Source organism: Lineus longissimus, chromosome 2, assembly GCF_910592395.1.
Source record: "Lineus longissimus chromosome 2, tnLinLong1.2, whole genome shotgun sequence".
In the NCBI taxonomy this organism is placed as follows: Eukaryota; Metazoa; Nemertea; class Pilidiophora; order Heteronemertea; family Lineidae; genus Lineus; species Lineus longissimus.
The window spans coordinates 15197347-15341525 of record NC_088309.1 but is presented as its reverse complement, the minus strand read 5'-3'; the positions used below and the strand labels follow the sequence as shown (position 1 = coordinate 15341525).

Here is a 144179-nt window from a genome sequence, read left to right as displayed (position 1 = left end):
ATACCGAGGGCAGAAATCGTTGTCCGAAATCACACGTCGAGATCGAAGATGCAATGTTTACCGCCCGAATGGGCTTCAGGAGTTGCCGAAGTCGTGTGAAGATATTCGAAAGAGGAACAAAAAAGCTGTGCTCGGGAACTACGTAGTTTACCCACAGGGCAACCCACACAAGCCTCGTAGAAGGCACTGCAACCCTTACACATTTCGCGGATTCAAGTTGCCAAAATCATGCAAAGATATCAGTAGATCTAAACGCAAATGGAAGACCGGGAACAACGTGATTTATCCGCTGGGAAGCTGGGGTAAACCTTTGAATGTTTCCTGTTATGATGTCAATGGATTGTACAAGACATTCGTTACACTGAAAGAAAAGAACTGGTCAGAGTTCGAGAAGCGTCACCACAATGGCGGGACATGGGACTTCGGCACCAAGGTCACATTTAAAAAGATCCAAATCGGAGTATCAAATGATGGGAAAGTATGCGTTGGTTTGCTTCCGTTATTTATTAATGAGTGAAAAATTGACATCTGTAACGCCAACCGTCAACAGACCATCCATTTTAATATCAGCTCTACAAGACCTCGCAGCCGGATGTGTCATGTGTGTCGTTTTCTAAGAGGGTGTGAAAGGAATTCGCTCCATTAGTGTGGTTGGTTATGTCAAAAAGTGCGATTGTTCACATTTTGTTAACACTTGAGCGCCGGAGGTGTTCTGGACTGAAAGACTGACTTAATTGGAGATTGACTGGGGAACTTTCGGGAAGGGGGATGATCTTGTATGCTCTATAGGATCAGCCCAGTGTAGAAGTCTGAAATGCCCTATATGTCCTATTTTCTACTTCTTCACCGGCGCAATGCAGCTGAACCGGGGCCATTATCTTTATTGTCATATTTTCTTTCATGTGTGTAGATAAAAGTCATACGAAATGGCAAGAAACCCAAATTTGTCAAAATAAAACGGTTTTCGAGACATAGAAGAACCTTGCCTGAATATGGAATGGCGGCCTCAGCCCACCCAAAGCGGGCCGGAGACTTCAAAATCGACTTACGTGGTACTGGTCTTAAAGTGAGTTCCAAGGTAGGTTTGAAATTTCTTCCGAAGGACGGAAAGACAATCAAACTCCTCCAAAAATGGAAATCAAAGAACAGATTGCACCAGGATACACGCTGTATATGCCTGTTTGTGAGCTAATTTTACATAGAGGGCGCACTTTGTTAACCTCCTTTTTTAGGTGCATGTCATGGACTGCTCGAATTGTCCTTACAGCGACTGTAATCATCTTCCCGGCATGAGCCAGGAAGGACGGCTTGAATTACACGATGTCGCCGACAGGGGTCTATCCTATCTCACCACAGGCACGTGGAAATAAGAGCTCCACATCCAAAAATCGACTGACAAACACACCCTCACAGACACCACGGGTAAAAGAATGGAAGGTATTCCATGTACATTTATGCGATCTCGGTTACCACATTTGCAACAAGATAACAAAGTCATCGCGAAAGATGAACACGCGTTATTGAGCGATACCTGCTATATCATATGACTGACCTTCCCATCTCCGGAATGTCTCTAAAATTTCTGAAACTTTTCCAATTTTCGGCGAATAGGTAGATATTACTGCGATATGCCATGATAAAATATGGTATTCTCACTATGCAAAACAGTTGGAGTTTTGATAAAATCATTTGCGTTGACTTTGTATTCTTGTCGAAAATGTTTTAACCGAGATCGCATAAATGTACACTGGAATACCTTCCATTGTTTTACGTGTGTTGTCAGTGGGTGGGTGTTTCTCAGCCGGGGGGGGGGGGGGGGGGGGGCTCTTATTTCTACGTGCCTGATGTTATCTCACAGAACATTGGAACTATTGAGTCGTTTTGCAAGAAATACATTTATTGCAAAATCAAACACGACCAAGTCCCCTGACTGTGCATATTAATCTCCCGAACACCAACTAGTCCCCCTTTGAAGTAAAATATGCATAGTATACCCCCCTCCACCCCTCTTATACAAATAAGTCCATTTCGTACCTTTAAACCAAAAGTACTACGTATCCATTACACATGTAGATGATGGCATGTATATATGGTGATCTATTGAAGCATTTGTAATTAATGTGTAGTGTGGGAATGGATTCTTTTATTTCGACACTGTTAATTTTGGGTGAATCACGGAAATTACTTTAAGCCGGAGCAGAGCAAAGTATGGTGATATTTGCTTCAATAGCATCCTTTGGGCCAAGGCGAGGAGCTCGTTTAAAAAGGGAACTTTATTGCTCGCGGTCTGACCCTTGTGTGTCCAACCTTACGAAATGCTCTCCTTTAATTGAAGACAAAATGGAAAGGACAATGCAAGAATTCCCGTGGAAAAGTCAGATCTGCCAAGCAAATGAACCTGAGGAGGAAGGCAGATGACTGGATAACTGGAAAAATAAGAGGAAGAGAATGCTATTTGTTTCCGAGACCATCGAAAAATAATAAAAAATGGAAACATAAAGGCAACGTCTACTTGATTCTTTCCTAAAATAGCTGTCTGTTTTGATGGTTGTATGCAGGGACATCATACCTATCTCGACCACCGAGGTTTTACATCTCATCGATTTAAATATCTTCAAAATGAGCTGAGATATATAGACAACACTTGTTAATCAGGATGGGAGACGCTCGATACAGACATGAATCGTAAGACGTGTGACCGGGACGGAGGATGGCGCAAAATCTCGCACCTGTCCATGCACTTGTTATATAGGTCACCGACCCAGTTAATCCTCGTTAGAGACAAAAGCCAGTGTTAGCTCAAATAAGCGTTATCTCCTTCATTAAATTTAAATCGTTAGCAGTATTAGGACTAAGCGCTAACCTAACTGCTAAATCGGATTGAACAGCCGGGTGCGGAGCTCAAACTCTAAGCATCTATGTCTTCGTTTTGGTTCTTTCCTCAGTTGGAGACGATGATCGAGTCTTCATGAGAATATATATTTGATTCTACCGAAGGAGGCTGGTTCTGATATTAAAGCCTTTATACAATGTTTTAATAATATTAGTAATACACATGTATAATCACATACATTGTGAAATCCATAATGGCCACCAAGAAGACATCTTGCGAGCGTATAGATCGGCACCTGCAGATTACTGACTGCTCGTCGACCGACTGCCGGATCGTTCGCTGGTTGAACTTACTGTGGTTCATTGGTTTGATTGCGCCAGCGTTAAGGCCTTGCCACATTATACGACTCGAGCTCGACGCGATTACTAAAGACTCTGTCGGCCAATCGGGTCGGATAATGTGGACAATTCTACGACCTGTCGTAGGCAGTCGTCAGCGGTCGCATGACGCAGTATTACAAGACTGAATTGGTCCAGTCTCATGAGACTGAGTCGTATATATATAGCCAGTCATGTATAGTGCGAATATCCTTGCGACGCGAAGTCTGGGAAGGGTTGCGACACGATTTACCTGCGATAGCCAATCAGAGCATTTAATTTCGTCACATGATTACAGTAATCATTGCAGACTTCTGGACCCATGAACGTGAAGACCGTCTCATTGAGCTTTGGCGCGAAAATCCCTGTTTCAGTTGGCTGATAAAATCGTATAGTGTTAACACTCAAGACTGCCCGGATGACGAGACTGTCGGGGCGCAACGTGGAGAATCGTATAATATGGCCAGGGCCGAGTTGCTCAAAACCTGTTTTGTCATTAACGCTGACGTTAACTGAACTTGACGTTAAGTCTTAGAGCTTAACTGAAGGAGATAACGCCAAGTTAAGTTAGCGCCAGCGTTAGTGACAAAGTTATTATGAAGAGAAACGTTTTATTGGCACAAACCGACTGCAAAGAATTTCAAGTGTCATAGCGAAGTAATCGCCGCACCGTCTCCATTCATATACTAGAAGATTATTGATTTTCTCGAGTTTGACTTGTGAATCGTTCTCATTCTTTTCTTCATTTCTACATGTTGAAATGGATACTATAGGCAGGAGCCAGTTGTGTCAATTAATGTTCGAAAAGTGACTGATATAGGTACATCTCCGGTACGCCAGTACAGTGGCGTTGGGGCCGGGGCTGAGGAGTTTGATCTTTTCAATGACTTCGGCTTTGGATGTACATGTTATGTTACTATCGTCCAGCCTTCTGAAAATAACTCGTCTGATCCGTAAAATTTAAGGCGTCAGAGCACTTATTGATGTGTTAAAGGAATGGGCGGCTTTTTATTGTAGTATGTTGGGGTCTTCCTCTGGTTCATTAGTAAACTATTTTTCTAAACGTGTTTGATGCTTTTCCAATTTTGTTTCAGCTCTTAGATAGTAGCAAAATGCGGTATTCGTTATTCCTAGTACGCGCAAGCCTTGCACTAAAGACCTTTCCCGCTACGTGAGTGCACCCGATATCCGTGTTCACGAGACCCTGCAACGTCATTTTAATAGCATTCCGCGAAGATGACGTCACTGCAGCTGCTGCCCTCTATTTCCCCATCGCTGAATTACAGGCGATGTCGGACAAACATGTGATTTCGTAATGGATTCAGGCTTTCTAACTAAGGCAGTTAGATTCAATCTGGCACATGTCCGAGTGTTGGAAATACTACATAATTGTTCTGAATATTTCTCTCTCTGACTCTATGGTATCATTCATGCTAAAAACAATGCAGGGTCAAAGATAATTGACTTTGAAATAAGCTCAAATGCGTAGAAATAAGTGTCGATGTCCGACTGTCACGTGACTAAAACGTCATCTATATCTTATGCAAATGACCTTGTGAGCTATAAATAGTAACTTCGCGAAATGCTATTTATCGTCGCAGGTGCGGGGTAATCAAGCGCCATCAGCGTGACGCCGGAAAAACGTCAGAGGTAGATCCAGGGCTCCAGGAAACGCCAGCCTTACTAGTTTATCGTTCCATGTGGAACGGGTCGACGCATGGAGAGCTAACTCGGGTCAAATCGGAGTCAACACCGGAAAAACGTGATAATTCAGACAGATTTTTCATTTTTCATTTTTGTGTGCAGTTTGTTGGTGGAAACTACTTTTATAGAATCGGAGGTGAATGACTGGGCAGCCGACTGCTGGGTAATATTGCCCTTAATAATGCCAATGGTCCTTTAAGAAGAGAAAAACAAGGGTGCAAGTACTCTTTATCCTTCGACCTTGAAAAAGTGGCAGTGATCAATAGGGCTGTTTAGACGACAGGAAAAAAGCAACACGGCATGCGATCTGATTGAATCCGGATGTGGTTTAAATTGTTCGCGTCTAAATGCAAAATGATCCGGATCAATACGGTCCCATCTGGATAATGCACCCGAATGCATCCGGATCAAAAGTGTCGTCTAAACCCAAATGGATACCGAAGCCGGATTAATTTTACCTGGGCGCACACTAACGTACTGTTTACACCTCTACAAGCAAAATGTATTGGAGAGTTCCACATCTACATAAATGCGTCTAGATGAGACCGCATTGCGCTGATCGTCTAAATGCGCGCAATTTTTGAGACCTGAATCTGATTCGATCGGATCACATCCGGATCCAATTCGAATGTGTTTTTTTTTCGCCTGCCGTCTTAATGGCCCTATAATATGGTATATAAAAAGCTATACTTAAAAATTGACGAAAGGTTCAATCTTTCTCACTGCGTTTCTACGTGTATATAATACGGCTAACATAAATGATCGCGATTGTTTTACATTGGAAATATTTGTTCGTTTCGTATCTGTCGTTTTGGACAAAACAAAAAGTTTAATTGTCAAGGTGCGTTAATTACCGTATTCATCTCATTTAATTGGAACGCACCATTGCGTGACTCTAAGAATGAAGTGACGATAGTCGGCGATTTATTATGTCTCTGTCGATTAAAACGAACGCGATGATTGCATCCCACGCGGTGCTCCTCAACTCGAGTTGTAGCTTCTCGGCCCCATATTTGTCGTTCATCAAAGGATAGCCACTTTCCCATTCGATTCACTAATCAGTCGTGCAGTTAGAGTTATAGAAAAGTATAGTGCTAAAGTTGCGTCAGCTTAAGTGACGCACGCGCAAACGAGCGATTTTTGTCAGTACGACCTACGACTGAAACATGACAACGTGACAGACTTCGAATGCGATTAGTTAAATTGCAATCACTCATCATGTTGTTATGGCTCAGTCGCAGGTTGCAGCGACTAAAACCGCGCTTTAACACAGTCCATGCGAAAACTCCAGGACATCTTGTGAATTCGCTGAAGAGACGTTTCGACCTCGGAGCCTTGTTTGCCAGATGATTTCAACCTAGTTCACACGGCATCTTTGGCCATTTTCATGTAACAGGGTGATTCCGTTGTTGGAAATTATAATGGTATACAATATGTACAACATGTACGACCGGTTTGTAGGAAGCGGCTCATTTCTGACCAACTTTACCGGTATTTTAATCTTGAACAGGTTCACGTGTGGCTGTTACATCAGCTCATGTTCAACAGGTCACCGGCTTTCTGTTTTGGATGTTGGTCAGGCTATGTCATCCACGGTGACATATAACATTTATTCAGCGTTTTTATGTCCAAAGTCGGCTACTCTGCGTCGTAACTTATCTAAACTTGGGACTTGCCGGCCCATTCCAGTCATTCGTGAGCATGAGCAGGAGCATTTGCTATATTCAACGCGGAATTTTCCGTTGCCAGCTCAAAAGATACCGAGGACAGACATTGTTGTTGTCCAAAATCACACGTCGAGGTTTACCGCCCGAAGGCGCTTCAGTTGCAAAATCATGTAAGATTTTCGAAAGAGGAACAGAAAAGCTAAGCTTGGGAACTACATGTACGTTGCCTAGCCACAAGGCAACCCGCACAAGCTTCGTAGAAGGCACTGCAACACGGCCTGAACCCACTGACGCGATATGTCGCTTTACAAAAATATTCAGCTACGACAGGTTGCCGCGTGCCGAATTAAGTAACCTGTTCCCACTAGGGCGTAATCTCTGACGATTGACTACAAGGTTGCATAGAGCTCATTTTGACATGTTCACACTCAGATTCCGATTTTGACGATATTCTCGTCTTATATATGTACAGCGAAGGCACGATTACTGGTTCCAAGACCTGCGGCAGGACAGGGAAATTTACGGTGAATACCATCAACTCGTTCGCCAGCTATTTGATCAAAGAATATTCAACTATCGCTTATCTAGGGCTAGGCGTATATCAGAGAATGCCTATGGTATTCTTGTCAACCGATGGAAATTCTATCACCGCAAAATTACTCTTCAGCCGGAAAATGTGGATGCGGTGGTGAAGGCAACATGTGTTCTGCATGATATGCTGCAGAAAAGGGGAACACCTGTCCCTCCACCACCACAACCCAACGCCCAAACTGAACCTTATGATGATGGAATATTGCAGGAAATAGAGCGACTCGGTCATAGGCAGAAAAAAGATGCACTGGCTGTCAGAGAAACGTTTAAGAACTATTTCATGTCAAATGCCGGAGCTGTTGCATGGCAACACATGAGTTGCTTTGGTGAAGACTGAATAGAACTACCAACGTACCAAATGTGAAAGAAAAAAATGTTGACTGATACTTTTGTGGATATGAATGTTCTTGTATATTTACTCATATGCAGAATTGTACTCAGCAGGAACGATACAGTAAATAAAAAATAGAGGAGTTCATATTCAATACAAACAATATTCTTGAATAGATTCATCTGTTCGTATGTTATAGCTTGAATAAAGTTTATCTTTGCACGAAGCAGTAAATTAATGAAACATACCTTGACGTTTCAAGGTTACTCAAACCGTTTCATCAGAAGAAGTGATTCTCTTATTGACTGCTAGAGGTAGCGGCCAATGCGGTCAATAGGAGAATCACTTCTTCTGATGATCCCCGTGGATCAGTTCGTGATGGCGACTGAACAAGCATGCAAATCATTTACAAACTATGCTGATGCTGAGTGTCTTAGATCTAAAGTGGCCTGCTATCTTAAATCGCCCAACCCAAGCCCAACATCAGCAAAGAGGAATTAGGTGCCATCAGATAACTCAAACAAGAACAATCTATCCTTATCCTCCCGGCTGACAAAGGAAAAGCTACCGTAATCGTTGATAAGAACGATTATGAGGTGAACGCTTTGCTGAGCGATGAGAAAACGTACGAAAAGTTGAGGAAAGACCCCACAGCCGTGTACAAGAGAACCCTGGTTGCCGTACTCCAAAGGTTGAAAGCAGAAAAGAAGATCACGGAATCCCAGGATAAATACTTATACCCCACAGAGGAGAACATTCCGAGAATGTATTACACCCCGAAAATCAACAAACCTGGTAACCCCTACTGACCGATCGTGGACTACACAGGGTCAATAGCCTACAATGTGAATAATATTGTCAATCTTGACAACATTTTTAACGATAAAAAAATGACGTCATCAAGGTTAGAGAATTTTCCGAAAACGACGCGTGGCCGGCTGACTGGCTTGGACAACTGTCATTTACGGAATACATGCAAGGGGCATCATAAGCCTTTGACATGTTTGCTATTGACTCAACTTCAATGAACGAGGCCATCCGCCCCCGTTTCTTCGTACATGTATTGCCCTTTGTCTTAGGTGCACATGAATCGCCGGCCATCTTGGAAGATTTTCGATTGAGAAAGTTCCACACAACAACGTCAAAAAATCCCACTTACGATGATAAATTATCTTCTCTATTCACTTCGAGGTGATCCCAAATACATTCACTAAACTGTTCGTCCCACTCTACAGCAAATATCAATACGAAAAAAAAACTACGATAGTGTCATGACGACGGTGTTGTTGCCAGGCAGACTCATAGATTCACCATGGTCAAACCATGGTCCAACCTGCTTGGGGAGAGCAGAGAAGCCTGGGGAGCCATAGGAGGTCTAGGGTATTTTTACTACAGTATGTTTGTTCTTCTTCTGGTACACCAGTAAACAATGTTTCTGAACGTGTTTGATGCTTTTCCAATTGAAATGGGTTATTCGTTGTTCCAAGTACGCACAAGTCCTGGCGCGAAAGACCTTTCCCGTCACGTGAGTACACACAAAGATCCGAGTTAACGTCACCCTGCTTTTATGACATTTCCATTTACATCGTTGCAGTAGCGGGGTAATAAAGAGGAAGAAGCTACATCCGCAGTAGTTCGCGTACGCTCAGGAAAATCTAATGAATATTAAATGAGGTCTAAAAATAGTTTTAGGAATACCATTATTATGACGTCAGCGATGGAATTTCCTGGTTGGACTTAGGAAATTTATGATGAAATGACTAGGACTGTGGACTGGGGGGGGGGGGGGGGGGCGTCCCTTCCCTTACCTTGTTACTTCGAGATTGGCTATAACCACTCACAGTGGAAAAACTGATGATTGTTATTTTTTAACTATACATAGAATCATAGTAAAACAGGGAATCCTCATGATGAGGACCCATGCAAATTTGACTTTTTCTCCGAAAAATTTGTGGCCCGTGTCACATTCGTATCATCCACCATTTTGCTTAGTAAACTAATTTAATATTCATGAGTATTATGGTAATTTATTTATGAGTGTACGCGAACTACTGCGGATATAGCTTCTTCCTAATCAAGTGCCATCAGCGTGACGTCAGAAAAAAGAACGTCTACACCGAGTCAGTCGTCACATGGTAGATCCATGGCTCCAGGAAGCGCCTCACTTGTGCATCGTTCCACGTGGAAAGGATCGACGCAGTGAGAGCTAACTCGGGTCAAATCGGAATAAACATTGGAAAAGTGTGATAATTCAGCCAGATTTTGAATTTTTGCTTCTTTGTGCAATTTGTTGACAGAAACTACTTCTGCAGAATAGGAGGTAACTTCAGCCGAGAGCTAGGTAACATTGCCCTTGATAATACAAATGTTCCTTTGAATGGGCAAAGTCTAGAGGTCGTAACTCCCCTATGACCGCATTACAATAACGTCGACTCCTCAAAAATGGTACTGCAGCGCTGGAGAATCACGTTCCCGAATTTGGTCGAGCGGAGGACATCGAAAGAGACTGTACCAATGTATTATTTTGTCCACATTTTATTGGTTAATCATTGATAAAAGTATATTCAAAACGATGATTTCACAGGCAGAGCATAATAATAATTCACTCATTTTGCGAAGTCATCCTACACATAAGGGTCACACAAAGTCCGTCAGTACTTGGTGGCCGGTGTTAAAGACAGAATGATGCTATTGATTTTACAGTATGCAATACTACTTTGAGGATCAGCGTCATGGTCAGCAGACGTTTGTGTAATAATAAATTAGTGTACCTTCGTTATTGCCATATCCTGGTTGGTTAATTGTGGTTTCAACTAATTTCAAATTCTGGAAATTCTTCTCCGACTTTTGCCGACCGCGATGTTGATTCGAAGTCCTCAAATTAGTATTCAAAACATCATCATAGCAACACAATGACCATTTAGCAACAACATAGTTCATATATATACATCAAACAAATTTCGAAAAGCATAGACAATACCCGGTACACTTCTTGACATTTTTTAAAAAACATGTGGAAAGCTTGTTTCTTATAAATATAATCACCACTTGAACGACGTGAAACAGGCTGGTATAGACATATAAAAGCTGTACCATGAAACTGCAACGATTTGAATTTGCGAGATGAGGGACTAGATCCACAATAATGAATACATTTGATTTTTTGAAAGCATAGGTTTACCAGCACGTGGAGTTCATGTGGAAAACCTGCGTCATTATCCACAAGTGAAACCTGTCAAGCATGGTTGGAAGTGAACACTACATATATATATCACGTGAAAAACACATTTTTCTTCTCGGTGTACACGAATTCACTTGACCTCGTGTTTTCCACATGTCAACATTATCAGCGGGTTGATTTATATCAAAAACTCGTTTCTTGCAGTTGGATAACATATCATGCGACATATAAGTGACGTTTACAATATAAAAATGCCAGCTCCGGCCCGAATAATTTGGTTTTATTGTGCACAAAATCTGATATCTGGTCTCGTGTAACCCGGAAATTGGTGTGCTAACTTAACCCGGAAATGAGACGAGGGCTCTTGTTTCTGATCAAAATATAGATCGGCATCTGCACGGCGTAGACAATAGCCAGGTATAACATTTAGCAAGTTCAGGAACAGATGGTCAGAGTTATATGTTTGCTCTCTCCTCTAGCGAATCAGGTTCTGATAGTTTGAATGAAATGCAAATTTAGTCCAGATCAGCTTCGGATAGTGTGAACGAAATGCAAATTAAGACCAGATCAAATTCTGATGGTGTGAAGGTAAAGCAAATTTTGACCGGATAAAATGTCATTGGTAGAGACGAAAAGTGAATATAGACTGGATCAAATTCTAATAGTGTGGACGAAAAGCAAATTTAGACCGGATCAAATTTTGAAATTGTGGACGAAGATCAAATTTAGATTGGGTCATATTTCTGATCCAGTGTTAGAGTTTGAAATATCCTAGGATGTCCAGGGAAGAAAGTATTCTATTATGCGCTTTTAGGGTTGAGCTGTCTCCATAAGAGCCTACGCAATGTTTAAAAAAAGGAAGCCGCGCGACTGGGCGACTACTTGTAATAGCAACTACCATCCGCCATGTTTTAAATGGCTGTCCACAATGTTTTGAATGCCCTCAGATATGATAGACCACCTCCCTTTGTAGGTGGTGTGGTCATTCAAGATTTCAGAAGCCGACACGACAACAACTTTCAATGGATTCAAATGTACTGTAAGTGCTCGCTCCTGTCCTCCGACATGTACACGGGTCACCATCGAAGCATTGCCAATGTAGATGTAGTGTACAACCGGCGAGTGGCCCTGTCAAAAAAATGGCATGGCTGAAAAAAGAAAAGTTTTAAAGCATGCAGCATCAAAGCCGGTCATTCAATAGTCAGGCAACAGTGAATTGATATACATGTACATATATCAGTTCCAATAATAAAGTGAGGAAAATTGGTCGCCTGGACTCACGAATCGTGAAATTTAAGCGACTTCAAGAGGCAGACAGTGCATGCAAAAAGTCCAAAAACTATTCTATTCTGAGCTACTTATTCTCAATTTACTCCTCATGTATCCATTGTACTCCAAATCGCATCACAAATAGTCACTAACAGTGATTAAAAATGTACATTATCAACAAACAAACCAAACGAGCACAAGCGAGAGAGCCAAACATCGAAATTTAATTGACCACTTGCCGCCATCTTGGATGTCGGGCAGCACTAATTTCGCGGTCTTAGTGGTGATGCGGTAGCCTCATTGCAATAAGACAAATTCTTTCCTTTTTTATATCCGCGGAACTGCTTTTCAAGATGGTGGCGTCAGCGCCGCTAGTGTCTAGAGAGCGTGCATCATTTGTTTTGGCATATCGATAGTGCTCATTTGGTGGTTGGGGATAACGTTAATTTTTAATCACTGTTAGTGACTATTTGTGATCCGATTTGGAGTACAATGGTTACACGAGGAGTAACTAGCTTTATGAAATTGGCATGCACTGTCTGCCTGTTGAAGTCGCTCAAATTTCACGATTCGAGAGTCAAGGCGACCAATTTTCCTCACTTTATTATTGGAACTGATATATGCAGATATCAATTCACAGTGGTTAGGCCAATTCGTTGTACGGACGATAAAACTCATGAAAGTGGCTGTGAAATCAACCTGTCGAAGCTCGGCCCTCGCCGACGGGACCCACCCGAGTAATAAGAAGCCTTGTAGGGTTACAGAAACCCACACCAACAAACCAGGTCAACTCAAAAACCAGTAGAATGAGTCTTAGTAAGTTAGTACTTTTAGTCCACAGAAAAACGAGTAATTCCCAAAAACACCAAAACAGCATATCCATGCGTCCACACACCAAAACTGCCATCTCGAAAAAGGGCCTACGTGAACTCAGTTACGGGCGACAAGCGATGTAGGCATGACCTATGCATATCATTGCAGTGAAAGAACTGGGCCCCAGATTGGTACGCGTGTCCCAGTCAGACTAATACCAATGCCGTTTTCATTGTATTAGGTAATACATGCAGACCTTTGCCATTGCATCGCCAATGACTGCAGGTCAAATCAAGAGGGCTCGTAGGACTAGAGGCGTTTTCGGCATGACAGATTCGGCTAACTCTACAAGGCTTTTTGTCTACTCAGGTGGGTCTCGGTGGCGAGGACCGAGCTCCGACAGGTTGATTTCACAGCGACTTTCATAAGTGTTATCGTCCGTACAACAATACACCTTTCCAGGAATGGGGCGCTAAGTGTCCGAAATAGTGATGTCATAAGGGGAAACTAGGCCTTATGGTGGAGGGACAAAGGATATAGTTATAGTCATGGTTGACCAACACATTTGAATGCCTTTAATGACGGACCAGGGGGAAAAAGTTAGTTCCAATGCAAGCCACCAATTTCGGGAAGCATGTTATAACCGGTTTTGATACTGCATGCTTTACAACTTTTCTCTTTTCAGCCATGCAATTTTGGACAGGGCCTGTTGCCATTTGTACACTGCATGTACATTGGCAAGACTTCGATGGCGACCCGCGTACATGTCGGAGGACAGGAACGCGCACTTACATTGGAATCTATTGAGAGTTGTTGTCGTGTCGGCTCCTGAAATTTTGAATGACAGCGCCACCTACAAAGGGAGGTGGTCTGTACAATCTGAGGGTGTTTAAAACATGACGGACATGGCGGATGGTAGTTGCTATTTACAAAGGTAGTCGCGCGGTGGCACGGCTTCCTTTTTTTAAAACATGGCGCAGGCTCTTTTTATGGATACAGTTCAGCTTTAATCTCCCTTTACTCTATAGAACCTAAATCCGTCAGAATACATTAGGACCCGACACTTTTTCCAGGGAGGACATTTTCAACTTCTACAGCGCCATTAATCATCGGGTCAAGTATATAGTGTAAACGCCACTATAGGTTTTCGCAGTTGATTCGTTGAAATATGTCGACATCTACATGTAACTTCTTGCATAATATGATGTCCGTGGTTATAGAAGATTCACCAAGAGTATGAAGCGATTATGACTGGGTTGGTATAAAACCTGGCGGATGACGATTGTCCCATGGCGAGTTGGCGTGTATTTTTGACGAGTTTTCAAAACCTTGCGAAATATCAGGTATACCAGACTCCTGTCAGATCCCTCTACTCAATCGACCATCCTCGGGTGTTACGTGATTCTTTAGAAAAGACTCGCATCTATTTTAAGGCTTTTGGAACGTGGATTTGTTGTGCTGGACTTGTAAATCTTTACGGCAATCTTTTTGCTACTTTCGGGTGTTATTGTGATAAAATTTCAAAGGAAAACGCCGAGATGATGGTTTTTGGAGAGCGTAAAACAAAAGAGCATCGCTAGAAACCTTAGGCCTTCGCTTTTTATATAGATGGCAATTCCATCGCCAACAAGAAAAGTGCAGTTCGAAGTGGATTTTTAATTAGTTCTACATGGTTCCATCTGGGTGTTTTTGGGAGGGACCTGCATGTACATGTAGTTGTAATTGAAAACGAAGGGTGGGTTTTCATTGGGAAGGGGCTATTATGCGATTAAAAATTCAATTTTGGAACAGTTTTAGTGTGTATTCTGTAAAATGCTTCCAAATTACTGCAACCCAAGTCATTTCCTTAGGGTTTTTATTTGAACATATAGGATGGAAGGGGATGAATGGGTGGAGGCGGGCAGGGTACCATTTTTATAAAATAGAGGGTCGCCTTTCGAAGGGGGGTCTTCTATGACTGGCAGCTATGCATGCTGATGAGATCTAACAGGAGACTGGTACCTGACATTTCGCAGGGTTTTGAAAACTCGCTAAAAACACACGCTAACTCGCCATTGGTCAATCGCCATCCGCCAGGTTTTATGCCAACCCATCATGATATGGGAGTTCATACTGTAGAAGCAACATATAACTGGCATGTGTAATGTAAATTGCCTGTTTTATCATCCGTTTTGTCCACGCTCACTCAAAGATAACGTATTTTAACATCCCAAAGCAACAGGGCAATGCGGCAAAAATGTGAATCTCGCGGCTTAGTTTGCTTTCGTTTGAAGTTATTGAAATGAGTGTGACGCATTTCTGGTGTGAACCTTATGTCGCTACAGTATTTGTGTGGTTCCAATCATATCTGTTGTATTGCTTAAGCTTGCAAATGATGATGCCCAAAATAATCACAATCATTGTTAAAACTAAACATAGCCCCAAGAATATCCAGAGCGCTGACACAGATGCGTTTTTCGGTGAATCGTTCGATTCCTCCAGAGACGTTTTCATCATTGGTACTAGGTTATTCCATAGTGCCATTCTGCGGGCACTGAAATGATTTTGCATATTAAAGTCGTCGGATGCCAGGTGTAGGTAGCCCGAGGACTCCATTGTGAACTCTTGCCAGTTCATGTTATAGCTGTCCACACCCGTTGGAGTTGGGGCCCTGAAACCAAAAGTTTTATCAGTGAGAACTCCTAGTTCCGTTGAAATTGAATAGAACAGAACATTACCATGGACTCTATCATGGGATATATTACTGTGTACAAACGACCACAGCTATATTTCCTATATTTTAGATATTTTATATTTAACAAAATGTGCACTTGTCCACCCTAGACAACAAAGAATTGGGCCATTCAAATGTTCTTCCTGTTGGTATAGCACGCGCTTGGCTACCTTTCAAGGGCGTTTAGACCATGGGGGTCAGGATGGCATCCTTGTTGAATGGTTAAATCGACAAAGACATAAACAAGGTATTTTTAACGCTTTTGAAGGCCATAACGGCCAAGTGAAAGTGATTCGATTTTGGTGCAGTAGCGGCACACCTGGGGGCTCTCAAACAGCTAATTCCCGCGATTTCCAGGGAGTGCGTCCTGGCGTTAAGAATTGTGCACCATGTTTTCTGCTGCATATGATTATGCACCCTGTTTAGGTTTTTCAGTAATAAAAACCCCTAATGATTTTTGAAATTCTGGAAACCTCTACTTAAACCTCTACTTAGACTCTAGGCTTTATCTCTTCGTTGAAAAATCATTTCGGGGAGCATATTTGTCCTTATGAGCTCAAAATCCTTTTAATTTCGAGGAGTGTAGTCGAAAGTGCAGGGTCGCCACAATGACCGCGTATAGCTGGAGGACATGATGACGATGATGATGGTTGTGAGAAAGATAGCTATGAAAACATAGTCCATGTATACCGTTTATACAATTTTATTTTCAAACAAGTGTCCGCTACTGGACGTTTTTTGTTGGCAAATAGTATTACTCACCCATATTTTGCAAAGTTAGTCCACAGTTTCATAGTCTTTGTGCTGACTTCGCGGTCTTTGTCACTGAAGTTCACCCTGACCTTGTCAGATTTGACAGTCTTGGAGGAGTGCGGCCCACCGAACACGAAATGCAATTCAATCTGAAATAGCGGGACATATATATATTGTATTCTTAAAATGTCGTGACATCTCGAACCGGTATTTTCTCCGGTTATCCGTCAAGACAAAAGATATATGCAGCGGGTTGTTAGGATAAAACTGACACGAACTGTCCCTTTTGCTCGAAAATTATGCACTTGCTTGGAAATCATGAAATTACTCATTTTGGAAAAGTAGTTACCAAGGTAACGTTAATTTGAGAGTTTTTTTGTGTTCCGATTTTGTCAGAATTTTTGTACGTTCAGATGAGCAGTTCATGCCTGGTAAAAGGTACACTAAAACACAAATAACTGATTAATAACTCTGTTGGTACTTGAACACGCAAAGTAGATTGGATAAGCAACATCATGCGATAAAGTCAGCGTGGTAAATCCCATCCTTGGCTTCCTGGTCTTGCTTTCATCTCGCGTACTGGTTAACCGCGAGGTACAAGAAAGATTTCACAGTCATGTGGAACGTGCTAGAGGTACGGGACCCGTATCCCGAGGTCAGATACTAAAGGTACGGGAGTTATTTTGCACTTGTGCACATTATTCCCGTATCTCTAGCCACACGTGGTATTGGCAAGTTTTATTCGTACGGCGTTTCTCCCGTTCCTTTTTCCATAGAGCGCTATACGGAACTATAACTTGTAATTTACATTTTTGAATATCGATATATATTTCGAGTATTTACCGCTCGTGTACATGGCAAGACTAAATCATGAAATGTTGTGAAAAATCTTACAAGTCTAAAGCTATTATAAGATACGGAAGATGTATGATATTGTCTGTTATTTTGGAGTGAAAGTCAAGTTTTTTAACAACAAATAAAGAAATGTTATCACAAAATTCAGAAGAAAAATCACGGGCAGAATATTAAAAAGTGACCATCGTGGGATTCGAACAGGGGACGCTGGGGTCTTTCGTTTTTATATGTTTCTTCACTTTCGACCAGTGCACTGAAAATTGGTTGTTTAAATTGTTTAAAGCACGCAGCAGAGTTTTAATTCTAAGCTGTGACTCGGCGCAGTTGAGGGACAAAAGCCTTTTGGCCATGCGCAAAATAACTCTCGTACCTTTAGCATTCTGACCTAGGGACACGGCTCCCGTATCTCGTGACAGTGCGTACTTTTTATCTCTAGCAAAGAACATTGATCATGACTTTTCTGGTATTTGCGCCGACCCCCGGCCGACCCTTGTAACCGAAGAAGCGTCTAAACTTTCTATCTCTTCTGACTCATGTAAACTTTTCTTTGCAGTAGTCAAATATATACATGTTTACATTCTGTCTTACACAATCAACATAACCGTCTCCATCAATTACGTTGCTGAATATGTTCAATGTTATTTTACGTTTAATTTCACTTATCGTATGTAAATGTTTACATGTACAGATACATGTCAGATTATGCTAGTTGAATGAATACCATATCCGGTAAGAATCTTAATAGTATGCATTATCCGGTTGTCTAAAGAACATCGAACCCGTATTGATTCATTGAATATCCATTTTCAGGACTAGACTACAAGCGTGTCCATCGTTGCGCAACACGACTTCTGCTATTATAATTGCTGTGTCCTCGTATAAACGTGGTAATGTTCCAAGGTTCAGACAGCAAAATGAAAAGTTGTCAACTTTTGCTTATCTCCGTCATTCTCAACGGAGTTCTTCCCATGAACCATGGCGATGCTGATGCTGCTGATCAGGCACGCCCAGCCCTTCAACAAGGCTATTCAATGAATCAGTTCGTTGTTCTTTAGACAACCGGATAATGCATACTCTACAGTATTTGGCTTGGTTATAAGTGACAGTGCATAGTGTGTTAATATATGGACGCATATGGCAAGCGGAGTGTCCAGTTATTTAAACAATATATATATCTTCAATAAAACTTGGGTTAATGGATGATAAACTAAGTTTATTTGAAAGAAATATAGTTTTTTTTAAACAACCTATATTTTCTGCTTATAAACCAGGTTGCTTGAAAAAATATAAGTTTATCTGTAAAAAAACAATAATCTTTCCTCATAAAGTAAGTTTTTATCCATAAACCTTTTTTTCTGTTAAAAATACTGGTTTTTCAAAACAAAACCTGTCTTTTATGTAAGTTTTCGCACCGAAATGTTAATTTATTCAATAAAATTTGGTTGATTTGGAGAAAATACAGGTTGTTTAAAAAAACCGATATTTCTTTCAAATAAACTTAGTTTATCAGCCATAAAACTAAGTTTTATTTAAGAAATATAGATTAATTGAATAACTGGACACCGCGCTTGCCAAACGCACGCCGTTTGTCCAGTTATTAAAAAAAACTATATTTCTTTCAAATAAACTTAGTTTATCAGCCATAAAAATAAGTTTTAATGAAGAAACATAGGTTGATTGAATAACTGGACACTCCGCTTGCCATATACGTAGTGATGAGTAATACATTACGATTCTACTGCCCTTGATCGGATTTATTATTGTCTTCCCTCAATACAAAAGCGATGGAGCTGTTCCATGGATGGGCCGTCCTCCCCATTACATATAACTTTTGAAGCTTCATTGGAATGGCTAGTTACACCATAATCCAACACAGGGGCAGCAGGGTTAACACATCCTTTGGGTTGAGGATATGGGTTATTTCTTACTGTAATCATTACATACATAAGTGGGAGGCTTTTTCCGACTTGTTAATAACGGTTTCTCTAACTTTTTCCTGATTTTTCAGACATTTCTCCGACATCGTCCGACCTTTTCCCCGACTTTGTCCAAAAGGTCCGATTTCCATAAAACCTGTGAAAAAAACTAGGTCTTCCCAAAGTAGGCCATTAAAGGTCACCTACAACACTCTTTACCTTAGGGAAAAAATGATAGGGCATAAGATAACAAGCACAGTGGTGAAAACCGCATAAAAAGCAAACTACCCATCTTCAGGTTATGGCAGGTAGAAAATTCAAACATTCCAGGTGGTGCAGGAAGGACAAACTGATGATGTAGATTGTGCTGTACTGAAATAAAGTTTTTTAGAGTTTCATGCCTATATTTTAAAATTGCACATTTACCTGTTCCCCAAAAGCTCATACCTGTGACAAGGTAATTAAAATATAAGCATGAAACTATCAAAACTTTATTTCAGGACAACACAATGTACATCATTAATTTGTTCTTCCTGCACCACCTGGAATGTTTGAATTACAAACTGCTATAACTTTAAGATGAGTAGTTTGATTTTTATGCGGTTTTCACACTTGTGTTTCTTATGTTATGCCCTATAGTTTTATACCCCAAGTTAGAATTTTAATAAAAGCATTTCAGGTCACCTTTAAATATCAAAAGCCTCAATTGAATGGGGCTAATATGGTGTAATGCAAACACCCAGAGTAAGCCTAAGTGTGAATTCTAATTACTTCCTCCCCTTTGGACCCTTTGCATGTCACACATGAGTGCAATGGTTATTGCGCCCCTAAACCAACGTACTGACAACGCTACCTCCCCGGAACTCAAACTTTAACGCGAGTTAATTGTAATCTTACTCTCTATATACCAAAGTGATTTATCTAGGAATACAGTTGAACTTCACTGAAAACTAATGATGTTGATGAGTTCAATGAATCCTTCAATTCCTTTGGTTTTCTTGGCGAACTGACGTCCGACAATCAATGACCCGTTGACGTGTACCTGCAATAAGCCATTGCCGTAGTGTGTAAACAGATCTATTTTTGGACGAAACTCACTTGGCTGGGCCCTGCCGAGAGGTCAGCTGGCCTGTGTACATTGTTTAACCCATACGTGTATGGACACATAACACATAACACTGTCGATATACGTCCTAAACCCCTTCAAATCTACGGCTATTCATATTCAAATCACCATGCCCAGATGCGAAGGCCTGCCGGAGGGACCGTGTCCGCATGCACAAGGACAATCGGAGACTCGTCTCAGACAAGGAGACCTACTATTGTGTGCGAAATGTGACGCTGCCCGTTTCTCTAAAGAGATCGCCAGCTCAGGCAGCGCGTGCCATCGTACATCAGCGACTCTGACGTCTCGTATGGCTGAATTAAACACCCTCGAGGAACTTGAATCCAAGCAGAATGAGACGAACTTTGTGACCCTATTCGAGGTGTCGATTGGGAATATTTTTCAATTTGCTCAGAATGATATCAGAGTCTCCCTTTCGAATCTACAACAGAATAATCTCAATGAACTTCGCAAACACCTGTGCTCGGTGTGTGTCAAGTGTCTTCCAGACCTCAGTGAGAAACGTCTCGTCAAACGCAATGCCAAACATAAACTGGTCGACGATATTTTTCACATAGGCTATAGTATTGTGAATAGGTCGCACTCCAAAGAGCTTGACAGGATATTCAAAGCCGCAACAGATGATGCAAATGACCAAACGGATGCTGCGCAGGCATCACAAACCAAGGGAAACACTGATGATGACTATGCTATCCTCCTAAAAACCGTAAAGGACCAAGACACCGAAATCAATCGCATGAAAAAGCAAATTGCGGAGCTCTTTAGCCTTGTGTCCAGTCTGAGCGGTAACCACGGAGCGGGTGAGAACTCTAATGCGTGCCTTCCAAATGATGCTGCCAAAGTCGACTCTGGGACAGAAGCCTCGGTGTCTTCATTTTCGGAAGAGACAGACATTGACGAGGAGAAGCAGGACCTTAGCGGGTTCGCGCTTTCCCAATGGCAACAATCGAAATTGAGAAGGAAGGAGAAGAGAGCTCGGAGAAGAGCTCGCATAAAAGTGAAGGACATTACCCATGCAGCTGCTTCGGGCTCATTCTCGGAAAATGTTGAAAATGCTACTTCATCAGCATCTCATATTGCGGCGGCCCCCTCTTGCCCGAAAACGAGGGCTGTGTATGTAGGTGGCGTCGCAAAATCTAACTCAGGAACTGACATAGTTCACCATTTCTCTCAACACAGCATCACGGCTGTCAAGGTGAAAAGACTCGCAATCTTTCAAAGCTGATGTGCTGCAGGCGGATTTCGAATCTACTTGTCAAAGCGAGATCTGGCCAAACGGCGTGACGGTGCGGCCCTTTCGTACGAAACCCGAGAGGCAACATCAGACCTCACAGCGTTCGAAACCTAGGCAATTCGCCTCACAGCGTAAATCAGGTTGGAAGGTTGATGAAGGACAATTCAACCAGGCTCGTGGACCCTTTCGTGGAAATTCGAGATACCGTAATGGTCAACGCAACAGGAGATATGATTCCGATAATTCCTATTACCACCGGAGGAGTTACGGGTTCGAGGATAATCGCGACTGGGAATTCGCCCAGCGCGAATCACACGATTCTGGATACGAAAACTGCTACTCAGGATATCAGTACATGCATGGATACGAATAGGATAGTACGTGCCTCTGGGAACTTGCCCAGCACGCATCACGTGATTCCAGATACGAAAACCGCTACTCAGGATATTGGTACATGTTTGGATACGAATACGAGCTCAATGGATATCCTTTCATCGATTGTGACGTTGAATTGCAAAGGTCTAAAACAGAATTTTAATTACGTTACTGACCTTATCAAAAACCATGATATGGTATGTCTTAGTGAAACCTTGCTTCGGCCCAACGAGCTAACTCTCTGTTTATTCTAAGTCTAGCATGACAGACACTGATGAGGACTACAGCGGCAGACCCTTTGGGGGTCTGTCGTTTGTAGTGAAATCGAATCCTCGCTACTGCAGCAGTGAGATTAGCTCCCCCTCTGATACAGTCGGTCGCCGTGATACCACCGGTTCGTTGATTCATGTCATTGTCAATGTTTATTTACCGTACTTCAAGTCTGGTGACGCTGGTCAACTCTCACTGTGCATTGAAACTTTAGATGCGCTACAATGTATCATTGACGAATATGGACCGCAGGCTCCCATAAACTGTGCGGTGATCTCAACACCCGTCTGCCAAGGGACGCTATGATAGATAGTAACTGGGCTAGGGAGAAGTGTTTCAATGCTAACAGTGTTCTCTTGTACGACTTCATTGCTGCGAATGAGCTGAGTGTTGTGGACTTCAAGTATAAACAACAAGTCCAATACACGTACTTTGTTCATAAATCTCGGACTTTCACATGGATTGATCACATCTTGGCCAACTCCCACGATGTTGCTTCTGTCACAGAATGTAGAATTATTCCGGAGGAGAGCAACAACGTTAGTGACCATCTACCAATTACAATGAAATTCAAACTGCGCATTAAAGCAGGGGCTCTCAAAACTGACCTGGGAATTCGCTATGTTCCTCAACCTAAGCAGGATTGGACTGACAATAAAGACTCGTATGCTCAACTCCTTGCGGAAAAACTTGAACGCGTGCCAGTCTTTTGTGTGCGCCCGGGCGAAAACCGCGAGTCGATTCAGTCTCGCATTGACCAATATTGTGACACTATTACTGACTCCATGCATGTTGCGCTGAAGGAATCGAACTGTGAACGTGTTGCTAGGCCCCGTTGAAAGTATTTGTGTCCTGAAATGACCCAGTTAAAGAAGCGGAAATCTTTTTGGTGGAAACTGTGGGTAGATAACGGCCGCCCCCGAAGTGGACCTGTCTTTGACTGTTACAAAAATGTGAAAAAACAGTATCGCCAGTCGTCGCGTCTTCTCATTCAGCAAAGGCTGAATAACCGGGTTATTCGTATTGCGGATCAATACAAGGAGAATCACAGTCGGAGCTCCATTAGACAGAGTCGGAGCCCTCAAAAAGTGCCGTCTCTGCTCACTGTCTCCGACTTCATGGTAATTATCCCATTGTTAAAGAAACCTACTCTCCATCCGAACTTACCGAATAGCTACCGGCCTATATATAACCTTGGGATCTGTTTTTGCTAAGTTAGCTGAGCTGCTTGTGAAACCACAGGAGGAGGTGGATCTAAGTGACTGTCAATATGGTTTCCGCAAAGGGAGAGGTACAGAATTCTGTTCTGTATTACTCAATGATGTATCCATGTACGCAAAGGAGAAATGTTCCCCCTTATACGCGTGCAGTTTGGACGCCGAAAAATGTTTTGACAAAATCTGGCACGCAGGCCTCTTTTTCAAAGTGATGGATAAATTGCCTCCGGTCAAATGGATGTTTCTTTATGAATTTTACTCTTGTTTGAATGCTGAGATCCGTTGGAACGGCTGTCGAAGCCCAGTCTTTCCAATAACACGAGGAACCCGTCAAGGCAGTGTTTTATCTCCACTTCTTTTTAACATTTTTATTGATGACTTTTTACGAAAACTTGAATGTCCTGGTCCCGGTGGAATACGGATTGGTGCTACTGTCTTAAAATGTTTTGCCTATGCCGATGACATTACTTTGCTGAGTCTGACATCCACTGGCCTACAATATCTTATTGATCTTTGTGACTCGTATGCCAAAGAATGGCGATTTTCCTTCGGGATCAAAAAGTCAAAGTGTATGGTGATCGGTAAATCAATACTTAATAAAGATCCTGAATGGGCTATTTCTGGATGTGTGATGGAGAACTCGGACTCCTTGAACATATTAGGTGTGGCTTTCGAGAAAGTCGCCAGTGGACATAGACATGTTGAAAACCGCGCGCGATCTTGTAGAAATGCCTACTTTAGTTTAAGTGGCTGTGGTATGTGTTATCCAGGTCTCTGGACTGGTGCGAAAGTGAAACTTTGGGAGAGCGTGTGCTCTCCGTCACTATTTTATGGTATGCACACAATTGATCTGAGTCGGGGCAATTTTCGGAAACTGGAAAAGTTGCAGGGTTCCCTGATCAAAAGATGCTTTGGTTTATCGAAATTTTGTCATCATAGCCCTCTATTAAGGGCATTAGATATTGACAACCCGCGGAAAGTAATCGAACAGAAGCAAATTGGACTTTTAAGAAGGATTCTCTCCATCGATTGTAAAGCACGAGACGTCGTCATTGGCACGAGAAAAATTAAGGGTACCCTGTGTAACCGAGTGTTTAGTTCGTCGGGCCTCTCTGCCGCCAATGTCCTGTTTGTAAATCCAACATGTAGGCCTAGACGTATCACCAGGGAGGAAAATGGAATTGTCGATTCGGTAAAAACCTTATGTGCCAATCTAAACCGGAAAAGCCATAAACTATTGAAGCTTTTACTTTCACCCTTTTGATCGCTTTTTTATTCGTTCTCTGTGTATGATTTTTATTGCATATTTGTGTTGTCTGCTCCATATTTGGAGGTTTTTTTTACAATAAATTATAATGGCTTGGGCCACTCCATGTGCTCTGTCGGGGGAGTCTATACACCCATTGGTTGTTTTTCGAAGAGGAATTACAAGACTACAGGTACTATATAATCCGTGTTAGACTCAATCGGGGAACATTATTTCATTTGCAATCGACGTTGATACATTCACGGAGCACAAGAGGTCATAACACTTAAGAATTTACTTTAACACTAACTTATCCAATCAAAACTTCATTTCTTAATATGTTAAGCATGGATGTGAGTAGGTGGGGTTCGGAGAGACCAGGCCCTGTACCGTTAAGGACCATCAAGAGTTTACAATCGGAAACTAACTAAGCAATAAAGATAATATCTGAGAACGGGAGTTATCCACCTACGCAAGAGGCAGCAATATGACAGTCGAAAGCATTATTGACAACTTGCCGCCGAGCCTAGCAACTCAATAACCTTGGAATAAGTACATGTATGTTTTTCATTACTATTACAACACACAGTTTACTCTCGACCCACGCACAATAAGAAGTTAAGATCCTGAATCTGACGGATCCAATTATAGGATCTAACAACCCAAGCGGAATCAATCATCTCGTGAATTCCGGAAGTGAATGCTTTCCTGTTCATTTACAAACACAAACTTGATACGGATACTTATCAAATATAGAAAATTCAAACTAAATCTAGGACAATACAAATATCTTCATAAACTTCATTTCGCCAGCCACATTTACCGGCCTTGAAATTAGTATGACTTTCATAATCATTTCACATGGTGGCTATAAGCCCTGTATATACTATAATAGTGTTCATATTTACGAATGTCAATTTCAATAGCAGAGTTCTTCGCATCTTTAAGGAAGATTTTATATATCAGTTAATCATGAGCGATGCCAATTTCACAACTGGTCTTTTCAGCAGGCAAGATTTTGTTTTCAATTCAACAACACGGACAATGCCATCGTCACCAGGGTATGTCTTTGTAACAAATCCCAATAACCAATTCCCAAGTGAATGGCCATGATCTACCACCAGAACCAAATCATCAACCTTTATTGGAAGCCCGTTTGATTTCCACCACTGTTTTCACTCATACTCCCTCGACCAACGCTTCCAAATATGCTCAACGAAAATTTGCGATTGACGCCAGCGACGTCTACTGGAAACTTCCTGGTCATGAAAAACATCTGGCGGAAGATTCGGGTTAGTGCGGCCCAACAGGGAATGATTCGGTGTGAGTGCGTCCAAATCCGCGACATCGTCGCTTGCGGGTGTAAGTGGTCTATCGTTCAGTAGCAATTCGATTTCAACCAAGAATCTTAGCGAGTTATTAAGTAGCTCTGACGGACAATTTGGTTTCAAGAAAGGATTATCAACCATGAATTGTGGTTATGTTGTTGGAGAAGTAATCCGGTATTACGGTCAGCAAGATACACCAGTTTGTTGTGTCATGTTGGATGCTTCAAAGGCCTTTGATTGTGTTTGATATATTAAATTGTTTAAGCTTCTCCTGAAGAGGGGGCTTTGCCCTTTGGTTGCACGGTTTCTTGCAAACTTGTATACATGTCAATCAGTAAGAATTAAATGGGATGACTACATCACCAAGTCTTTAACCTGTTAAAAACGGTGTCAAACAAGGCGGGGTTTTGTCCCCCATTCTCTTTAATGTATACATAGATGAGTTGTTAAAGAACCTCAAGTCTACTAGGCTGGGGTGCCACATTGGTGATGTATTTGTAGGGGCATTCGCTTACGCCGACGACATTATTCTGCTATCACCGACTTTGATGTCTCTCAAACATTTGCTGAGGGTAGAAGATGAATTCTCTGTAGAATATAGTATAACTTTTAATGCAGTTCAGAACAAATTTCTCGTCTTCGGCAGGGCAATAGACTGATATTTGGAGCTTACTGTTAATGGTGTTACTATGAGGGCAAGTAGGTGTGAGAATCCTCTTGGAGTTTTGTTTGAGCCGGATGCGGACATGGTTCGGGTAGATAACCGTATAAATGATCTTTATAGGAAGACCAATAGCTTACTAGCACAATTTTGCTATGCTAACTCCGAAGTCAAGTATTTCCTGTTTAAACGGTTTTGTATGCCGCTGTATGGTTGTTTGATGTGGAATTTGTCGAAACAATATATGGAGAGATTTTATACCGCGTGGAGGAAGTGTGTAAGAAGGCCGGGTTCTGAATATTCATCATCGAACACCCAACAATTTGATAAATTTGATAGTAGATGAGATGAGTATCGACACGCAAATAGAACAGCGACTCTTGAACTTTCATGCCTCTCTTTCGAGAAGTGATAACCTGCATGTTAAGATTTGCCTATTTTGCAGCTAATGGCGGGATGTCATCTCTGGCCATTTAGAGTATCTTTGTACAAACTAAATCCTTAAACTTTTTTCTGTATTCCTGTAAACACACTGCATTCATGCAGTACTAAATCATTGCGCCAATTATGTAACTAATTCTGCACTATTCTTTTGTATACCGTGGAGTATGAAATAAACACATATATTACTGTATGTAACACTTCATCACTGTGATACGCGTCTCTGACAGCACTGCGCGCATGTCACGCTTTGCGGATTTGACCAATCGTTCCCAAAGCCTGCCGAAGTGATGACTGGCTAGCGGATTCAATTTCCACTCGATGTTATGCTGAAGACATTCATCCGAAATCGCTTCTTGTTTCCACTTAAGCAAACATTCGCGCAATTCTCGTTCAGCACCAAGGAAATTGGTGCCATTGTCGCTACAAATAACGGCGGGATTTCTACGACGTGCCCTAGACCGACGCAATGCCATAATGAACGAATCAGTGTCCAGACTGTTTGCCATCTCAATGTGAATCGCCTTAGTTGCCACACAAACAAACAAACAACCATAGCGCTTCTCAGTTTTGCGCAACTTTGTCACCAAAATAGGCCCAAAATAATCTATTCCCGTTGCATGGAAAGGGGGTGCGTCTCCACGGACTCGGACTTCTGGACGATCTCCCATTTTTGGAGCCCTGGGCATAGCATTTCTAATGCGACAGCATAACCACCTACTGGTCACAGTGCGAATGGTAGCACGTGCACTCACAATCCAGTACCGCTGCCTCAGGAACTTCTGAGATACTCCAATCCCTCATCATGATTTCGCCTATGAGCCTGTAGTATCATCAGATGCGTGATGCTAGACTTCTTATCCGAAATGATAGGATATTTCACAGAGTTAGAGATGTCCGACTAGCCTAGGCGCCCACGCGACCGAAGTATTCCATCCTCATCTCTGAATTGGGAAAGCTTCCGAATGACACTTTGCCGCGATAGAGGCATACCAGATTTCAAGACACCGAGTACGGCGGGAAATTGCCCTGCCTGAGATTGCTTGAACAGAAGATTTTCTGCTCTTGTCTTTTCCTCAACTGTAGTTGGCCCATACTTCTGTAGTTGGCCCATACAAAAGGGATCATCCCTGTCTCGTCCCTAGAGGCAACACAAACTGCAGAGTCAGATTGTTATTTGCAACCTTCGACAAAGCCCTATTCTTGTTCTCGCCGAAGATTAGCGCACATGGGCTAAGCAATTGCAAAAATAGGCATACTGTACTAGCGTTAGCAAAAATCGGGACACAGGCGAGATGACAGTATTGAGAGACAAAAAAAACTGAAAATTTTTCGCACAATATAATAAAAAATGCTATCAAGATGAGTGTATTCTTACGAAATACCTGTAACGAATGACAGAACACAGACGAGATGACAGTATTCAGGGGCAAATGTTGCAAACAAATTCTATCTTGTTTTCAAAATAATAAGAAAAATGGTATCAAGCGTATTCAAACTATCGGAATCTGGATTCTGAGCGCGGCGTCCAAGCCGCAAGGCCAATCTGACTATCCACTAGAAACGTAATGTATCATATACATGTATGTATAATGTGTCTTTTTCCTTTGATCCATGGATGCAGGCCGCAAGCCCGGGCGCGAAATTTTTTTCTGCAGGATACTTCTGCCACAGTGTACATCTGACAGCCAATCACAATTGGCGCGATCTTTGACGTCACCCTGTTTATTTATGCATGATAATGCAAATACAATGGACGATACCGAGTCGCATGCCGAGTGCCACTTCAACTGTGAATATGACAATAGTTCATTGTCTGACCCCAATTATGCTCAACTCAAGGTTTGTGTCGCAGTGCTTAGGAATGAATTGCACAGATTCATTGTAAAATTGATGATATTATGCGTACAAAAGAGGCATCAGCTGATCTGATCGCTACATTGCAGTGCATGCATTGATTTGTGAAATTTTAAGGGGCAGTGACACTGACAGTGTTGCCAATGTTGATAATTATTAAAGGGACAGTGTATCCGATGTCTCGCGATTTGTGAAATTTTAAGGGGCAGTGACACTGACAGTGTTGCCAATGTTGATAATTATTAAAGGGACAGTGTATCCGATGTCTGCTGTTGAAGGTGTCAGGCCTATTTTGGTAGTTTGAACATTGTTGAAGGGCCATTGTATAAAACACATTTTGACAAGCAAACAAAATAAATTGAATGGTGGCGCCACCTATGCATATACAGCAGAACTAGTTACACGGTTGACAGATAAACATTCAACCTCGGCTATTTTGCCGAGCACAGTGCGCCTTTAACAGACAAGTCCAATAAATACAGTCCACTCGACAATGAAAATACATGTTAAGATACTGCAAATAAATATATTTTAACTAATGATATACTCCTCTAACCATTTGCTAACTTGTTCTTTCCAAGATTATCAGAACACGTGGCATTGTTGACATTATTGCGCCATGTGGAAAGATGATGTCAACAAAGACACGTGCTTGCCTTGAATTCTGATTGGCTGTCAGATGTACACTATGGCAGAAGTATCCTGCAGAAAAAAATTTCGCAGCCCGGGCTGCTAGTTGCCGTTACCTGTCACACCTGTAGCTCATGTACACTTTCATCAAATATACTATATATACCCGGTACCTTGTTATTAATCTCTGTAAAGGGTTGTCTTTTGGCTACATCCATGATGATTGTTCTGATGCACTGTGGGTGGAGTATCATGGATAAAGGTCTTGTTTGTCCAAAAAGCAAGCAAAATTTAAAATCAAAATCAAAATCACAATTACACAATCGTCTATGTGTCACTAAGTATAATGTAGGTAACTTTACAGGTGTACGATTGACACGTGTGGGGGCCTACCTGGTGGTAACTCTTATTTGTAGCTCTTGTCATGCCATTCCCAAACTCTGTGTCTGGAGGCAAAGCATGGTCGAACGAATAAAAGTAAACCGGTACGGAGACCTGCGTGAGGTGCTCTGCCATCTGCACGCTCGGCGAAACCATTGCCAGATCGGAAAAAAACTGAAAGAATAATATCAATGTAGATTTTGCTATCGGTATAAGCATTCATGTACAAAGATAATTAAGACAAGAGTCGTTCAGAACACTCCCGGCTAGCACTTCTAATTCTGAATGTATATTATATACTTAAATTGATAATTTAATCTAATTCATCGGATCATCTCTGTATGAATAATTCAACTATAACCCCATACTAAATATTCCCCGGAAACAAAATGTGTTTATCTTGCTTATAAAAATACACCATTTATTTGAAAAAAGTCTTCAAACCAGTACAGGTACCATTTCGGTACACAATAAAACATTATATGAAATATGAAACATATTAATGTTGCCCCTTTCTTTTAAACAATATGATGTAACTCAGTAAAATATTGACAGGAGAGCATGAAAACGACAGAGGTCAGTATCGTTATATTCGTACTGGTCTTGCCTTTAATTGGCAAAGGGGCTGATACATCAATTAGAACTAAGTGGCAATTAAAACAGAAATTATTCTTGGATGTGTTATATACACCAATGATATATAAGGCATAAAATGGAAAATTTCAATATTTACCCAATACCCGAAGTCATTTACTCGACAAATCTTGGAAATCTTAGGCTATGGCCGATTTCATTTAATTGACGAACGTTTTGATATTGATATTCACCCTGCATCTTTACAAATAATATTTTAGGTTCTTCAATTTACACCCGCCTTGGAGCAAATTCATTGCCATACCTGAATATATTCGTCTCGGTTAACAATGGGATCTGAAGGTTGTTTCCAGTCTGTGTACTCGAATTCTAAGGCATCCATGACAGGCCTGGGTATACTAAGCTTCTCTCTTGATAGATAGTCCATTATCTGTATGAATTCGCTTCGCTTCAAGCCTTCTTTATCAAATGTCGAAACTGAAAACAACGATTTCCGTTTATTTATCTGCCCAAACGTCGGAAATCGCAATATACCTAAAATCAAATCTCTCGCGAGATTCAATATAGTTCTTCATTACATGTAGTGGCGTGAAATTTTGACGTGTGATGAAGGATAATGTGGGAGTATCGCAACCCTTACCACAGAAGAAGTAGGAAAGTCAGCACTCAGATCGCAAAAAAATGGGTGACTACTGGAGGATAAAAGGGGGTAGTAATTGGAGGTCCACAAGTGACACCTACCAGATGACCAACGGTGGTTATGGTTCTCTGAAAATTGAGGCCTACTGTGGAAAATGAGGGGCACCACTGTTGGCCCACTGGACGAAAACCAGCGGAACGAATGGGTTGAATCTGTATCCATTGTATTCATCTCTGCTAATTAGGAAAGGATTGAGGCATGGCAGGCTAGTTCAGTTCCGTCCGTCTTGGGACAATCAGGCAAGAGGTGAAATAAACCTCACCAAATGAGCCCCTTACAAAGGTCATGAAGCGAAACCACGGCAATTTTTATATGTGTTCCACCAGCTGTGAGGCGCTAGGTGTTGGCTCAAGGAAAGGTGATTTGTTTCCTGGCTGACGTCATGATCAGAGAAAAAAACATGCTTTTAGTGATAAACACAACTTACATATTGACGGGTATCCACTGTTAAAGCTCCATCCCATATTCTTTGTCCATTCTGCCGAAGTAGTACCTATCATGGTTGGTACCTTATTGACTTCGCCTCGCTGAATCAGTTCGTTGACGTATCTCGGTAAGAATACACCATCGGCCCATGGCTTGAAGTCCAATAGGATTCCTGATAACGGGTACTGAAAAGTTGTGGTAATGTCTAGAGGTTTAAAAACGCTAAGACACTGATAACAGAGGCGTCCTCAACGAATTTGTTACTCCTGATCACTCTGTACATCTCTGTCAACATGTAAATTGTTGAACATTGCTGCGAGGAACGAATTTTGTTGTAGGCCCTGTAATGTGAGAATTGTGTTGAAATTGGCAAAACACGAAATTTGCTTAGAGATTTCTCTGATATGAACTGTTTGAATCTGTCATCACTCTGCCAACAGCATCGCCTGTTGTATTTATTGTCACCACAGACACCCTCTTTTAACCGACATCAGATACAAATCTCGACTCATGTACGGACCAACCCATTTCATGATTTGAAGAAAAAAAAGAAGTTTTAATTACCGGTTTTGAGGGGGCCACCAGTTTAGCCCAAGGCAAGTTTTTGAGGCAGATTATCGCTGCTTCAATGTTCGCCGACGAACATCCTGCGGCACCGCTGACTTCCTTAAAGTAGGCCTTCAGATCGGTCTTCATAGAATGGGTACCCCAGAAGGCTATAACAGGGCCGCTCTGAATGATGGCGCGGTGGAAAAGGTCTAAAAACAGATATCGATCTCAACATTATATATCGTATCCATGAAGGATTGAACAGTCCATATACACACTCCGTATGATCAATATCATAGCACACGTATGATATCATATCATCCGTAGTTGGAAACAATATCAGACGGTAAAAATAGCGGACATTCGGCAAAAATCACCGTCCCCGACGCAGACCTTTGAAGATATTGAGAAAGCAGATGGGTAGGTTGAACTCCCGATACTTCCAAGATGTGGCCAACATGTCTTGCTAATCATCTCAGGTGTTCGTTAGAGGTGGGGACAGCTAGATCTCCAGTTTGAACGCCTGCAGCTGCGAGTCACCATTCGCGTAAATAAATCGCTGCTGAATTTCATAAAATAATTCGGACAAAATCGGCATTCATCAGTTTATTTGTGCTCCCAAACCCGCTGGATCGCCATCAGCATATCGTATGGTAACATACACTAACCCGAATTATGCCTAATTCATTATACAAGGGCCTGCATGATCGTATTTGCAATTTTTTGTTTTGGGCTTGAATCATCCGGTGAGGTACCGGCAATCAGCCGGAATGTATCTTGGGTGATGTATTACAATTTCCAAAGGTCTTACTGCTTTTATTGGTACGGGAGCATGTTAAAATGCCAAACTGCCTGAGCTAAGATGGTTCTATCTATAAGGAGAAAGAGAGGACTTAGTTTAGAAACTGTCATCAATCATTTGAGGCGTTCGCAAAGTTGGGGTTGTTTATACGGCAAGCCGTTTGAATCAAACTCACTTGACTTTTTATGCGCAAAAAAATCTTCTTTTGCAAAAATAAACTAGTTTGTCTGATCAAATAAACAAAGCAAACGGCTTGTCATGGTTGTTGAGAATTAACCAAGGGGATTGCGAAAAACAAGCATAACAATTTCGTAGCTTTTATATTTTATCTTTTGGGAGATTCTACATGGGAAAGGTATGAGCATATTTGACCAGGACACAACGGATTTTATCCTGCGCTCAAGTCTCTGAGCTATTGAAAGTCATGGCCTTTTTTGAACCGCCATGATCCGTCAAAATACAATAGGGCCGGACTCTTTTTTAAGGCTGACATTTCCTACTACTACACTGGCTATGTAGGCTTTCATTTACTCGACGTATGTTCCTCTGTCCAATGCACGCAGAAGCCCGCTGCATCGCTGTACGGTAGTCTAGTGCTTGCTGTCCCCTGAAGGCAATGAAAAAGGTCAGTATCATGATTGAACGATTAATGTGTACGGTACATAATTTGAAAATGCACTAGCGAGAAAACTTTACCAACGTTGAAGCCACCAAACCATCAGCAAAACACCGTATGATCAGCTGTGCATCACCGGATGATACGTCAAATGTATGTGGTCAATACAAAGATAGTTGATATGCATGTAATCGGCGTAGCGAATATTTACTGTGAATCGTGACTCGCATCTGCGTTCATTCAAACTGGCGACCTGGATGTTCCCGCTTCTACCTTCTTTCTCAGTATCTTTAAATATCTGCGAGGGGGACGGTGATTTTTGCCGAATGTCCGCCATTTTTACCGTCTGACATTGTTTCCAACTACGGATGATATGATATCTTACGTGTGCTATGATATTGACGGGTGATACAAGCCTATCGGCGCCAGTATTCTCTGGAGGTATAGATTGTCCGAAAAGACGGTGAGAGACAGTGAGGGAGAGTGATTCAGATACGGGAACATGAAGATTTGTCACTTAAAAGAAAATCCAGATATTTATTTATACGTATAGAGCTGTTGGCAATGATACGAGACGATTTGACAAATAAACAGACAACGGTCAGGGAACAAAGTCGATTAGACCAGAGCATTTCCTAATCCTGGTGTCTGTTTATAGTGTTTTTGGCCCTCTTCAAACATAATATAAAGGGTACGATCGTTGAGCGTCTAAGATCGCTGGATCTCTCTCTCGTTGGGGTGGCCCTGGGCTGATCCACCCCCCCCCCCCCCTCCAATGTCCCTCGCGGGGAGTGTGGTGTCCTGGATTCTCTTAGGGCCCTCCCGACGGCGAGAGATTTCAGCAACCCGAAGTCACAATCGTTCAAGCGTACAAAGCTTATGCTAAAGGCCTTTTAACTTAACTTCTGCATAATTTTAAACGATGTTTGTGTGTAACGTGTTGTATTGCTGTAATTTCAATTCTCCTTTAAGGAGGGCAACAAACATTATTATCATTATCATTATTATTATTATGGTATATAGGTCAAACCAAAGTTGGTTTGACGTGTGATGTATCGTTGCTTGGAGTACCTACCATAAAAATATCATCGAAAGCAAGTCACTAATAAGCGACATCTTGCACTTTTTACCTTGCCTAGTTTTGGCCTCCTGGTGGCCAGGTGGTGAATAAGATCGGATCGAAATTCGGGGACGGAGTAACATGACATAGGGAGTCGTGAGTACCAAATTTCAAGTTCATAACTTTAACGGTTAAGAAACGTGCCATAGTTACACTCAAGTGGCCAATTTACACCATTTGACCTCTGTGACCTTGAATATTATGTCAAATCAAAAACCCGTACGATATCTGATGTATCCTTGCTAGGAGAACCTACCATACAAATTTTATCGAAAACGAGTCATTCATAAGAGAGATATCACACTTTTTAGGTTTCCACTTCTGCCCCCCTGGTGGCCCAGTCAAGAATCAGACCGGACCGAAAATAAGTCTCTGAGATTCGACCTAGGGGTACATATGTACAAGGTTTCAAGTCAGAAACACCAGCGGTGACGAAACGTGCCGCTACATAACGGCGATGCCGATAGTAAACTTTGACCTCTGTAACCTTGAAATTAGGTCAACTCAAAAACCCGTAAGGTATGTGATGTATCCTTCCTAGGAGAACCTACCATACAAATTTTATCGAAAACGAGTCTCTCATAAGAGAGATATCACACTTTTTAGGTTTCCACTTATGGCCCCCTGGTGGCCAAGACAAAAAATCAGACCGGACAGAAATTATTTTAGTCTCTGACGTTTGACCTAGGGGTACATATGTACAAGATTTTAAGTCAGTAACACCAGCGGTAACGAAACGTGCCATTATTACCTAACGGCGATGCCAGTAGTGAACTTTGACCTCTGTGACCTTGAAAAGTAGTCAAATCAAAAACCCAGGTTTCATTTCAAGCACCCTTATGAGATGCATCTACGGTAAAAATTTCATGATTCTAGCCAGCAGCGTTAATAAGATAATGCCAAAAAAGGTTTTCAAAAAGCGCCACCTATATAGCAAACAAGCAGTCGAATTGCGCTAATTTTCTTTTTGACAGAAGGTCTTGCCTTGGGGTACCCACACAGTAAGTATGAACCTTCTAGGTCAAGTGGTTAAGAAGTGTGCCACTCTTTTGTCAAAAGTTAACGACGGAAGACGACGGACGACTACGACTACGGACGACGACGACGACGAACGATGGACGCCACGGTATCGTATAAGCTCCCTTGAACGGTGAGCTAATAAGGGCAAATGCCCTGGTAACAAACCTTCTTCTTTTATCCTAAGAGTCTCATCATGTCAAATACGTTAACCCGTCTCGTTTTTCTGTGAAAATCAAGGCTGGAGGTTTAACTTTGTAAAAGGCTTTCCGAAAATCGATTAAAGGCCATATATCAAGGTTTGAAAACATGCTTGATACTCATGAAATATGTTGAGGGTTAAAAAAACAAGATCCCAGACATTAAAAAAATTCTAATAATAAAGTCATTATTTAGTTATTTCAATTTTCAATTTTAAACTATTTGAATTTCCCACCACACACAACTTTAGATTAGTTCCACATGTGGCCGCTAGGGATTTTTTGATGACGTAGATCAGGCCAGTCAGAACAAAGCAAGATGGCTTCCGCATACAGTTCAGAGAGTGAGAGCAGTGAATTTGAGGATGTTTTGGTCGATACAGAAGGATATTTAAACGTTGAGCCGTACATGTTCGAGCCATTAATATCACTAGATCATAATGAGAGTGATCATTCGGACGAAAGTGATTAGAATTTGTGGTTAATCAATTTGCATGGTAGACCTGCCTATATAGCAAAGAAGACAATGATAGATGGTTGCAGATGCATAACATGTATGATTTTTGAACAGACTAATGTTGCACAATATTGTTTCGCCTCGTCTGTGTTGTATCGCCAGTTATGTCATGACGCTGAACTACTATTGAAAAGTGACGGTATTATGCACAATCATCTTGACGTGACGATATAATGCCGTGCAACGTTAGATAGGCCTAGATGTCAGATGACAATAATCTGTCATTGACAGTGGCTGTCACTGACACTGACCTGTGTCGCTGTCACCTTGCTATGGCTGGAACACAAGAAGACACTATGCGGTATCACAGGCCCCAATAGGGCCTACACATTATGTATAACAACCGACCTCAGCAGCCTCGGGCATTAAATGCAATTGACATGGTTGGAACAGCTGTTTTTAACAAGTGGCATTTAATATTCAGTTGGATGCAGATATCCGGCTTCGTGTGATAATCCGTATCGATAAAGTGATCACTGCAAAGTTTGGCCGAAGGCCCAGGCTTCCAACACTCCAAACGTTTGCACTTCCGAATCCACAGCTTCCTCCTCTCTCGTTCAACTGGCTTTGGAAATTCATGAAAATGGGTCCCATCCGTCATTCGATTGTTCTTTGTGCTAGCCTTGACACAATTCGGAGCCACACAATACACCATAGTGAATGAAACACATTACTTCCAGGTGTGCATAATTAAGGCCCTCCTGCTTTTATGATTGCATGACATGTACAGGTAACCTGATCTACATCACAACTTTTGCTGAACCCGCCGCCTGGCTCTAACAAGCCAGTTGCTAGCCTGATTAGGTAATCAAGTTGTCAAACACATAATTGGCTATATCTTCAAAATGGATGGAGCTAATTGCATTTGGTTTTCTGTATTGTATAAAGTGTTAGGTACACTTTTGAAATCGTCTTGCAGCAGAAAATGGCAAAAAACCTAGATATATGGCCTTTAAGCTGCCTGGCATGATTTGTTAGTGTGTCTTTTCGAGCTGACATATTTATCTAAAAGTGTCTTCAATATAAACATATTGTTTTGGCGAAGTGCCATTTCCTCATGTGCTATAAAAATTGTAAACAAACGGACGCCATTTTAATAGAGGCTCATGGGAGTCATATAAAAAATAAATATTATAAAATTAATAAAACTACGCGAGATCACGGCCTCGCACTGGGTTTTCGCTCTCATTCTGCTAGGGCCCTACAGGGAGCACACGGCCTTTTCGTTCTTCCCGGGTTTCTCGTGTTTTTATTTGTATCATTCGTCCTGGTTGGAATCCTGTGCCATGTTATACTGTTTGGAGGCGGTTCGTTGAAGGAAGTTGAAGTTTGAAGGTCCTGGTCGGATTATTCCGATAATTTCTCCTTTTAATTCCAAAATTTGACTGGGAATCAGAAGGGCGTGGTCTTCGTCACTCCCCTTCGTAATGTCGTAATGACATGCACTTAAATTGAGCCGCCATTTTGTTTGTGAGCTCATGCTTTGATTACGTTTCCAAACCTGTGTATTGACATAATCGCTTTGTATTGGATTTCTCCCTTGTGTATGTGCAAAATTGTGCTACACGCTAGCTCATGCATTCGTATAGTATTATACCTATTCTGGCCGGTTTCGTAGGCCTGTAGGTTTTGTCTTCGCATTTGTTGTGGACAGATTTTATATCGTTGACGTTTCATGCACTGTTCTGGTTTTCCAGTTTGTTGGGTAATCTTACTATTTAGGTCATATATGCTTAGTCCTGGACTAATAATTATAGTCCTTCGTAATGGTGTGTTAGAATGTCCTGTGGTTACATATGTCATCGTTGGATGGTCTTGATGCTCGGTTCTAGTCGTTGTTTCCGGGTTGAACAGAAGGGCCACCATTCTTTAAGCACCTAAATTGTAGGCGTGTTATATAAATTCGGTTGTTTTCTAGTTTACAGAACTAGGCGTTAATCGGTGACGTCATGTTCTAAAAAGTGCATTCAAGCACTTCTAGCATTCTTCGTAGTAGACATTCGGTTCGGCCATTGTGGTTGAATTTGTAGTTGAATTTCTTCGACTACTAGCAAATAGCATTCGTGTCTACATTGCTCGATAGCCGGAATTATAATTGGCATTCCGCTGTCGTACATCTCCTTCGTTTACACGCCGCCAGTTTAGGTTTACGTCCGTGATAGTATTTTAATAAACAGACATTAGGTCAAAATGGGTTCGCCCATCCACATCATCTAATATTTAGTAAGAACCAAAGTTCTAGTTGTATCACCTTGTTACTTATATTGCCTATGACAAAAACCAAAAAATATTTGATTGATTCCTTGTTTAACATTCGACTTATTAGTCAGAACAGTATAGCTCATCCATGTATTGTTAATATTCAACATTATATATCAAACCATCATGTATTGTTAATATTCAACATTATATATCAAACTATAGTCGACATACGTAAATGTGCATTATTGTACAAAACTATAAACATATATATTATCAAAAATATACTTAGCCCGCTTGTTGGTCAAGCGAGGGGTTTGAGAGGAACCCAGAACCTCTTCTAGATATTGCGCCGCCCACGGGCTAGCAACAGGGTGTGAAGCCAAGGGCGTGATAACATAGTCTCCAGGGCAGCTGATTGGTACTGGTGTCAACAACCATGAAGGGTGCTGCCATTGGAATTAGAAACAACAGCCATAACCAGGTGGGTCCAGTGTTTGTTTGAATTCTACCGTCCCTGTTGTTTATTGGTATCCGAACCTTCGTCAAAACATCTTGGTCTCTCCGACCGGATACCACAACTTGTAAACCCACCTTTTGTTGAGTCGTAAATTGAATTCGTGATGGCTGCACTTAGAAGAAGTACGCGTGCGAAGAAACCACCCGCACATTTAGGAGACTATGTCTGGGATCAGCCAGAAGATCCAGAAGAGGCGTTGAAGTTCCTTGAGAAGGAGTTTGGGGCTATAGATTTAGAAATAGATGGCCTCAAGGTAGAAGTTAAAAATCTCGTTAAGAAGCAAGGTAGTCGATCTAAAATTAGAGTACGACTTATAACAATATTTGAGAAATATGGTCAACTCGAAAAGGTTGGCAAACAGATGATGCTGCACTTGTCGCCTGAAAGTTAGAAGCTGAAGATTATCGGTTACTGTAAGTGTTTGAAGGTATCTCTTGCAGAACTTGATGACTCCGCTTCTATTTATCTGGACGCAAGAGATGAGACCGATGCTCCTTCGGACGTTGTTGAAGCTGAAGCCAAGAAGATTGGAGGAAAAGCAGATGTTGCAGTTCATTGGTCTCGAGAGCTGGAAGACGTAGGAGATCGTTCCAATTCGACATTGAGTGGTGAATCTAGAGATAGCAGTCACAAAACTTCCAGTAGCCAACGTAGAAAGCCTGAAGTAGATGATTGGGTTGACCAGACGGCCGCCACTTCTAGACCGGGGGACAAGCCAAGACTGCCAGTGCCAGAGCCAGTTATGCTAGACTTCAAGCAAAGAAGAACGCAGGATCGTAGCAGCGTATCCTCTTCATCTTCAAGATCTCAGAGATCACGAGAAAGCGGCTATCAAGTCAGAAATTGCTACTCTGCGAGTGAAGCAGGAAAAGGAGACGTTCGCCAAAGAGATGAAGATAAAGGAAGCTGAACACCAGTTAGCCATCAAGAAGATGGAAGATGTAGCGGAGAGATCAGCTTTAGAAGCAGCTCTGTTAGATGATGAGGGTGAGATGCCACACCAGTTGTCAACCGTCACCAGACACCTGAGTAATCGACCACGCCCAGACAGAAGAATGAAGACGCCTCCACAGAAGAAAGTGTCAGCATCCGGAAGTCCTTTTGGCCTGCCCACGCAGTTCTCACTTTCCCCTGAGAAGTTATCTCACACGTTCGAAGAAAATAAAGATCTTCGTCAACTTTTCCAAGGAATTGCAAAACCTCAGTTGCCGAAGTTTGATGGGAAGCGTGAGAAGTACCATGACTGGAGAGCTCAGTTCGACATTTTTGTACATCAGCAGTTTGTTCCAGTTCGTTATAAGATGGTGATCCTGAAGTCTTGTTTGAATGGTCATCCTGCACAGATGGTTGAACAGCTGGGCTACACCGACTCACAGTACAAAATGGCTTTGTTCAAGTTAGAACAACGATATGGGGGACAAGCGGCTTCTTCAACAACAGATGGACAATATCATCTCGTCACCAGCTGTAGATGATCATGATACGAGAGGTTTAGAAGATTTGTCCAACAAGTTATGTGACATCGTGGCGAAGTTTGCAGACCTTGGCCGAACACAAGAACTTGTCGGATGCTCGTCGTTATACACAGTTGTTCAGCAGAAAATACCGGATAAGCTACTAGTCCGGTATCTTGACCAGCGGGAAGAAGATGACGGTTTGGAATGTTTCGTTGAATGGCTCCACAGACAAGTATGCCTACGTATTGAAGCTGCCGAACTGACACATCGAAGGAAGCCAATCCAGACTAACTCCAGGAAGCCAAACCGTGGGAGCAGCAGTAGGAGTAATGCCGTGGTCTCCAAAGGTATCAAGTGGGGAAAGTCTACTGATGCCACCAACACTCAAGCAGTAGCTACGACTTCAGCAGAGTCATCTACTACCTCCAGGCTGAAATGTCCGATGTGCCAAAGATCTAACAGATTGGTGGACTGCAAGGAGTGGCGCCAGAGCCGAGTGAACCAGAGATGGGAAGTGGCCAAGAGGGAAAAGTTATGTTATAGATGTCTGAGAGATAATCATCTTGGCAGTACCTGCAAATCCGAGCGAAATTGTGATATCGACAACTGTGGGAAGACACATCACCGAGATTTGCATTACAAGAAGAAGTCCGAAACGCCAGACACCAATTCCACAGCCAGAGGCGACTCTAACCGTCAATCAAGTAACAAGAGCGGATGTTCCGCCTTTGGGGTGACACCGGATGGCAAGGTGAAAGTCACCAGAGTAGCATTGCGATTGATTCCAGTCAGAATTGCGAAGCCGAATGGAAAGTCGGTCCTCATCAACGCGTTTTTAGACGATGGCTCTGACTGTTCGTATTTGCGACAAGAGATAGCTGATGCTTTGGGATTGAACTCTACTGCAGCCAATCTGTCCATTTCAACGTTAGTAGGAAACACGCGAGTTACCAGCAACATCGTCACCTTTGAGTTGGAGAATGTTAGCGGCGATCTGAAGCGAACCATGGGCGCACGAACTTTAGAAGATATGTGTCATGATCTACCCATACCTGACTGGCGGAAAAGGAAGAATGGATGGAAGCATCTTGACGACATTGAATTTCCACAGAGTCCGGGAAGGAAGACAGTAGATTTACTGATTGGATCCGATCATCCAGAGCTTACGTTGTCGCTAGAAGAGCGTATCGGGGCACCAGGGGAGCCGGTGGCAAGAAGAACTCCGCTTGGCTGGACTTGTACGGGAACGCTGAGTGGGAATGGAGAAGTTGTCTGCGCCAATACTTGGTACATGTGTGGAAGCACACCCGACGATCAGCTTGATCCTCAGATCAGAATGTTGTGGAATATGGATGTGGTCATGGAAAGGCCAGGGGGGGAGTTCACCCCAGAGGAGAGGATAGTTCTCAAGAAAACTGAAGAATCTTTATGCTACATCAAGGACCGATATCAAGTCGCGATACCGTGGAAAGAGTCTATTCCAGCATTACAAGATTACCGAGCAGTTGCTACGCGTCGCCTGAGGAGCCTGGAGTATCTACTTGCTAAGAAGCCAGAAGCAGCAGAGAAGTACACTATCGCTTTTAAAGCCAACATCGAAAAAGGTTACATCCAGAAGATATCTACCGATGAAGCTACATCCGTTCCGGGATGGTATCTCCCACATTTTGCAGTTTTTAAAGAGGAGAAAGAGACAACGAAGGTGCGGATTGTGTACGACGCCGCAGCTACATACCAGGGAACATCTCTGAATGAACAGATGTTAGGAGGGCCTAAACTTCAAAAAGATATCATAGGCATCATCATCAGATTCCGATCCAAGCCTGTAGCGTTAGTGGGGGATATCAAAGAAATGTTTAGCCAGGTGGTTATTGCTCCTCAAGACAGGAAATATCATAGATTACTGTGGAGAGATCTTGATCCTACCAAGCCGATAGAGACATTTGAAGCGATTCGATTGGTCTTTGGTGACAAGGCATCACCATTCCTGGCACAGTACGTCATGAAAAATCAGGCCATCAAGTTGAAAGAAAAATATCCAGTAGCCTCAGAGTCCATTCTAGACAGTACGTACATGGATGATGTTCTTGACAGCTTCGAGGATGACAACACCACTATCCAGACTTTCAAGGATCTCCAAGTTGTACTACGACCAGCCGGTTTTAAAATCAGAAAATGGTGTTCAAACAGTAAGGAGGTCATTGCGTGTATACCAGAGGAAGACAGAGCTTCTGGACTGCAGATTGAAGATGCTGAGTTGCCTAGTATCAAAGCCCTTGGGATGTGGTGGAATGCTGAAGAAGACGAGTTTCTATTTGTCGTGAAACTAGACCGAGAGGTGACTACCAAGAGACAGTTGTTGAGTATCCTAGCCACCACCTTTGATCCGTTCAATATCTTGGGACCCCTACTGATCCGCGGAAAGATGCTGCTCCAAGAGACTTGGTTAGCAGGTATGGGGTGGGATGACTCATTTTGCACGAGGCTGCAGGAAGCAGTAGACGTATGGCTTCGACAGTTAAATAGTGCAGAAAGTATCAGACTCCAGAGATGTTTCAGGAATCGAGGAATCAATGAGCTAGCCCAGATGTCAGTACACACCTTAGTAGATGCCTCAAAGTTAGCTTATGCAGCGGTCTGTTATGTGAGATTTATCTACCATGATGGTGCAGTGGAAATCAACTTCGTCATAGCCAAGGCTAGAGTTACACCGCTTCGAGCAATAAGCATTCCAAGACTCGAACTTATGGCGGCGGTTTTGGGAGTCCAGTTGGCCTTGGTCGTTGCTTACGCCTTAGGAGTTCCAGTTGAAGATCACACTTTCTGGACAGATAGCACAGGTGTATTGCACTGGATCAGAGGACAGACTCGGAAATACAAGCCCTTCATAGCAAATCGGGTATCTGAGATTCAAGAGAAGACTACTCTGGCCCAGTGGAGACATATTCCTGGGAAGCTGAATCCTGCTGATGACGCAACGCGGGGATTGGATGTCAGCCAGTTGGGAGGAGGAAGTAGATGGCTAAAAGGTCCAGAGTTTTTAGCCCAACCTGAAGATACTTGGCCCGAGACAAAACTTTATAAGAAGACGTTGACTGTCGAGGCAATGACAGAGACCTTTGGAAAAGGGGAGTTAGGTGATGATTCCGCCAAGAGAGCTGCCAGCACTCAGAGTCAAGAGATAAAGTCAATGTCTTTTGATGTTATCAAGCACTCATCCTGGACGAGAGCAGTGAGGACACTTGCGTGGTTGCTGAGAGTAAAATTGATCGCTGAGAAGAAACCAGTTCATCGAACATTGGAATTGCCAGAGATTGAGAAAGCGGAACGATGGATCCTGCTGAGGACTCAACAAGAATCCTTTGAAGACACGTTAGTAGCTCTGAAGGAATCAGCTAAGCCTCTTCGTACTTCCTTACGAGGTCTCAACCCATTTATAGACGATGATGGTTTAATGAGAGTAGGCGGACGACTTCAGAAGTCTGACCTTCCGTACGAGGGGAAACACCCTATCATCCTTCCCAGGAAACATCATGTGACTCGTTTAGTGGTGAGGAAGTACCACTGCAGTAGAAGACACGTACGTGGCACGAACGGAGTTTTAGCAGACACTGTGACAAAGTTTTGGATTGTCCGTGGACGTGAAGAAGTCAAGTCGTATGAAAACTCCTGCGTTGTATGCAAAATGATGAAGAAGAAAATGAGCCAACAACTTATGGCACCAGTTCCTAGAGAGCGAGCTACAGTACCTATTCGAGCCTTTTGTCACTGCGGCTTGGACTACGGTGGACCATATCTTGTCAAGTTAGCTCGAAATGTCAGGGACAAGCGTTACCTGTGCTTGTTCACGTGCCTAGCTTCAAGAGCGGTGCATTTGGAAGTGGCACATTCATTGGATACGGCAAGCTTCCTTAACGCCTTCTCCAGAATGGTCGCTCGACGAGGACTACCTTCAAGTATAGTTTCAGACAATGGCACTAACTTTGTTGGTGGCGAGCGAGAACTGACTACCCTACTAGCCAAGATGGATCATCCTAAGATAGAAGATAAGATGACTACCCTGGGGATTGATTGGAAGTTTAATCCACCTTATGCTTCGCATCATGGCGGCATTTTTTAAAGAGCATGATCAAGTCAGCCAAGCGGGCCATTCGAGCTATCTTGAGAGAGGCCAGTTTGAAGGATGACGACCTTCTTACGGCAGTGGTAGAGGTGGAAGGTTTACTAAACTCAAGACCTTTGACCTACGTCAGTTCGGACCCGAAAGACTGCGAAGTATTGACACCTAACCATTTCCTGATTGGTTTAGCCGGAGGACAGTTGGCACCTCGCGTGGTGGATGAAGTAGCCTACAACTTAAGGAACCGATGGAGATATGTTCAGGAGTTGGTACGTCAGATTTGGACTCGATGGCAGAAGGAGTACCTCCATCACTTGCAGCAGAGATCAAAATGGAAAGACAAAGTTGACAACCTTAAGCCGGGAGACGTTGTGTTGTTACAAGACCAAGACTACCCTCGAGGAAGGTGGCCGTTGGCAATAGTTGAAGAGGTGATGCCTGGACGAGATGACTTGGTCCGAACTGTCAGGGTCAGAGCAGGTGGTAAGAGTTATGTGAGACCGATCACCAGATTGTGTAATCTGGAGTTGCAGTGAGTGCCCGGATAGAGAAAAGTCTTCCGGCCACTGGGGGGAGGATGTTTTGGCGAAGTGCCATTTCCTCATGTGCTATAAAAATTGTAAACAAACGGACGCCATTTTAATAGAGGCTCATGGGAGTCATATAAAAAATAAATATTATAAAATTAATAAAACTACGCGAGATCACGGCCTCGCACTGGGTTTTCGCTCTCATTCTGCTAGGGCCCTACAGGGAGCACACGGCCTTTTCGTTCTTCCCGGGTTTCCTGTGTTTTTATTTGTATCATTCGTCCTGGTTGGAATCCTGTGCCATGTTATACTGTTTGGAGGCGGTTCGTTGAAGGAAGTTGAAGTTTGAAGGTCCTGGTAGGATTATTCCGATAATTTCTCCTTTTAATTCCAAAATTTGACTGGGAGTCAGTAGGGCGTAGTCTTCGTCACTCCCCTTCGTAATGTCGTAATGACATGCACTTAAATTGAGCCGCCATTTTGTTTGTGAGCTCATGTTTTGATTACGTTTCCATACCTGTGTATTGACATAATCGCTTTGTATGGGATTTCTCCCTTGTGTATGTGCAAAATTGTGCTACACGCTAGCTCATGCATTCGTATAGTATTATACCTATTCTGGCCGGTTTCGTAGGCCTGTAGGTTTTGTCTTCGCATTTGTTGTGGACAGATTTTATATCGTTGACGTTTCATGCACTGTTCTGGTTTTCCAGTTAGTTGGGTAATCTTACTATTTAGGTCAGATATGCTTAGGCCTGGACTAATAATTATAGTCCTTCGTGATGGTGTGTTAGAATGTCCTGTGATTACATATGTCATCGTTGGATGGTCTTGATGCTCGGTTCTAGTCGTTGTTTCCGGGTTGAACAGAAGGGCCACCATTCTTTAAGCACCTAAATTGTAGGCGTGTTATATAAATTCGGTTGTTTTCCAGTTTACAGAACTAGGCGTTAATCGGTGACGTCATGTTCTAAAAAGTGCATTCAAGCACTTCTAGCATTCTTCGTGGTAGACATTCGGTTCGGCCATTGTGGTTGAATTTGTAGTTGAATTTATTCGACTACTAGCAAATAGCATTCGTGTCTACATTGCTCGATAGCCGGAATTATAATTGGCATTCCGCTGTCGTACATCTCCTTCGTTTACACGCCGCCAGTTTAGGTTTACGTCCGTGATAGTATTTTAATAAACTGACATTAGGTCAAAATGGGTTCGCCCATCCACATCATCTAATATTTAGTAAGAACCAAAGTTCTAGTTGTATCACCTTGTTACTTATATTGCCTATGACAAAAACCAAAAAAAATATTTGATTGATTCCTTGTTTAACATTCGACTTATTAGTCAGAACAGTATAGCTCATCCATGTATTGTTAATATTCAACATTATATATCAAACCATCATGTATTGTTAATATTCAACATTATATAGCAAACTATAGTCGACATACGTATATGTGCATTATTGTACAAAACTATAAACATATCTATTATCAAAAATATACTTAGCCCGCTTGTTGGTCAAGCGAGGGGTTTGAGAGGAACCCAGAACCTCTTCTAGATATTGCGCCGCCCACGGGCTAGCAACAGGGTGTGAAGCCAAGGGCGTGATAACATAGTCTCCAGGGCAGCTGATTGGTACTGGTGTCAACAACCGTGAAGGGTGCTGCCATTGGAATTAGAAACAACAGCCATAACCAGGTGGGTCCAGTGTTTGTTCGAATTCTACCGTCCCTGTTGTTTATTGGTATCCGCACCTTCGTCAAAACACATATGATCAGTTGTTTCACATCTATATCAATATGTACCGCCTTAAAAACGCTATGAAAGTTGTTTATCAAAAGTAGACCACTTAGTTTACGAGAAAAATGGCAGGCTGAAATGACGTCACGCGACGTAGTCAATACCCATTAACGTAGTAGTAAGCAGTGTCAATCAGTAGGCTAAGACTGAAAAAAACTGGCTACTACGCTAATGGGCCAGTCTTTGATCTCGTTACGTCTTTCGTCAGATGCACCTGCGAGAATCTAGGAACTCTTTCTTGTTTCTTCACAATATAACCTGCACACGAGTATTCGGGTGTCAAGCCGTCGTCTCTTGAGTGTCTGAGCAAGGTAATATCCCAGTCGGTAGTATAGCCTCGCTTCAAGTAAAATTATGAATGGGTATAAAAAGCTGAGCTGACATTAACATCTATGGGCTTCAGTTGGCGTTGTGAGGCATGGAGCGAAAATCTAGACCACACGGGGCCACATCCGGATGTCGTTTACACGCACAAGTGACCGAACCGGGTGCATCAAGATCGGTCTCGATCAACCAACTCTTTGGAGGGTGCACTGCTTGCGCCACATCAAAACAGACCAGATCACAGCTGTGCGCGTTTACACACGGCAGACCGATCATGACCGACCCGGAACAGTCTGGATGTAGGTCGGCTTTACAAACGTGGACCGATCCTGATCGATCTAGGTCGTTTTCGTTGCGTGTAAATGGCCCTGTTGTGTGAAAAACGAGTATGTCGTCCCTTGAGAAACAAAATGTCGTAAAGTGACATTCAGATTATTTCTTAAAAACGATAAAAGTCGGCGGTTGTCCTCTTGCAAACTTTTATCTTTCAAAACAGTACATCATCCAATGAATTCTATAATAGACAACATGATATTCGGTGCACTGAGAGAAATTCTGAAGGTTTTGTCTTTGGAAATGAACAAAAGTGCGAAGTGTGGTATACCTACCTTTAGCTCTTGGCGATGCGAGTAGCAAGCCAACGCTACCACCACCGGCACTGTTCCCAAATATAGTCACCTTGCTCGGGTCCCCTCTGAAGGCCCGAATATGCTCCGATACCCATTGCAGCGTCATGGTTTGATCTTTGATGCCATAGTTTCCTGACATTTTCTGGTCACCAGAAGTCATTAAGCCTGTTCAAGAGAAAAGGCGTAATAATGATAAACTGAAAATGAACGCTATCCCGGAATAAGCATAACCAAAAGTTGGGTCTCCATTATAGATGTTATCCTTTATATTGGGGAAATGTCGAATTGTCCCCCCCCCCTCGAGAATGCCATTCCCTCCAAGGCATCGACGACAAAGACGCCTTTTTTATGAAAGTGTGCGTTAGATGTGTGGTGATTGCTTTCAATACTGCCCGCATTGCTGGGAGAGACTATACATGTACATGAACATGTAAGAGCTATTCTGATTTGGCGGTGTCGATCTGTCCCCGTCTCATCCCAAGGATGTTTATGAAGCTATACACATTCGTATGGTTCTTTAAGAAATTATAATGGATGCATTTTGATATATTCAGTTTTTCGTCACCCGTTCTCCATCTTTCGCGTATACGGGTTACGGAGGGAAATATAAGATGGTTGGGGGGGGGGGGGGGGGGGTGAACAGATATTTTCGTATCAGCCGATCAATTTGTCCGACTCGATAAGAAAATGAACTAAATGTTTTACTGACCTAATATTCCTAATCGGTAGTTTATTGTCACCACAACCACCCCAAATTGAGGTAGAACAGAGCCATCGTAATCGTTGGCAGACCCGAATAAGTAGGATCCACCATGGATATAAACCATGACTGGGTATAATGCATGTGGATTTGAGGGCTAGAAAAGAAAATACAAGAGGTTAACCAACTGACATTGTTCCTTCGAATTGTGAAGAAATTGTCATTAAACAAAGATAGTATTCGAAGTTGATTTCGCCATTATATCATCAGCTTCATCAGTGTTTTTACTGAATAACCAATAGCCGTTCCTTCAGGCCACGTACCTGTAAAAAAGTGTTAACCCTTTTTCATGCTAGCTGGAATTGCTTTGGAAATTTGCATTGCTTAGCCAGGTTTATCTGTTTATGACCTAAAAAGGGCAATTTTCAAGTTTCTCTGCAATTTCTTAGTAAAAGTTGTCCAAAATGACCGTGGAATACAAATTGGCCCGATATCCATAAGTTTCTATTAACTTCACCGATAGCATTTTTAGAGTCAAATTCTTTTTTATCAGTCATCGGGCAGATGTGCAATTTCATGTCACTGCTCGAAATATAACTCATTGTTGACACTGAAGGGCAAACACATGCAAGCTCCGGTAACAAATATTCTTTTCTTACTTTTAAGCAGATTAAATTTGAAGATACGAATATAAAATCTGTAACACTAACAATGAAAATATATCATTTGCGTAAATTGTTAAATTCCTATGACATTACTATATGCTTATAGTTATTGACTATTCGATAGTAAAAGTACGAGGCGTTTTTGCTCGACCACATATTATACTGTAAATTCAAGAAAATAACACCACTTCATTAACAGCCGGTGTCGCCGCCCCTGACTCATAGGGTGGCGAACAGAGCTGTTGAGAAGGCCGATCATTGGCTGGGATTCCAGAGAGGGTTGTCCAGGCCTCATATCCAATATACTTCAGTTTCGAGTCCAATCCTTATTGTTTGGGTTGTTGAAACCGATTCGTAGGTCTCCTATGAGTGGGATAATGGGATCAGGGCCTTTGGCCATTGTACTGAGTGTCCCAGAACATTTTCAACTTATCGTCATTGGTAGTGTAAAGGGTGTCCCAGTGCTAATGGCTGATAGTGTACAGGGTGTCCATGAAAAAAGTCCAACTGACATATTGGCTTCTGCTGGTTTTAGGGACTGACCTGCCCTTTCAAAGTGAGGCACTGCTCAGGGAGGTAATGGGGCATGTCTTCGGGTCTTATCATTCCTTACCAGCTTCGGGCTTTCAAAGATACTTTGCAGTGCGAAATTGGTGAGAATGAGAAGTTGTCCGTCACATATCTGGAGACAAAACCGAACATCCCTCTGAATGTACAATCTTGTCCGAAGTGACCAGTGAAGGAATAAAAAAGAACGATGCAAATCCCGATTCAATTTTTTTTCAAAGCTAAAGATACACATTATTAGATTGTCCAGCGTTCAGAATCGTACCCACAATCATTCATAACACCCACAGTCAATTCAAGTCCATCACAATGTCCTCCTCGACTACATTCACGAACTCTGGTCCATCCACGGCAGCCTCCTCTTCTTCCTCCAAGATAGTATGTGGTCCAGCTTCGATTGACCTTGGTCGAAACGATACTTCAAATCAGATGACGATAACGTCATCAACACCATCCCAGGTATCTCTGATGATGTTGGTCACTTCTCTCAGGCCGATGTGAGGGCAGTCTCCTCGTTCGTCCGTGTGGTCCTTCTTCCACGATTTCCATTGTCGCCGTACGTGACATTTGAAGGACTTCATGACCTCAACGTCTAACGGTTGTACGAGGGATGTGCAACCAGCAGGTACGTAATCCAGGCTGCCTCTCATGTCGCGGACTCTCGTCCGGAAGTTCTCTGTCCGGTGGACCCGATAATGATCGACGATTAACAGGAACTGGTCGGTCTCGTTGTCGGTGACGTAGGGTGATAGGACTTTATCTAACCAGTGGTGCGCCGTTTCCTCCCTCATCCAACCAGTTTCCGATTGGGTAATCTTTACATCTGCTGGTGGGTTGTCTTGGAGGGCTGCAAACACCCGGACGAAACCTCGTCTGGGGAAGGTGATGTGCGCCGACAACTTTGCTCCAGAGGCTGCGATGCAGAGGGTGACGGTGTATCCCAGCTTGGTATTGGACCTGGATGACCGGACGTCTATGGCCTTCTCCCCCGTGGTGTTGGCCGTGTACATGGTTCTCATGTCAAACAGGACAAAGGTTTGGTCCATGTTAAAGAAGAGCCGCATCTGTATATTAAGACGATCGATGCTACCAGTAACCGCATCTCGGAAGGTCTGGATCCTTGCAGCAGCATCAGCGGGGACGGTCGTTGCATTCTTGGTCACCTTCCGTAGAGACACGTGGCGTCTCTTCATCAAGCACTCCACCAAGCCTATGGATGCGTTGAAATCCCATAGCTGAGGGCGACAATGCTGAATCCCTTCTCTGACATCTTGGGCTAACTCATTCCACAAGCTTTGCCACACTACCAACGCCTTATCTTGAATGTTGAGAACGGAGACTGCGAGGCGACGCTCTCTCATCTGCAGCAGCCATTGGTAAAGCTGGTCCTCAACCTGTGGCAGAACGGATCACGGGGCTCCATCATCGTCTTCTTCCGGCAATGCCCTTGTTCTTGCTTCTGCTCGAGGTCCTCGAGATTTCACCTTCCACGGCCGTTAGACAACAATGTGCCTTAACAATTTATTTGATCACATGACTCCTGTGGAATCTCCGATCTGATTGGTTGATCTGCAAATATGACGCCTTCGTGGTAATTTGCATGATTTATGAAGTAATTTCCCTTGACCAACTTTGAACGCGTCGATTATGATAATAAAAGGGAGGGACCCAAATCGGAAGTGAATAATAATTAGGTCATGTGCCAGGAATGGTTACTGCGTAATCAGTTTTTGGGTACTTCGTCAACTGGCGGAGAAATTTGCTGATGCGCCAAATCCCGTGCGAGTTTCTTCGATATTTCGCCGGAAAATCAGTTTAAAACAGGTAAGATCGGTTCATATGCCAAGAATTCGTACATGGTTACGAAGAACCCATATCGAGATACTCTTATGAACCAAGAATAGAAACTAGCAAGGCTTTATAAACGTAAACAGAATGATGAAAAGGGAAAATTATATGGTAATTTCTCATCTTGGTGGTGTATGCTACAATGTGGAACCAACTACACGGCTCGTCGATGGTGTAGCAGGAGATTTGCTTGACCAACTTTGAAAATCGCGAGCCCGGGTCTCCTGGTCGTATTCCTTATTATATACCAAGCCACTTTGGTTACTCAACCCGCCGTTGGCGCGGTGGTCGGCAGGCTATTCATAGTAACAAGACCGAGGGATTTCTCCACAAGTAAAAATTACCTAGCTAACGGCCGTGCTTCTAAACGTCTCCTAGGGGATGTTATAGTGGGCGGCGAACTCTCTCATACTGGGCACCGTACCGATCACCAGTGCCTCCTTCTGGTCTCTCAGGTAGGCAAGTTTTTCTGTCACGATGTAGCGCCGGCGTCGTTTTCTCAGCAGCTCTACAGCATCCATTGTCGCACAGGTTGTCTGCAATGTGGGTACCCTCAGTGGGGCTTCATTCATAGGCCTTAGAGGCCCTAGAATTACACAAGAAAACCACAAATCCTAGGAACTTCGATTCTGTTTTCTGCCACGTAGGCCTAGGGAGTCTAAATCAAAAAAGAGGATGAGCACCTCATTTTTCTTCGGAATTTCGTGACTACTATCATTGCCTGAATCTCACTTTGCTTTACTAATGCAAGCGTTCGTATATTTTCCTTCAGAGTTTCAATAAGGACTTTTTTTGTTTTGGGGGGTTTGGATCAATCTAAAAAGTGCTTAAGTTTTATGAGACAACCTGTATAAACGGTCGGCGAGTGGCCTTACCATTTACGTCATTCCACATGCGCACTCATCGACCAGTAGGCCTACAACACTTCGAATCAATAGGGCTGCGGTAATAAGTGGTTTAGCGTAAACGTGACAGCTCGGCTGAGCCGTCACGAGTTACCGACCGAATGCAAGGGCCAGCGAAGTCACTCATTGCTTACCTCCCGTGAATAGACTCGAGAGAAGAGGCCGGGCCTTGAATATCCCGAAGTGGTGTTATTTTCATGAATATACAGTATCATGATTGCAGGAACCCCATAATAACAAATACCAATCATGGGCGTGATGTTTCGTCACACAAAAACGTCAATTCATCAAAAACTTACTTCATATGGCGAATATAAATTCAAATATAAACAGTCTTCGCTCATTATTTTTCTGCATCCAATTGAGAAGCAGACACCGGACGGGCACTGATTATGGATGTAGGTAGCGTTGTAAATATCTTTCCACGATTGAACAGGCTCGGGATCCTGGAAGTAATATTAATACATTGAAGATACTATCGTGGGCACAGTCTATACCAATCCTCGAAGCAAATACGGAGAAATATCTTATATTCCGTATCAGATACAATTTGGATGCTATCGCTTAAAGAAAACATGTAACAAAACGCTTATAAAAATGGGGAGTTTTGAACTGCCTGGTTAAAACATAAGGCAGGAATAAGTTTCAATTGATAAATATTAGCAGTTTTGAATGTCCCCAGGTAGTTGATAATGTGAGCTGGGCATCTGGGTAACATTGTATAACGTTGCATCACATTACTGACGCCAGTCAATGAACTGCATACGTGGTAATCACCAATTTAGTTATTTTTACTACGTTCAGCTAGTCTAAATAAAGACTTTATTAATGACGGGATCTCTTTAACTGCTAACATGTCTTCGAGCACCTGACCGATACGAGGGCAAAATCCATACCAAATTAAGTATAGAAAATCATTCCTCGCATGGATTTCCCTAAGATGACAATGGGAAAATATCGTCAACAGAATATTAAGGATGGATTTCCTTACCTAATATTTTGCTACAGACGATCATACACTAGCACTCACTATTTTGAATCGCTATGGCAGTCATATAGAATTATTCAAGCATGGTTTTCCATACCCATCTCAAACACTATAGGTATGGCAGTTCATACCAAATAACTCAAATATGGAAATGAATACCAAAGGATGGAAAACCATCAACACGGATGATGCAGTATCAGTTTTAAGCTGGAATGTATCATTAATTCCGAATCTACTGTTTGTACTATGTTTTCTGCCCGTGATACCTGATGAGCCCTTGATACAAAAGATACATCAGAGGTAAGAAAAAAAATGGTGGGTCAATAAATTTGAAGTTGCAAACGATTGTATACTATAGTATTTGGCTCCCTCCAAGCAGCTTAGAAATTTCTAACTGCCGTCATTATTTTCGAAATGATGCTCGTAGGGCAGCAATTAGTGGATAGCTAGTTGTATTGGGTGGCCCAATAAAACCGCACAAAACTTTATGTCCAAAAAATCATGACGTGCTTAGCCAATGGGATATAAATTTTGCATACATCAATATAATGATATCATCTGTCAGTGGTGAAATGTTAGAGATTCCATGTGTTCGACTAGTCCTGTGCCGAAAAAAACATAAAGGCATGGCAGAAATAAAATGCCAGGAAAAATGCATATTTGTTTGCGAGGCTAGTCGCTCTAAATCAATCGTTCACATCCCCTGTCCAGGAATATCGGTTAAATAAGCATTCCAAAACTGCACACCATCTCCCAGAAACCTATGTGCGTAATTTCTAGAAAATATGGGAAAGACTTGAGTTCTGACATTCTTATTAGCTGGCATTTAACGTTTGATAAAGATAACACAGACAGTGATATAGTTATGTTTTTTTCTGATTAAATCAATCGTCTATTAGTGCGTAATTTTGATAAATGTGCTCTTGGATAAATTAATTTTATATTCTAATAAAACTGTCCTTTCGATTGACCAATTAGGACTAAAACAGGAAATAGTCCTTATAAAGTCATTTTTATAGCAGCCAATCAGATATCAGCATGATTTTTTACGCGGAAATAGTTCGCATAGGACGAGTTGCCAGTCTGAAAACTATATCAGCCATGTCAGCAACAAACATTGTAATCAAGGTCCGAAATGATAACCCGGGACTCTTGAAATTACTTACACCAACAGATTGTAGCTATCAGTACCGGTACCCAGGTGGGTGCAAATGTTTTCATTGATCACACACGTATTCATGACGTTCTGGCCCTTCAAAGTTCGGTGCGGTTTTTTGGGCTACCCGCTGGAGCAAAGACCTCGACAAAGAACTGTAAGTTATGAATGCCCAAGGCAATCACGGTGATTAAAGGATCAGGCTTTTTTGTATGAATATCCATATCAAACCCCTATGCAGGGAAATCCACCCCCTTTCATACTGGTAAGTGCGAAAGTTGGTGCAATAGCTAATCAAATGAATTATACTATAAATTGTAGTTGCCATCCCTATAACTTTATTCTCATCAGCAAGGTTCATTGAATTTAGAGGCTCATTCCAGGTCGGAAATCCGGAGAAGATTCTTAGTCAAACCATATTTGATAATATCATTATTGTGCAAGCACACGTAATTTATTATCATGGAAGCATTCGTGAGTTCAGTTTAAGCGATGCAGTCGTTAGACGACGTAATTAACTCTAAAAGTTGAAGTCATGAGTGGCAGTCGTGAATGATGCGCCATTTCCAGCGGTCGACACTCGCCAACCTCAGCCTAGCCGACGTACGGCCAACGTATCACTCCTAGGTTCGTATTTCTGCTTGGCTCCGGGGAACCAGGATGATAACATAATGATAACGATTCTTGCATTAGTACCCCCGCCACCCAGCGGTACTGGCGCAGCTATATCCTTCTCACCTCAAATCGTAGATCCCCGACGGGAGGTTTTGCATAAGGCACGCCGAGAAAAACGTCAACAATTGACGTGACTTCGCCTGAAATGATGTAAAAGACGAAAGAAATATTTTAAAAAATGTTTAGGATTACTTTTTTTGAAGGAATATAACATACGTTATATCAATTTAACGTCTTATACATATCACATTGTTTTTATCGGGTGGCGAATAAACTTTTCTATAGTGACCAGCCGCCTCAAACAACGCCCCGACACATTGCATAACAAACCCTTTGAAGAATTTGCAGGATCTTTGCATGGACCAGCATTATAGACCTATTCCAAAGAACATGGTACACACCAATCACAAAAACGGTTCAAAGACAATGCTGAAGTTAGCTTGGATGGGTCTACCAACTAAGTAAGTACATGTAAGTATAGCTCAAACATTGCAAAATTAAGAGCAGTTTTAAATGTTGACGTGGCAAAGTATAAAATGCCACACGGCAGATCAACTCGAACGATTACGCTTTGCGATTTACAAATCAAGATTCTCTAATTTGGTTTTCAATTTACTCCAACTCTCCATATTTCAAACATTTTTCAGACTTCAGGTCTAACATGTCATAACAAAGTGAAAAAGCCCTGAGCTATATTGCACTTCACGTATTGTCCAGAAAACCTTAGTGTCTTTAGAGAATATGTATACGTGTTATGATTTAAACATTGATTCTCAATTGCTCAGGATTAAGACAAGATATTCTAATATGATTGTTTAATTTGGTCCTCACTGTCACCAATGGAATTCAAAACCCTAACCTTCGAGCATTAGTACGGTGCCCCATACAGGACATGCGTTTATTTACAATATATTTGAAAAACATCTTATTATGGTGCGATTTTTTCTTGAATTATTTTTCTCTGAATTACAACCGCCGTCGAATTTATTTATCACCGCCGAAAATATAATTCCCACCGCCGAAAATATAATTCCGTGGTGGAAAATAATTCCCACCACGGAGGAAAATGTTTACAACCACGATTGTGATTGGTCAATCAGGCTGGGCTAGAAATCAGGTCATGAAGCAACGACAACGAGGGTCGTTGGAGTATACTCCCGAGTCCATTCTATACCTATACCATGTATACTAGCCTATTAAATAATGGGCATCCCCGGAGGCATCCCCCGGGGGCATCCATGCTGTATATTTGATGTACACTGTAAACTCTGCTACCTCGTGCGACCTGTGCACGTGTTGACCAATATCCCGTTGCTCTGCTCACAATCTTGGTTGTAAACATTTTCCACCGTGGTGAAAATTATTTTCCACCGTGGTGGATATTAATTTCCACCGCGGTGGATATTAATTTCTAACGCGGTGGATATTAATTTCCAAAACGGTGGATATTATTTTCCACTGCGGTGGGAATCATTTTCAACCGCGGTGGGAATTATATTTTCGGTGGTGGGAATTATATTTTTGGCGGTGATAAATAAATTCGACGGCGGTTGTAATTCATAAAGAAAAATCGCATTGTATTAAGAATTTAAAAAAAAATATTGAAAACGCATGTCCTGTATGGGCCACCGTACATTAGCCATTACGCTGTCCGAGCATCTCGTGTTTTCGATTATTTTCATCGTTTCTCCTCCCTCAAAAAACAATCATCCGCTTGCACTAACTGATAATTGCATTCGGATCTAGAAATAGATGGACAGTTTTAAAATCGCACTAAAACGTTTATTTTCAAGAAATATTTTTAAATATTTTAATACTTTTAAATGTACTTTTTCTTGCTACTGCAAAATTTTAAAAGCATCTCGTGAATTATGCCGTGTAAAGCGCTCAGAAGTATATCGCAAAGCCAGGACACACCCGCTGGAAATCGCGGGAATTAGTTATTGTGAGGTCCCAAGAGTGCCGCTGCTGCACCAAATTCATATCACTTTCTAACGACCGAAGTGGCCTACAAAAGCGTTGAAACAAACGATACCTATGCTCACCGATTCAACCATTCAACATGAATGCGTGCTATCCCAAAACCCAGAATCCCGGCTAATACACGGTCGAATAGAGGCCTGCTATCATTGCTACATGTATCGCTATCGCACGCTAGTGATATAACCTCGGACACTGATGTGTTATTCCGTACATGGGAGCACTAGCATTGCTTCGGAACAGGCCTTGTGTACTAGGTTCGCCGAGATGAAATGGGTTTGCTGGAAATGCGACATCTGGCGTTTTAATAAGCTTAATTTACCTTGCCGGGTTATGCCATGTTACGGCAAGGTTTATCAATGCCTATATTGTTCCCTTTAACGTCGTGCGCTATTAAAATGGTTTTGGAAATACGGCTGTTTACACGACAAGAAAAAAGTGACATCGGTTCTACATCCGGTCCACATAGGATCTAAAATATGCCTACAAATTCTGGTAGGCTACCCTATTTCCACGGCTGCTCGCCAGACGACGTGCCCATGTCAAGAGTCTTGTGCTCACCACCATTTAATAAATTGACCCGTGAACTTTTCTGGTCTGTTATGTAGTGTTATCATACCACGTGAGGATTCATTCGCTCGTTTTGTGGTGTTTAGATGTTCAGAAAAGCAGTGCGTTTCGTATAACTTCTATTTCGACTACAAACCAACTACTGACATTCTTGTATCCATTTTCGTAAAGAAAATGTATCATTACGGTGTATACAACAAAGTTTCTCAGGCCCAATGGCCACGCTTATCCAAAGTTGGAGACGGGGGGGGGGGGGGGGAATGGGACAGTACATCCCACGAAAACGAGGCGATATTAATCAATGGGAGGCATTTCCTGTGGTCTGCTCGTGGAAACAAAAGAAATTGAAGTTGTATCCCCAATGAACAGCAAAGAGCTCCAGGAATGGGACCGCACATCCCGGAATGGGACCATACATCCAGACAATGGCGGACGAAAAACATTTTGAGAAGGTTTTTTTTCTTGTACTTGTACTTCATACTCATCTTAGGGAACGTTATTCGCTAAACTGGCTCCATCAAGCAAAGCATTTCTTAATGAGCTATATGGTGTCAATTATGTTACGTATCTGTATCTGAGAAATCGGGAATTTTAATAGTATTGTCGGCCTCCAAAAATTTGTATCGAGGATATCGAAGATCGTGCCATGGGCCAAATTCTGCCGCGGATAACAGAAAATAAAATTGATATAAATTAGGCCCCCGGCAGTGGCCGCTTCAGCGCCACAACGTGGTGCCTAATGGTATTAGGCTAGTCAAAACTGACTTACGCAAAGCATAATTCTTGTTGGTGCGAGTCCCACGGATTTTACCAAGTTTGGTCTCTATGATGACGTCGTCGGCCGTGACCAGCAGGAGAACGAGGCAGAAGAAGATCGGAGGCATGATGTCAAATGTGGGCGGCATCTGTAAAACAAAAGTTAGAGAAGATATTTCAGAACTGGATATGATACAGGGTGAGTCACAAAACCTATGTCACAGAAAGAGCTACAAATGTAATAGGTTATGGTTAAAAATAACTATCCATTCTGCAGAAATATGTGGCTTAGAGACAGTTTCATGATCTGGTTCTGGTTCAGGATCGAGCCACTCCCTCTGGACTTTGTCCGGATCTTGTTCTGTCTCTGGCTCTGGTTTTTGGTTGTGGTTCAACCTTGTTGGGTTCGACCGGTTCTGGTTGTCTGGTATCCCTTTTTAACCCCTTGAATTCTTGTGAATTTTTGCCTAACTCTCTTGACCATGCTAATTGCTTCTCTGATCTTTGTTTCTCGGGCTTCTCAATGGCTGTCACACGAGCTATAGGAGTCTCCTGATCCATTTATCTTAATTGATTTTTCCTGACTTTGTCTGTGCTGGCTTTGCACATTTTGAATCTCCTGTCAATGTCCTAAAGTGATAAGAGTTGACAATGCCGAAGCGGTTAATGTTCCCATCCTAAGACTCAGCCAGCCTAACCACTTGTCATGTTCATTGGTAACGATGTAATCACTTCATAAGTCTTCATAGACATCGTCTGCGCCATCAACAGGCAAGAACAACTTTGTTATTTTAGTGTTAGTTTTCGAGACTGTCTTACTCAATGAATCGTTAAGTCTGGCAGCCATCTTTGTCTGGTAGATTCGATGATGTTTCAAAATTTCCTTCTCTGTCACACTATCTAAGTCATTAAAGATAAGCTGTTTATTCGGGAAATCCTTGCTTTTACCAGTAGCAACTAGCACTTCAAGGTCTTGTGTGGCTTTAATACTACAATCAGTTAAGACCTGTTGACTACTAGTCGAGCTTTGTTGACTGCTAGTTGAGCTTTGTTGACTGCTAGTTGAGGCTAGCCCTTGACTAGGGTTAACTAGATTTGAACTATTCAATGACTTAGTAGTACCTTGTTGCTTCGTAGTGTAGTTTTGTTGAATGTTAGTTCCACCTTGTTGGTACACTTGATGGTAGCTAGAAGTACCTTGTTGACTTGTAGTCAATTTAAGTTGACAACTGGGGTTAATAACATCAATACGTTTCATCTGTTGTTCGATTACCGCTGTGTTTTTCATTGTATTTATTTAAATGAATTTCCAACCTTTTTTTTGTTTACCCAACATCACTTTTACCGAGATCATTCTTAGGTCCTGATCTACGATACGATAAGAGATCTCTTTTAGTCTTTAAACTACATAGTAAAACCATTCCTTGATCAGTATCCTTAGCAATGATTAAAATCTCATTAACATCTTCCTTCTCAAGCTTGTAGGTTTCGAATAAATTACTTCTTGTGAAACCATTCTATAAGTCATTCAAATCATTAATGCGGTCCTTGTTTAGATTCAGCACTACATAATATATTTTTAACTTATCAACAACCTAACTTTGTTGTTTATGGAAACCTTAATTCCACAATAATGTAGGTATCTTAGGTATGCATGGCAAACCAGTCTAAGATCTTTAAAAGTATTGTCATTTAATTGAGGTTTACCAAGGGCTCTGTTGATGAATTATGTCTCTACAAACCAATCATAGACACCACAGTGTATTTGGAAACACATTTCATACACCTCGAGCTTTCATACGTCTTGAGCTTTGTTCTTGAGACTTTAACCGTCAGGACACTGTCCGTCAGAACGTTGTACACCAGGACATTGTCCGTCAGTCCAGTGTACACCATCCACCGGAGGGACCGTAATTCTCGGGATCACGAACATGGTGGCGGAGTGCTAATGGCATGTCGATCGGACATGCCCGCGTACCGTCGAATTGACCTAGAAAAGGAAAATTCTGAGATTCTTGTGTGCGAGGTTAAACCGGATTCTGATGAGCCTTTCGTTCTTATTGTGTGCTATAATCCACCTGATCTTGTCGATGAGCAGATGGCATTCCTGGGGGACCTCAGGGATGTTCTCACAAATTGTGAGGGTGAATTCAGCAATATTTGTCTCTCGGGTGACCTGAATATTCCGAGCATCAATTGGGATACTATGACTTGTACCAAAGGCTGCCATGTGGCTAAGGAGTTTTGTAACATTGTGCATGATTTCTCGTTAACCCAGCTTGTCCACAACCCAACTCAAAAGCATGGAAACACACTCGATTTAATTCTGACAAATCAACCGGAGCGCTTCAGTGACACCGAGACATGGCCAGGAATGTACGATTCAGATCATTTCCCAATTTTGTCAAACTTCCGGACTAGAATGCCGCCTAGGAGTGGAGTTTCGCGCATGGTCTATGAGTTTAAGCATGCGGACCACAGGGGATTAAGGTCGTTCTTCTGTGACAAGCTAGGCCCTGACTCTGCCTTTTGTTTGCGAGCACGCGAGGAAGGAATTGACAACTTGTGGTCAGAATGGCTAGGGGTGTATACCACTGGAATAAACCGCTTTATTCCGCGGAAAACAATACGTGACAAAAGCTATCCACCATGGATTGACCGCGAAGTGAGGCGCATGTCATCGAAAGTGAACGCTGCCCGCCGCAGTGCTAAGCATAGAAACACTGACTCTAGTGGGAGGAAATACCGACGCCTGCGAAATGAACTCAGAAACTTGACTCGTGACAAATACAAAACTCATGTAAACATTCTTGGTTCAGAAGTGCGCATGAACCCAAAAAGGTTCTGGAACTTTTATCACGCAAAGACAAAGTCAACCTCAGTTCCAGAGACAGTGAAGCTGGGCAATGAGTCTTTCGAGAGTCCTCAGCGCAAGGCCAATGCTTTCAAGGGTTATTTTTATTCAAATTGTTCTCATCATGTCTACTTGAGGAAGCCTGATGTTCCCATGTATGCTAATTATAATACTGACTCTGTTACTTTTACACCATTAGAAGTGAAGTCTGTATTACTCAAGGCTGGTGGGCCTGACAGGGTTTCTACGCGAGTTCTAAACGAGTGTGCCTCTCCACTGTGTTCTTCACTAGCGTTTTTATTCAACTTTTCAATGCAGACGGGTAGGTACTTTACCAAATGATTGGAAAATTGCCAACGTTGTACCAGTGTATAAGAAGGGTGACAAGCACTTGGTTTCAAATTATAAACCTGTGTCTCTCTTATCTGTGGTTTCTAAAGTAATGGAGCGTTGCATTTATAACAGTATTTATCGAGATATAAGTCCATTAATCTAATAAAGGTCAGCATGGTTTTTGTAACAGGCGTTCCACCACCACACAACTAGTTCAATTTCAGCATAGACTTGGCTAGGTTTTAGACAGTGGGGGTCAGACTGATGTTATTTACCTAGATTTCGCCAAGGCGTTCGATTCCGTCCCCCACTGCCTCTTATTACGTAAGCTTCGTTCATTTGGAATATGCGGACGTCTCCTGACTTGGTTAACATCTTACCTTACTAACAGAAAGCAAGGAGTTATAGTCAATGGCTCGGAGTCGTCACTCCTAGATGTATTGTCAGGTGTGTCTCAGGGGTCCATTTTGGGCCCATTACTGTTCTTATTGTATATAAATGATATTGCTGATGTTGTTAGTGATGGTACACCCATGGATCTTTTTGCCGATGATTCCAAAATGAGTAGGGTGATAAGGTCTGTAACCGACTGTTTTCAGCTTCAATCTGACCTCGATAAAGTGTACGCTTGGAGTAGGCAGTGGGGCATGACGTTTAGCCCAAACAAATGTATAGTCATGAATGTCACGCGGAAGTTAAATCCGATTCACTTTTTCTATAACATAAATGCTTTGCATTATCTAGGGTTGATAAATTTAAGGATCTTGGTATTGTCTTTTCTTCGGACCTGTCATGGTCATCTCATGTCGATGGTATCGTAAGCAGTGCCAGTAGAATGTGGGGTGTGATAAGGCGTGTATGTGGGCGTTCGTCGTGCGTAAATTTGAATATTGTGTTACACAAATCACTAGTGCGTAGTCGCCTTGAATATGGTACGGAGGTATTTGACACACATGTGCGGCGTGATCTGGAAAGCGTGGAACGTGTACAGCGGAGAGTGACTCGTCACATTTTAGGCCCAGACATTCCTTATGTTGAACGTTTGCGAGCGTTGTCTCTGCTGCCCCTGTCGTACCGTCGCGAAATTAAAGACTTGGTTTTTATGCACAATTATTTTTATAATCGTCTGGATTTTGATGCACGTGTTTTTATAACCCCGGCTCTTAAAAGGGGTGACGGTTTACGACTGGGGCAGCCGAGATTCCACTCGGAAGCGTTCGGTGCGTCTTTTTTGGTTCGGACACCCAAACTTTGGAACAGTCTCCCGGCTTAAACACGTATTTTAAAAATAACACTTTTAAACCCTCAATAAATGTTTTATATGTCAACAGGTTGGATCGTCTTGATGTTGATGACATGTGCACATTCGTCACTTTCTGCCGCTGTGCAAAATGTCGGCCTACCTAGTTGGTGAGTATGCCGCCTGCATCCCGACGATCCCTGCTTTTCTCCAGGTGCCATATAATAGGTCTAGACCTACATGGTTACCTGTGTAGTACATGTACATTTTATCATGTTGTATATTGGTTGTAAATGTCTTGTTATGTTAATTCTAATATTGTACGTGTATTTTACACGAATAAAATTAATATAGAACGTTGTTCGGTAATTTAGATGGTCGTTTGGCAATACCAAATTTTTTGTTAAAGAACTTGTAATGAACTGTTTTGCTGTGTAGCCTTGTTTGATTCAAATCTCTCTTGTATTCAAACAATGTACATCGCTTACAATTACGGCATAATTCAGCGTGAGCATCTGTTCTCACGTCATATTGTTTTATCATTGGTTGTTCCATTGAGACAGGGCGTGTAACGTCATTTACAGGGGTCTCACTAAGTGCCATACCAGGAATAACCCTGGGTCGAATCAAACCCTGTTCAGACCCAATTGTTTTCCACGCCTCCTAAGGATACATAGTTGTACATTCTGCATTATGATTGCATTTCAAGCTTTGTTTGCATTTCAAGCCTTGCTTGAGTTTACATAAAAATATTTTATTATATGGTCATACTTTAGCTCATATATATGACGCCAGGTGGCGCTTTTTAGTTCATATTAGTGACACCAGGTGTCAACCCCTCTTATCTAGTTTCAAAGTGTCAGAGAGATTTCCACTCACATAGGACTTTTCATCAATGTTTACTCCCTATGTGACAGAAATAGAGAATGGTGATGCTATACTTCCACTCAACTGGACTTTTGGCAATGTTAACTCCCTAGGTGACAGCACCTCACTGATGATGTCAGACAGCACATGCGAACTTTTGGTGTAGACACTTGTATGGTAACCACCTAGATATCGACACCACCTATTAGGTACTCCTGTAACTAAATCTTCCCAAACCCAAGGTTTGATATGAGCTCGGATCTTCTGTGCGGTAATCAAGTAGAGTTAGCATCACTCTATGTCCACAAACAATCAGACATAATATTCTAAACCATACTGGATAATGGGAATCCAAGTGTGCAGGGTGCAGTAAGAGGAAAACGTGGTAAGACTAGAAATGACCTTTTTGAGACCTTCCCTAGGTTCTACCCACCCACAAATGTGTAGGTTCTTGTATTTAGTGTCAACAATTCGGTCTTTGGGTCAATTCGGATCATGCCAAGCGTCCAACGGAAGGGGCACGTCTGACGTCACCCCCGGAGGGGTCCACCGCACTGGCCAGTGAAAATCAATGGTAAAGACACTGCCCGAACACGCCAGCGACCAGAGTTCGAAACCCGCAGCGGTAGATTTATTTTACTTATTTTTCCGTGATTCTGATCATCTGTATAGTAATACTGGAACTTGTAAAAGTATCTTTATATCTACCACCGCCATAACCGTTTGATGGAATCACCTAATTTTTCGTATGTGCATGTAGATATTACCCATGCAGCCATTCAGCTAAGTTTCAGCGCAAAATGTGTTTTTTTTCGTATGAACATCCTGTGATCGTGTTTTATTTCTTTCATACTTGCCAGGCTAACATGCAACTTCGTTCTGGTGATCTAATGGTAAAGACACTGGCTTAACACGCCAGCGATTTTTTTCCTTATTTTTTCCATGATTCTTATCATTTTCAAGTGAATACAAACATATATAAGTGAATCGCACTTTCTGTGATAGGCAAAAACTTGAAAAATATGGCTGTACTGATCGCGAAGATTTTTTTACTGTATACGCACTGTTATATTAGATTTGAGGATTTAATTCGACCACGTTTAAAGAACATAAGTGCCCATAAAAGCAGATACATTTTTTCATTTTGAAAAGAAAAAAACGACAAAGCCAGGCCGACATGACACGTGCGCGCCGCTTGTTGTTTAATAAACGAATGTGATATAGATTCCCAACCTCGACCAACACCAATATATAAGCCAAGTGGTTACGACAACTCCGAAACGGACAACTCAAGTACATATTCAATATAACGGCAACTACATATAGTCAGGGAGCTGAGCGACTGTTATTTGACATGCAAGCTACAAATGATTTGAGCGTGTTGATGGATAGAGTACGCCTACATGACCATAGAAACACAATTCTAAAGTTTTTCCAGTTGTGGGTGTAGGATATTTTTTCTTGGAGGCTTTGACAACGAATGGGAGCCCTGTACAGGAGCACATATATGAATTATTAAAACTTAAGAATTGGGTTTAATAAACTAACAACAGGCGGCGTGCGCGTGTCATGTCGGCCTGGCTTTGTCGTTTTATTTCTTTTTTTATGGGCACTTATGCACATTTAACGTGGTAAAATTCCATTCGCAAATTTTATGTGACAGTACGTATAAAGTAAAAAAAATCTGTGCGGTCAGAACAGCCATATTTTGCAAGTTTTTGCCTATTACAGAAATTGTAGCTTGCATGTTTAAAAAAAAATGCTCAGCTTCCGGACTAATAGTCCCACCATGTTCACAGATACTTTTCAAATCCTATTGTAACGTCACATTATACTAGAAAATGCCAAGATTGTCGGTGCAGTCATTACAGATTTATCGCGGGGATTTGATCGGACATAGGCTGTGGTGTTTGTGGCATTTATATGACACACCCTGTATACCGTCATGATAGTCGCGGATAATATTCTGCACAATTTCGTATTGAAGTTTGTAAGCAGGGCGCTAAGAGCCAGTTTGTAAACCCGAGTATGGTCTAATAAATACGTTATTATACCCAGAAGTTATCTGTTGAGTGGAACATAACATAGGCCTACCCCACAACAATCGCCAACACACGACTTGATCCTCAAAATCAACGACATGCGCAATAGCAAGTTGCATGTCCTCCAAAACGTATTCGAGTGCATACCGGCCAGTTTCTGATGACGAAACGTAACAGGACGACTATCCCATTGGATTTAATGACTTCGACGGCATGCCAACCGTTTGTCTCATCTTGAAATTGGGTGCAATTGTTATGCTTCTCCGAACTTTGACATCCCAAAAGGACTCCAGATGGAACACGCTTTTAAACTTTCGGTAAAATTTTCAGGGAGAAGTTGTTTGAGTGAAAAGTATCTAATCAGCATATTTTTAAATAGCCAGTATGTATTGTTCTTTTGAAGAGGCAAAAAATACACCAAATATAATCAATATGAAATACAAATGTTCCTCTCTGTTGGTTATACCGATCCTTTCACCAAATCCGGCACGCCCCCCACAAATATTGAGCAGCTTAATATGAACCAAGTACCGTGCGGGACACGGGTAATTGCTAGTGTTGATTGCTATTGTATGTATTTTAAATTACATAACACGCTTTCAAACTGGTTGAGGCTCCAATGTCACGACTGACGGCTGTCGCCTATGAAGAATTCAACCAGAAATTATACTGCATGGATAACAATGTTATGTCTGGTAAGCCTAGATTTCCTTTCGATTTAGTGCACCGACATCTCTAGTGTATCGTCTATATAATAGTAATACGTACATCGATTGCAATGTGTGTTAGCTTCCTTCATTGCCGACAAGAGTGGGGGAGTGCCTAATCTGAGAGCCACGAGCCGAAGAGCCCAAGAGCGCAAGAGCCACGAGTCACAACGTAATATGTCATCGCTCTTCACCGCCTGGAATTAATAGATGTGAAATTATGACTGGTCTCCCCTCCCACCCATAGACTTTGCATAGGAAGTCTTGATTTCCTGAATCCATGTAAATCCATGATGATGTCTGAACGTCAAGGATCAGTATAAGTATTCAAAATATCAATCTATTCCCAGCCCAGATTCCTCTCCTCACAACTGAATTGGCTGGAGGTGACATGGACGAAAAATGGAGAGATGCCTGTCTACCCCAGACCCTCCGAGGTTACCCCGGTTAAAAATCCAGTACACCGCAAGTAAAACTGCAGGCCAGGGTACTGGAGTTCCAACTGTCCATGGTGGCATTGGTGTGGGTTCGAGTCCCGCCGAATCTTACTAATATTTTTTCTCTAATCCTTCTCACACACCAAAGGCAAATATTTTGGTAAAGTGACTCTGCTTCATAGGGACTACATCCCCTTACACACCAAACTTTTGGTAGAGGGACTCCGCTTCATTGGGATAACATCACCTTACGCACCAACAAAATTTCGGTGTGGGAACCAGTCTACTCAAAAAAGGCTTAATTACGGTTTTCCAGACGCTGCTCGTAGCATTTTTACAACTCATGGCTCTCATATTAGGTTTTACTTAGGTGGCTCGTGGCTCTTGGGCTCTTGGGCTCTTGGGCTCTTGGGCTCGTGGCTCTCAGATTAGGCACTCCCCACGAGAAGTCGCTGCTGTAGTGTGACGTTAACTTTAGGAACGATAGATGTTCGCTGGACGAACGACGTGTTAAGAACGCAACCGAAGTGTACAGATGGCGCCCTCGATGTTAGGACGACCGCTTGAGATCCCCTGTTGATAGATAAGTACCACGAGACCCGCGTTTAGGACGTCAACCCATGTCGATAGATGAGTGCTACGAGTCTCGCTGTTATGACGTCTCCGTTGTTGCGTAAATTGTTGTTTTCTCAAAGCTACTCGTTGTATCACTAGACCGACATTGTATTATACGGTTATTGGGTTTATACCGTTTCTTCGTGTCAAACTGGTCATCCCATGCATCAATCTACTGTTACATGTGTGTGAAGCATAAATCATATTGGCTTAAAGGCCACCCATATACCTATTTCGACATTTACTATAATCCTGCCCCCTTGGCGTACAATCCAGAGCGTACCGATCAGACGATGATAGCGCTGCTTCGGCCAGGACGAACCCGCCTGTAGATGTATATGACGTAGAAGACTCCCGAGCCAGCAGACCTGGAGACGAGGTTGATGATACTTCCGTTGCTACAACAGCGTTACTGGTGATTGGTACCATCCGGCGGCGACTACAGGCAGCAAGATCGCTATCGACACAAACCTTTGGTGAGTTGTTTCGTAGTCTGGGTAGCGCCTAGCCATGGAAGGGAAAACGGAGTTGAAACGGGAATAGTAGAAATGACATACACGCTTTATTTATCTCGTTGGACTACCCACACTGTTACACTGGTTGCGTATAAAATAAGGAAGAACAGTCAGGAATGCATTAGGTTTCCATATTTCTACAATACTCAACATCCCCCCCGTTTAAGAGAAAGATCAACTAATCTAAAACAGAACACAAGAAAGTAAGTTAACCACTTTGAGTATCAACATCATACACTACCAGAGTATAGTCATTCGGGTAACTAAAGTAAATAGACTTTGAAATAGCCAAGAACTTTCAGAACAGAGCAGATTCAAACTAATCAGTTACTTCTAGTAAAACACACAGACAAACTTAGCAGACTTGATAGTCTACAAATACTTGAAGAAAAACTCAAGATAGCTAAAACTTCTAAAACATTAGGCATAATGAATCATAGCCAAAACACAAATTGTCTTACCCTCACAACTTTTGGTTCGCAAATTAACCATCAATTTCCTAAAACACGCATAAATTATTTGCACACATAGTCCTGGAGGTGCTTTGGTGCAGTTCGCATTCTGCCACTGGTACGCTGGTGGGACGGTGGGTGTAACAACATTGTCACTTTCTTCGCTAGCTGGATTGTTATCGCTAATTGGCGGAATGTCATCCTGCATATTGTCACTAACAGTACCTGGCTGAGGAGTTTCAGGGATAGCATCACTGATAGGCCTACTTCGCGGAGCGCTAAACATGGGCCTATTCGCACTTTAAGATGAAACAGGTGGTTTTGATAGCAGAACTGAGGTGGGCCATTTGTACACGGTTTCTGCGATACACACCGCCTGTCCTTCCTTCAACACTATAGGTGCGGTCACCTAAGATATCCAAAATAGTCCAAAGAATCCATTGTTTGTTTTCACAATGCTCAAAGTAAACAGTTTGTCCAGGTGACAATTTACTCAAGGATTGGCACGCCTATCATGGTAGGTTTTCACACTTTTCTTGCGTCGTCTCCTCTTCTCCATTGCAGCACTTGCATCGACGGGTCGGTTTGGTTTGAAACAAGGAATCATTGTTCTTGTCCTTCGACCGAACATCATCTCAGCAGTGTCTTCGCGAGCTGTATTCCTTTGTTCCAAGAGAGCAGTGTTAGGATTAGTCCCATCCTTTTGTGCCTTTTTTAACAGGTACTTAGCAACTTTTACTGCTGCCTCGGCTTTACCATTCGCACTGTGATGCCCAGGAGATGATTCAACATGAATTATCCCCCATTCCTTTGTTAATGCACGGAATTCCTTGGAGGTCAGCTGTGACCCAGGATCAGTTATCATAACTCGCGGAATACCGTATCGAGCAAAATGTTTGTTCAGAACAGCGATGGTGCGAGCACTAGTAATAGTTGGCATAGGGTCAACTTCGATGAAATTAGAGTAGCAGTCAATTACCACTAGATAGCTTTTTCCTTCAATTTCGAAGAAATCACCAGCGACTTTGTCCCAGGGACAATCACCATCAGACTGGATTTTCAGAGTTTCCTTTCGAATTTCTCGCGCGTAGTTCTTGGCACGGTTCGCAAGCTTCGACGAGCTGTTTGATATCCTGGGCCATGCTGGGCCAGAATATTAGTCCACGAGCGCGTCGCATCATGTTATAATTATATCCCAGATGCGCAGAATAAATTCGATTTTTCATCTCATGTCTGAGAGCACTAAGAACAACGATAGCCTCGCCTTTTACGATTATTCCTTGATGATAGCTCAGAGTGTCCCTCATGTCGAAATACAACTGTACTTCTGGCGGTACCAGCTTCTTTGAGTCTGGCCATTCATCGAGTATGAGATGTTTTAGAGTCTGCAGTGTCAGGTCACTTTCGGTAGCTACCCCGATTTCCTCTAGCCGCGTGTCAGATACCTTTGGAAAGAAATCAATGTTCATGATTCTCGGCCTTATGTCGGAAGAGTCTATATACGCACGGCTTAGAGCATCTGCTATCACGAGTTCGCTTCCTTTAAGAAAATGAAAATCTACATAGTAACGGTGGACCCTCATTAGAAGAGATTGAGGTCGTTTCGGCGCTTGGCTGAGAGGCTTTTTCAGTATGGCTGCCAGGGGCTTGTGATCATTTTCGGCGATCGACCAAAGGTATATTGGTCGAAGCGTTCGAGTCCAAATACGACGGCCAATAATTATTTTTCTATCTGAACCAAGTTACGTTCTGAGCTTGTCAGTGAACGCGACGCGTATTCAATGGGTTTACCGTCTTGTAATAAGACGGCGCCCATTCCATCCTTACTGCTATCGACTTGGATCCTAGTTTCCTTTCTATTGTCGAAATAGGCCAGTACAGGAGTATCAGAGAGTTTCGCTTTGACAGTTTTTAATGCTTGGTCACACGCTGCTGACCAGTTCAATTCAACCTCCTTCCGAGTTAGAGCACGGATAGCTTCCAAATCTTTACCGAGATTTGGGAGAAACTATGCCATATATTGCACCATACCACACAGTCTTTTTACCCCAAGAACGTCGGTTGGAGCAGGCATTTTCTTGATAGGCTCAACTTTGACACCAAATTCAGTGAATAAGTGTCCATGAAATGGGATTTGCGGCTTCCCAACGTCCTTCTTGACGTCATTCAGCCAAGTGTGTCGCTCATCACAGCGTTGGTACAGTTTAGCTAGTTTATTGTCATTATCTTTCAGCGCCTCAGCTTTTGATGACCCACACCCGGCGACAGTGATATCATCAGCGATAGTGAATGTACCATCCAGACCACTCAAAGTTTCAGTTAGCCTACGCTGAAAAATCTCACTTGAGACTTTCAGACCAAATGGCAAGCGGAGCCATCTGAATCTGCCGAAATGAGTGATCATGGTTGTTAACATACTTGATTCCTCGTAGAGTCGCACATGCCAGAAAGCATTCTTCACATCTAGTTTGCTAAAGACTTTAGCATCGTGCAGCATCGGCAACACATCGTCGACCGTGGGCAGTTTATAGTGTTCCCTCATGTGAGCTGCATTTAAGGGCTGGGGGTCAATGCAAATTCGTAGTTTGCCACTGGCTTTGCTCACGACGGCCATCTGACTCACCCATTCGGTAGGTTCAGTCACGGATTTCAGCACGCACAATTCGACTAAATGTTCAAGTTCAGCTTTCACACCATCATTGATAGCTACCGGAACATTTCTACACGGCAGTGCACGAGGTTTTATGTCCGGATTGACTGTTAGGAGTGCTTCCCCAAGGTCACCTAAGACTCGACCAGGGCGCGATGTTTTCAGTTTCACATCGGCTATAAATCTATCCTCATTGACGGTTATCAGATGCATATCGCGGATAGTGTCCAAACCTAAGAGACACGTTAGGTTGTTTGGGACAACAATAAACGAGACAGCCATCGTTTCCCCAGTTTTCATGTTCGTTACAGGGAGTTTCGTCTCTCCTTTTGGTTGTACCTTGGTGCCATTCCACATCACGAGATTCTTGCTTGAAGTTACCACTTGGTCCTTCTTCACAAAACGTTGGCAGATTGTATTGACATCTGCACCAGAGTCGAGCTGGAACTTGAGATATTGTCCGTTCACCTGCATTTTGGCAGTCAACATGCTTCTACGTTTTGAGCTAACGTTGGCGAGAAAATAATCGTCATCATCAGAATCGTCATCATAGGTTTCACCACGGACTAGTTTCACCTTGTGTTTCTTACACTTGACTCGGAAATGGTTTTTTCCATGACAATTTTCACAGGACTTGCCCCAGGCAGGGCAATGTTCCTTCACCATGATGTGCGTTGTACCACAGTAGTTACATTCTCTGGTTGTCGGAGTAGGGTAACGCGATCTCCGAGGACGAGATTGAGATTGAGCTTCTGCTTTCGATTTGGACGGTTTCTTAGCGCGATGTGGCTTTGCGCCACCTTGGATCCGTTTTACGTTTGCATCATGTATGGCGTCACCACGAAGCGCCTTTCCGTGAATGCTCGCGTTTTCTGCAGCCTTACAGATGTTCAGACTAGCTTCCAGTGTCAAGTTTCTTTCACGGAGTAAGAGTTTCTGAACCTCTTGATCCGCTATGCCAAGCACGATCCTATCCCGTAGAATTGAGTTCACAGATTCACGGTGATAATTACAAGTTTTGAACAGTGTTCTGATAGCGGCCAAAAAAGCTTCAAACGATTCGCCAGGTTTTTGATCCCTCTTTTTGAATAGATATCTTTCATATGTTTCGTTTACTTCTCCGATAGCATAAGAGTCAAATTTTCCCATGATTTCCGCCGTAGTTCGGACCTCTTCATCAGTTTCGAAACGAAAACCATTGTAGACCCGGAGACCTTCATCTCCTAGAGTGTGGAGGAGCAGAGCCACTTGGTAAGCCCGATCGTGACCACCCAGGTTGGTAATCACTGCATAGTTATTCCACTGTTTAAACATACGCCAGTTGTCAGCGATACAGGGTGCTGCAGCAAAATCTGGTGGTTGGGGCGGCTTAATGCCCGAGACAGGACGTGCTGGAGCAGCGAGAGGGGCAGCAACAGGAGCTGCAACAACTGGATCAGCCATCTCTCACACGTGTTGGTAGTACAGTGTATTAAATGCACACAGCGATGTACAGGAGATGTACACGATGACGAAGATACGTCACACAATAATGCACAGCCACGGCGGGTTTCCAGACCGGGCAGAAGTGGTTCAGTTCAGGGCTTTTTACCAGTTTATATCAGTCTATTTTCGTTCTTTCTTCGTTTTAATGAAGCTAGGGCTCTTTAACACCGCTGCCACCATGTTTCGTAGTCTGGGTAGCGCCTAGCCTTGGAAGGAAAAACGGAGTTGAAACGGGACAGTAGAAATGACATACACGCTTTATTTATTTCGTTGGACTACCCACACTGTTACACTGTTACACTGGTTGCGTATAAAATAGGGAAAAACAGTCAGGAATGCACTAGGTTTCCATATTTCTACAATACTCAACAGGTGAGTCGTCTCAGCTTACACTTACTTCATCCTTATCGTCAAAACAGCCTGAACTTAAAGTTATTAGTCGATTTCAACAGAGTCTTTCAAAAGGCTCTGATTTCAATTAGCGTTTGAGGTCAATTCAACGGCATTCAGGTAAAAAAAAGTCCAGATAAGGTTCCTATAACAAGCTTGGTTCCTATAAGATCCTTAGTTAAGATCGTGTGAGTTCTCTTGTATAACGCGTACATCTACATTTGAGACAGGATTCTTAGTATTTGTTTTAACTAGTGTATCTTTGCATTTACATGCACACAACACGGTGCACACAAACACGAAACTGAACAAAAAAATTCGAGCAAAAATATCGTGAGAATGTTGTCTGGAATTTATACTTGAGTATGTATGCTCTTTTCGAGTATCTATCTGTGAACGGCATCCATTACAGTCTTTGGCATCACACTTGATGATTTCATGAAATGATATGAAATACACAACGACGGTAGCGCCAAGGGGCGTACGCCTCACCGGGATGCTATTTTTGTAAACGAACACTCAAATGTTTAAAAGAAAACAACTCCCATCACAATGACGGAAACTTAACTTTTTGGCACATATTCGACTACGTTTTGCTAACACATATGCTTGCCATAGGATTCTCGTGCAGCACAAAAATGCATTGTAAAGACTTTGCATTGCTTTCCGTTCTTTTGAAACACATTTATTAGTGTTGTTTTATACTCATGCAGTGAGTGCAACAATGCTAACGGACTAAGTCAACACAAAACACCTTGTAACTAGTTTTGTATTCAGTTTCCAACATGTATTCTTTCTGAGATCTTGCTATATTATCTCGGAATACTAGTTTTCAGACATGGTTTGATGCTTTTGAGCACAATACACAAGCAAGGATTCTGAACATCTTCATGACCTAGCATTCTGTCATGAATCTCATGGAATGCCCTAATGGTTTAAAACAGGTCAGGTGCGTGGTATTTCTACAATATTTTGTGTAAATAAGGTTATCATTTAGTTTTGTTTAAACCTGTTTAACAGTGTGAAAATTTATCATAAAAATTGTCGCACTTGCGTACACATCCACAAGTAGGGGCCCACAGCTGTTCGATTCTGATTCTGGTTTATTAATTCGCGGTTCTCCAGAGGGAGTTTGATGTCGCGATAGGGTACGCGGGTGTATTGAAAACGGAATTTGAAATCATTCGTATTCGTTCCTGATTTTGGCAGCGCGACGTCATAAATCTCGGCTGTTATAAAACGCGGATTCCGCGGAAATCCGCGGAAAAATCTAACTCGGCTACAGGGTGGCTACCTGAACCGCAGGTGAGAGTTTTTCATATAAGTAGTGTGTATTGTTGTGGGCATGAAGTACTCCTGGTGACAAGGTCTTTGGGAATCCCCGTTATATGGTGCGCTGTATGCGCCGTAAATCACAAGCACCTTGTAGTTTGAAATAAACTTATACTCTAGACGGGCCGCGAAGTAAGTTTTTGTGATTGCTTAAAATAGACTCCGATGTGCAGTCGCATATGGTTGGTTAGGTTCGAGCTGCAAGGAGATTGTCCTAAAACATTTTCGTAGACCAGAATTCAGTTCGTCATCGACTTATATTTGAAGGAGGCATATACCGTAACGTACATCAATCCGGGCATCAATCACACTTGAAAGCAGCCTCGTAATGTGTTCCGTTAGGGAAGGAACCACGGTGGTGTCGAAGATAACATGCAAAGTTTATCAACACCAAGAAAAAAAGAGGGAAGAGTCGATCGGAATGGCATGAATGGCGCTCCAGAGGATTAAAATCTGACCGATGAAATGTGCAGATAACTGGTAGTTCTTGCCTCCGATTTATGATTTATGTTGTTATTTGTATAATATAATTATCATTAAATATCATGCGCGTATTTACTGGCTGCTTTGTGATTTTTCCGAGGATTTCCGCGGAATCCGCGAGGATTTCCGCGGAATCCGCGTTTTATAACAGCCGCATAAATCTGGCGAATGACGCAATGGTGACGTTAATAGTTGGTATCTACGTCACTGAGGAGATGTGACTTGAGGTACATGTATTCGTCTTGGTAGGCAATGGCCTCTTCTCTCATCTTCTCCCAGTTCGCCCTCGAATAGTACAAGTGAACTTTCGTATTTTCTGCTGTGGTCTGATATCGCTACTGAATATCAAATCCAAAAGTGAAAACCACGATCATTCGGGACAAGTTTGAACTGTATGTACAAGCCTATCGGCCTGAGGTTCACGATTGGATTGGTTAGACCACAGGCCACTGAAACTCAGGCACTGTTCTATAGCTTGATATGCGTTTGGCACATCGTAATTGCCAATTGGCATTTGCCAGGTATTGAACTAAGCCACGAAAAACCTCGAGGTCACATGACATACAAAATTGTGGACGAACCAGAAAATGTGAGATTTCAACATGAAAATTATCAACAAAAGCACCTTGACGGACTTGATCTTCTTTTGCAAAAGATTGGATACATAATTCAAAACATGGGGATGACGAAGGTATAGTTGTCATAAAAAATAAAAGCAATCTTACCGACCAAAACGCTACTGTAGTCGTTTCAATATTCAGCTTTCAGTCCTTCGATTCAAATTTTACCGCCTTGAAAATATAGAGGCGGTCCGCATTTAAGAAAATCAATGACGCAATACTCTATATAAGAACACGTCGAAATTTTCCTCAAAAATAAGAAATAGATTGCAATAAATATATAAACGTGCACACACAAATTTTGGCGAAAAACACCAGGTTTGTCAATCACGTTCTGTTTTACAATTCGACATTCTCAAAGGGAAAGGTTCTAATTCATGAAGTGAATATACTCTCAACAATGTGGACATTTTTTCGTAATTTCCACATAACTGTTCATCAGTCAACGTCCAACGACAATCCCACTCGACAAATAGTAATATTCATTCATATCAAATACATCAAAAACCCTTTATTTGATTTTAAAAGTAGTTATCGAGTGAACGGACATCACCCAAAATATCCACGAAATAAACGGACAAATGACCACAAAAACAACTTTTTTTTAAAACTAGCGATTTATGCAAAATGAATCTGACGGGAGACAAAACTGCATACAAATTTAGCTAGGCTATGAAAAATAATAAGACCTGTAGTGACAGATTAAGGAGAAAATCGGCGAAGAAAAAACAAGAGAGGCAAAAATAAGGTTCCCAATTGTGAACCAATATATACTTGTGGACCGTCTCTTCGACATTGTGAACTCTCTAATCCAAATGAGCCATGGGATCATCGTCGTCTTATTACATAGTAACACGGTTGCATCAGGCCATGTTATCCCCCTGCTCCCGACAACAACAACAAAAGTTTCAAAGAAATTGCGCAATAAAACAAAACATAATTCTATCCCCAATGTTTCATAAACTGTATCTATTATGTTTTATAAGAACTTTGTCTGATAGTTTAAAAAGTGCAGCTACATTTTAATTCTTTTCTATGTTTTGGTGGGGGAGGGGGGAGACCGGCAGACCCCCCCCTCGATTGCCTCCAAAGCCCGCCTGAAACAGCCGTCAGCGGTTACAGCTTCACCCCCTCCCCCTACCCTCCGCCCCGAGGAAAGTCCTGGATCCGCGCATGACGCCATGAAAAATAGTTTACGTAAGACTAGTGTGCTCCTCCTCTATCAACAATAATTCCTATTGACCTATGAGGTCAATTAATAATTCCAAGTTATCGGCATGCTCTTGACCGACTTGACTGACAATCAATCGTCTGACGTTACGGGTCAATGTCATTCGTCGTACTACAAGTCCAACAGACTAGATATTATCAAAAGTTCAAAGTTCTCCAGCACGACGAACAATAAGAAAGCATTTCAAGCATGCCTTTTGTGGCGCGGACGTGAATCTTTCGCTTTGGTTACAAAGGGTGATGCGACTATTATTCGCTGGTTCCATTCCATTATTTTCAATTAGAGAATTAAAACCTGCCAACGGATGCAACTACTATTTGCAGTGACTGACGTATGCCCGAATTGAAAGGTAAGTGTGGTAAACTCCTTCCATTCTAACAAAATAAACTGTGACTTCATAATATTAGATATTATGAGAGATCTGGTGGAGGGCGTAGCGATGTGAAAGACTTGGGGGGGGGGGGGTCAAGTGGAGCTCCTTCAAAGTCTGTGACTTTTGTGAGCTTGTACATTCTATAACAAAATGGTAATAGTAAAAGCTTTTAGAGGAACTGTATAATCCATTTGATTGATTTTCGAGCAAATGAGTTTTAGGGGAGGCTTAAAGATGAAAATAATGAGTCTGAATTTTAAATTGTACTGACTGTTATTCCCAGCACAAGATTAGATACCAAAATCTTCAAAACTGGTGCAGGCGCATATAGAGAATTCTGGGCTAGGTTGTTCAACCAGCATTCCAGTAACATTCGCATTTAGTCCATACGCTACTATTTTTATTTCAAAAGGAGTACCATGCTAAATGTGCGCATTATGACTATACTCTGCGCCGTGAAATATTGACCAACAAAATGGAAAAATGTAGTTTCTACCAAATCTTCCGAAGTCACAAGCTCGACACTTCTCGTATCGGAAACGTCATGCATGATTCTCCAGCCCTGCAGTATATATGATTTTTACTCACGACATTGTTATAACGCTGTCAATGGAGAGTAATGACCTTTCGATATATTTTATTAATAGAAATTGATACCTCATTGTCTGTATTGATTGTCTTATCACAACCGCTCGGGTGGAGCTGAAATGTTGGCAAAACCTCTGCTCTGCCTCCGTTTTAGTCTACATTTTAGCTTCACCCTCGTGGTTTTGTTCAAACAACAAATAGCTCCAGTTCGGTATCAATTCCTTAATCCTGGCACAAGTGGATTTCAATACACCCTGCCTCTCGATATTTCAAACCCCTGGTAAACTCCATTCTCTTCAGACGGATGGTGACGGTGGGAAAAAAGCAGATTTGGAAAGTTGATACACTACCAATTGCCTGTTGCACTTACTAGCTTGGGCCCAAGTAGTTACAGCAACGGCACCCAACAACGCCATGAAACACACATAGCACGAGGAATTGGGGATACGATTAACCTGCTGTTGCGACCCGGTGAAATAAGGACAAAATCAAAAAAGGTCGTCCGAAACCTTAAACCCTGAAATTATAATGGTCATAACATGTCAAGAATTCTATGGAATTATGCCCTGCATGAGGTCTTCCTGCACTCGTGCAGTTGATGTTTAAAAAATGGATTGATATATCAATTGTGTGTAGCCAGAATATTTTTGTTGCCCACCAAATGATTCTAAATTTGAGAACATTTAGGCGATAGCCACAAACACAGATGCCAGCTGACATAAAGACAAAAAATAATTTTTTTGTCACGAATTCTGATGTTGGATCGAATTTGCCAAAAATAGTGCCCATTCAAATTCTTGTGGCTTTCGTTTAATCTCGATAACAGGTTTTATTGCAGTTAATTCACCTGAATCATGACACAAATTGTAAATATTTGTCTTTGATAAACATGTATTTCTTAGCGTTATAAAGCTCTTTTGAGGATTTAATGTTATTTAATCACGATGACCAACTTCAACGGCAGGAATACACACCATGCGATATTTGGATTGAGGCTCATAACATGATACCCGGACGCAAAATTGGAATTGCGTTGTTTATCACCATAATGCTAGTGAATAAATGACATTTGGTACCATGTGCCGTCATCGACATTTATGTGAATTGTCATACGTGTGTAGAGCTCTGATTTTTATATGTTGGCACGGCCCCACGGAAGGGCCCAGGATGAGTGCATAGATCTTTACCGTGGGGTAAGATGGCGCTGAAGTGACATCGTTGTCCGAGTATGGAGCGGTATGAGGGCGTTGTATGAAAAAAATCGACACAAAAAAGTTTCATTTATGCATGACAAATACAGTTGAATTGATAAATACTTTAAGCTTCATTATTTTGAAAATGTGTGATAACTTAAAAGTAAATTCAGAGTAGTGTACCTCCAAAGAAAAAAACAAGCTGGGTTTTTTTTCGGTTGATTTTTATGTTGCATGCCAATAAGCTCTTGTATACAATCTCCTGATCGCTGAACCTTTGGACTTCGCAGATAGCCCTCCAGCGCCACTTAACTGCTAGCTAAAGAACTACATGTTCATTCAGAGGTCTGCCAGTTAACCATGACTATGACGATGGGAGAAGAGGATGCCACAATTTATATAATCCGGTATTTTCGGATGGGTATTGGGGCGTTTCATCAAAGTACGTGTCACTGTCAAGGGGCGGATCAAGACTTCTTAGAAATGGGGGAGGGGGGCGTAAATGAAGGCGAAGCATGAACGTTACGAGCACCGTAGGCGCAAGGCGCGAACGGGGATCGGACGTTTTGAAAACTAGAAGCTCTGAAATGCGTTTCAAGATCACTTCGATCGCCATGTTTGATGGAATATTTTCTCTCTAGCAAGCCATTTCTAGTATTTGAAGTATGTTTAAGGAGTCTTGAAAAAAAAAAAATTGTTATGCAAAAAGGGGGGGCGTACGCCCCCCACGCCCCCGCCTATATCCGCCGCTGCTGTCAATTCAGGCCGATATTTTCAAAGTTTGGTTTTTCTTTAAGGGTAATATTATTGGGACAGAAAACAATTTACAGGTTCGAGCTTTGCAAATTAAGCAAACGATTTGTTTTCTTCATTGGAGCTCTTTGATGATTTTTTTGGTGGGGGGGGGGGGGGTCTGTACAGGGACCGATTTTCTTCTGGATATTTTTCACTGAAATCTGGCACATTTGATGTTATACGTAAAAACATGAGCTGAAGATTTCGTCCACAAAATCCAGATATAAGCAGCACAGAGAAAAAAAAGGTCAAAACACACTACGTGAATGTACACGAATGTATACCAAATAATATATATATATATACGATATTATCGTAACCATGGTTACTGAAAGATGAACATACTCTTGGGCCCGAAATTAGAATTTTAGAAAAAAACTAACCTTAAGAAATCGGCCCAGTAGCTTTTTTGCACAGCAGCACAAAATACAGTGACACTTACTAACGGAAAAGACCAAAAAAGAACGTATACATGTACGATAAAAACATTTTTTTACATCAACATAGAATTTTGTTCAGACTAGTTTTTGCCACTTGAAGGTCTGCCAGAGAAAAATGTTCACAGCTTAATATACAAACAAACAATTTGTTTTAGAATTGTGGGTAGAATTGGAGAGCACAAAAATAACTTGGGATGGAGCAACATTCAATCTGGATGAAAGAGTCCAATACAAATAACAAATACAAAAGGATATGATGAATTCAATTAGGATGTCGCAATGTACTGCCCCGGGAGTCTAGACAATGTAGATGCGGGTACGCTTTGCGCCGAGCCAATCCTGAATCAATCTCGGCCATTTTTGTAGCGTCATTTCGATCATGCTAATGAAAAAAATATTCAATTATGTTTAAAATTCAGATTCCAAAAACCTGCAGGGAGCAACTGGAGAGTACATGTATAAATGTATCCGTAATTTCCGTTGCCATTTAGAGCCTACAAGAATGTTTCGTTTCACGCCCTAATTGTAAGTTTTCCTATTGACTACAGAGTTGATTGGCTTGCGTATTTTAAATGGTGTTACCAAGCTTAAATATCTCCGTTTTCATTTTTCCTGTGTTTGAATGGGGCATAGCCATTTTCATACTGTAAATTCCTAAACTTGTTGAAGCTGACAACGTTGGACATTGTACGGAGCCTATTCCACCTGGCCGGCGTTTGTAAGGTCTCCTGCACAGTTGTGCTACTCAATTCTATGCGTTGGAAAGGGCATTTCGTGGTACGGCTATCAGCAACAGTAATTTACGTGAAAATTAGCTTTGATGACGTCATAGTTTTTCCAGCTTATCAGATTTTTTAACTCGTTGCAAGTTTTGCTTATTGCATGTAGAAAAAGATCAGAGAGCCATCTTCGGTGATTTGAGATGATTCTTAATAGTCCTTTCAACCGAGTGATTTAAGTTTCACTTGCGTGAGATACAGAAGAGTCCGAGAAGTAGTTGTTTTTCGGAATTGGAAGATGCAGTTTTTATTTTCAAATCGTATTTTCTTTTTGATTCCCGGATTGAGCTGTGAATTTATGTTCATTGCTATCAAACAGCTATCAAACACTAACAAACAACATACACAAATTTAAACATAAGTGTGGGATGCCACAAAATTCAAGTCCGGACTGCCGCAGGAACGTTTCGCCCAAAGTCGCGACATGACACTCACTCTGCGGGCGGGGGGGAGCTGACTCGGAACCTGGGCTCCTGGCTCCTGTGATCAGTGATCCACAGATCTTAGTCATGAGTGAGAAAATCCTTTGAAATAGTCTTTCAAACCCTCCACCAGCATGCGCCTCTTAAAGGTCCAATTAACACCATTTTGTAGTTAAAATTCAAGCCCAAAGACAGAACGAACAGCAAATGGGACGCTCTGATCAAACAAGTACCACTGTCGATTGATATCGTAGTCCGTAGTCTAAGCTCTTGGCTCATTAAGCTTTGAGAGAAAATATTTGTAAGAATCAGGCGTTGGGTGATATAACGACAGTCTCAGGATTAGCCTGAATGTTTTATGTGGAAATGCTATGGGTAAAGATAGAAAAATGTCAAGGTCCCTATAAACTAAATTTGTTTCTCTAGTACATGTACCTCTGAGAGGGTCAGTGTTTTGAGGGACAAGAATAGAACCTCCGCAAAAATTGCTTTCAAAGAAGTATATAGTACGCCAGAGTGCTCTCAGACTGCCCAGCTTCATTTTGATTGATTTCAATCTGGGACAAAAGGAGTTTGTTTTGAAAAAATAAGGACAATTCAGGGGATGAGTCAAGGGTGCTGCCCATAGCCATAACCAGCGGTTTTCATGAGTAAAAAGCCTGATCTCGGGATGCCCATAGGGGGCGCTGCAAACAAAACATTTTGCTAAAATTACACATATTTGAGGCTTAACGTTCGCATTGAGATAAATCTATATCTTTTAAGTCCAATTTTGGACCTCAAAAGAGTCAACCTTCCAGAGGCCCTAGAATTTACGAACTTGGAACTTTGGTTGAAAGAATCATGTGAATGATTGCTCAGGTGGTGGGATAGTCAATTTATACTGTGCTGTCGTCCGCATGTGGGTGCCTGTGGCTAGCTTGAGTTCCATTTTTCACTTAACCAATATCTTCTAGGACCGCATTTAACTTTTTTGTCATCGGAGCGGGGGGGGGGGGGTTGGAGGGGAGGGGGGGGCTACAGACGTTCTATAGGAGGGCACGACACAACTTTTCGTCCCAAATATATCTTCATGAAAAACACATGCTTCACAAACGTCTGCCCTCTAATAAAAATCTCTGCTACAAAATTAGATTTTTAATTCTATTCCTACTACATTTCGCCATTTCTCATTTCGTTATTTACAGACGCCCATCACAGTTATCATTGATCAATATTACGCTCAGGGAGTGTGGTAACATGACACAACAATCTAAAACCACTGTAATGTAGAATGAAGATTACGCCCGTATGATACCTGTTTTAGCACACCTTCTCCACACGTGGAATGCAATATTCACTATTCAGTTCTAAATATCGGGGTTATTGTAATACCACATGTCCGCGTAGGTGCGTAGATATCGGTGCATGTGCTGTCTTGTTCCCGCATTTGATTGAGATTTTCATCGAGTCTCGTATACTCATAGCAATACTTTCAGAGGCCTTTTCTAGCTCCATTAACCGCCACGAACAAACCGTTGAGCCGTTCAGACGATCATTCAAAACGTATTGTTGAGCACACTGACTGGCTCACTGGATCTGAATAGGAAGGACATGCATGCATGGGACATGCCATTTCATGATATGAGGCCAGTGTAGAAATGAATACAAAATGAATTCATTAGTGCCTTATATGCTGTGGTATATGTATATACTAGGAATAGCAAAGAGGCGTATCTGACCAACTGACTGCGGCATACACAGGTCAAGTTTGAGGGTAAGTTGACCCTATATAACTCTTTACAGCTCGGCCGGCACACCGGGAGAAATTATAGGGCAAGTTGACCGTGTATCACTTTTTACAGCCCGACCGACCGGCCGGCCGGCCGGCCGGCATACTTACTTTCTGGTCGGTGAAATTGACCTCAATGACGCATGACCACAGTATGTATGTGCATGCACCGATTTGGGGTGTGAATGTGCTGTGGGGAGAACAGTCTTTTCAGCGAGGAAGTACAAGTCACGAGAGTGTCTGCATGATATCAGTATCTATCTCATGTGGACCTAATGTTGTGTCTCCCCATATATGATATGGATAGTTAGCTTGGCAGACACATCCATATATTTTGGCGACGTTTTGTTGGGTCAACAATGACAGAACTGACGAAACCAAATTGGACTAGCGCTGTGATCCTGGGGCTGTGAAACCCCTGTGAAATACCCCAGTGAAGTACAGTTCAAAAGCCGGTGTTCATGTCCAAGCACCGCATAGACGCATACATGGCAGATCCCCATGCATTTAATATAGATCTATAGACACTATACGAGCATTACTCTGTGTACGCATATGCATACAGTCCCGCATATAGCATTCCAATACCGTCGGTTGGCGATGTACTGCAGACTGTTCCACATTTCAACTATTGTCCCTTTGTGTGCCCGTTTACAATGTCCTGCCTGTATTGTCAGCTCAGCTAAACTGTCAATTCGCACTGGCTTGCACTCGACTTGCACGGAGTTTCTGGATCCATGCACTGGATGTGTCAGGAAAACAGTTGGCAGCAGGCTGATATCCTCCTGTGGGGTACATGGATGTTTTCTAAAGATTAAATTAAGCAATGAACTTGAATCTCGGTAACTGCTTTGTGGTTTTGGGAGTTAACTAAATTGAATCTCAGATGCTAATTAGTGATCACCAGTCCCATGATTATTGCGCGTCACAAATTAGTGTCATTTTCTGTTCTTGGTTTGGGCAAGTAGATTTATAACACAGAATCAGCGGACACCCCTAAAGTAATCTTGAGAGGTAGCCCTGATCCATGAATTAAAAGCTAAATGTGTTTGAAATTGATATTTGATTACCCTTAGAGTAACCTGACTTTTTTTAAGATCGTGCCTTTATCGAGCTTAACAAATTCCAGGTAGGCTACAAAACAGCTAACCACTGATAGTGATACTGTAGGGCCCCTAAAGGATTATGAAACTTTGCATAACCCAAGTACATCAAACATACTTGGGCCGACATTTAGTTTACAAAAGAATATCTTGTTACTGCTGATCTTACAAGATCATTTTGATAGATATCTTTCCACGATTCACGGACAAATCGGGATTATTCATGTACAATTCTTAAAATTCACCAAGTTAACTTTTGGCTTTATGTACATTTAGAGGTCGAGGTTCTATACTCGTGTAGGTCTGCATCGTTTACATTTTGTTGAAGTTCTACCCATTCCCCTTTGAATTTCCCGAATTATTACTCTTCTTCTCACATATCATTTCTGAAAAATGGCAGGAATTTTGCAATGATTTACTGGAATTCAACCAATCTGAGGATTCAGGCTTGCATCCAGACAGTTTGCTCTCTTCAGCCACAAAACTTGTTCCCCCTACAATAGATGGACATGTGCAATTTGTGTCTTTGTCATAGTCCCTAATCTCCCTTCCCCGTGATAAAATTTTCCTCCTGAATCTGCTTGGCTCCCCCTCCCCAATAAATATGAATTGGTGCAACATCAGGTCTAACAAGTCAATGCAGATGACGTCTCCAGTTGAGTCATCAAATAGCGTGTCATTCCAAAGAGTGTCTGGTCATAGATTCATTGACAAATATTTATTTACCTAAAACAACCATTCGGTGATAGCCAGAAGAACTTGATACTTTTTCTAAGTTTTTCGAAAATGTACAGGGGTGTTGCGGATTTTCCTTAGACCAATTAAATGCGGCGAGAAGTTTTGAATTTCGCACTCACAGAAATTGGCGAAACCTCGACCTGTGAATTGAACGTATCATGGCAAATGAGGTCAAGCTGAGAGTGGGGACCCGGTCACAAGTTCACAGAAGATGGCCTCATAAAATAAGGAAAGCATCCAAGCCAAATGTCACCACTCGGGTGTATTCGGATACCTCAGAAATTCCACTCGTGTCGTTTTGTGTATAAAACGTTGTCCCTACTTATAAGCTCCCGATAGGTGGCCAGTGTCTATTCGCTGTTGGCCCTTGCTGTGTTTTGCATGAGTCGGTGAGCGGCAGACTATAGTGATGAGATCCCTGATCTAAAATCGGCGATCCATGTTGGTCCCGGAAGTGCTCGCGCATGCAGGTATACCTCGGTATATGGCCCGTTTTACCACTGCAACGATATCATTATCAACGGCCGTTTATACGGGACCAAACCGATCTAGATCGATCCGGATCGGTCTAGATCGGTCTGCTATGTAACGCGCACGAATGTGATCTAGTCTGGTTCGATGTGCATACTGACGTCATTACGAGACTTACGTCATTCATGACGTTTAGAGCGATGTGATTTGTCTGGTCTGGATTGTTTTGGTCCCGTGTAAACGGCCATTGGCTTTACGCGTATAATGAAGGCCAGAGACCTCTATTAGAACCTGCGTACATTACGTGTACATTGTTGTGCATAAGTTTTGGTAAAAAAGTACACATTGGACCAATCAATCTGCACAAAATTTTATATGTGTCAAGAAGAACCCTTTGCCAATAGCGTAATAAAGTTTAAAAACATTCCAATACCGATTGCCTGAGAAAAAGAGATTTCCGTACACCATATCCATCAAAACGTCACTGGCGCATTGATATGGCCCTGTCAAAGTACAATTTCTAAACTGACCAGTGAGACCACATTTTCTTAAATATATTACCAAAAAGCATATTTCTGTGATGGCCTGACTCTGTAGATTAAGAATCAACCACAGATTGAGAATTAATTCCACTTTGGTCCATCCCAGCCATGTATTTACCACAACTTGACATTTTGATAAGCTCTATGTGACTGCGCCACACTTCCGGTCGTGGATGAATACATGTCTCTGCTCTGAAGTCATTATACCAAAAACGGAGATATCCCCATATCAAGACGTCAGGAGCAATATCGTTCCTCTCGGTACAATATCACCGTGTACAAATAAGCATGCTATATCTCCCGGAAGTAGAGTCCATTGATCACGTTATTTTGTTACGAAAGTGAATTTCAATGTGAATCGACTATTTCTCAATAGGCTATAACCGTCGGCATCAATATTGGGTTGGGGGCAAATTATATTGATTTATATCGGCATCAATTTTGGGTTGGGGGCAAATTATATTGACTTCCTACGTTATTGAACACAGACCACCTCATATTTCTCACAGTCCAGCACAATGATTCACCCAACGCACCCTAACTCGTGACCACAGACGCTCTCTAATCCACTGCCTGATAACTGCCCGCCCATTCCAATTCGGTTAAAAGAAGGGTGTCGTCATTCACTGTCATGTGACACTAACAGATGTCAAACCGATTTAAATGCGTTACAATAAGTTATCAGTGATTTTATGAACCAGGTCACACTAGGCTAAAGGGGAGAGGACCAATGCACCTATTACGTTTATTTACCCTTGCCGTTTAGGCCTCTCGACCCACATCAATGCTATGTTTGTGGTCATCAATATTTGACCTAATAATGTCCAACTCTGGTATATACGTTGCGTCTAAGTATCACGGTGTATGTAGATGACCATTGTGTAGCCACTATTTCCCAGTTGCGGTACGATCATAATGTACACGTCAGACTAAATCCCCGGGGACCTGGTGGGATATGAAATCATTGCCTCGACAGACGGCGCTCGGAGCAGCACACTGGTTGGCATGATTCCGCGTTTCAAACAACCTCCACTCCCACACACCGTGTGGCAGGTGCTTGCATATTGCAAATGATTAAAATGACAATTTGAAGCACATTTTTGCATAAAACCTCATAAATATGCTGTTTTCATGAATCATGATGGCCGAGCTTCCATAATTTCTATCGAAATAATCGTTTTATTACGCTCTTTGAAGGATCTATATTAGATATATCGCTACGCTATTGTGTGCAGGTTCCACGGTATAACGGAGGTGAACAGGTGAATAGTTCGGCCAAAATATAGCAGTTGGGGACCAACCATCCAACACCGACAATAAACCTGGTTTGCAGACTGCAATATTGCTTTAGTGAAAACCTGCCAACTTCTTTCAGCCGACAGCGGTATATTCACTTTATACAAGCGCGTCATAAGCGCTGCAGAACCTGCTATACTAAGAGGAAGTACATTCAAATGGCCCAATTCTTTGTTGTATAGGGTGGACAAGTGCAAATATTAATGGCGTCTGGGTATAGCCCATTGAAAAATAGCCGATTCGCATTGTAATACCCTTTGTAACAAAAGAATGTGATCAATAGACTCTACTTCCGGGAGATATAGCATGCTCGTTTGTACACTGTGGACACCGTGGATATGATCTGTAAATATTTTGATCCTGAATTTTTTTCAGCTTTGGCTTCATTCACACAGGTAATCTTATATCATAGGATGTCACTCCAAATACTATGGGCGGTTATATCCGCACTAAATGGAGGTTGCAATTTTTATATGGACGTTACCAATTTTATAAGGAGGTTGCAAATTTGGGTGGTTAAATTAAAGACGTTAGAATTTATGACAATAACAAATTTAAGACGTTAGTAATTATAGACATGGCGATTTACGGAGGTTGTAGGGTCGTATTGTTAAACAGACGTGGTTTTATACAGACGTGGTTTAATACAGACGTTGTGTTATACAGTCGTATGTTTAACAGCCGTTGGGTGGCGCTCGTGTCGCTCGTGTCGGAAATGAAGGGAGTAGTTCTTGCATGCTTGGCCGAGAACATGAATGCATTCTGGGTTCTTTTTTTAAGCTAACTTTTGGCCTAGCCTATTCTTATTATAGTTATATAGGCCTAGGCCCATCGAAATATCTTGGACACTTACCCAAAAGATATTGCATCTGTTCCCAGTTTTGATACTGAGTTCACCACTCAGTATCAAAATGTCTGTCACCAAATTTCTGTCGCACTGAGATTTTTCATCTATTGGTTGCTCCGGTTAAAACTAATAGAGGGTAGTAATTTCATGTCAAAATATCGTAGCAGACGAGTACATGTTTTGTATCAATACGCTTGCTACTTGCCTACAGCCATATCGCGATTGTAGTCTTAACCACTCGATTTTATATCGAGGAATCTTTGTATCAAGCTGTAGCATTTTATCAAAAATAGTTCATTCATTTTCCGACATCCAGATCCGCTAATTACGGTACAAGCATAAAATCCCGACCCACGTTTGAACAGTTTGTTATGCATTTTCCTAATGGTACACATTAGATTCAAAGGGGTGCTAAAGTTAATGGAATGACACGATAAAAACGCTATATGAAAGTATTTAATGACGTAGCATTACTGTGGACCTAAATCCTTAACCATTAAAGTACCATAATGGAACCTCTTTTTAAAAATCTTTATGTTATAAGCGCCTGGCCAATAGCCGAGGCACGTCCACTGGCAGTCATAGCAGACGACAATTTACCCGGGATTACACTGTCAGTCACCCAAAGAACACGGTTTCTTGACCAAACTTTAGAACTAATTATTGCCACAATCGATAGAAGGAATATCCTTCCCCTTACCTATCGGAAACCCATGTGGAAATCCGAAGATCGAGCAACTTCTATTCCTAGGGCTCAATACACTCCCACTCCCGGTGCTCTTATCACACCTGAAAACATCTAAAAATGTAAGCTTTGTGACAAAACAGTTAGTGAAAATTTATCGAAGACGTCACGAAATCACATGTCATTTACATGTAATCAAGGGCATATGATGATAAACATGAAAACCTAAATGTTGCTTCTCGTAATTGTATCAATATGAATATCCAAGCCTCCTACGGGTGAATTCTCACCCTTGATCTTGGTCATGTTACTTTAATTAAACATATTAATTCCCCCAATGCAGCAAATCAACAATAACTTGCATTTGGATATTTTGTACGAGACTTACTTGTATTTCAATGACAAATATTTACCATTCGTTGCTTGATAATTTTGAATTAAAGGAAACCTATCACGAAACGCTTATTATATAAAAATGGGGAGTTTTGAACGACTCGGTTAAGACCTAAAGCAGGAATAAGCTTCAATTGATAAATCGTTGCAGTTTCGACTTCGACTCATCAGTTAGTTAATTAGCTTGTGAATACTTTCAATCATCCAGGTATCGTAGATAGTTAAAAAAGCTATGAATCAATCACTCGAAAAAACAACTAACAAGGACAAAGCCTACGTTTCGCCAGTATCAACACTTCGACGGCAGTTTCGTAGAATTTCGTGAGAAGACTCGAGGTTTGACGGCTCGGTCCCAGGCTTGTGTAAGGTTGAAACGTAGTCCTTCGTGGCGATTGAGGGAGGGGGACTCCAGTCTCTCGTAGATGGCTTCCTTGACCCTTCTCTCAAACCGACGTTCCTCCTTGTCAAGAGTGACAACATCCTTGTTGTCGAATGAATGTCCGGTCTCCTTTAGGTGGCGGAAGACCGCGGAATCATATCCACTGTTTCTTGCACGGTGGTGTCCTATGCGTTTGTGGAGTGGCTGCATCGCTTCACCAATGTGTTCATCGTTACATTTTGAGTCCTTGCACTGTATACCGAAGACAACATTACGGGTCTTAGTTTTGGGGAGTTTGTCTTTGGGATGAACCACCTTTTGGCAAAGGGTGTTACCCGGCTTGAAAGTCACAGAGAATCCCTTGGCACTGATCCTCTTTAGTTTCTCCGACAGCCCTGCAACATAGGGGATCATGACCCGAGAACCACTGCCTGGAAGTTGTCCTTTTTCAAATGCCACCTGTGTGGTATTGGATGGTGGGAGAGCCTTTTGGAAAGGCCAATCCTCGTAACCATCCTGGTGGAGCGCCTGCCGCAAGTGTTCATGTTCCCGTGTCCTGTCCTCGTCATACGTCACCACCGTGTCCGCCCTGTGATAGAGAGTCCTAATCACACCAAGTTTGTGGATTAGCGGGTGGTGCGAATTGAATGCCAAGTACTGATCGGTATGGGTGGGCTTCCCGTACACTAACACGTGTTTGATGTGATCAATTTCCGGTTGGAAGTATTTAGGAGAGCAAATGTTAAGCGCCCGGCGGACGAGTGTTTGAATAATTCCTAGTTCGAGTTCCATGATGAAGTTAATCCTGGGGTGTTTTGGGTTGAGGTAGCCGAGGAGTTCAGCGGTGTCGTCCTCGTTGCTGATCATGATGAACACATCATCCACTATACTGCACCAACTCATTAGTGTTACGGGGACATCCTTGAGAGCATTCTGCTCGAAATGTGTCATGAATACCTCTGTGATGATGGGGGATAAGGGTGAGCCCATTGGGAGGCCATTGACCTGTTCATACACTTTGTCTCGCCATTTGAAATACGTTGTTCCAATGCACGGTTGGGGGAGTTCTATGATGCTCTCACTCGCTGAGTGATGTGTCCATTGATGGTTTTTGCTCAACCAACTTCGTCTGTATAACTGGCCTCATCTCTTGGCACTTTAGTGAAGAGGTCCACTACGTCATAACTGACGAGCCTGCCGTTTGGGTCGAGTTGCGATGCATTTGCACAGAAATCATTTGAGTCCTTAATGTACGAAGCTGCCTGATTCCCAAGTGGGGCGAGCAGTCCTGCGAGATGTTGGGCCGTTTAATAGTACCCACTGCCTATGCTGCACACAAGAAATCTAGCTTTGACCGGGTTCTTGTGTATTTTGATCGTAGCTCGAGCAGAGGGGGCTGTGGCGTTGGTTATGTTCAGCTTACGGTGTAGGTTCTGGTTACGGTCTTAAGTTTGCGTTCTTTAGCTTTGGTTGTATCTTTCTTACGTTGGCAATAGGTGTCCTTGTCGGCTAGCATTTTACTACCATTGATTGTCCTTGGTGTTAATGACAACGGTTGCTTGCCTCTTATCTGCTGCTAATTACAGGGAGAAGTTTTATCGTAGAAAATATATGGAAACAATTTAGATTAAACGCCACAGACCTGAACTTAACACAGACACTGGACAATTTATCCCAAGAGCTTACGTCAGCCTCCTAAATTATTTCAGCCAATCACAGACATTGCAAGGAATTACTAAACATGTATTGGACCACCACTGATACTTGTTGTCATCACAATGAAAACGCAAGACTGTTAAATACTATAAGTAACTGGTCTGCTATACACCAAACCTGTGCCAATCAATTGTACACTGGTAGAAACGTCGTGCTAAATAAAGTATAGAAAGAGTCACCAAAATAAGTTATTGCTAATTAAAACCCTTCTACAAATGCATTCTTCAAAGAATTCTTTAATATATGGATGAAAGGTCGATATTTCGATTCACCCGTACTCATGACGTACTTTTGTTAAGAGAGGTTTTGGCCGTGAACCCATACACTGGGGAATTGAAGGTCCCATAGAGCGGGATAGCGGACAATCTGAACGCTGCCAAGAAAGGTTTCAAGGTGGACGCGAGTCTGTGCAAAGGTCACACGGATCTCTTAACGAAAAAGTTTCGGAAAGATGAGGTTGAAAGTAGTAAAAAAAAAGTAAAATGTTCACAAGTCTGGCTGACCCAGCCAACTTCTAAAATGTTCCACCTGCTTTAATTACAGATTGAAGGACTTTGAAATGCCTATGAATATACTGTCTTCTCCCACTTAACCGAACGCGGCTGAATCGTAAAATGACTAAGTCCAAATGAATATGCCTATTTTACTTCGAACATTAGAAAGAACAGCCACAGCTGATAACTGACTTCCTTTTCGTGGGCAATGCCAATGCCTTCCACGTAAGTGGATAAAAGACATGAACATTGACATGTGGTGGTCCTGTACTAAATGAATGAATACAATACAACTAGCGTCCTCATTTTATGCCTCAATTTTATTATCCAAACGGGGTTTACACGTCATCATCAATATCATCATCATCCTCTTCTCCTTCCGAAAGCCAATCCCCTCAACAAACTGCTCAAGCTAATCATTTACGATCTCTACCCCCATCATCCTGACCACTTCCCACCTGGTGAACTGGCCCCTGCTACAAATGGCACAATCAGGGCCTACAACCACTCGATTAGGGATTGGTGTCGGACCCAACCCTGTGGACTACCAGTTACCTGGAAAAGCAAACAACAAGTGTGAACATTTACATTACTTTTCTGAACAGTCAGACACGCACAATGTTTTGATTGCATCCATGACAAACCTACAACAATTTTAGTCATAGAAGTTCTGATTTTCCTGAAAAATACTACCATTAACTAGAATGTATGACCGTCAATGACAACACTGATGACGTCAGGTACATGTCCTGTACTACATCCACGGACTTGTATTCTAGCGAGGAATAGAATATAGCGAGGAATAGTATACTTGAAGAAACACTACCTTGTGCGTCAGTTTCAGCATGACGTAATCCTATAGCATGCTCCAATTGGTATGTCTCGATAAGGTCAATATTCCTATTGAGACTGTAGCTTTTCTGGTGCATACGTGCACCCGATACAGCTTGGTTAGCATCATCTACATCATCATCATCATCAGTAATGGTATAGGGTCAGGGCTGTCAACATCATCTCCATGCTCCATTCCATACGTTAAGATCATCATGGTGCCTGCTAGGCCTACCCACGAAATCCATCGGATTGCGTGCATCTTACCAGAAGAACGTGGTCAAAGCAAGATGGTAGACAACAATTATGACATTTGACACGAAAGTGCCCTTTATTGGATTTCCCCTACAAGAAAACGATTCCATAATCGATTAGATAAAATAAATTCATTTGAAAGACTCTGGATTGGTCAACCATTTACATTGACTTGTAATAGACTTACGTAACTTCAAAAATCATCACCCTGACTGCAGGGATTACTGGCCCTGGCCGCGACCAGGCGTGTTTGAATTGACAACATTTACAAGGTTGTCTTCCTATAACCATTGATCACTATAATTGAGGCTTTCGCATCCACAAGGTCCTGATGTCATTATGTAAAAATGATTATGGAAGGTCAGGGGCAATGACACAAGATACCAGCAGCCCTTGATCAGTAACGTTAGCGTTAGTGTGTATCGTAGCACACCTTAACCTCTCTTATGTGAGCTTAGCATCTGGTTAACATTGCATAACGTTGCATAACATAACTGACTCCTGGCAATGAACTGCATATCAAAAAGTCTTTATTTAGACTAGCTGAACGTGGTAAAACTGACTATGGTAATTACTTCTGATGCAGCTCATTAGCTACATGAGGGGAACTCCAAACTGCTCACATTTATCAATGGAAGCTTATTCATGCCTAAGGTTTTAACCGGGCCGTTCAAAACTCCCTATTTTTAGAAGCGTTTCGCTATAGGTTTCCTATAAGAGGTAATCACTATTTTAGTTATTTTACTATGTTCAGCTAGCCTAAATAAAGATTTTGTATCACGACTGGATCTCTTTAACTGCCATTAAAACTTGTCATAAGGATTGAACGAGAGCCACGTGGATTTGATTACTACTTTTAGCAGATGGCAAAATATCAAATGTTGAAATTGGCGACATATAATTTATTTTTGTATGTTCGTGTCAGGTTTCAGTATCTATGTATATCACAAGAGGTGTTTTCAATAGGAATATTTATTTCATTGCCCAGAAAAGTATTTTTGTCATGAAGAAATAGTAGTGACACGAAGCGGCCAAATGCACGGGTCATAGGTCATACATGCATATATGCCGCGTCATCTCCTAAATTCGGCGATCACGTGATACCTGACGTATGGATTTTATCAGGGATTACTGTGTGGCCGTTTAAGTGATCGTTAAAAATATGGCGGATGGTCGTTTAAAACATGCCGGATGACCGCTGTGCTTTTTAAAAACTTGGTCGTGGCGTCTTTTATAGAGACCGTTCAAGTTGAACTTAAGGAATTGATACCGAACTGGATGTATTGGTTGTCTCACCCAAACTGCAAGTGTGGGGCTGTACGCCTCGGTTTTGGCCAATATTTTAGCTCCACCCGAGCAGTTTGGGTGAGACAATCAATACCGACAGTGAGGTATCAATTTCTTTTCTAAAACTCAAATTGAATATCGAATAATGTGGTTTAAGATGCTTTTGAAAGGCTTCAACTTTTTGCACCAACCCAAACGGTTTGGGTTGTCTCTCCAAAGCCTCTGTTGTGAAACGAGGCTATATACATGCTTCCCGAAATTGGTGGCTTGCATTGGAACTAACTTTTCCCCCCTTGTCCGTCATTAGAGGCATTCAAGTGTGTTGGTCAACCATGACTATCTCCTTTGTCCCTCCACCATAAGGCCTAGTTTCCCCTTTTGACATCACTATTTCGGACACTCAGCGCCCCATTTCTGGAAAGGTGTATACATTATCCATTATGAAAATGAAATAATCTCACTCGGGTGTTTTAGAATGAGAAACTCACTGTGAAAAGTTACAGTTTGAGTTCACCTTAGCCCGTGTGGTAAGCCTCCATCATAAAGTTTAGTGGTTCAGTGTCGGTTTCATACCTTGTGTGTTGTTATAAAGATAATAATAACAATAATAATAATAAGGCGTATTCCTGTAGGGCCAAGATTGCCAAACCCAATGAAATTTCATTGTGATATGACCAATTGCCTCATAGCCTTTTTGACACAAATTTGAAAAACACTTAATCTTTTATGTTTATGTTTATCATATATCACTGGGTGCGTTTCGCCCGGTGTTCGTTCTGCCCCTTCTATGACTGCACATGTTACATTTCCTGTTTGTCATCTGCCTTCTTGCATCATCTTATCTCGTAGACATTGTCTTTCCAGTTGCTTCCTAGATGTCATGGCTTCCACTGTGATGACGACGATTTCTAATATTTCCAACTTATATGAAGATTTCATTATAAGTAGAGGAGGTGCGTATTTTTTTCTATCTGAGGTTTTGAAGGTGACTTAAGTAAACAAGCACATGCGTGGCATAGACTTGGCCCAAGGTGCCAAGTCCCTCAAGGGTGGAGCTATGTAAAATGTTGCCAGAGGCGAGGGTTTTGACGGAATTTTAGCGAATTTACGACATTCGTTTTTAATCGTGGGACAGGAAAATAAAAATGCAGTGATACTTACACAATGCCGTAGTTCAGTTATCGTACATTCAACTTTGCCTGAACTTATACATAATTGTATAGTATTTAGCAGTATATCTATCTAGACAACGGCAATGTTGAAATTTTATCCATTTCGGATTTACAAAATGGGAAATTCTTTAAGATAGTTGGTCAGATTGTGGTGTAGCGATATTGATAATATCAATGGTTTCCACCTTTACTGGCATCAACCCTTACCCTTACCATAGGTCTGTAACGATGGCTCAACATCCGGTCACTTTCCGTAGCAAATACCGCTTTACCAACCACAAAATGTGGTCGTGTATCGTATAGAGGGATCATAGAGTCCAGGGAATATAGGACCCGGGGAACATAGAACCCGGGACACATCAAACCTGGGAGACATCAAACCCGGGAAACATAGAACCCGGGAAAAATATGTTTGAACCCCGGCATGGCCTGCTTTTGCGCCTAGGTTGTGTCACGAGTGACGTCGTGTGAATTTTCACTCATTTGGCATATTCCCGTAATTGTGAATCTTGTGATCAAATTGCCACAAAAGGCTCTATGAATTGATTCGAATAAAGATATTCCTAAATATGAAAAACAGATAGGGTAGAATAGCGACGAAAGTAAAACCTCCCCGCCAGCTCGAGTAAAATTGACGCGTTCATATGATCATCAAGGCGATCGATTCGCCATCTGTGATTTGACGACCTAACCAATGTTAAGATTACGCCGAAAGCTAGACGCCTCCTTCCACTCATTACAGATACTGGTACTTGACGGCATTTCACTCGTCATGAACTAGATTGGGGAGCGTCGGCTTCCGGTGCCCAGTATCTTTTTTCTCACAAAGATTGACAACTTCGAGCCAAGGAATACCTACGCGCTCGGTATTGAAAGTGCATCCACTGTATGCACAGCTCGCCTCGGGTAGATCAACGAGGCCTCATCGACCCTCCGCTGCGCGGCGGATAGGGTCGAGGTAGCCTAGACTACCCGAAAGCAGGACGAGAGAGCTCATATTTGCTGACCATTTATGGATTCATGTGTGTATGGAATTACCATTCTAGGTACATGTACAAGATATTTCTTAAACACTTAAAAGAAGAGAAACGTGTTATTCGTTATTTTTAGCTGGCACAAACGCTGAGTTCGAACTTTACGTGTTAAGATAAAAGTAACATTACCACCAGGGCCTTTTTTGGCTCACCGTAGGGGAGATAACCTCTAACACTGAAATTCTGGCCGATCTGATTCTCGAATTGACCACCAGAGGGCCAAAGCTGAAAAGGTAAAAAGTGCAAAATCTCGCTTACTAGTGACTTGTTTTTTTTCATAATATTTTTATGGTAGGTACTCCTAACAATGATTCGCCTCGTATCGTGCGGGTTTTTATTTGACTTACTTTTCAAGGTCACAGAGGTCAAGTGGCTGTAAGGGGCTGGGTGCTTGAGGATCCATCCCTTGGATTGTGATTGTATGAAAAACCACCAGGGCGAAATTTTTTATACGTGCATAGATGGCGCTGACCATGGTCAGGGTCATTTATTATGGTAAAAGAATGGATTGACCTTGACCAAATTATATTTTGTCTCGCTTCAAACCCCAAAAGTAGGAGAACTGATGGGATTTTTACAATGAAATTACACAATAAAACTGCTGCGACACCATCCTCAAAGATGGTGAAAGAATAATGTCACATTTCATTCAGGAACAGTACCAAAAATGGGTTTTATTGCATCAGAATTGTTTATGTTTTCACCCAAAACAGTCAATTGTGACATACCCACATAGACGATGTCTTCAGGCAGCATCAGTTATGACATAACACTCTTGAATTAATGAACCATTGACAATGAACCATGTGTGACGACAACTGCATGGAATTTCCCAACTTGGAACAAGTTCATTTCTGCCTTTCATTTCAAAGACCATGGTTCTCAGTCATGCGTGACTGCATGGATGTCACAATGTTATCAACACAAAGCTCATAGCATTTACTTTACTGTGCTGCAACGTCAAAAGCTGTATAATGAATGGCTTAAAATATTAACCCATTTCTCCCGGATTACCTTTTCATGTGACTCCCTGTATAGGCAATTAAGATTATGTCACTAGTCTTGGCTGACTGAATACCAGCCTTGATTGCCATATTTTGAAGTTACTAATTACCAATTTCGGCACTGTTCCTGAAGGAAATGAGAAGTCATTTTTTCACCGTAAAGTTCCCATTATTTTTCCTACTTTTGGGGGTTAAAAAGAGACAAAAGAAAGTAATTTGGTCACGGTCAATACGTTCTTTTACTATGATTGATGACTTGGGCCATGGTGCTTGCCATGCCAGCTTCAAGAAATTTGCCCAGGGAGTTTTTCATACAATCACAATCTATGGTTCCCCTTGGCCGTGTGAGTGTAACTAGGGCACCTTTCTTAACCACTTAAGGTACCGGATTACGTTACCAAAATAGGCGGGGCATCGTGACTTAAACATTCAATTACTGCCAGGTATCACCAAAGTTTCGACTCCATCCGAATAGCTATATGTATGTTTGATAAGTATTGATAAGCATTGTAAGTAAGAAGCACAAAAGATTTTAAAAGATGCCTGTTAATTTTGCTAATTACTAATGCAAATGCATTGCTGACGAAATTCAACTTCCTACTGCCCTTTTTTGGAACATTGCACTCGGAAGTTGATAGTTGCATTCACATCGGGTACACTTTGGCTTTCACGTAACAGAGATTTGTTTTCAATTTTCAAAAGGCAACTTGTAAAAACCCCGAAAATTCTATATTTGCTTGTTTTAGACGACTAATTAGTAATTAATTTATCAAACGTGACCTAAATTGCAAAAAGGGCTGTGTTACGAGATGCAGAGAGTTATTCTGCGTTGATACCAAGTGTTAATTGGTGAATCGGACAACGGAGCTCGGCGTGATTAGCCTGTTTATGTTGAATACCGATGTTATTGTATCAGTAATTATCCTAATTAAACGCCATTGAAAAATAATTATCTTCTTTGCTTTCATCATACGCAAAATTCCTTCAGTATTCTAGATTGCTTCCTCAGGAGTCGGTAATCCGTTGTGGCGAGGAGCAATTCAATTTTAAAGTCGACATGGTCCGCAAATTTGGCTAACGTGACCCGGCACCTTAAGCTATGAACTTGACACTTTGTACACATGATAACCTACGTCAGACAACCTCTGACGCCGAATTTTGGTCTGATATGATTCTCGACTTAGTCACCAGGGGCCCAAAACAAAAAGGTAAAAATTCCAATATCTCGCTTATCAAGTGACTTGCTTTCAATAATATGTTTATGGTAGGTACTCCAAGAAAGGATGAATCGCATGTCATTCCGATTTTGATCTGACCTACTTTTCAAGGTTACTGTGGTCAAATGGTGTAAATTGGTCGTTGGGCTTTACCATGGCACTTTTCGTAACTGCAGTGACCATTGTTCTGACATTTGGTACACATGCACGGTACCCTGTAGTCAGGTGATCAGATAAAGCTGATAGGCATGAAATTATGGCCAATTTTCATGTCCCAGGTATTTGTGATCTGATGTACAGTCATTTGCAAACGTTTAAGACCACCTTAAAATCGAAATCTGATCCTTTGATATATTGATATTTTGATATCTTAATATATTTTCTGTTGTTTTTCTGGTTCACCTGTTGTCTTCAATCCGGCCCTGCCATTTTCCTCCTGCTCATCTCATTCTCTTTAACGTCATTTCAGATCCACGGGTGCAATCATGGCCTTTACTAAAGACACCAACCAATACAGTAGCAATAATTGTCATGTACCTCCTTATGGTTAAGTTGGGACCAAGGTTGATGAGAGATAGGAAGCCGTTTGATCTTAGGTGGACTCTAGTACCGTTTAACGCATTTTTAGTCTGCCTTTCTACGTACATATTCTATGAAGTAAGTTATGTGTTTTATTCGAATCTAAAATTCGTTGAGACAACTACTCGATTACAACGTATAACATTAGAGTTGTTCCTTCATTTCCTTGATACACAGCATAATTGTCCTGACGAATCTATTTTTTTCGGGCGGTATGCACCCATTGACGATGGTCCGTGTGTTTCCTTATCGCTGTAAATTTCGGAATGTCATACACGAAAAATGAGATTTTTCATACTTAGTCATTGTCACGGCAGATACACATCAGTCGTCAGTAAAACAATATCTCTGTGATAGCCCATTAAAATAGGCTTCGATCCGCTACGCTGTAGTGGGAAGGGCCTTGCCGGTCTAGTTAAACACTTAGGGGCAGATTTACTTTTGACCAATTTCTAAGATGAGCCAAGTTCCTTGGCAACTTGGGCGTTTTTCTGCAATCCGTGTGTGTCACCACCACAGCACCATTCGTTAGGAATTTTTACGAGAAATGGAGATGTCCGCTGTTACCCCGTGTGTAATTCACGTCAAAAGGATATGAATCATACATAACTAAGTAACGAATTACAGTGAGACATCATGTGTCTCGCTGTCCCGTTAGGTTATAGTCTGACCCCGCGGGGACTCTCGACAGCACTTTTGACCATGTACTGGAGATCTCGTCAGTAGTTTTAGCGACAATCCCATTGTGTCCCAAAAACCCCACACTTTTTCACGGTATTAGCAACAGTTTCAGTCACCAGAGTCTTACTGCTGGTACGATTGCTTTACAGGCCCTCATGATGGACGGGCCATGAATGAATAGGTCAACGCGAATTTACGTTTACATGCATCCATGAAAATTGACAATTTTGCTCGGCACCTAAATGATCTGTTTTAATTATTTTCAGTGCATTTCGTGTGTTATTCTATCTGGCTATACACTGCTGTGCATGGGTGTAGATTACTCAAACAGTCCTTTAGCGCTCAGGGTAGGTACTCTTCAACGCAGCCTTGCTTGATTGTAGCCAACGTAGTACTGGCCGTATTTTTCTGAAAAGTATTCAAAGAGCTATGGTGTCACATGCCCAGATTAAAAGTACTCATTACGTAATTGCCATCATATGCATTTTCTCTGTTTTTGTAAAATGGTGTGGTCGGACTTCAAATAATATTATCGTATATTACTCTAAAAATGTTACTTTCACCACGGATGTAGAGCTACACAGGCACAAACAGACAGAATATGTTTTTCCATTAGAATTTGGGGTATATTTTCCAATGCACAGTTTATATTCCTGGCGAGAAGGTAGAATGTTTAAATTGAAGCCTATGCTATAGAATAAAGCCACCTGGGATCGAGTTATAATTCCCAAAAATCATTGCGAGAATGTGACGACCAGCGTTTGCCAAAAAGTGAAGAATTTTAGGCCGTGGCCCAAATAAAAAAGTTGTATTTCGAAATAATGTCGGGGGCGGTGTGAAAATGGTTTTATCATAATACATAATATCACAAAATAAAAAAGTTCCCACTAGAATAGTTGCACGTCAAGCAAATATGCTGACTTTATTCACGAGTCAGAATATCTTATGCAAACTCCAGTTGTTTTTTTCATCGACTAACTCCTAGGAGGCCAAAAACTTCCTCCATTGAATGCTGCCACCTACATGTAGGATACAATTCATGAACTAAAACCTAGATCAGTAGACAGGTTTTTCTGGTTACTAATGTCAATATACCTCGTTTAGGAGCAGCTATTTTTGCGGGTACTTTTGTTTTATGTGATGTAATGCTCTTGAAATGTTGTCAAGAAGGCAAATACTGAGCCTTTTTTGATTTGGTCAACGGGCCATTAGGCCTGAAAACGCGGCAATGCAAAAACGGAAGAACACGCTTGTATGTGTGAGAGAGTCAGCGCAAAACCGTCAATTATGTGGATTATGTTAAGCACAAATTAAATGCGTACAATGTACGATTCGAAGCAGGCACGATTCGAGTTCATATCGTTTACCTTTGGGGAAGCTGTTAGTAATATACTGACAACGACCTTGCTACTTATAGCCAAAATGTCCCTTTTGTTATTTCCTCCTGACGCCATAATTATCTTTTTTTTTGCAGATGGCAAGAGTTTGCTGGTGGTTTTTCATTTCAAAATTCATCGAAATGTTTGACTCGGTAAGTTCTTAAGACTTTCAAATGAATGTATGCGTTTTGAATATTATTTTAAACTCTAATAAAGCAAGGGTTGTTGAATATGTTTAATGTTTTTGGGTCAAATGATCGCCCGTATCATGCTTCAGTAAGTGGAAGTATTTAGGTATACGTAAAAACATTCTGACTTGCGGTGTTGAAATAATGATAAAAAAAGTTTCATCAGTGTGTGGATGCTCTTTGAGATAAGCTTTTATCGTCATTGGTAAATACATAAAGTTACGGTAAACATGAACTACATGTAGGAGAGGCTCTTGCTGAAGTGCTTTTATCTTCTTGAACTCTCATGAAGGCAATATATAGGTTTACTTATATCAGTTGTTGATGACATTTTACAGCATTGTCAAGCACAAGGGGAAGACGTAGCCTAGGTTGTCCTAGTCTTAAAGTGATTTGCGTACAGTCAATACAATGGCCACCGCGCGCCTCAAAGCAATAGTGCATCAAGTCTTACGCGTATGGTAGGCGGGAGTGGACATAAATCAAAATATATCGGCCGATTAATAACTTGCGCCACAAAGGCCCCCCCGCGAATGATGCGCCACAACAATGCCCCGCTAAAAACACGCCGCAAAAGAATGCGCCGTAAAAATCTCGCCGCGTGGCCCAATTCAAACCAATCAGGAGCCAAGGACGGTTTGAATTTTGCTGCAGAGGTATATTCGCGGGAGTCTTCTGCACGATTTGCGGGGGACTTATGCAAATTTCGCGGGAGACCTTCGCGGCGCACTTTTTTAACCAATCAGAGACATCGTAACTTCGTAAACCCGCCGGAAAAGTAACGATGTCTCAGATTGGTTAAAGAAGTGCGCCGCTAAAGTGTCGAAATTTGCATAAGTCCCCCGCAAATCGTGCAGAAGACTCCCGCGTAAATACCTCTGCCGCAAAATTCAAACCGTCCTTGGCTCCTGATTGGTTTAAATTGGGTCACGCGGCGAGATTTTTACGGCGCATTCTTTTGCGGCGTGTTTTTAGCGGGGCATGTTGCGGCGCGTCATTTCCGGGAGGCCTTTGCGGCGCAAGTAATTAATCGGCCGATATATTCTGATTTATGTCCCCTCCCGCCTACCATATACGCGAGGTTTTTTTTAATGGAAGCCTATTGCGGGCCTTATTGTTCACATGTTCATCAGGGCGAATCTGGATTAGGGAGATTGAGAACAGCGACTTATCAAGGATCCTTATTAAATACGTATACGGATAAAACTCTGTGGAAAAAGTACGAATTTTGTGTTGATTTTTATCCGTATATGTATAAGGAACCGTAATACGTCTCAGGTCTCAACCTCCCCATTGATCTGCTCCGAACTTAGATGGAAGAGCAGAATTCACCTAAAAGAGCTGTATTTATATTGCTCGCCTTTTCGAGGCAATAGAAGATGGAAACTTTGATACGATAATACTCCCTCGCAGTGATCATGTCTTAATTGCGATCATAAATGTAGAGTACTTTCAGATGTGCTGAAACTAATAATCACACTGATAAAGTTTATGTACAGCAGAATGGATTAAGGAATTGAACCCGAGGCGGAGGACCTTGGTTGAGTTACCAAGACACTCGAGGGTGGAGCTAAAATACAGTCCAAACCCTCGCCTATCGGCTCGGGTTTGGACGAAATTTTAGCTCCACCCGAGAGTGTCTTGGTAATTCAACCAAGGTCCGAAGCCGAGGGTTCAATTTCTTTTCTAAAATACCTCAAACTTAAAAAGATAGGCCACGAAAATAACTTGAATATGTGCGAATTTGGCAAATTCCATCCATCGCCTGCCCGGAGCGCCGGTAGCGCCGTTGTTTACATTATGTTACGGCAGCGCGCATAGGAAGTCCGCATCGGCTCGCTCAAGTGATGCTAAAATCCGCGCAAATGGGCTATTTGGAGCGTTTTTCTCAGCAAATATGTGTAGTGCTCATTAAAAAACTTAGGGTGGTTGATGCTTCCTTGGCTGATTTGTGTTTGAAGCAGTGTTTTGAGAGCCTCAAACTTCTGAAGTGAGCTGTGTGCATGGTTTCCACATTTTAGTGCAACCCGAGGGAACTTTGGTAGAGCATCTTGGTTGCGTGTCCAAAACACTCCAAACTCAGAACGAGGCTTATGCATTTTCCATTTAAAAGTTGACTTTACGGTACCAAGGTATTTTAGAATTAGGTATATAAGACATTTAGTAGTTGTCACTTTTCTCAACCACTTTTAGTAGGGCCTTGATATCAACACCTCCTTCATACGATTTCGCAAATTTATACACCGAATTCAATGCGGCGTTTAGCGTATTGCGAGTAGTTTTTTTTTCTATCTTTCATTATGTCAGAGATGGGATTGCAAATGTGTTTTATTACGTAATCCGCCATTTAAAAAAACACTGAACTAACAACGTTTTTTCTCAAGCTTTTTCTCTGGAATGATAAATAATGTTAAGAATTTTGACGTTAAGTTCATCAAAATCGAGCATGTAAAACTGCAGAAATATGTGTTAAACTGCAGACAAAAGCCATTTACCGTCAATTCACTTGATAATATGAAAGTAAAAGTTACTGGTCAATTGTTGGGATGGCAAACCGTAGGCGATGCCTCCCATTTAATTGCATCTATTCTAATAAGGTATGATTAGCAAACGCAATTTCTGACAATGCAGTTAAAGATGGCATTGTATTTAGTGGGAGGTATTGTATAAAGTAGTAGCCTGGGAGCTGAGCGACTTTTATTCAACATGCAGGGTGCATATGATTTTAATGCGTTGTGGGATAGAGTACGCCTACCTGACCATAGAAATCCAATTCTTAAGTTTTTTTAGTGGTGGGTGTGGGTGATAGAGGGGTAAGAAGTTTTAGCTCAGCTGGCAAAGTCAGCTGAGCTAGTCAAATAGCTATTCGAGTGGTGACCGTCCTTCCACCCATCCATCCATCCATCCATCCGTGGACAAAATGGGCATTTTGTAACCGTAAGACGTAGGCACTTCAAATCTGACCGTCGGGAAGAACAGCCCAAGATACGCTGCTGACAGCAAATTCAGCGCGATTCGATTGAAATTCAGCTCACCGGGGAGCAAAAAGCATAAATTACCCCAAAAATATTGTCGCTTTATTCCAGCAGATAGAAGTTTGAAATAAAGTTGAAGAGGTCTGACTAATATTGCGGTTTTGATATGAAATATGTTAGTTTCAATTTATGTCACCAGTTGGCGGTATTGGGCAAAAATGTAAGTTGGCACAATGCCAGCCGTGTTTGAATTTCGCGGTTCGAGGCAATACTCCGGTATCTCGAGCAACGTCACAATTGCGCAGTTATGTTTTGCGCGCCTGAAGCTGCATGTAGACATCAGCCATTTTTTGGTTCAATTGCGAACCACCATCTGTGCTTGGTTATTCGTTTTTACTCCTCTATAGTCCCATGTATGCATCTGCGTGAACAAATTAGTTCTCATGTTTGTAACGTCCAAAAAGACAATGCTATTCTGCCTAGATCGCTCAGATTAATCTCAGCTTGATTAGCCCACTTGAATTTACTAATAGCCGCTATAACCTGCTGGATAAATGATTTATTTAATACCCATTTTGTTCCATACATCGTCGATGTATAGCGTAGTAATCTTATATTGAGTCGGTTGTCTGCTTGTGGAGGTCAAGCTGTCAATACGCGATGTGAATGTACACATTTTAGCTTGCTGGCGCCATCAAATGCTACACTTTTTCACAGCAGCATCGCATTAACAGTGATATTCGCCTTTCACCCTGATTTGGTGGATTAGCAACTTGATTTTTGCAGATATTCAACATTTAGTCGCCAAAAAATCCGCGCCGTCTAAATTGTTGGTGCTGCCGCCTATCGATAGCCAATTGAGTTCGCGATTGAGCGTGGCGGGAATTTCGAATCACCTGATTTGGTGCGCCACACAGTTGAATTACGGTAAATACAGTACTGTATGCATTTAGCTGGGCACCACCAGGAGATCAAAATAGGGCTATATTTATCAGTATACATGTTCTAGCAATAAGCCATCATAAATCAATTCGCAATTGCATTCCTAAGCTTCATAGGCCTACTGAATGCGGACAAATTCCTATGGGGCTGATCATGCGTCTATTTCCCCAGTCATCATAGAACATGTATAATGATGAATATAGGCCTATTTTGATCTCCTGGTTGATGGCCAGCTAATTCAATGCATACAGTATGTGTGTCTGTAATTTCTCCTGGAGGCTGCTACCTATATAGATTTACAATGAAAACATCTATGACATGTTCCTCTGATGATACCACATTGCATTTCAACAACTCCTGCCCGGATTGCCCCCATCATATGCGCAAAAACCTCAGTCCCTGCCCTGTCCACAATTCGAACCATCCCTTCAGTCTTTTTTAAAGATTGCTTGTCTTTGGAGTGAAGTGATGATAGAAGGAATAAAATCACTCCGAATCGATTGTATAAGTCGATCATCCGCTCAACAGACCAGGTAAGATTGTGATTGGTTTAAGGATCAGTTTTTTCTAATTTCCGATAGTTTCACAAAAAATTTCTAGATTGGAAGGTGAACAAGACAAACTTGTTACGGTATCCTTCGGCTTGGAATATCAGTCCGTGCTAAGCGCAGTTGTGTTTAAAATCTCTGCGTGGGATTCGATTATAGCTGAAGAACATTAAAATTATGATTTTTAGCAGAGTTTGTCAGAAATTATGTGATATCCATTCCATGTTTGAGAATCCAGCAAAATGGTGGATTGCCGTCAGTCAGATTAGCATATTCAGACCTTTCGTCACAATGTAAACACATGTTAATGGGTCAAAATTACCCAGACGCTACTCATTGGGTACACCTCCACTGAGATTAATTGCTACGTTAAGCATGTCACGAGTGCTGAAATCAACCATTTTTGAGATCGTTTTTGTGTGTCTCAAGTCACCGCTGTAGAAATGTAGAGTAAATGCTATAGATACACGCACAGTGTAGTAAATGTTCTCACGAATATGTTAACAAACCTGCTAAATTATCATCAAAGGTATTGAATCTATATTTCTAATAATTTTATGCAAATCCTTTGTAATTACGACAAACTTTTTAGTTTAAGTAATAAAGGCATTATTACTATTATCATATTCTCAGTCATATCAATGAACTTCCTCGATCATTAGCAGTTCTATAGTTCATTAGCACTTCTTTAGTTCCTACCTACATTGATCAATAATCATTAGCGCCTCATCAGTTGTTGTTGGTCTTGTATTATAAAACTTGACAAGCGAAATTATATGTTTTCTCATCATGTTTTACAGGGATGATCGACAGCTGCATTTCAACTTTTTCGGTGACCACATCACAGATGACCGAGAAAGAGGAGCTGAGCTACAATCATACCCATAGAACCAAATGAACACCTTGCACCTGCAATCCAACATCAGTGCTCACCCGCGTGCTCATCAGAAGAACCAGTCGATTCTAGTGTTTGATTCTTTTTCATTGTTAATACTCAACTCAAATTAGATTAGGGGTGTATACAAAACCAAGACCTAAGACATAAGACCTAAGACCTAAGATCCCCCGAAGTACAAAACTAAGACCCAGGTACAAAACTAAGATCCCCGAGGTACAAAACTAAGACCCGGGGAGGCCAATTCCAAACTAAAATTTTGAAGAAAATATCAGAGTCTTAGTTTTGTACATCAGGGGATCTTAGTTTTGTACGTACAAAACTAAGATCCCCCGAGGTATAAAACTAAGACCCAATTCCAAACTGAAATTTTGAAGAAAAATATCAGAGTCTTAGTTTTGTACATCAGGGGATCAGGAGATGGAGGCCGTATATGCTAGAGTATATGCTAGAGTGATGACCGGTCGTGCCTGCATAGTGCATATGGAGGTAGTATTCAGATGGAGCAACTGCATGCATCTCAAAGGTGATATTACTACATCAAAATGAATTCGAAAGAGGGGCAGAATTTGGAAACTAAGATCCCCTGATGTACAAAACTAAGACTCTGATATTTTTCTTCAAAATTTCAGTTTGGAATTGGGTCTTAGTTTTGTACCTCGGGGGATCTTAGTTTTGTACGTACAAAACTAAGATCCCCTGATGTACAAAACTAAGACTCTGATATTTTTCTTCAAAATTTTAGTTTGGAATTGGGTCTTAGTTTTGTACCTCGGGGGATCTTAGTTTTGTACGTACAAAACTAAGATCCCCTGATGTACAAAACTAAGACTCTGATATTTTTCTTCAAAATTTTAGTTTGGAATTGGCCTCCCCGGGTCTTAGTTTTGTACCTCGGGGATCTTAGTTTTGTACCTGGGTCTTAGTTTTGTACTTCGGGGGATCTTAGGTCTTAGGTCTTATGTCTTAGGTCTTGGTTTTGTAGTAGATAAAGAAAACAGTATGTGGCAGTTGGTTAACAAAAATATCAGTGTATCTGTTAAGTTTTTACACGCTTTCAATGTGGTCCTGCCTTGCACATTGAAACTGTTCGGTTGTCCCTGATTTAAAGGTCAAGGCGGCAATTACTGCATGACTGTCCCGGTTTAGGCTAGGCCATGTGTACTGGACTAGTTTGTCACAACCAACCTTCACTTCAAGGGAATTGATGTAAAGGTCCAGACTGTTTCTGGTTGTGACCGTGCATCAACTGGGCTGGTTTGTCTCAACCTGTCTCAACCTGCACTTCAAACGATTTGATAATAAGGTCCAGACTGCCTTTACTGCTTGCCCTATGGTTGTGACCATGCATCTACTGGGCTGGTTTGTCTCAACCTACACTTCAAAGGAATTGATAAAATGGTGCAGTCTGCATTTACTAGTTGTCCTTGGTTGTGACCATGCATCTAATGGACTGGTTTGTCTCGAGCTGAACTTCAACAGATTTGATGAACAGGTCCAGACTGCAGTTACTGGTTGTCTGCTGAGTTGTGACTGTCGAAGGAACCATCACAGCTAGTAAGATTGGCTCTCTGTAACAACCTTCAACTAGTGATCGCACTCATTATATGAAGTTAATGTACAATCCGATGGACTGAGTAAAGCTCCCCGTTTTTTTAAAATTTGGCACATGGCCATCTCGGAAACCATTCTTAGCTCAATTTTGTGACGGAATATTTATATAAACTGCCCCAGGAAAGAAAACTGAGCATCTCCACATTTAGCTGAGCGCCATGTCCCTGAGCCTCTTGTTGTTAATGACGTCATCCTTAGACCACGAATGGAGCTTTGTACAGGAGAACAAGCATCACTGTACACGTAAATCTTGAACGGTTGGATTAAGACCCTATAAATGTATGAGCAACAGATAGAAATATGGTGCCTCTGATTGAGATAAGCATGTTTTCAAAAGCCCCCTTTTGATATGTTATAGGAAATGACATTTTAAATTGGTTTCTGGGGAAATCAAGGCAAAATACATAAAAAGGTCGTTTCCAACCACACTGCCACTTAAAATTATTTTTTTATCTCACTCAGAGGCGCCATGTTTCTATCTGTTGGTCGTACATTTATAGGGTCCTATCCACTCGTTCAATATTTTCGTGTACATTGATGCTTGTGCTCCTGTGCAGAGCTCCAGTCGTGGTCCAATGATGAAATCATTAACAAAAATGCTAACCATTCTATGTCCTGCACCCACCACTGGAAAAACTTAAGAATTGGGTTTCTATGATCAAGGAGGCGTACTCTATTCCACAACACATTAAAATCATTTGTACCCTGCATGTTTAATAAAAGCCGCTCAGCTGCCGGACTATAGGTGTGGATATTACGAGCCAGACTGTAGCGCTAGATCAGATGATCTCTGGGCTCAATTCCATAAAGCCATTCTAAGCCTAATTGGTTGCTTACTTCCATTCTAGATTCCGAGTTGCTTGCTCAACTGAGAATAGCTCTGGGTTACCTAAAATTCCTTAGCACCGTTCTTAGTCATTTTAACTCTGAACTTCGTGGAGTAAGGATGGCTAGGCGAATCCTTGAACTCGCTGAATTTCGTTGTGGCATACGAGGAGAACGCATTTTTCGTGACTGCCGGAATCAAATTGATATATATTTAATGATGCATAACTTTTAATGAGGCATCGGTTCTGACATTGAGCATCCAACAAGGAGGAATTATGCCCTCCTCCCGTCTCAGGAGGTTTTGATGCCCTTCAATATTATGCAATTGGCCCCTTCCAATACGTTGTTGGAGATCCTTTGTAAGTGTCACAACAAACTGCTTGGGGTGCTATTCATCGTGTAACAAATTCTCTCGCAGACAAGATAGGTGATTATGTGATATTCTCAAATGCGCAAAATATTGCCAATGTCAAGGATGGATTTTATGGAATGAGAAACATAAACTTTGAAGGAGTGATAGGCTGCGGGCATGGGTCTAAGGCCTATGTAGAATAGAAAGGAATGCCTTGAACAAGATAACCCACAACATGTCCTGTATTAAACCTTATTGTGGAGTGAAACTGTCCCTGTGGTTTCCAAGTTTTGAAATGGCCACATCATTCTAGCAAACTCCAAGAAAATAACTACATGTAGTATAAGAATGATTCTAAAAATGGTTATATGGAATGGGATTTAGTTGATTTCTAACAAGCACCCAACTAGGCATTTGGAATCTTGCTAAGTCCTGAATTGGACCAAGGGTTCGAAGTTCAGTCCGATTCGATTCACAACTCCAGGGGGCCGGCCCACACTCGAAAAACTAATGACCGTAATATTATTTCAAATATTTATCTCCGACGTACGTAATGAAAATACATAACACAACAATATGCGGATGTTCAGTTTGACCTAATTTTCGACGTTACCGAAGTTTTCAAACACTCATTTGTCTACGAAGCTGGTACCTTCCTTCAAAATTAAATTTGTCCTAGAACGTTTAGTTCTGGGTTGTCTTCGTCTGTTGGCCATACGTCTTGGCAGAAATGTACATGTCGGTCGATGTACCAACTTATCAGGTCAAAGTAGATGAAATTCAAAATACCTTGTTTGGCATATGTCTGTTCCATACCAGGTCAGTAATTGGGCCACCTTTGAAATGTTTGTTCCAACTCTTGAATGCCAAATCTGAAAGTTCGTTGTTGAAGTTTTATCCGTAAGATGTCGGGTCTGAGGACTGCCACTTTCAAATCGGAAAAGATATTACAAGTTATGGAAAGATTGGAGAGGCAAGCGAGGCAACTTCACCACATATGTCGGGGAGTTGTAGCAACAAGTTGTAGAAGTCGGGTCTCACAAACAAAGCCTGTCAGCCTTGCAAGGTCTATCACTAGGGCTACGCATCGAATAATATACAACCCTCGGCCTTGTAACTCTGATCACCGCAAATATATGGTCGAGTCAATCAATGACAAAAAGGCTTTACCTCCAACAAACTGATAAAAAACCGTTCTTTTCTGGAACTTGTTGACTGGCCTTGATCCCCAGGAACATTGTTTCAAAAGTTCCACTAAATCCAAGCAGAGAACTTTATTTCAAAGCAGCATCCTTCATAAATGTCCAATGCGATATTCATGGCCTTAAATTCATGTACACATGTATGCGCGTACCATTACCTTTTTGGCTCACCGTAGGGGAGTCTATACAACACCCCTGTGTCCGTCGTCCGTCGTCGTATCCTGTTTCAAAAACAGTGACACGTTTCTTAACCGCTGGGGCTGTGAACTTGAAACTTTGTACACAGGACCCCTCAGGTCAGGTTACCTCTGACAACGAATTTCGGTTCGATCTAAAACTTGACTTGGCCACCAGGGGGCCAGAAGTGGAAACCTAAAAAGTTTGATATCTCTCTTATGAGTGACTCGTTTTCAATAAAATTTTTATGGTAGGTTCTCCTGGTGAGGATACATTACATGTCTTACGATTTTTTATTCGACCTAATTTTCAAGGTCACATAGGTCAAATGGCGTAAATTGTCCGTTTGAGTATATAACTATGGCACGTTTCTCAACCGATAAAGCTATGAAATTGAAATTCGGTACACATGACTCCCTACGTCATGTAACCTCGGACACCGAATTTCGATCTGATCTGGTACTCAACTTTGCCAACAGGAGGCCAAAACTGAAATAGGTAAAAAGTGCAATTTCTCGTTTATTAGTGACTTGTTTTTGATGATATTCTTATGGTACTTGCTCCAAGCAACGATACATCACATGTCATACCGACTTTGGTTTCACCTATATACTATACATGTACAATGTTTCTTAACCAGGATGAATTCCAAAGCACCAAATATCTATACGGTGAGCACAATGGCCCCTGGCCGTTTCATTTTCTGTAGGTTTTGGACCATACTGAAATATAGGAATATATCACCTCTTAGTCATACAGGCTGGTAAGAAGTGCCAGTAAGACAGTTTTTGTTATGACTGTGCCATATTTAATGGATATTTATCAGTTTTATGTCACAGCAACATCATACATGGACTATTTCATTCTCTAGTTGGCACATGGTGTATAGTCAGTTGGCAACCATCAAAAGCTTTAAACATGCAAAGAGTTATTTGGTACTCTAACTGCCCATATTAAATCGTCCGCATATAACCATATCTCAAATAAATTTTTGTTGGGGTTAGCGAAATGTAGCGAACACCACCAAACGTTTATTTGATTCAAGACTCATTTCAACAACACATCTCTCTTTTTTGCGACTATACAACCCGGTCTAGCTTCTCTCTGTATTTATTTTTCAGCTTATTTTCATTCTTAGAAAGAAAAACAGCCAGCTGAGTTTCCTACATGTATATCATCATACCACGACAGCGGCTTATTGCTGGATAGGGGCAAACTACCTTCCAGGGGGGAATTGTGAGTATGAAAGTACATTATCAGTTAATTGGTTGTAGGCCTTATGTTATGATACATATGTACACAAAATATTAGAAATAATGTATGTTCGATATTGGTGTCGACAGTCCTTTTGGGAATTCAAGGCTCGGAGAAGGATGACAATAGCACCCTATTTCAGGATGAGACTGTCGGAGTCATTAAATTACATGTAAGAATATCAATTGTCCTTTTGCGTTTCATCATCAGAAACTGGCCTGTCTGCACACGAATATGTTGTGGAGGAGCACTGCAGCTTGCTTATGAGTATGTCGTTCATTTTGAGGATCCATTCGTGTGTTGGCGATTGGTTTGGGGTAGGCATTTGTCCGATCAAATCCCCGCAACAAATCTGTAATGGCTGCATTGACAATATAGTATGATGTGACATTCCGATGGGATTTGATCAGAATCTGTGAACACAGTGGGACGATGTAGTTGCCGTTATATTGTATATGTATGCCTACTTAAGTTGTCAGTTTCGGAGTTGTAGGCGTATATACAGTTGAGGTCAGAAGTTTACATACACCTGGGTCGAAAACATTCAACTCAAATTTTCAAAAGGTTTCATTGTACTTACAAAAACGATTTTGATGTGATAATATACCTCAGAGGTCTACTTTATTTTCTTACTGCATTCGTTTATTTCTGTTTCTTTATTTCAGAATTATTTGACATAGTTTGATATCTCTATTAAAGCCAGTGGGTCAAAAGTTTACATACACCAAGTGAAACTCTAAAAACACAACCTTGAATCATCAAGAAATTGACATCTAGGGCCTCACAGATGATTTCACATGCCATTGGCCACTACAGAAATTATGTAATAACCCAAGCATTCTTTAGGGGCTATATAAAAAGGCGTTTCTATAGTGTATAGCCCATTCCAGTGTTCACAAGCATTGAGACAAGATGGGTAAATCCAAAGAGCACAGCCAAGACCTTAGAAGACGTGTGGTTGATCTTCACAAGGCAGGGTCCTCACTAGGCCACATTGCTAGGCAGTTGAATCTACCTAGGTCTTCCGTTCAGACCATCGTCAAGAAGTACAGGGACCTCGGGACCACATTAACCAAGCCAAGGAGCGGAAGAAAACGGAAACTGACCCCCAAAGATGAACAGACCGTGGTGCGCAAGGTGAAGATCAACCCCAGGTCAACAAAAAAGCAAATTTGCAAACATCTGCAGGATGCAGGAGTGAGTGTCTCAGGATCCACAGTGAAGCGCATTCTTCATCGAGCTGGACTGAAGGGATATCGCCCCAGGAAGAAGCCACTGCTTAAAGATCGGCACCGAAAAGCAAGACAGGAGTTTGCAAAGAAACATCAATACAAACCGACAGCATTTTGGAGGAATGTTATGTGGTCTGATGAGACGAAAATGGAGCTGTTTGGTCATAATGACCAGCGGTACATATGGCGTGAACAGGGTGAAGCCTTCAACCCTAAAAACACCGTCCCAACCGTAAAGCATGGTGGTGGCAGCATCATGCTTTGGGGTTGCTTTGCTGCATCAGGAATGGGAAGACTCCAGAAAATAGATGGTATCATGAAAAAAGAACACTACATCCAGATTCTTGATGACAATGTCAAGGCCTCTGCCCAAATGTTGAAGCTTGGTCGGGGTTGGAGTTTTCAGCAAAACAATGATCCCAAGCATACGGCGAAAGTAGTCACCAAATGGTTTAAGGACAACAAGGTGAAGGTTTTTGAGTGGCCTTCACAAAGCCCAGATTTAAATCCAATCGAAAATCTTTGGACTGAACTTAAGAAGCGGGTCAGAGCAAGGAAGCCAACAAATTTGACTGAATTACACAACTTCTGCCAGGAGGAATGGCCCAAAATTCCCCAAGAGTATTGTAAGAAACTTGTAGATGGCTATCTCAAATGTCTGAGTCAGGTGATTGCTGTAAAAGGCAATGCTACCAAGTATTGAAATATTACTGTATGTAAACTTTTGACCCACTGGCTTTAATAGAGATATCAAACTATGTCAAATAATTCTGAAATAAAGAAACAGAATTAAACGAATCAGTAAGAAAATAAAGTAGACCTCTGAGGTATATTATCACAACAAAATCGTTTTTGTAAGTACAATGAAACCTTTTGAAAATTTGAGTTGAATGTTTTCGACCCAGGTGTATGTAAACTTCTGACCTCAACTGTATACTATATTGGTGCTAGGTCGAGGTTCGGACTCCAACAGGCGGCGCGCGCGTGTCATGTCGGCCTGGTTTTGTCGTTTTCTTCGTCTCGAAAGTAAAATTTATTTTTTATGGGCATCCATGCACTTATACACCGAATTCCATCCTCAAATTTAATGTAACAGTACGTGCAAAGTAAAATATCTGCGCGATCATCAGAACAGGCATATTTTTCAAGTTTTTGCTTGTTACAGAAAGATCGATTCACTATAAATATATATATATTTTCCAAAAAAACTGATAAGAATCACGGAAAAAATAAGGAAAAGGAATTGATCGCTGCCGGTTTCGACGTAATAGGTCAGTGTCTTTACAATTACACCACCATGATTCATAGAAATGTCCGGGCGATCTTACATATATATCTCAGGTCCCTCAGGTCCCAGCTATTCATACGAAAAAACACACGATCTCAAGATGTTCATCCGAAAAAACACACAAAAAACACATTTTGAGATGAAAATATGGATTGAAGACGCAGTTGAATGGCTTCACGGGTCAAATCTACATGCCCATACGAAGAATTAGGCGATTCCATCCAGCGGTTAAGGCGGTGGTAGACATAAATAGACTTTTACCAGTTCTAGTATTATTATATAGATGCTCGCGGAAAAATGCGATAAAACGAAATTTAGTCAGCTCATTTTCAAAATATTATAATTTTTGTCCAAATCAGCAAAAAACACTGAACTTGACAGTGCAACAGCCGATCACCCGGTCGACGCGAATTTTTTTTTCACATCTAAAAAATCCGCCATCTTGGATTGGTAATGAGCATGGAGGAATCTCCATGTGTCGTCATTAGTCGATTTTGTTCTATTTTAAGCTATGCATTCCACGTGCGTTTGTTGACATTAACTTAGATGCTTCTCTTGGCAACTTGCATTAAATTTTACTGTAGTATCATGGTAACTGAAGCAAAATAAAGGCTTGGCAGCAGTAGAAAAGCATTCATTCCTATTTGTTTTAGAGGATATGAGAGGGTTTAGTAAATTTTCCCTGAAATGTTAAGATGAAAAAGACAAAGGCAAATTGAAGAGTTTGCTTCAGTTTTGGAGCTCCTTTTTAGTCTTTCAGGGAATTTAGGCTGCAATTTCCTCATTCACTTCTACTTTCGCATTCACAAATTTTTGGCTCACAAATCCCTTATAAATGAATAACCCAAGGCAGTTAATTGCTAAAAACAACACTTTATTAATCTTGATGATGCTTTTGCTAGACATCATTTAATACAATCTTCATACAAAAAGTTTATGATGCTTATACATGTATGGTAAACATAACCAATACACAACACTTTATTAAAGGGATAGTATTATGGCCGAAAAAGGGCGTATTAAGTGTCTTGGTACATGCAAAGGTTTTTGAGGATCTCAGATACCGGCAGAATCATGAAGTGTACGCATAAATACGCCATAAATGCATACACACGCCGTGGAGACAATTCCGAGGGTATTCCTAATGAAATGACGTAATTGGAGATTCCCCTCCATGCTTATTACCAATCCAAGATGGCGGATTTTTTAGATGTGAAAAGAAAAATTCGCCCGGTCGACACACTCGTTAGCTACACCGCCATCATTACGATAATGTGATCATTATTTACACCACTCTATTGAACAGTTCTCACTTTTTCATAAACACTGCATGACATATGACAACTCGTAGTGGTGCTAGTTCCGTGCTAAAAATAGATAAAATAAGCAAGAAGAAAGCCAACTTAACGTTTTACAGAAACTACATGTTCGGTTGGGGGTTGCAAGGGAATGACTCCACGGAAACTCTTTAAAGCTACCTATCTACACTAGACAGTATCATTTGCTTAGCTTGCGGTATAGGGCATAATGTTCAAAATGTTCTATCGCATCCATGCGATTAAATTTACACTAAGCAATAACAGTGTAGAGCTCTGCCAGGCAAGGAAAAGAAGTGAAATGTAATTTTTTTAGATATTATCACTATTATAGGCAAACTGTTCCAAGCAAATTGATTTATTTGTGGCCAAAATTATTAAACAGTGTGTCCCAGAAAGTTTGTCCCAGAAAGTTTGGACTGAACAAGAACTTTAAATAGTGGTGTTGCGCAGGTGCGTCCTAGCGCATCTACCCAACACATATGCTCTGTCGCACTGTTATTGCATTAGGCATATATTGCTTTGACACATAGTGTATTGCATTGTTTTTCTCTCATGTTGTCTTCGAATGACAGATATTCGGGAGTGCCTAATCTGAGAGCCACGAGCCCAAGAGCCCAATAGCCCAAGAACCACGAGCCACCTAAGTAAAACCTAATGTGAGAGCCATGAGTTGTAAAAATGCTACGAGCATCGTCGTGAAAACCGTAATTGAGCTTTTTTTGAGTAGACTGGTTCCTACACCGAAATGTTGTTGGTGTGTAAGGTGATGTTGTCCCAATGAAGCGGAGTCCCTCTACCAAAATGTTTGGTGTGTAAGGGGATGTAGTCCCTATGAAGCAGAGTCACTCTACCAAAATCTTTGCCTTTGGTGTGTGAGAAGGATTAGAGAAAAAATATTAGTAAGATTCGGCGGGACTCGAACCCACACCAATGCCACCATGGACAGTTGGAACTCCAGTGCCCTGGCCTGCACTTTTACTTGCGGTGTACTGGATTTTTAACCGGGGTAACCTCGGAGGGTCTGGGGTAGACAGGCATCTCTCCATTTTTCGTCCATGTCACCTCCAGCCAATTGATGCTTGTAGTTATAAACAATCTCTTTCACACAAACCTTTTAGTCTTTAGACAGTCCAAGTAGAATTTTTTATAAAAATTAGGATCTCCTTTGGATGGAGAATTTAGCACCTCCTCCTCCATTGTTATGTAGGTGATGAGAACCGAAAGGGATTCAGAAATTCAAGACTTCCCATGCAAAGTGTATGGGTGGGAGAGGAGACCAGTCATAATTTCACATCTATTAATTCCAGGCGGCATATTACGTTGTGACTCGTGGCTCTTGTGCTCTTGGGCTCTTGGCTCTCAGATTAGGCACTCCCTCGAGTCCCCAGATATTCGGCTCTATTCCAGTGGAGCTTCTTTATTGCACTAAGCCATTCCACAACATCCAATCAGTGCGGGATGATATACGAAAATTTACTTACGCCTCACACCAGCGACTGGTCTCAAAATGTATGCTAACAGCTATCAAGTCATATCATAAAAAAATTATATGCATGAAGTTAAAGTGCCCACATTGCATATTAGCTGTCAGACGCGTTTTCTCTCTTTAGGAAATTAGTGTGGCCTTACATATCTCTTATAAGTGACCCATTTTCGATAAAGTTTTTGCGGTAGGTTGTCCTAGCAAGGATGCATCACTTCTTGATTTAACCTACGATTCAAGGTCACAGAGGGCAAATGGCGTAAATTGGTCGTTTGTGTGGCACGTTTCCTAACCGCTAAAGTTATGAACTTGAAAATGGGTAGATATGACTCCCTACGTCATATAACCTCTGACATTAAATTTCGGTCAAATCTGATTCTCGACATGGCCACCAGGGGCCAAAACTATAAAAGGTTAAAAGTGCAATATCTCGCTTATTAGTAACTTGTTTTCGATGATATTTTAATAGCAGGTACTCCAAGCAAGGATACAAAATACATCTAACGGGTTTTTTATTTGACCTTATTTTCAAGGTCACAGAGGTCAAATGGCATAAATTGGCCGTTTAAGTGTAACTATATGTAATATTAGGGAGTTTCCGCATCGCTTACGATTACGATTACGATTACGATTTCAAAGTCGTAATCGTAATACTCTCAAAACCGGCATGAACCAGAAATTTTGTTTCCGCATTCACACCAACGACTTGGTGTACTGTAGTATAGGCCCTATACTCTGCTCTCATGCTCTGGCAGCACTTTTCTCGGGCGCTAAAACATGATCAAAATCGCCGTTGATCAAATTAAATGCAGTTCCTATGTTTGACAGATATTCTTCAATGAATATTTCACCTTGAATTTGATATGTAGCGTGGAAAATAGGCTTTTCGCTAATCCATGTAATCGTTTTTCGGCTTACGAAGATCAGCCGGAATCCTCGTAAGAACGAGACGAAAGTACCATCGACGATTTCACTGGGGACGACGTAGCATCAAAAATCGATGACGTCAAACACAAATCGTAATCGTAATCGTAATCGTAAGCGATGCGGAAACTCGCTATTATGATGTCCCAAAGCGCTTTGAGCGAGATCTAGCGTCACGGAATTGCGCTATATAATAAAAGCATTATTGTTATTATTATTATTAACTATGGCACGTTTCTTAACCGCTTAAGGTAGGAGCTTCAAATTTTGTTTACATGTCTCCCTTGGTCATATAACCTCTGACACCGAATTTCGGTCCGATCTGCTTCTCGACTTGGCCACCAAGAGGCCAAAACTAGGAAATGTAAAAGTGCAATATCTCGCTTATTAGTGATTTGTTTTCGATGATATTTTTATGGTATGTACTCTATATGTACTATACATGTACATGTTTCTTAACCAGGATGAGTTTTTAACCACCAAATATCTATACGGTGGACACAATGGCCCCTGGCCTTTTTATTTTTTTGCTAATAAAAGACATACACAGTGAGTCAATAAAACGGTAATTCAAAAGTAAAGGTTTGATAAGCTTAGGATATTTAGTTTTATAACCATAAAGAGTGATGTGAAATACGGTTGGCTCACAAAAGAAGTACAAACGTATTTGCGAATTTGACAAAGGTTTTTCAAACTCATCAATTTTGGTACGTTATGATTTCATTGAAATTTTGCTGCTGGGCATTGCGTAATACCTCATATATATTTTTGTAAGTCATATATATGCATCTCTCTTTCAGCATACTTCTGTGTGGTGATAAATAGTTTCGTCCATATGATCATGTACTCGTACTACGGTCTTTCTGCCATCGGACCGCACATGCAGAAATATCTCTGGTGGAAAAAATACCTGACATGGCTTCAGCTGGTAAGTTATGCTGTAATGTTGACTTCCTACATCCGAACGTCTCGGCGCAATCGCCATTAGGCCACATGTTTTTTTTATTTCTTGGTTTACGGGAAGAGCTTTTAAAAATGTATGGTCGGGTGGTCGAAATAAAATTAAAAATAAAGATAACCCAAATAGCTATGTATGATCGGAAGAAATAAAATTACCCAAATACTGCTGGAATCAAAGTTCCCTTTTTTTCAGAACAAGGCGCAATGTCTTAGTCGGGGCTATTTCCCTCATCTAGATGGCTGATAAGTTGTGAAAGTGCACAAACATTGGTTATCACACTGCTCTATACAGTGGATTTTATTTTATTTCTCATTATTTTATCTAATTATGATGGGTCGGGCGGAAAATAAAATAAAAAATCGATGATTTTCAGATTTTATTTCTTTTCCAAAATCCCAAAAAAGCAAGTCGGTCGGTCCCGTAAACCAAGAAATAAAAAACACGTGGCCTTATGCAGATTTACTTGCGCCTCTGCCCTGATCACACTTATATTGGTATTTACACGTACTTCGGACGATTTCTCACAAACTAATGCACCTGATTCAAGTGGTATATTTGGAATTTGAATTGTTTTTCTGGAATAATAAAACCATTTTGACGTTTAGTTCATCGAAATCGAGCAAGTAAAGATGCTTATAATACTGTGTTGACGCTATTCAGAATGTTGAGAGGCGACGGTACAAAAAAAATATCTAAAGGCGGACACAGACTACACACTGTTTAAAGTTCTAGGTCACCAAGTATTGAAGGCAGTGCACAGACAGACTAACATCTAACTCGCTGCTTTAATTGAATCCATGCATCTGCGGTGGGCTACCCAAGAATAAAATCCCCGTGACTTTGATGATTCTGGAGGGAAATTACAAAGATGGCTACTATTGATATGCTGACAGTGCTTGTCCAGAGGAAGAGAAGGGCAGTTTCGATTTTATTAGTCTCCGTCAACCTACGTATGTAGGGTTGAAAGGAGACTCTTGGTTTAGCTAGGCAAATTCCCCCAATTTATAACCCCGTTCCATGTGACTACGGTGTATGCAATGCACTGTGTATATCATTGGTGATTGGAGAACCCAGGTGGATTCGTGTTCGCGAAGTTTAGGGAAAACTGGACATTAAGTAAATCAAATAGTATAATGAGTTGTTTTTCGAAACATCAAAGGTGTGCAGTGCGAATTTTCAGAATTATTTAGCGAGCAATAACGACATATTTTAGGGGACGAGACAGCCGTTTGGCGATGGGTCGTGAAAATTTGATCCGCCATTACACAATCTCCAAACGAGACGTATTATGCGACCATATTCCCTGCCAATTTCGATTTCCGCCATTGCACATTCTCCAAACGAGACGTATTATGCGACCATATTCCCTGCCAATTTCGATAGCTTCCATGTTGGACAGGAAGTGGCCCGTGGAAATGGACTGAAAATGGCCGCAATTGATCAATTCGTACTTAAGAGCAACGATTACAGGAACACACTTGCTTAGACATAAATTGAAATCTTTTATGATTCATTGTTGTTATACGTTATTCTTGCTACAAACAAATTTTCGCGGCAACAATAGTGGTCAATACAGGCAGGGCCTTGGAGCGAGGCGACGGCGTTGATAAGACGATCAAGTTCCGGTCATGCGCAAGTCGCATGTGCAGAATAGTGTTTAAGGCACATGTGAACCACAACATCACCATCGCTGCTATCCCAACACAGCGTTAACACAGCAGCAATATAAACCCAATGCAAACCTTGCCAGCGAAGAAAATTCTCATACCAAGGTCTACAAACCAGTAACCCGACTTTTAATCTCCAACTATGTATATATGTATATATCTATTTTCCCAATAAACTTTTAACCAAAACATACTGCCTCCTCCACTTCCTCAACAAAGCACCCCACAGTTGACGGAGACTCCAGAGTCTGCCTGCAGACTCAACCGACAATTCTAGTTTAGGGATTTGATATGCTTGTTCTTGTAATCTTTTGTCGTGACATCCCATATCCCTGGTCCATCCTGTACCAGCACTATGAATTTGAAGGTTTCCGCCGTAGATATGTTACAGGTATCTGTCGGAGCTCTTCTTCTATTCAGTATACTACTGACCAAATGCCCACTACACAGATCTCCAGCATCTTCAGACACAGGAATGTAATCTGGTATCACTCAAAACACCAGAAATAGACCTATTTTGAGGTCATTACCATTGACCAACTCAGTTTAAGATACCAACACACCTGTCAACAACGGGCCAAGATAAACAAATTGCTTGGTGAGAATAGAGCAGTCTCCATCACCGGCCAACACTTGGCAGAGTACCTCCCCGGTATCAAATTACTTTGCAAAGAAAAGTTTGTGGACCAGACACACTGCCATGGAAGTTACCTGAAGGGACGGTAGCAAGAAAAACACTTTAGATAGATGGTAGTCTGTGTCCGCCTTTAAGTGTAATATGCCTACAGTGTATCTAAAAGATGCTCCTCGACTTACGAAGTAGCGTGGACGCATTAAATCATAATGCACATTTCTACTTGTGCAATTTGCAAAACTATCAAATATGAACGCACTTTATATAGCAAAATATCAAGAAGTATTATGGTAGCAGGAAGGGGTGGGCGTTTGTGGTTGAAGAGAGACTAGGCATGTGCCAGTCCCCCTGTGCCGTCCCGAGCTTTGCGCGATATGGACCATTCTGGGAAAACTCAATGAGGAAGGTATGCTAATTAGCATAATCTATTATTTGCGAGGTGATCTTGCGCAGTGTTGCTTCTGCCCACATACATCGTGCTGGAAAACGTCTCGTACGAAGAAAGTCTGGTATGCGCCAGAATAATAAGTAAAGAACATCTGGCTGTCCGAGACTACTGTGATAAAAATTACCATTGCAGAGACTCTGTGGCGTAGGCATATATTTTTTACAATTAAAAATGCTCTCAAAAGACGATATGGAATGATTATTTGTTAACATTTCCTGAACTATATACCTTCTAATTATCACTTTACATAAATAGGTCGGCGTTAGGTCGCGTGCTTTTCTTTCCTCGTGACAATATACAGCAAAATAGTAACAACCCCATAATCGCGCTATAAGTCCATAATGAGATCACGGTGACCCGTTATAAATGTTTCGCCAGCTTCGCTATTTTGCCGCTACGCGGCGCGTTGGGTCCTTGCGTCAAGAGGTAAAGTGTGTGTACAAGTGTTATGTTTTTAAAACTCTGGCATCGCTTGCTTAGTTGTATTGAAGTTAACAATTATCATTCTTGGAATTTTGTGTTCTATCATTTCACAAAGAAAGATTTAAAAATGTGTAAGAAGTGTTTTTATTGCCGATTACTTGATGAATAATTCATGTATCTACATTGTCTGCAAACATATTAGGACATTCGAGCATCGCCTGAGACTGAATTTTGTGTATGTTTTTTTTCGCCAATATCCTGCTGACATTTCTATGTGATGGCATCAGGTGAGCGTTTTACGTCAGAAGTTATCTAAAAAGTCATTCTTGTTTCCTAAATATTTTGAAAAAAGAGAAACAAAATCAAACAAGTAGTAAAGGAAGTCGGGGCAGATCCCCATATGAGAAAAAACCCGACAGTTTCTCTCTTATTGGAACTCAGAAACTTTTACAAAATTTAAACAGGCTTTATGCTACACTAGTAAAGTTACCAATTAACAATTTTTCTTCAGCAAGATATGATAACACCAGATGTCGGGTGGAGCTACTTGGGGAACTAAACTTGCTGTGTCGTCCAGACTAAACATGAATTCTCCACAACACTTCCTAAAAATTCAGTGGGAAAGAGAGTCCAGATCAAAATTACTCGTTTACTGGCCTCTCTTTAGCAAGGAGGGCGCTAAAGGTTGGGTTACAGCATATTTCACAATTCGAGTGCCTGTTTTATACACCAAACCTAAAATGCAAACGCCATAAAAATTTCCAACTTGTACAAAAATACGCCCCAAATTAATTTACAATATAGACCTAGGTCAAGTTTTTACATTACAACCCACCCAGAATGTAGAAATGCTTGTTTTCCCCTCAATGCTGTTGAAAACACTGGTCAGAAAGTGGATGGTGCTGCACCTGGAGTGACAACATGTTGCTTGAAAATAGAACAGGCAGCTCAGACAACAACACTGGTGGAAAGTATCAAATTATTTGAATAAGAAAAGTTGTTGAGTTGACCAAAAACAGGTGTAAAACTCGCCGGACAACATGGACAACTCGCCATTGACACTTTGCAAATTGACTGTTCTTCACTGGTCTGTCACTTTGTTCGCTGAAGACGTACGTCATCAGCACATTTTGGTTCCCGAAGTCTCCAACAGATGGCAGGGCGAAAGTTGCAAATTGACTGCTCTTCACTGGTCTGTCACTTTGTTCGCTACTGATGACGTCATCAACACGAAACGGTCAACTTCGGCAATGTCCGGCAATTTCCGTGAGTTTTAGATCAGACAAAATTCCTGAATAAAATCGCTAAAAAGTCCACATTCCGGGCAAAATTCCGGGCAAATGTTTAGACTGAGAATCGATCATTTTGTGAACGGACAGGTAGTGAAAGGTTAGGTGAAGTTTCAAAGAGACAGTGCGCACGGTTGCCGTGATTTCCTTGGAAGTCTATAGATTTAGTAGTGTAGAAGATGTATATCAAAAGCCATCTTGCAAAGCCAAAATATCATTAAAAATCTCAATTTTTATTAAAAAAAATATATTTTCTTCATGATCTCATATGATTGTAGGATTGTAGGTATTTTTCCACGAAAAACCTCATAATTAATCAGCGGTTATAATATAATCATTTCGACGAAAAACAAAACAAGATCTGAACTGTTTTCTGCTTCTTCATGACATTTTGAAAATGTGATATTTGCCCGATTTTCGGATTTCCATACTTTGATTACCAACTTTTATTCATATGGAAATGTCAGTGGGAAACTGGAGAATAACATACCTCAATTTCAATCTTAGACAGTGCTTGTTGGTTTAAAACAGAAAAACTGTCAACTGCTACTGGCCAAATGATATGAGTGACCATGCAGTTAAACAACGCTATATGCGGAAGACCGCATTGAATAGCGTGCACATGTTGGTGAAATGTCGTATTAAGTAATACATTGAAACCTCCAGCTCTGATGTGCTCATTACCAGGATTTCCACCCTTTAACCTAATACCCAGGTCGAAAATCCAAATAAGATTCTAATGAGATGCTTAGTTAAGATCTTGTTTAATTTCGTGTGCATGTACAGGTATATTATTCTATGATTCTCAGATAAGATATTGACTAAAAACCTTACATTAATCATGTAACAAATGTAGACCGAATACGTTGCTGTGTAAACATGGATGGGATCCAAATCATACTACCTTTGTCTTTATTCTTATTTTCAGGTGCAGTTCATCGCAAATGTGTACGTTGGTGTTCACGCTATATTTGTTTCACAGTGTGACTTCTCGCGGGCTTACTCAATATTAGGAGGTGCCTATTCGGTTAGCTTAGCTATTCTTTTTTCACACTTCTATCGTCAGGCCTACCACAAGCCTCGTGCTCGTAAGCATGATGCTGTGAATGGAAAAATGGAAAATGGAAAAGCGGAGCTTATAACAGAGAAGGAAAAGCAAGGTTGACAGATAGGTAAATGGTATTTGAAGGTCACAGTTCATTGAACTTTTCCGAATATATAAGTGCATTTTGCAAGTTGTAACAAAATAGCATACTCATAGGTGCAAGGGACCATCACTAATTCGTTGGTGCTAAAACAAAACGAAACCAATTATACTAGATTTTTCCCTCAGAAAATTTACCATGATATATCATTATTGATGGTTAATCTGAAAACCCCCGATTTGTTTGGTTTAATTCAGACAATCCCTTCTCCAAACTAAACAGGCTATGGTTTATTTTGGCATTAGTGTATGACGGTATTGGTCCCTATATATTGATACTCTTCGTAATCCTAACAATGTAAGGACTTGATTTACGTTACTATCCCTCAGTGAGGTCTCTGATCCATCATTTGGTTGTAACTTTGCCCCAAAAACAATATGGTATGAAAAGAATATAAGAATGTATATGGAACATTAAGTAAATTCTCTCTGCAAAACACCGTGCACTGTATAATTATGATGACTTGTTTGTATCACAACAAAGGGATTTTTTGCTCAGCAAGGCCTAATGTTGAAGGTTCAGGGAAAAGTGAGTGTCATTTATAAAAGCTCACTAAACTGTTTGTGGTGGGAAACGAACACTGTCGTTGGATTTGCTACCCCTGGTCGTAGTCTGCCATTATACAGTATTTCGATGTCTTTTGAAAATGATTGGCTTCCAATACATTTGTGTACACTCTTAATATTCATTTTTGATATTTAAAACATCTAACTTCACAGTCTACCAGAGTAGTAAAAAAATTACTATGTAATTGTAATAGTAATTTTACTAATCTATTCTAAGAGAGTATCATCACTTGAGTTCTCCATTATAATAGGTTGTAAGTGCCAATCGCAACCTCTTAATTCCCACAACATCCTTCCAAATTTTATCGAATTGCACTAGTCTAACGTCTTGTCTTGGGGGTTTATACTACTAAAAATAGTTGAAGGGTCAAAAACGAAATGTCGCTTACGGTCTTTCTTTTCAAGAGTGAGTATGTTAATTCTGATTCCCTGACAACAATCTCACGACAATTCCTTCTAAGAAAGAAATATGTTACACTATACAGTGTGTCCCAGAAAGTTTGTCAAATTAAATTTAATAAAAGTGGCAGTACATCGCTGCTATAGGATTAACATAAGGTCTTACCCAACAGGTAACTTGTCATTGTAACGGGCGGCGTAATAGGGTCTTTCAGGCCCGGTTGAAGGTGAGCGGGTCATTGTCCTACCGTACAATGGCTTGACGTGGGTTCCGGTCACGGTGTTTTATCTATGAAGTAATTCATATTGTTGACCCTCTTCAGACCGATGGTGCCGCATAAATGCCAATTTACTTCGACAAACTTTCTGGGACACACTGTACAAGAGATGTGCATTGCTTGTAATTTTAAGTAGGTGGCACTTAAAAGGATTTAAATATGGTTTAAAAGTCGGCATACGATGATTCAGCTATCTTCTCGCAACTACATACAGCTCTAGTAAAGCTGTCAACTCATTAATACCATTGTTAGGATTATGAAGACTTGGTTTATTTGATCTCTCAGGCTCGTCTATTCCATCCTATTTTATATCTATGATTTGAAGCTCGTTGTTCATAAGACTTTCAGTGTGAGAAAAAGATTTCTCCTCAGAATCTTAAGATGTAGAACAATATAGAGTACGTGTAGTTTTTGATTTATATGGCACGGTTTAGTTGTCACGCATCGTCCTTCAACCTGTACCAGAACATTCCTTTAGTGCTTCCATTAGACATTCATCAAACGATCATGACTATTTTCGGGTGATTGCCTACTGCCGTATCTACCTTGTGATCAACAACATTGCAGACTGCATCAAACTATTGGAAGATCTTGACAAACTACATATCTCGGAGTAACATTCACATCAACTATGAGTTAGGACGCCCACCTCCTAAACTGAAAACGAACAAACTGAACCCGCAAGTGTTTATCTGAGTTTAATTGATGCCCGCGTGCTGAGAGACAAACAGCGACCAAAATCATGCAGTCATATCCCATATGGGACGTTGCAAACTTACACAACCATAACCAGAGCTACTTGTCATAGGGTTTTGAGGGTCCTGTGATCCAGCAGCCGGCGAGTAAGGGCATGAATATAACGAACAATTGCTTGTCACCTGAGAACAATACGGTACAGTTTGATAAGGGGATTCTCTGCAAATAAGCACTGCCTATTTGTATTGGCTGTAGATGCTGTGCCAAAGATTTATTTGTTACCTATTATAGTGGCATGTAATACAGGGTTTTAGAAAGAAGGGTTTGGTAGTTTTAAAGTTGAATAACGGAATTTGAAAAATATTTTTTTTCTTAAATAAAGTAGTAGTAAAGGTTCTATTATGTCACTTGCCAACAGTGGTAAAAGACACTCAAACCAGTCCGAGGTTAGAGCAACCAGCCAGTTGAAATATGTTACTACGACGAATTCACCTTTTATTTGTCATGCATGATTTAGCTGTTTGAAGGCCATGTTTAAATTCAAACCTGGTACAATATAATTTTTTTTGGTGTGGACTACTATGACCAAGTCTGGGACTCCTGTCATACCGGAATTTTAACATGGGTGCGCTAGAAGAATCCCCCTCATGATGAATTGGATTGTGATAACAGTGTCGTTGCCTATTCTAAATCACAAGCCGCATACATGTATAATCTTAGTGATGCTGCTTTTATTCATATCTTATCGTATGCTCTGGTGAGTAAGGTTGTTTAATCTCAAGCTACGAAACAGTTGTTAGCCTGGCATGTTTGTGGGAATATATGTTCTGTATGGCTATTATTGTGCTAATCTGGCGAACGAAAGTTCTGACGGATTTTTATGGTATTTGGTTTTGCACTATTTTAGATGCTTGACAAAGGCTACGCATTGCTGAAATTTTTATATATTATACTGCCCTGCAAAATTTCATGTATTACCCAATACAGTCCAAATAACAATGAGGAACCTGCACAACAAAACCTGCCAATAGGGGGCCCTTCAGGCAAGTGGACCATTGTTGTAATGAGAAAGCCATTTCCCTGGTCAATAATTATTGAATATTTCATCCCTTAATTACTCTGCATGGCGAAATAGCGTCAAAAATGTTGTTTTATTGGTCCTGAATTCTATTTTGATGAGTTTTAGGGAGAAAATCAACAAAACTTATTTTTAATGTAAAATGCACTGGAAGTGTACCTTTTAGTACTGGTGCTGCCATCTGGATTTTCAGTTGTGCAAGTTCCTCATTGTCATCTCTAAATTCGCGTCATTGGTGCGTCATTGGTGCGTCATTGATGCGCTACCCAGCACGTAGGTCGCGCGTAATTTACGCGAAACCTAGAGAAATAATCGTGTCACTGGTGCGTCATTGACGTGCAGCTCGACGCGCAACTCGCGCGTACGTTGCACACACGTCCATGACACGAAGCACGATGGATGTCTTGTGATTTGGACTGCAGATGCAATTGGTGAGAAGAGTTTATGAATTGTTAAAATTAGATTCAAATCAAGGTAAATTGGGTGCACTTACTGTAGTAATGTATATATTATGTGTTCAATATTTACTGACTTGACTATTAAGCAGGAAGCATTGATTTTCGACAGGCCAGCAAGATTCGTCGTGACTTTAAAGGGGTTGTGTGAATTAGGGGTCCAAAACAGGAATTTTGTCTTCATGAGGCCGGATATATCCAAAACGAGGTTAAGTTACGGAAAAAATATGTATAATGATTTTTTTTTCGAAAATGACCCTGACTTTCGAATTTTCCTCCAAATGTCCTTATTACGTCATAGTGTACCGGCCTGCGAGCCAGCGGCAGCGCGAACAATCAACGAAGATTTGCCGTTTTGCCACGTCATCATCGTTTGGCCATCAAAAACGTCCCTCTGTTGACGGGCGACAATTCAGAACATTGCCGAGGCATTCTAGTCTTTGTTTTGTTTTGTTATGGTTAGCCTACGTCAGACATGTCAGACGCGATCGATCGATGTGCGAATGATCACATATCGACTGAGTCATCGCCGAATGCATTCTGCTCCACAATGATACCACGCTTGCGCGAACTTCAAATTTGCGCGGGAAGTTGCGGACCTTGCTTACGGATTACTCGGAAACTACTGGGCCGATTTTAAAAAAAAATACATTGGCATCTTCAGCTCAGTGTCTAGAAGCAGAATTTTCACTTCATAATGGCGTACCTTTTACTTCACACAACCCCTTTAAATGATGGCACCAGCCTTGTAACGGACAATAATAATCCGTATAATGGTGATGCTGCCATACGCGTGTAAAAAGTCGTGGCAGCTCCTTGCAGATTGTATGGTAGCAGAAAAGTCATGTCAGTACGATATCATTATTCAAAAAGTAATTCAAATTTGTTTACACCCCTGGCCACAACTCCTCGACAATTACATGTACTTTGGCAAAATTGCCATTAAAAAAGAGCTTGAAATGCTCTTAGAAAAACTTTGAACACAAAATCGTCGTGTAGATTCACCACTGTGAATAGTGGATGGTCGAGCAAAAATGCATTGCACGATAATATCAGAAACAAAGCCCTTGAATGTCTTGAAAATTAAGGTATGAAAAGGTCCAAAAGCTGTCTGATAAATTATAATATCATTAAAAAAAATAATATTGAAAGCCTCAGATTGGCTAACATATTAATGACGCGATCAAGCTCAAAATAGTTATTTTGCATTATGCTAGGTATCGATGGGTCGAAACAAAACAGTTATCCAGTTGAAATTACTAAACTTAATTCAGGTGAGGACGTAGAATGGGATCTATATTCTATCTACATTTTCAACCACCTAACATACACTTGATGGGTTTCCTGCAGTTATTAGATTATCATCATAGCTGTGGAAGTGAACCATCCTGGGTGGTATGACTTTATTTCTTTATCCTGATCTTCAATATGACTGTTAAAGGATGTAGCATCAAATTTGGGCACTAATGAAGGTCAAAAACACACTTTTTCACACTTGCAATTTTATGGGGGGGGGGGTGCTCTAGCAGGTAGGAGAAACATCTGTAAACTATGGGTTTCAAATTTGTACCACTTACACAGAAAATCATATCATTCTTGTTGATATTATTTTCCATTTGACCGTTATTCCCGACATCAGGTGTTAAAATGCGATGCTAAGCTGCCTGATACCTGTGATAGAATTTTCAAAGATTTAAGATATAATTTCAACCTTTATCAAAGCTATGCAGGATCTATAGAAATCATAACAATGTCTGGGATCTTTCTATTGCATCTACTACTAGTATAAGTTTTTCCTTTACAAGCCTATATACCTAGTATGTAATGTATTCCATGTGAATTGTGCGTAGACACTATGTAGTGGAAACATGTACGAAGTGGAAACATGTAGGTGCTATGATATCATTATGCAAGACTGTGCGAGCAGAGGCAAGTCCATCCTATATCAAGTTGCAAAAAAAGTTCTAAAATATTAGCCCTGGTGAGAGGAGTTTTGACTTTGGGTGTACAGACTAGTTTTATTGAAATTATGTCTTGTTTTTGGGTGGACGTACAGTCCAGGCAGAATTAACAATATATCTGGCCAGGCAATCGTTACCTCAGATCATATAGTTTTATTGAAATACGGTGCATGTACTGCAAACTTGGTGACGAGCAAGATCCTATTGATATCCACACCTACATGTATAATGACTTATGATATTTCCTAAAATACTTGACAGATCCCAATGCGGTTTGTGCTTGGTTGTCACTAATATTGTTTTCCATATCATCACCATGATAACAATGAAGTGTTGTCTTCATAAAATTGGCTATTTGAAAATGGTCCACAAAAGTTCTTTTGTTTTAGGAAAATTACTACTGAATAGTTAGTTACATTTGTTGCAGTTCAGCAAGTAGGAAGACTGTTTTGGGGGTGTTTTCATATTGTATCCTGACCGGGTTTCGAGATGTCACACATTTTTCTGGACAAATATCAGCATGCAATATATACTATTTTTATCGATGTTTGATCTGCCCAAATCTTCTCTGTCATGTCCACGGCCCCATGTGTCATGCGTTCGCGATGAATATAACAAGAATAGTAATGACAAGTATTTATTTATTCTTGCTGGTACAAAGGTTGTATGTCACCAACACCACAACCTTTTGAGTGTCGTGAGTTTAGTTGAACAATGTCAACAGTAGGAATTATCACGGGTCGATTTTCAACAAGGAAAAATCCGGTATTTCATAACCAGGATAAGACACTACACCCCGTACAGTGATTTCTTCGTGTTTTTATCAGAAATGAAAAGTACTTTTTGAGGACCTTTTGTAAATGGTCGATTGCATAATGAGGACGATTCGGCATTTTAATATTGAATATCATATCGTCGAAAATATTTGTGACAATCCTTAGCAACCAGCATTGAAAACGGTTAAATAGTTCAGGAGACATCTTACGTGTTGATATCAGTATGAGATAGACTGTACGTCCCAAACTTAAATAGGCTCAATGTGATGGACACAGCACTGTGCTAGACCCGCTGTCAAAATTTTGTTTGCGATCCTTCCCCGATGCCCATTTTATTTCCTAAATTTGCCGGAGGGGGTTTATGTGTGTGTTCCATCGTGGGAACGGCAAACCATGGTGTCACAGTGCTTTCTATTTAATTGCATCTGTTTTTATCATATCTCTGGTATCGCGTGTTCGATTTTGATTAAGAAAATATCTTAGTAAATACCTAATGTTCCTTGGATTTGGTATTTTATCATTTTAGAACGAATATTAAAAAAAAACGAACTAAAAATGAAGATTTGTTAATTTCTAAAATAAATCATATTACACAGAGAGGAACTTACGCATTCACATGCCTGTCATGATGTGTCGGACGGGCGTTACTGATAAAAAAACATTCGTTCCTTAAAACCCTTTCCGTGCGGCTGACGAGATCGAGCTCTTCTTGCGGCCGGTGAGAAATCTCGCCAACTAATATAGGGCTCGAAAGAAAGATGGAAGCACTGCATTGCTAATGTGTCCGCGGCCACACGCGTACGATACAATGCCGAGCAGGCAAGGAACCTGATTTTTGATGGTCTTGGCGACTATTGGGGGAGGGGGGTCATATTCAGAGAATGAGGATAGTGACAATGGCGACTACGTACGCAACTCGGAGAGTGATTCTGATAATAATGATCCAGTGCATTGCGGAGCTTCTGCGGCTGATTTACAGATATGTCGGATGGTGATCATAGTGATTCAGAGGATACTGATAATCCACTTGTTACTGCAGGGGGGGGGGGGGGGGCAGAGGGCACGGGAATGCTCGGGGCCGCGCAAGGTCCACGCTCATGGTCGGGCACCGCAAAGGGCGCCAGCTCCAACAGACAGCCTGTTCCTGTTGTAAATTGTAACTTACAATGACCCTGGGCCAACTTTGCTGAGGTTTTTACTTGGACAAATACGTCTGAATTGCAGTGAACATCTGGAAAAAAGGACCCTCGATTGGAATAAAAATAAGAAAGAAGCAAATGAAGTTTTTCTATTTTCATATAAAATAATTTGTTCAATTATTTTGTTCACTATTACGAAAAAAGGAATTTGCCAACTTTGACCCCCTGGCCTGACCCCCCCCCCCAAACTGTCCGACCTGGAAAAAAAAACTTTTTCCATGACCCCCATGAAGTTCTCCATCTCTCAGCAATGGCAGGCCTTTGAATAGAGGGCGACTCAATCATTTCTATTGTTTGAGATGGGAGAGGTGTGAATTAACCGGGCAATTAAGTCTCATGTACGTTGATGTATGGCATGGTTTCGGATAATTTAGGGTCAAATAAATCAGCCAATATTTACAAAAACTTCACAAATGATTGTCACAAGTAGTAACGTATTGACAGTGTGCTGGATTTTAATTAATTCTAATTGAAAAGTAATATTTTTCGCATATTTGTGAGAATTTTTTTGAAATATCACCCAATTTTCAACCCCTATGGCAACATGAACTTTTATCCAATAAAGCGAAAATCTTGGGAATATAATGCTAAGAGTAATGTCAACCATGTCTGAATTTGGGGATTTATATTAAATGAGTAGTTTCAGGGCTAGCGCAACTAGAAAAGCCAAATCACGATTTCTTAAGAATGTACACTATAAAGGCTATGAGCTAAGTTTTACAAATTTGCCAACATTTTCAACCTATAGTTGGTTACATTAATATCAATCCAAGTCGATCCATTTCTTGTCTGCAAATACATTGGCATGTATATATAGAATTGTGTTAGAAGTCGGGAGTCGGGATTATTTTAACACCCTGCCCGAAAAGCCAACTTTAGTAATATTTCTTATGCATTTTCCATGAGGCCTGCCAGGACCAACTTAGCGGTATATGGTAAAAAAGCTACTGGAAAAAAGGTACAGGAAAAAAAGGTACGGAAATAAAGGTACAGGAAGTAAAGGTACAGGAAATAAAAGTACTGGAAATAAAGGAACCGGAAAAAAGGTACCGGAAAAAAGGTACCGGAAAAAAACGTACACAAAAAGGCATGAACAGGTAAAAAAGGTACACAATTTTATAAAGAATATTATTCTCTTCAACTGGTTCAGACTCGGCTTATGTCTTAATAGCCCGATAGCTTGTCAGGTAGGTATCGGGAAATGTTTCAGGGTATTGATCAGGAACCATGCTCTTGAAACAGTTGGGTCCCCCCCCCCCCATTGTCAGATTGGGTGGACAGAGAAGCCACAATCAAAAAATAAGGTCCTGTTGCGCTCTCAGCGCAACGACAGGCACGTTGCCAGTCTTTATTAATACCGCCGGCCCATGCTTTCGGATGCTGCAAATGTGTTTGCAATTCCGCGTCGTATACTTTGAGGGTGATCCGATGCGTGTCCGGAACACATCAGGACCCGGTGAATAACCGCAGCAACCTCTATTGCCCAGGAGTCAATGCGCTCCCCACTTCGTTCTCTTCTTGATCCCTGGGGATATCTCATAATTAACGCTTTGTGATTAGTCAATGATGATTTATAAAAAATATCGATGACGTCACTCGATATCACATGTAATTTATTCATTATCAGTTGAGTGAGATGGTGGAACTTTGTCGAGGGTCGATCTTAGATAGTGCCGCGGAACAGGTGCAAAGTATTTGCGGATCGGTCTTTCTATACAGGGGAGCGACAAATGTTTTGCAGTCTGTCTGTGCCAAGGTTGAGAATACCCCCACAATCCGTGTGCATTCACAGGTAGATTCGATCAACCTGGTCCGCTGAATTCTGAGCAGCTAAAGCCACAATGGCACTATTGTGTGTGGCCCAGAGCTGAATTTGCATGGAATAAAAAATGTATAAATCAGCTCCAGATCTCTGGAACAAACCTCCGCCTCTCTATAGGAGAGCAGAGGTTTATTCGCGTAAACCTTTTCAAACTTTCTTCACGGATGTAGAGCGAAGGGATTAGCAACTACAGCAATGACGTCATCATCAGCGGACAACGATGTGTTAGTCTCGAACTCATCTAGAGCATAGGTTTGATCGCGAGACCCAAGCAAGATTACTCGTATCACGTTTTGTTGTTATAACGCCAGTATTTGATAAATAACCGGTAAAACATTAATCTTGTTTACCTAACATTGAACTCCTATCAGGTATCTGCGCCGAAAGACCATTAGATTTTGGGAAAAGTTGATGCTTATTCATGTTTGGATTTCGTCTTAATCTACAAAAAATGGCCGCGGGTGTTTGGTTTACTTGTAATGCTATCTTCTCAAAATCGGCTACAACTATACCAAAACGTAGGATTACATATATTTTCTTTATTCAAATCTATACTGCTTTGTTGTATATTTAACTAAGCCATAAAGTGCTTGAAATGATTAATTATACGTGATTTTGATTTGGACTATGATTTCTGGCTATCCGCTATTTTGATTTTTTTCATACATTTTCAGTAAAATGACTTCTCTTGTAATGTTTTTACTTGTTTGTTTCTTCTAATCAACTTCAACTTTAATTCTGTCTTTGAATAATATGGTCAATATGTGTTGATTGACCAAAGAATTTTTATTTGACTCTAGCTCAAACATCTCAGCGCACATCAATACAAGAAAAACAACAATTCATATTGTAGTTATTTGTTACCCGCTAAATCATATGTACATCGAATGTGTAGAGTATATGTTTTTGTTAGTTAGTTTTTGGTAGTTGAATTATTGATTCGCACCTCAGCTCTGTTTGTAGCTAAATTAAAAAATGATCTTCATCATGGCTTCAAGTTAATTGCCCGAGAGGGCTGTGAATAATCCTCAAAGGAGACTTGTCGTGTCAACCATTCGAGGCCTGATCTATTGTTGGGAAAACCCTAAGTGGGGGTGGCAGACTCTTTGCGCATCATTTTAAATTGCACAATTTCCACTCTAGTTAAGGTTCGATTCGATTAAATTAGCATTACTCCTGAACCAACAAATATGGTAAAGCGAATATAAACATGAATCCATTCGTTTGTAGATAGAACAGTGCGCCATTGACCCTTTGAATGCCGATGAAGCGATAAAATTGGGTTTGTGTTTTCACGTGCTCTCAGTAATGGTCACTGGGTGCTTATCGAGTTTCTCGGGTCGGCCACACAAGGCTTTAAGAGTCGAGCCGAAGTCGCGAAGTGTGTAAAAAATGACATTACGAGGGGCACCCGCAGCTTCGAATCGATTCTTGAAGAGAACCGACTTGAACCCCAGTGCAAATCCGCCATTGCGACGTCATTCGCGTAAAAACCATTTCTATTGACCTCGATTCAAAAAGCTTTTTAAAAGGCAATTCAGCTACAAACATTCTTTATCAACTTATTTAACTATATAAAAACGTCATATGGGGAAAGGACAACACAAATATGAAATGTAAGATTATTTTGAGAACTGCTTTTGGACAATTCATACTGCCACTTGCGCGACCTCGTCACAATCGTCATGTGATGATGATTCGGACTGATTTTTCTCAATATGGCGACGTCGAATGGTTTTTGAGGGGCAACGGCCGTCCAACCTTGCCATCACCAGTAGCCCCTCTAATGTATTTAGAATGTACGAGAGGTGAACCGGCTATACGATATCCCAGAAGGCTCATTCAAAATTCAGCATTCAAACCTCGACTTCAATATTAAACCGTTGACTTTAATATTAAACCGTTAACTTCGGTATCAAAGTCGGTCAATTTCGAGAAAGAAACATCAAACCTACATTCGCAGACGTACGATGAATGCTCAGTTAGTGCCGAAAGCTTGTGTCGGGTCTTCGGACCCTAATATAGTTGATCATGAAAAAGGTGTCATCCTCTTTATTTTTCTGTTTTATTTCTATTAGCACGGCATCCATTTTATTCGACACACAGTGTGGCTGAGTAATACACTTAGAGATTACTCCTGTAGAAAAAGTTGCGCTTTCTCACCGAAAACAAACTGTCTGCACTGCACACTAATATGTGGGGTTCACAGGTACAAAAAAAAACAAACAAAACTTTGTGCAGATCGATACACGGTGAGACAATGCCCGGAGACGAATATCTACAACACGACGTGGCGCTGATGGCGCTCGATAACCCCGCTACTGCGACCATGACGTTACGGAAATGACGTTGCGTTGTAATAGCGGGGTGACGTGAACTCTGATCTCGGCGTGCACGTAATGAATCTTATGATCCGACTAATGAATCTATAATGTAATCTGGATTAATTTTTTGGCTGGCGCGAAAAACCTTTCCTGCCAGCACTTGTGCATACAAAAATAATGAACAACGCGTTTATCTACCGTCTTAGACCTGAAACAAAATTGGAAAAGCACCAAACACGCGTTCAGAAAAATATTTTACTGATGAACCAGAAGAAGAACAAACATACCTGTGATGAAGTAAAAAGCCGCCTTTAAAGACACTTATCTGCTAAATTTTCTGATTTCGTATTTAGTAACGTACATTGAGACTAGCTCGCTGCTCCCTCGCCATGTACACCTTGCCAATCTTGCCAATCAAATCCGGCGACAATTTAACTTCCTGTGTACTGTCCGAAAAAGCTGTTGTATAATCCTCGGGGGCTGCCATTAGAACAATGGCCAAAAAAGGTCCGTTTATTATTATGTTTGTAAACTTGCAGTATAAATATCTTTATCATATACTCTAAATTCACTTATCCGTCAGACGATGCTTTGCTTAAAATGAAGTCCCTGCCACTTAAAATCCCTTGAAAACTAACGTTTTAAAGAAAAAGGTGCGAGAAAGTTCGAATGAATTACCGCACGACCCAGGATGCAATCTGCGATGGTAGGTGATAAAGCTTGGAAACAGTGACACCTTGGAACCAGTGATAAACATTGGAATAGTCAGTACTAAACCGTGGAATCACTATGCAAGTGCCGCTTGAAATCAGGTGCGTTCCTTCCACGATTTATACCCTCCCAACTGCCAATCTCGTCCCAGCTGACTTTATTGATAGCAATATGCCAGTAATTCAAGAATCAACCTTTTTGTGGAGGATGATGCCATCATGGAATGCATAGGGCAAACATGCACACAGAGATCACTAAAAAATGGGTCCGCTCCCGCCCGAAAGCTCTGGACCTGCGGTTTCGAGCTTTCTAAGGCAGAAGAAAATCAACGCGTGCAATCTGGCGACTCGGATCACACACTCAAGTAGTATTCTTATTATACATTTATCGTACACTTTGTATTTCATTCTGATCTGAAGAGGGCTAGAGGTCTAGCCGAAAACGTTTGTCATGTGTTATCCAAAAAGTGTGAAAATGATGGTTCTATTAATTTGTTCGTACCTGTGGTACTATAAGTGGTCGCTGTATAGTGAGAAAGCGTTTTAGTGAAAGAGAAATGAAATGGCCAGGGGCCATGTGGTCGTCGTATAGATATTTGGTGGTTAGGAATTCATCCTTTTTCAGAAACATGCCACATGTGCAGTAGTGTCATGTATAGTACTAGTGCTGCCACCTGGCCTTAGTAAATGTAATGACTTCTTGTGTTATGCTGCTAGAACGTGCGAGAAAAATCAATCTCAAATTCAACCGCGGGAAGTGCCAGTTCTCGAGGGATGAAATCATCTTCATAGGAGATAAACTGACCAGCGCAGGCATTAAACCAGACCCAGAGAAAGTGCGTGCAGTCCGGGATATGCCTAAGCCACAGTGCAAGAAAGACCTACAGAGGTTTCTTGGCTTAGTGCAATACTTGCATAAGTTCATTCCGCATATGTCGAAACACGATGCAGCGTTGCGCAGTCTCCTCAGAGATGACATCGATTGGCAATGGACTCACAAGCGTGATGGGGAATGGTCGAACATGACCAAGGTCCTCATTAGTGCTCCTGTACTCCAATTCTTTGATCCACAACGGGATACCAGACTCTCATCATCCAATGATGGACTTGGAGCAGTGCTCCTACAGTGTCACAACGAGGTCTGGCTGCCAGTAGCCTACGCATCCAGGGCTCTCACATCTGCTGAGGAACGTTACGCCCAAATTGAAAAAGAGAATCTTGCTCTAGTCTTTGGGTGTGAGCGCTTCCACGAGTATGTTTACGGGAGGCCCATTGTAGCCGAAACCGACCACAAGCCGCTAATCTCGATATCAAAAAAGTCGCTGAATGCTATGCCTCTCCGAGTTCAGCGCCTTATGCTACGACTGCAGAAGTACGACGTGACACACTTATATGTTCCAGGAAAACAGCTGATATTGTCAGATACGCTGTCGAGGGCATTCTTGCCAGAGATCAGGAGCGACATTGACGAAGAAATAGAAGTACATGTACATGTGAGAATGGTAAATGTAGTTTCAAACCTCCCAATTTCACAACAGCGGTGGCGAAGATTCAGTGAAGAAATGATGCCGTGTTGAAACGCGTAATTCACAGCATGAGCAACGGATTGTCAAAGTGCATAACGCCATACTATCACTTTCGTTCCGAACTAACTGTAGTCGACGGTGTGCTGCTAAGAGGCACCAGGTAGTGGTCCCAACCAAGATAAGGGACGACATGCTCGATCTGCTACACGAGAGCCATCTTGGGATGGACAAGACGAAAGCCAGAGGTCCCTCAATCTTGTATTGGCCAAAGATGGCAGATGAAATCGAACAGATTATTTCTAGTTTCTAGAAGGAACCTCTGATCCCTCACCCTGTACCCAGCCGTCCCTGGGAGAAGCTCGGCGCGGATTTATTCGAGTTGAAGCAGAAAGACTATCTGCTGGTGGTTGACTATTTCTCTAAATATCCGGAAATATGTGGGCCGCTCGAAGACAAGACTGCTGGGACAATAATCAGGAGAATGAAGTCAGTTTTCGCACGGCATGGAGTTCCAGAGGGGTTAATGGCTGACAATATGCCCTTCGATTCGATGGAGTTCCGATAGTTCGCTGAGGAGTGGAACTTCAGCGTGGATACATCCAGTCCGGAGCACGCGCAATCAAATGGGCAGAGTGAACGCGCGATACAAACCGTGAAAGAGCTCATGAGGAAAGCCGTTGCCGACGGTCGCGATCCTTATGTAGCATTGATGGAGTACCACAATACTCCAATTAGCGGACTCAGCACTCACCGGCGCAATTAGTCATGAGTAGGATGCTTCGAGGCAAACAACCAGTGGTGCCAGCGCTATTGCATCCGAACGTAGTTGTGAATGCTAGGCAACAATTGGTGGACAGAAACAGAAGGAATATCATAATCGAAACGCGAGAACCCTGCCTGTCTTGAAAGGCGGGGACGAGGTACGCTACCGAAAGGGAAAACAGTGGCAACCAGCCACAGTGATCGCAAACCATGAGTCACCGCGGTCATACATAATCCAGAAGAGAGATGGTAAGAATCTCAGGCGAAATAGGTGGCATTTGCGCAAAATGGGTGTGAGACCAATGGCACACACACCGCCAGAGACTCGAATCGAAACCCCTTTTGTTACCCCAGATCCAGTCAGCGTTGAGACTAGGAGGTCGGAAAAGAATAGACATATGGACTCTTGTTCGGACCTTAGGCCTAATGGTTCAAGTGGTGAGATAAGTAAGACTCGAGAGCAAGTGAGTGAGGACACTTCGCCACAGGACACTTCGCAACATGGTCATCCAATCTCTGACACTCCGCAGTCAGCTGGCCTTAGTAACAATGGCAACACTGGACACGCTAGGGTAAGCCGTTATGGACGAGCAATCAAGACTCCTGAGCGTTACCAGTAGTCGTATCAGGTGCCAATGTTAACAGTAACAGGACAGTGATGGTCCTCTTGGGTTGTTCTAGTGCTCTAGGTCCACATCGTGCTTGCAGCCAGAGGATAATGCCACGCCTTATTCCATGGAAATATTTGTTTATACATGTATGTGTTTATATGTGCTAAAAATGTTTAGCAAGTTTAGCCAGTGCAAACTAATTGAGTTCTCTTGTGTTCATGGTGTTAGTTCACTTTTACTTGTTTCATTATTAAAGGGGAGATGTCATGTATAGTACCAGTGCTGCCACCTGGCCTTAGTAAATGTAATGACTTCTTGTGTTATGCTAAACTTAATAAACCAGTCTCCGATTTGTAATGGCGTGTTACAGTCCATGATTTGACAAATGTCAAACCAAAGTCGGTACGACATGTGATGTATCGTTGCTAGGAGTAACTACCATACAAATATCATCGAAAACTAGAATTGTCAGTTGAGTCATGCCAGACTCTCGAGTCTCCGCCACAGTGAGGCGCGGGTGTGTCAGGCTGAGCGCAAACCCCTTACTGTTGAAATGTGAACATTTTGGGGACATCTAGGCTTGAAACGAATTTTACAACGAGTAGCAATTTTGCTAATCAAAGTCCGAAATGGGTTAGTTTTGGAAATTGATTAGCACTGTCTACAATTTACAGCAATTTTCATAGCATGACAAAATAATACCCCTTCTTCTAAAAAGCCCAAAGCAAAATCAATCATTGCTTTGTGTAAGAAGTTCAAACATTCCGCCACTGAGACTTTTCAGCGACCAAGACGTTTATGCCAAAAGAAATGTTTTGAACATCACTCAAACTAGTTGATTTAGTTGTCACAGACTTAAGAAACAGACATTATAATTATGTTGTTTAGAACAGATTAAATACCATTCAAAACTTTTGAAAGCTTTAGGGAGAGTTTGCTTGTGTCAAATGAGGACCCAACAAATCGGCAAAATCGATGTACAACATACACTATGTAGATGATTGTAGATCATCAATGTATAGACACCATGCAATAATGTACACAAACTCGTACTTGGACTCAGTGTCAGCAGACAGACCGCAAAATAGCATACATTGTATACACCGTAAGCATGTGTAACTGCTTTTAGGTATCGTGTATGGCATGATATATGTTGCAATATTCAATAAAAATATTTTTCATGCAATATTGATTTTAGTTCATTCATCGTTTCATTTTTGATGCAATGTTACACTTTTTTATGCAATGTTAAAATTTCCATTCAGTGTGTGTTTATATTTGATGCAATGTTACATTTCTTTATGCAATGTTTACTCGATAATTGTTCATTCAATGTTTCATATTTGATGCAATGTTTCACTTTTTTCATTCAATGTTCAAATTTTCATTCGATAATATGCATTAATTCAAAGTTTCATATTTGATGCAATGTTTTCAATTTTCTTCATGCAATTACGATTAAATTTTCGTGCAATATTTGGCAATTATTCATTCAATGTTGGCGCAACCTTTTTCTTTCAATAATTTGTGAAAATTTGGCATCACAAAAACGTCATTGCTCTTCAACAAGGGCAGCCGCACCGCATCGGTGCCATCAACATTTCGGCTGACCCTTACAAACATCTCTTCCTGTCACGACAATCACAATTGTATGGTTTGGTCTCATTCACACAGCCATTGACAGTATGTACACAACAATGGAGCTTTTGGTACGTCTGTCTTATTCCCCGTCACGAGATTAACCAATCAGCGTTTCTAATATTACCCACAATGCAGTTTTCGCATAAATATTTTCGCAAAATATTGAATGAAAAAGTTTCCGCCAACATTGAATGAATAATTGCCAAATATTACATGATCATTTTATGAAATTTAGAAATCGTTATTGCATAAAAAAGTGAAACATTGAATCGAATTCGAAACATTGAATGATCAATTATCGAATGAAAATTTGAACATTATTGCATGAAAAAAGTGAATTATTGCATCAAATATGAAATATTGAATGAACAATTATCGAGTTAACATTGCATAAAGAAATGTAACATTGCATCAAATATGAACACATATTGAATGGAAATTTTAACATTGCATAAAAAAGTGTAACATTGCATCAAAAATGAAACGATGAATAAACAAAAAATCAATATTGCATAAAAAATATTTTTATTGAATATTGCAACATATATCATGCCATAATCGTGGTACCGGTTGAGATATAGGTTGGTTCTATGTATTGCCTCTATGTACTCCTCTGTGTATAGCACTTTCGCACTGGAGCCCAGAATCGCTCGATCGAAATACGGACAATCGGGGTCATCCCTATGTTCCCCGGTACCTATGTTCCCCGGTACCTATCTTCCCCCAAGAGGTACCTATCTTCTCCGGTACCTATGTTCCCTCATATACTTTTTATGATACAGTGTATGTACCAATTTAAAGCAAAGGCGCGTGCACCTTGGCCTTTAAGTCACGAAACAATGAATCTATGCTGAGTAAAAATGTATTTTAATACAAACGAAAAATACTGAAAATCTGCTTTTTGGGGGATTTCTGGGAATTGCAATTTCCTGGACTTCAGTGACTTCATTCTGTGAGGTCTTTCCAGGAATTTGTGGAAACAAACCGTACCACAAAAAACACACTTTTCTTTGCGGACATAGGTACCGGCTTGTGACGCGATCGTTGCTATGGATTTTGCTAAAATACGGAATCCCATGACCCTGGTCTCCGGGCTACCGCTCCAATAGCAGAGGTTTTAGCTCGGCCTTCCCATACCCAGCTACGGTATGTGGAAGGATGTGCCCCCCCCCCCCCAGCCATGGCCACTGAAGATTGGTCCCCGCGGTTGATTTTGATATTTAAAGGACTCGCGGAAGTTTCATAGCATGCAAAATGACCGGAGATTTAATTGACACACAAGCTTCTAGTGGCCAATGTCAGATGTCATGTGGTAGTCTGTCAACAATCGGAATTTCGCACATATGCAGTTTTTTAGACTCAGTCACTCAGTCCCTCTTCCGTCCCTTGACATCTGCCCCCTCCCCCCCCCCCCCCCAAGACATCAGCCCTTATAGGACATTTAATATTGCCCCCTAGGGCATATCCCCAGATATGGACATGTCCTGGTTGGCGATGCCCTAAGGGGAAAGATGTCATACGAGGATTTATAATTCCCAAACTAAACGAACACTTAAAATAATTCTCGGAGTTCGATTGGCTGCATGATCATTGGCAGCTGGTGTTTGCTGATGTGTGGCCTCACTTGGCGGTCACTTCTTCTTCGCCGATCTGGAGACATCTTTTGGCCGTGGGTTCGAATCCTTCACTGGGACTTTTGTTTTATTTTGCTTTTATGCCGAAGAGGAGTTGTCCTCGGAAGAGACAATGTCCGGGGGGATGTCCGATAATCGTCCAGTATATACAGGGGCGGTATATTTGGTCAGGACCAATACTCTTTACCTCTGGTGGGGTTGGCAAGACAGGAATAATCTCAAGAGTACACCATCCATCCTTTATTAGATAAGTGATATCAACACATGATGAAATAGAAAAACTAATCATATTCGATAAGTTAAAATCTTTATTCTTTTCAACAAACTCGTAAACTGTGCATTACATAAGGAGAGCAGAACAGCAATATTTCTATGCAAAATAATGTAGTGACACTCAAGGCTCACAGTACATGTACATTGAGAATTTCTGGCACATTTGTCCCTGTCAAATTTTTCAAATGGATATGGTCTGAG

At 41.5% G+C, this 144179-nt stretch overlaps 2 protein-coding genes across 3 annotated transcripts; one reads left to right on the top strand and one right to left on the bottom strand.

The window, feature by feature from the left end:
* Positions 1–14103: 14103 nt before the first annotated feature.
* Positions 14104–52943, bottom strand: LOC135483696 (neuroligin-4, Y-linked-like). The gene is made up of 9 exons (XM_064764692.1): positions 52877–52943; positions 48602–48749; positions 47872–48057; positions 32054–32247; positions 31491–31674; positions 30668–30840; positions 29782–29943; positions 16242–16381; positions 14104–15416 (listed from the first exon to the last, which is right to left on the bottom strand). Exons 1-9 carry the CDS (start codon positions 52919–52921, stop codon positions 15077–15079), a joined length of 1572 nt encoding a protein of 523 aa, XP_064620762.1. The 5' UTR covers positions 52922–52943; the 3' UTR covers positions 14104–15076.
* A 24220-nt stretch (positions 52944–77163) lies between these two features.
* On the top strand, positions 77164–132114 carry LOC135482674 (very long chain fatty acid elongase 4-like). 2 transcript variants are annotated; one of them, XM_064762924.1, is made up of 8 exons: positions 77164–77304; positions 95218–95306; positions 99250–99437; positions 100307–100387; positions 101515–101571; positions 112262–112376; positions 119441–119568; positions 124991–132114. In XM_064762924.1, exons 2-8 carry the CDS (start codon positions 95234–95236, stop codon positions 125225–125227), a joined length of 879 nt encoding a protein of 292 aa, XP_064618994.1. In that variant the 5' UTR covers positions 77164–77304; positions 95218–95233; the 3' UTR covers positions 125228–132114. The 2 variants fall into 2 exon arrangements, with proteins under 2 accessions (XP_064618994.1, XP_064618993.1); XM_064762923.1 differs by lacking the exon at positions 77164–77304 and adding an exon at positions 82947–83301.
* The last annotated feature ends 12065 nt before the right edge of the window (positions 132115–144179 follow it).

Bases quoted from the DNA above. Each gene is read 5' to 3' on its own strand.
- LOC135483696 (XM_064764692.1), bottom strand. From the start codon at position 52,921: ATGAGCGAAGACTGTTTATATTTGAATTTATATTCGCCATATGAA. The intron at 32,248-47,871 runs GTAGGTATACCA...ATCTGTTTTTAG, and splicing joins CGCATCGCCAAGAGCTAAAG to ACCTTTTCCACCGCGCCATC. The intron at 15,417-16,241 runs GTGAGTAATACT...TTTTGGTTTCAG, and splicing joins ACTAACTTTGCAAAATATGG to GGCCCCAACTCCAACGGGTG.
- LOC135482674 (XM_064762924.1), top strand. From the start codon at position 95,234: ATGGCTTCCACTGTGATGACGACGATTTCTAATATTTCCAACTTATAT. The intron at 99,438-100,306 runs GTAAGTTATGTG...AATTATTTTCAG, and splicing joins CTACGTACATATTCTATGAA to TGCATTTCGTGTGTTATTCT. The intron at 112,377-119,440 runs GTGAGTATGAAA...TCTCTCTTTCAG, and splicing joins CTACCTTCCAGGGGGGAATT to CATACTTCTGTGTGGTGATA.